The sequence below is a fragment of the Phoenix dactylifera genome, chromosome 8 (genome assembly GCF_051530095.1).
Source record: "Phoenix dactylifera cultivar Ajwa chromosome 8, Ajwa_hap1_PhDact_Kaust_v1.1, whole genome shotgun sequence".
Classification (NCBI taxonomy): domain Eukaryota; kingdom Viridiplantae; phylum Streptophyta; class Magnoliopsida; order Arecales; family Arecaceae; genus Phoenix; species Phoenix dactylifera.
Genome location: NC_143197.1, coordinates 242,540 through 380,934, shown reverse-complemented (window position 1 = coordinate 380,934; position 138,395 = coordinate 242,540). Strand labels below are relative to the sequence as shown.

Below are 138,395 nucleotides of genomic sequence, written 5' to 3'. Positions count from 1 at the left end.
CAGGTGGAAAACCTCCATATTCAAAAAGTCTTAGAAGGTCACTGTATTGGCCGTGAATGTCACCTGAAAGATATATAATAAGGGAATTATCAATAGGAAAAACATTTTTTTGACCAAAAAAATAGGAAAAATATTTCTAGGATAATAATCACAAGATTTGAGAAAGGAATTGTATGATAATATCTCATAACATAGAGACATATAAAGGTGTGTGGCGGCTGGTTCAATAATTGATTATTGTAAATAATTAGGTTGTTGCTGGTCCCAAACAATTTTAACCAGCATATATTAATAACTTTATTGGAGTAGGCACTTATTCCTTGTTAATCAAGTAGAGCTATTTTAGGGCCCTCTCCCTCGAATAGTTTTAACCAGGTTAAGGCCGAACAAGAATCAAAATTCAAAAATGAGCTTTTCAGTTATTTTTTGAATTTCCCAAAAATGACCCTCATTACTGGGTTTATATTCCAGAGCCAAAGAAGTTCTTTGGCTGAATAAACCTAAATAAAGCTGGAAAACTGAACAAAGTTCAGTTTTATTCATGTTTATTCTGGAACAAACAGGGCCTTAATGAACTATGAAACACGACCAGTTATTGCTAAGTATCTCATGAACGATGTAACCAAATTGTATGTCCAGTATCCAGTAATATCCTTGGTTAACCATACTGAAAATATTCGTGCATAGTTGCAGTTGAACAAATTCAGTGCAGTCATAAGAGGAATGTGAAAAAGAAGAGTAACGGTCCTGCCCTAAAAAGCATTCTAAACTTAATAAAGAACGAAAGCTTGGACTACTTCATGAAGAAGGTTTGAACTTGACGAAATTGACAAGATTCAATAAGCCATAACAGTAATAATCCAAAGTCATTACTTTTTATTTTGGTCAGGAAACCAACTAAAACAGTACATGACAACATCTACTGATAACAGCAATCACATCATATGCTTTGTTAAATGTATACAATTTCTACAACATTATGAAATATCGCACATCCTAAAACAATATTATACATGATATAATGTAAGAACAAAGGGTCCAATTACATCAATTTATGTGATTTTACATGCATAAACGCAGGTAACATCATAGAACCTTATCTGAAGTGCTCAGGCTACAGAGTGCAGGTCATTGTGGGATCACTGCTGCCATTTGATACACACAACTAGCATTCATCTTCTTGGATTTTTGGAGGCTCCCAAACCAACTAAAGTGTAGGCATCAAAGCAATCCTATCTCAAATCTCAAATCCTGTCTCAATTCTGCTACAGTTGATTTCCTTTTGCAATCCTATCTCAAATCTTTTCACTTTTCCCGGTTACCTGTCCCCCGAATCTTATTGCTAGTGCTTTATTCTTTAGTTTAGGGCAACGCAATAGATATAATATAGCATGTAGGTTGTCTCCATTGTTGACTGTATCAAATTGAAAGAGTTGAACTTTCGCAGGTTGATTGCATCACTAGGAAGATACACGAGTTTCAGAGTTATTTTTCTTGACAGCCTTGCAAGCTGGAGAATACGCAGCCAGCAGGAATTATGCCTCTAATACAGATATGCGAAAAAAATAAAAATAATGATGGCAGTTTCCTCACAATTTCCAATTGGTGAAAAAGCAACTGTAAACAGTTGAACCATTAAATGGCAAAAGATCATAGACATCCGTGAGGGAAAAAGGGATCACACAGTGTGACAGCAAAACCCTAAAAGCGTAGCAATGTGCACAATTGCATATTCCAATATCAAATCTTTATCAAAAATTCTACCCATCTTTCTCGAAAGCAAACCCTAGATTTCATCTGAACTCGCAATATCATTTTCCCCGGGAAAGAACTCAACTTTCTTCCCGTATTTATGCCAAGATTCTCCCAAACCACCAAAGCAAATCTCTAACCTGGGACAAGGATCCTAGACAAACCTTTTGAACTGATTAAACAAGAAACAGAACGAGGCAAGGATCTCTACAGATCCGAGAGAGAGAGAGAGAGAGAGAGAGCTGACCGCAGATCTTGATGGGAGCTTCGAGCTCTAATAGATTAGGCTGGCCAAGAAAGATATCCCGCGAGACAACGCAGAGCTGCCGGATCTCCGGCTCGGATAGCTGGACCTGCCTGCCCGGCCTCGCCGACCGCACCTCCACCAGGCGGTTTATGATGTCGTCGAGCAACACCGGATCCATCCGCCTGCCCAAACCCTAAAAACAAACAACCCTCTTTCTTCTTTTGTTGGAAACAAAAAAAGAAAAAAACAACCACCACCACCACAACAACCTTCGCTTCAATCTTCAACTCGTCTCGCTGATAAATAAAATAAGAAAATAATATAAGAGAGAGGAGGAGGAGGAATGCGTAATGTAGGAAAGCGGGTCTGCAACCCCAATGCTGCGGAGTCGCCGATGATACTCGTATGCGTTCTTTCCTGACGTGGAAATTGGCTCGATGCTATTCCTCGACGAGATCTGTTCTTTGGAAACGTCGCGTTGGAAGTTGGATCCTCGTGGCTGGCAAAGACGCGACGGTGAGCCACCAAGGTGGTAGCCTAGTGGTACTGGGCAGCAATTCTAACCACAAGGTCCCAAGTTCGAATCGCTGCGATGACGATTAAATTGTGGACCGGAGCTCACTACTTTGGCCACTGCTTAGACTTGTGGTGTAGGACCGCTCTTGAACCGCTAGTAGCCGGGGTGGTGCCGGGTGTGACGTACTCACACGTGGGACTCGAGCTAGAGCTCAGAGGAGTAGCTGAGCCGGGCCCACAGGTGGGGAGGGTATGAGTAAAACCGGTCGGGGTGCCCAACACACGGCCATTTCTGCCCGCATCGAACATTCTCCTGGCGGGGCGGGGGCCCAGTGGGGACTGCTACGCGGGGGTGGGCTTGTTCCTTCCTCCCCCTACCCCTTTTTTTTCAAGCAAAAAAAAAAAAAAAAAAAGACGCGACGGTGTTTCGAAGTTTAATCCGATCAATCGTGGGTGAACCTGAGCTGTCGGGTCTCGACCCTGCCTTTCATAGACGCAATCCGTGCAGCCAAGGCTAGAAATCGCACACTGGTCACAAATCAAAAATCAAAAATAAATAAATAATAAAGAAGATTTATTTAAGTTATTTAAAAAAAAACAAATATAATTAAGGGTGATCTTCCAAGAATAGCACCCCAAAATTCACGCTGCCATATCAATAGTCTACCGGGCAGTCGAGTGCATGATAAATGCACGGAAAATCCGGTTATATTATGTATCATTGTAAAAAGCTTGCAGTTATTATTAATAATGAGACTGGACATAACTTTTTTCGCACTCAACCAAGTTCTGAATAATGTCATGGTTCAGCTTAGAATTATCTTAAATTACATATGAATTATTATATTGTCAATAAATAGCATACTTAAGCTTAGAGATTCTTTAAAATAAAACCTAGCTATATAAATTTTTGGAACTAGCTTTCTATATGTATCCAAATGGTGCAACTTCGCTTTGATCAAAGTTATTCTAGAAGCATGGAAAATTTTCTTCTAACCATCCTTTTAGTTCTTGTTCTTATTTTAATTTCTATGTACCTCATTGAAAAGATCATGTGATTTGCTTAAGACAACTAGGAAGAAGAGACATATACATGGCACCTTCACATCATCGAAGGCATCAATATCGAACTTCTTGTAGAAGATCCTTGATCACATTGATTATATAACAAGCTTTCAAATACAAAAAGTATTTCTAGTTTGTCGAACGAGGAGCTTCAAGACGATGGAGTGTTTAGATTGCTATGTATGGCCATCCCTTGCCTGCACACATGATTTTTACTTTTAATTGGGGAATCATAGAAAACAATCTAATATATAGGATACATCAAACATATCATCACTCCCTCTCACTCATCTCTCATCTATTCTTGAGATATGGGTGCCATGAATGGCAATGTAGACATGTTTTAAAGATGATTGAGAAGATTTTCAATTGACTTTACAAGGAGCAGAAGCATTTCAGATAATATTCTTATTCTATAAGAGAGCATGTGCAACCTTCTCTAGGCTTCCACCTATTGCAGTCTCATGGCTATTAAACTAGATATGGAAAAAGGCCTATAATCGAGTTCGGAGATAGATGGGTTTCTGGGACAAATGGATTGATTGGGTACATGATTGCGTCATAAAGCCTCTCGTTTGCGTGACTGGACAATGGATCCCCATAGATTTCTTAGCGTCCATCGGTTTACAGCATCATCACCCTTTTTCTTCTTATCTTTTTATTATTTGTGTTGATGCATACATGTTGAAACTGCAGTCTCCAACCATGCATTGATTGCTTACTAGCCGAACCAAATAGTCCCACCCATCCCGCACGTTTTGTTGGCTGACAATTGTATTTTGGCGGCCCATGCTATACAAGAGAATGCCATATTGCTGAAGAAAATAGTTATGTGATGCTGCTTGATGTCAAGCCAGAGGGTCAATCTCTCGAAATCTCAAGAAATCAGAGGGTCAACCTCCATTGTGCCAAAAAAAAAAAAAATGAATCCTGATATTTGGAAGCTGATGGGATCTCTCTCGCTCTAAAAAACTCAATATACATCCAGGCTACGCAGTTCCATCGCACGCTGAAATAAAAGCTCATTTCATGAGGTGGTTTTGCAAGATTTCAGAGGAAAGTTGTGGAGCATCAAAGGAACAAGGTTTGGCATGGGCCGCATTTACTTTAGAGGGCAATTGAGAACATTATTGCAGCTGGATAAGCATTAGCTGTGTTTCCGAACTTGGTGGTGTGTTTATTCATCTGCCTTATATCATTGGCATTGTTAATATAGGAAATTTCCTTAGAATTTGCTATTTCTTCCATTTATCCAAAGCCGACAGCCAGGAGTTGGATCATGCCACTGGAAAATGGAGTGGTAGGTCTGAATTGGCTGGGACTTCAAATTGCAAAAGCACTTGCCGTCATAAACAGGTTGGACAACTTACAGCACTTGCCGTCATAATTTCCATTGGAGCTATCATTTCCCGCTGTATCAGCCCATCATGTCGTTTGTTTCTGTGGAGATTTCTAGCAGCAACACTATCATTTCTCAATTACCGAAACCAGTAGATGTCCCAGCACTCATTCCCTGTAACCTGGTTGTCAGGACATTCATTTCTTTTTAGAGATTTTCAGCAGCTAAAAGTACTGCTTCTGGCAGAATCGATAGATGGCAAGCCTTTTAGATGAGAGTAAACTGTTCCTTGGTTCATCCACCATGGAGGTTGGAGCATACAAGGCCTGCAGCTGAAGGTTCAATTCAAATTGTAGCGGCATTGCACCAGTCCGCTTCCTTTTAAGGCCACATTGCTCTTCCAATTCCAAGGTCTGGTTACACCAATTCTGCAGCCAATGCTAAAAAAAATCATTCAGAGGAGTTCAATATAAATCAGTCTGATGATTTCTAGTTTTCTTTTTCCTTTTTTTTTTTGCCACTCCACAAAATGATTCTTCTTTTTGATGGAAAACAAAATGATGCATCATCGAACCGATTTACTGATTCATAGGAACAAAAAGAATGGAGCATCTTGCAGAGAACATAATCAAGCTGCCAGGGTGCTTTTTTAAGCCCTTCCACTTCATAGATTATACTCCTTTCAAATGATGGCAGCTCTGGCAACTGCAGCAAGCAGCAACACTAGAAACTGCTGATCATTAATGCAGGACAAATGAATAGCAACTCTAATAACCTCAGCTAACAGTCATTACATGCACCAACCAGCCTAGTCGGCCACAAATCACAGGCAAAAAATAATCACTTTGATCCTGCTGGTCCCTTTTTTTTTTTCGTACAAGATCCTGCCAGCCCCGTTGAGAGTGTTGATGGAAGCTTAAAACTTAGATTGCATAAACATGCGGATGACTTGTAGAAATCACTCCAGTAAATATCAAGAATAGCGTATGACTAGCCCATGGTTCTCAAATCATAGAACAGATAGCAATACATCTATACAAGACTATCTTGCACAAGTCATCATAATTTCATGACTTCAAATACAAGTTTTATAGCATTCATATATTCTGAAAGCTACATGACACAACAGGATTTTGTTTCAACATATCGTGTGATTGCTATTTTCTTCTATTTCAATGCTCAACAAGAAAACATAAAATTAAAAGGGCTGACTGCAGCTATTATGACACAGCACACCAAATCGGTCAGCAGACACATAAAGTAACCAGCAACCCAACCAGACAATGAAATCAGAATAACTGACAAACACAGTGACTTGTGAAGCCAAATAAAGCAATTTAAGTATGTCAATTTGCATCAAGAATCAGCTTTATTTAATTGTGTGAATATCAAGAACAACTAGCACATTCATTATGACGACTCCTTGATCTCCAAGCAGGTCCCCGTTCCCAGAACAGCTTTCATCTTCATATCATTGCTTAATAAACAGGATTTTCATAATGACACCATCATGAATTGGAAATTCAGTCTCTGCCTATTTGAATCATGATTTAACAATAGCCCCTACATACAGGCTGTTTCTAATTTGTGGGGCGGTTGTTGCTGTTTCTGTTATGGCAAGAACATCTTGCAGTTACCTATTGATTGCCAGGAGGAATTTGTTTAATCCTGCCTGTGTCCTTCGAGGATCAAAATGAAAATGTCACGTCCATCAGCTGAAACTATAACAGTATTTTAAAAGATCTAGATTCCTTTAAAGGTAGCCATCCAAGCAACGAAAGATAACCTTGCTACATCTTGAGTATCAATACCAGAAAAGCATCTCGAATATCCTTCAAATAATGTTTCTCCATGCCTATGATGGCACTTAAGCATAATCTTCCACCATGTTCTCTCTGTTGTTGACACTACTAATTTCCTGAAATTAGAACTAGCAAGATACAAGTGTTAGTTTCCTAAATGCTCCATTGTAAATTTGAAAAGAAGAATTATTTCCAAAATTCCTGAATTTTCAACATTTTTTTCATAAAGCCGATCCCAGTTACACCATCACCAACTCAACAGGTATGCTTGAAACAAGAACAGTAAAATGATAAGAAAATTTGGGAAATACATGTTGATAAGAAAATGATAGCAACAGTAAAATGAAAGTTGTATAGAGTTATATGCCTTGACCATACACTTGAAATAATAACATATGTATACAGGGCATGAAAGCTTTTCAATGGCGGTAATTGCAAAACTTACCACCATGTGTTTCATCAGGGTTTACTACATACTCTTATGACTCATCATCTCCAATAAGAACTCAAAACTGTGTGTCATTGGCATAAGTCAAAGATCACAGATATGCTGCAATATTAGAAAGATCCCAGCTCTAGTCATCATCAGATGTGCCAGACAGGAATGACTTAACTGTCTCATAAGTCATGAAAACAATGCCAACACCAGGGACAACTTTGTAGTACTCGGGCAAGATGCCTCTGTACAAGCCGCGAAAGCCTTCAGTGTGAACTATGTGCCTGAATGCCCCAAAAAGGCCCGAGTTGTAGACACGAGCCCTTCCAGCTGCCCCTTCCAATTGCATCCGCCTCCTCACAAGATCTAATGGAAATGTCACTGCAGAATGGTAGATGAGTCAGCATTCCAAATGCCAAACTTGAACAAACAACAAATATAAACTCATGCAGTATGCACTGCTGCAATCACTCATCCTGCGTATTAACTTGGAATTATTACTGAAATCATTATTTATACAATGCCCAGAATCTTCAATGCTAGCACTAGAGATAATCCTGACAGATAGGCTAAAACAACAGGATCAGCATAAAATACATAATTTAGCAATCAAACGCAACATAACAATAGATTCAAGCCAATCACAATATGACGAGTAGAGATGACAAAGAACATTAAAAGTTAAGGATCTCTCTCCTTCTCTCTGTGTGTGCGTGCACGCCAGTGTACGTGTGTGCCATTGTTAATTCTTCACTCCAATCAGAACTTGGACAAAGTCAAAACAAGGACACGAGTAAATCCATTGAGCCTTACGTGAACTTCTATATAGAGAATGCATTATCTGAAGAGTTGCATAATGCTCAGATAGAACACATAGCATGAAAGAGAGCTTGATTATGTCGCGTCTAATGACTGCACAAGGTTGTCAAATTGAGACAGGCGGAAGTTCAATTTCATAAACTGATGGAAAACACATGCATATAACTATGTTGGAAATAAAGTTGAATCAAGTATTTCATTGTCCAAGATGATCTTGAAGTCAAGCTAGCAATTGGTCTGTGAACTTATTGATTATCAACCAAGAGAGGACACCAAAATCTGATCATATTTCAAATAAGCAGAAATTTCTGCATATAATCATGTGTCCTACCAGCAGTTTGTAGTACACAAGCAAGAAGGCACAACTTAGTAGCCAACAGATGTATCATTTCAACTTGATAATCTCACAATTAGAATAAGAGAGGCCCAGAATGGCATTCAGTGGCCCACAGATACCAATGTTTGTAAACCAGATCTTAGTAGATGGAATCTTCTACCAAAGGTAATGCACCTACTTTAGAATCTTTTTCGAATATCGAACCTGCAAAAGCACTTCCATACTAAAAATGTTTCTAAAATATCGACTTCCCCGCACCCACACCCGCTCCCAATTCTATCAACTAAGAACCAGATTCTTATCAAATGAAGAAATAGCTGGGCAAGAGTCTGTAATAAAGAAAAAACAGAGCAATATCCCTATTGAAGGGGAAGAGTTAAAAAAAAAAAGGATAGCTGTCAAGGAAATAGTCCTAAAAAGATATAAGAGCCCAAATTGAACCTCGCCCATGGATGAAAAAGCAGAAGCTACATTCTAAACCCCATTTGCAGGTTACATGGCCACAAACATGGCTTTTACAAGAGCTCAAGGAAGTATCTCCCTCATCTCAAATGTCTGTAGTCTACTGGAGCAAGCATCTTCCTTCTCTCCTTAAAAACATGTGTCGCATACACCAGATTCCAATATTTGAGGCAAAACCTTCATGCTTGACATGCATGACCAGAAGTCCAGAGCATTTGCATACATTGCATGTTTTGAGATAAATAGTGATACAAAAGCGCTCACCCCGGCAAGTATTCATAATGGTCCATATCATGTGCCTAATACATTCAGATCCCAAACTTAAGGCAATACTTTCTAGTTTTATGTGGTTGACCTTCTACTCAGGCTTACATTGCAATTGGGCTTAACTAGTTGAGCCAACCCAACTTTAAGGATAACTTCAAGGATAACCAGCATAAACAGGATATTGGTATTTTATCTGCATTTAATGGTTCCCTTGCATATCAATTTATTGTGAGATTACAAGGTCTCCTGTTATCAAGTCCTCGTGGCATCTCTCCTTTTTTTGTCTATCACCTTTGTTCTTCAACCCTTGGTGAACTAGAACCCTGTTAGCACCATGTAAAACACACAAAATCCCGTCAATATAAATAATTTATATTTGATGTTGGAACAAAGAAAAATAGAAGCACGATATGGTTTAGTTCCGCTGAAAAGTTGAAATTGAGATTTCAGTTCAGGTCGGTCGACTATACAGGGAAGACTTTGAGATCCATACCATCATGTGCATGGGCATAGAGATGAGATATGAATACAACATGTTATGCATTCGCAATATAACAAATCTTGAAAAACTGAGATATGATATGGCTAAGATACGCCAATGAATATGCACATATAACATGCATATAGAAATATACTTTCACAACAACATATACATTTATGCATTTTAATGTTTGAAAAAAAAAGGCATACATAAAATATAGTAGGTTATCAAAATAACATACTCCATACTTCACCTAATAACATCAACTTTTATGAGCTTATCATTTAATCATCATTCAAATCCACAGACCCACATACTACATATTAAAATATTAACATCATAGACTCTAAAATTGACCATTCGCTTTTAAAAGGTTAACATTTAAAAATGGAAGAAAACACCTTTCCCCCATATTTTGAAGGTATTGGGAAAGTATCTCAAGTGTATCTAGGAAGTAACAAAAAGTTTTTCTAGAAACTTATACAATAGGATACTTAATACAAGTATCAGGTGCATATCAGGGAAGTATTCAACAATTATTAATATTCGATTTGTATTTGATACAAACAAGGCATGTGATCTGAAGTATCCATGCTTCTTCCCAGCTTTTGAGGCAGGGTGCTTGCAAATCTCAAAGTCTCCAATGTCCACTTGGTTGAGGCCTAACCCGCACTCATAGAAGCATATCTTAAGGAATAGGTATTTTAAAGTAACATAATTTTGAACTGAATGGATGCAAAAATCAACAATCTACTTCTTATGGAAGGGAGCAGAGTACGGTAATCTACAAATGTATTTGAGTGGCCCACTTAATTTTGAAAAAAGTCTCCGATATATGCACTAAAGCCATAGAATTTCACTGTCAGTATTTTAACCCATTCTTCGTCCTGGTTTCCATCTACTCACTAGTTCTTTTGATTGAATATTTGCTAGTTCTTTTGAATCTCATTTTTATGTCATATGAAACTTGGAGATTTCATCTTGTCAAGTGATCAATTACTTGCCTGTTGATGATGCAATGCCAGAAAGACTTCCACAAGCCAAGCTAACAAAGACTGCACTATCACGTGGCCTGATTCCAAATAATCAAAATGCACATATTAGCATCAATCAGGCAATGGAAAGAATAATTTTTTCAGCATACAAAGTTCTAGATTTTATTTAATCAAAGTGCACTCCTGTCACCTTTGCAGTTTCCAACGGGACTTCAAGGTTTCATAAACAGAAAAGCTGATCGCTATACTAGGTCCAACCCCCTGCAGGTAACCAGTTATCAATGTCAACCCAAAACAAATAAAAAACATTGTAGTCCCAACTAAAGTAAATTGCATGATAATTTACCAGTAATGTTGCTCCTAGACCCCTATATAGCCCTTTTATACCCTCATCTCTGCAGATGGCATAGAGCGCATGTGAAATGCCTCTGTAATATATAGTTTTTGTCTGCACAATTTCAAATCACACAAATTCATAATATACTAAAAATATCTGCAATACCTGCTCTAAACAGCAATGTACAAACTACATAACACATCAAAAAACACAAATGTCCTGCAGTGGTGAAGATATTTATGACTTTGCATTGAGAAGAGCTAATGAACTAGACAACATAAAATAACCAGGAAAACATAAAAATAAGTTATATAAAACTTATGTGTTTTATCAATCCATGGAGGTTGAGAATATTACAATAGAAGATTTGGTTATTAAAGGCACTTCAAAACAATACTCAAATCAATGAAAATAAATCCAAAGGTTATACCAAGGCAACATGGAGCCAAGGAGCATCCACCTTGTACTTTGGCTAACCTGGGTTATTTTCCATTGTCACAAGACGTCTAGCACCACAGGTGCGTTTACATCCTTACCATCTTTATTTGTTATCTTTATCCACTGATTCGACAAGGCAATTGAGAAATTTTGTTATTATTGTTAGTGATAATATGATAAATCATGTAAAAAATAGGTGATTCAATTATTAACAGTATTCTTGGCCATTTTTCACTTTTTTTCATACACTAACCGTCAGCCAATGCATCGTAAGCAACTAGTTTTTAGACAATATGACATGAGCTGTGGAACCTACTAGGGCTCTAACATAAGGAGCTCAATCTATATTTAAGAAAATAAAGAGCAGGGAAATACATTAGAAACCATGGGAAAAGCAATTAAAATGACTTGCATTGAATAAGAATGCAAACTTAAGAGAAATTAATGAGGAAGGATCGGTATCACCAACTGACCATGGTTGATGGGAATGAAATATATTACTTTTGTGGACAACATGCTTGTGTAAGATACACTCCAAAATTTGCAAATGAATGCAAATCTCATAGTAGTTATAACAGAAACAAAACATACCTAAAGATACTGATAGATGGAAGAATAAATACAGACCAGGTCACACTGCAATGCAGAAGATGGAACTAGCAATTTCAAGAGAATCAAGCTATCAAAAACTAGATAAAATAATGACTCTAGTATATTTTTAGAAACACATACAAGCTGCTTGTATGATTAAAAAGCGGGCACAACACGGACTAGTGGCAGCATGATGATGGCAGACATTCATTAGATTTCTTTTTATAAAACAAGGAATTAGCCATAAAGTCTTTACAAAACAAATGGACTCAATACAAAAGTCTATCCCTCATTCATGTGGCTAGGCACACAGAATATGTTCCAGAAACACAAACAAGAATTCTAATTTCTATATGAGAGCTAAAAACTATAGTAAGCAACTGTGAGTCCACTGGTAGATCGTCCATGATCCACGTAATGACTTCTAGATATTTATGCAATTATTATCAAGGGCTAAATCATAAAATTCTTAAATGAGAACATCATATAAATAAGAACAATGGAAAGAGTACTTCATAACAGTACAATGCATAAGCTTCTACACTGCTACAAACAGTATCATTGCCTCAAAATATGGTTAAATAAACTTTTCATGTCTTCAAACCCTTAAAGAGAGATCGATCGGCCAATTTTTTTGTTCCAATTTATATCTGGAAAACTAAGAAGTCTTCCTTCAAATATTATTGCTAAAGTTGAAAATACTAAGAAGTTTTCCTTCAAATATGATTGCTAAAGTTGAAACTAACAGATGGACGGCTGCTTGACCTGTCATATGAATCATCGGATTACCTGAGCAGCAAGACGTGTCCTCACGAGATCCAATGGGTATGTCATAGATGCAGCTGTTATTCCTGCCAGACCACCAGCTATTAATCCCACACATACATCTGCACTCGCATATTCTCTATGCCTATGTAGCCCTGGAACTAACTGTAGAAACTGCAAAATATAAGAAAATGTTGTTATTGAATTAGAAACCACAACACTCAGTTAGCTGACAGGCTAGCATACATCTCTCCAGTGAGTTTTCGCACTTACATGCTTGTAGCGTTCAAAAGCATAAAAGCTAATCGAGGAATAAGGTAAGCGATGAGCAATGGTAACCAAATTTCCCTTCCAGAATGCTCTAAACCCTTCCTCATAAACAATACGGGAAGCCTCACGCCACATGCTAGCCTTGCTTAGAGTTGCAACATCAGAATGCATGCCTTGCACCTACAAACAAAATGCCACAGAGCTAGTTGCTGATTTGAGGGTTTTGCACAATGAAAAAGCCAAAAGACTGGATTCTACCTATATGAGACCAACAATACAGATTATCCGAGAATAAACCACAAGATTATGGATGCTTACACAAATGACGGAGAAATTGGATAATTGGAAGTAGAAGAATGGATACAAAAAAAGAAAGAGATTAAAAAGGAAACATGATCGGATCTTGATATAACAGTTTCACAAAGACACGAACCAAGGCTTCTAGAAAATGCATCACCTTATAATCACAACATGTGATCCTAGTGCTCAATTTAGAGTAAAATAAATTCAAACCACTGAATGTTTAAACACTTAAGCAAACTATAGAGAACCTATATTGAGGGACTTTGTAAGATAATGTAGACAATTAATGTTGAGTTTAAATTTTAATTAAGCTAATGATTGCAGATAACAGGCTATCTTATTAATAGAGAATCAAGCGTTCCATGCTTCCTCATATGAGCATCAGATGTGCCTCCATACTTTCTCTTGCATGCCTACACACACCCAAAACTACATGGACTATGTAGATAGAATACGGAATGGACATGGTTGGGACATATTGTTCATAAGATTTGGAGTTCTAAATATTCCTATTATCTATTAGACATGCAACACAAGAGACTTTATGTTGCAACTCCCTTTTTTTACAAATAACCATCATCGGCAATGTTAAAATGACAAAGTCCATGGTCCATTTTGACTACGTACCTCCGAGTTTCAGACTCACACTTGATCAGCAACACCACTTGCCAGGGTTTACAATCTGGCATTCACATAATGCCCTGTGTGGCTGGGACATTCATACCATTCTAATTCTTGGGTCTGTTCTAAATACTATTCGACTCGGGAAGCCTCATTTTCAAAAGAACCCGAAGATGATCCCAAGATTTTCTTTTTACTGGCAACTTGTGCTCTTGAAATTTCTTAAATAAGTATGTGCTGTGCTTTTTGTAAATATTACTAGCGCACCCCCCCCCCCCCCCCCCCCCCACCCAACAACAACGAAAAAAAAAAACAAGAGAGATCATAACAAATTATTTAACACAAATGGCGAAAAATCCCTCCTGTTGAGCATCGAAGGAAAGGGGAGAAAGCGATGACCTACCTGGAAGAGAATGGTGAGGCGAGCGAGGGGAGCCGTGCAGGTCTTGCTAACCGCTCCGGCGACCCCTCCGGCGAGGAGATGCACCGACGTCCCGATCTGCGGCTGCTGCTGCAGGCCCTGCTGCCGAGTTCGCTGGTGGTGGGCCTGGGAGAAGCGCCGGACCCCACCGTCAACGGCGACGGCGTGGCTGGAAGCGAGAGCCCTCTGCCCCCCGCCCTCCATGACCACCCCGACCCGCGCCTCCGTCTGCATCGCCGCTCCCCGGATTGATACAAGAACGTGAACCCGGGAACCCTAGAAACGAGCCCAAGCAGCTTCGACGTCCATGGAGGCCACCCCAAATCCAACTCAAACCCTCGAAAACAAATAGAAACCTAGATATATTTCGTCAAGCTCGATTTGAAAGAGGGTAGATTTCGTCGTTATGCCGGTTACGAGGATTTTTTATTTTTTTGAAGCAAGAAATGTAAGATCGGGTTTTGTTGGATCGGACGGTGGAGATGAAGAATTCGCGAGATCGGGCAACCCTAGCACGTCGAGCCGATACCGGAGCACATCCGAGGGAATATCCGTCGGCGTCTCTGGCTCGGGTTCTTGGAATATTCTGCCTTCAACCCGTAAACGTGGCGGGGCATGGCTTGCAAGGAGGGGCGGTTCTCTGCAAGCATGAGCCCAGCGATATAACCACATGCTAGCGTCTGGCTTAAGCCCAAGGAAGGCGTCGACACAATCACAAGCCTACCATCTGGCCCAAGCCCAATCAAACGGCAGTGATCCTAACATTTTTTCTACGGAAAGATGGGACCGCCGGACGCTCTGCCGGTACCCGAACGCATTGTTCTCCTTGTGACCTCTCTCGAGCGTCAGATATAAATGGGCTGGGTAGGACCATGGGCCTTCCATCTCGCAGCCTTGGACCGGCCGAGCGAAGGAATAGAATGGGCAATGGACACAGGCCATGTGCATCTGTATCATTGGACCTTCACCAAAGCATCATAAATTATAACCAGCAAATTGCTATCGCATGATGGTATCCCGTATCCGCCACCTTCAACATTCCATCTTCAGTTCGGGTCCAAATTAAACAAAAGTTTTTCCTGCACCACCCACCCAATATATTAGAGGTTCCTCACCGATGAGACAACCATGCTCCTCGCCCTCCCAAAAAAAAGGTGACACTTAAAATTAAGTACCATTCGAGTCTGGGTTCATCCATCCATCCATCCCGTATGGGGAGAATCATTGAGTCGCCGTGGTTAGCAGTACCATGTCATTCGATTTCAAGAGCGTTTTCATCGCTTCCAGTGAAGACATGAATATCGATAGACAACGGCAGGGACCACGTTTGCTTCTCGTGCAGGCAGGTGCAACAAAATATCGATGGCATGAATCTGAACTGCAGAAATGTCCGAGTCGATTAATTGGATGAAATACAATAATTTCTATGAAAATGAATCATCGTATTTCCGTAAAGAGTTAGCACGGAGATTCAATAAAATATTCTTTTTTCACAGTTCCATGAGAGACCATGCCTGCGATTCTTGTATGTTGCTCCTCATCCCTCGACAAGGTTTGTACCGTTATCCAGCACTTCCCAGCACAATATACGTAAAATTATCGACCCTATTATGTCGTCGTAAAACTAAAAGATATTTATATTCATATTAAGCGATACTTTTTAATTACACTTTTGCCTTGCTATTCACTGTTCATGATGTAACATATTACCGGCCCGTCATGAGAGCAGACTCTCCGGTGGCAATTCCTTTTTTTTTTTTTTTTTTTTGGGTACAAGGTGGCAATTCTTTTTTAGTTTGCCATCCTTGATTGGTTCACCATTTTCAGTATGATGGTAGAGTCAAATAACATCTCAAAACATTTGCATTAACGTGCACAATCTTTCACGCATACCGATCGCATGTAAGTGATTAAAGTTTCCACACTTTTACTAGAACAACGAAGGGCGACCTAATCAGATCTATAACTACGAGTCCATGAACCACCAACGATGGAATTTAGAATCTCTAACTACAACTTAAAGCCCTAATGATTTGGTTGAGAGGGGTTAAGCTCTCCCATACCCTTGCCCTATCCAGTATTAACAACATTACCAATTAACATAGATAAGAAGCATCATCTACAACTGGAAGAGGAGAGCATCACTGAACAGAAAGGTTGGAAAAGCAAAGCTAGCTTACTGGCTGAGAGCACCATCGTCCAAACTACTTCCGAGAAGCTCCGGCGTAGAGAGAGAGCCCAACGGCTAGTCGGCGACGATCCTTCGGCGTCCGGCGTGGTGGTTTGGTGGGGTTTCTGGCCGTCCGGCGTGGAATCCTCGACGACTCGGCCCTGCAAGCACACCTGGCTCCCGGTTACCAGATCGGGCGGCTAGGTGACAGTGGGAGGCGGGGCAACGGGGGTCTTGAGGCGGAGGTGCTCCAGTCGGCGAGGGCATCGGGGCTCCAGTTAGCAGGCGGGACCTTGTTGGTCGGCCGGGCCGGCGAGGCAACCCCGACCCGGGTTTTTCTTTTGTTAGGCTAACCCCCCTTCTTTCAGGTGCCATGGATCGCAAATGGAAAGCTCCCATGGGGAAAGCTCCGATGGGGAAGACGACGGAGGGAGCGGCGAGAGGACCGGGTAAGCACACTGAAACTGGGCGCGGTGCTTGGTCGCGGCCGGGGCCGTGGTCGCGGCCGGGGCCGTCGCTTCCCGGATGTCCTCCGGCTATCGGAGGAGCCGATCGCGGCGGCCCGGCTGAAGTGGGAAGGGCGAGCGTTGGTGGCTCGCAGCTTTGGCCCGCCGCATCCCGGCGGAGTGGGTGGCCAAAGATGTGGCCGCCCGGGCAAAGCTCAAGGACGTGGTGGCCGTCCCGCTCGCGGACGACTACCTCGCCCTCCGTTTCCGGTCGACGGAGGACCGGGACCGGGCCCTGAGTGAGGGCCCGTGGGTGGTGGCGGGGCAGCTCCTCGCCATGAGCCCTTGGGTCCCGGACTTCGAGCCCGAGGATGCGGCGGTGAAGACGGCGCTGGTGTGGCTCCGTCTGCCCCGTCTACCGCCGGAGTATTGGTCGCCCTCGACCATTCTCCATATTGCTGCCAGGGCGGGACGGCCGATCGCGATGGACGGCGTCACTGAGCAACCGGGGGCGATGGGCTTTGCCCGGGTGAAAGTAGCGGTTGACACCACGGCGCCCCTGTTACCGGGGGTATTGATCCAAGGTATGACGAAAATGCGCTGGCAGCCTTTTCTCTTCGAGAACCTGCCGGCGGTCTGCCCCCGTTGTGGGCGACTGGGTCACGGCGCCGCCGCCTGTCGTTTTCCGGCGAATGGCCGAGCTGCTGGGGGCCCCCCCTCGGGGGCGGCGGACCCGGTGGACCCGGTGGGCGAAACAGGGCATGATCAGCCTCCTCCAGCCACTGAGGAGGAGAACCAACGGCCGGTCTACGGCCCTTGGATGGTGGCTACTCGGAGGCGAGCCCCACGAGAGGACCGCCCGCCGGGGTTGGGGGAGACAATCGGCTCCGACAAGGGGCTCGGGTCTTCCTCGACCCAGCCGCCACCTCCGGTGGTTGGTCAGACCTCGCCGGCGTCTCCGGCAGACACCGACGGTTGGCAAAAGCCAACGAAGGTCGCGCGCCGCCAGTCGCCTTTGGCCGGTGGTGGTGTCCTTTTGGCTCCGACCCCCCCTGTCAGCCAGGACCGGGTTGCCATGGCTGGCATCCCAGTACCCGAACTGTTCGAATCGGGGGACCCGAGGCCTAGCCGGCGGGTCGACCCGGTTGGCTCGGTCGACCAGGCCCCCCTACGGGCCGACGCTGAGCCCAGCAGGGCGATTGTAGCCCGGGCCCAAAACCAGAAAAGGCCTAGGCCCCCTACGGGCCTTGGCCCACAAGTAGGCCCAGGCCTGGCGATCCAGGCTGCACCGGCGCCGGCCCAACGTGCACGGGCCCACAGGGCTGGGCGCCGTGGCCGTGGGCCGGCCGCTGCGGGCCGAGCGGATGGCGCGCCCCGCGCCATCGGCGTGCTTCGTCTTGACGGCGCGCCTGGTGCGCGCGGCGCGCCCCGTGGGGGGCCCGTGCCACCTGTCACGAGTGGGCCCGCCACCCCTGTCGCGAGCAGGCCAGCACCCCCCGCCCAGCGCCCCTCGCCCCCTGTCGCGAGCGGGCTTGCGCCCCCCGTCGCGAGCGGGCCCGCGACCCCTGTTGTGAGCGGGCCAGCCCCACCCGCGCCCCCGGTTGCGAGCGGGCCCGATGACTGGGCCGCGACCCGCGAATGGGGCGCGAAGGCCTCAGTTATGCAGGGCCTGCAGACCCATCTCGCATTAGGGCTGCAGGCCCTGATGCTTTCGGGCCAGGAGGCAGGCCCGCGGGCCCGTGCCCTGTAGGCCCAGGCTGGAGGGGGGTCACAGGACATGCCTACGTGCAGTCCGTGCACTCAGCTAGCCTCTGGCGCAGGGGACAAACTTGAGCCGGTTCCTTTGGCCCAGGATGAGCCAACCGGGTATGGAGGCCCTATGACAGGCCCTTTCCGGTGTAGCCCACCATCTCAGGAGTTGGCGGCTGGTCTGGGGCTCCCTCAGGTCGGTGGTCAGGACCCCCCCATGTTGGGTATGCCGAGTGTGACTCGGCTCTGGGATGCTCATGCGGGCCTCGGGAGTGGACCGGAGGGGGTTTTTCGCTTTGGCCCGCCTGTCCTCACTGCAGGTGTGCTGGAGGATGCTACCCTAGGTAGGTGCTTGGTGGGGGGCCACCCCTCCCCACACATGGAGGGGAGCATGGCCGATGTACTACCACTAGGAGTGGTGATGGACCACTCTACCGCCGCCCAGCGGGTCAGGGCAGTTGTTATGGGGCTTGTAGCTGCACCTGGTGGAGTGGAGGAGGAGCGAGGCCACCTGGGCGCTGAGCCTGAGGATGGCCCTGCAACTTTAGGAGAGGATGAGTCTGAGGCCGACTATGTGGACTGTGATCCATGATGATTCTTTCTTGGAATTGTAGGGGGGCGGCCAAGCCGTCCTTCATGTCTTCGTTCAAACGATTGGTGCAGATCCATTGTCCGGAGATCTGTCTCCTTTGTGAGACCCGATTATCTGGTGAGGGGCTTAGCCGGTTGAGGCGGCGTATGGAGAGGGATTGGGAGACCTATACAGTTGATTCCCAGGGGTTGTCGGGAGGGATTTTGGTTCTGTGGAGGCGGGGTGTGGCGACGATTGATGTCTTCTACAACTGCTCTCAACAAGTAATCATGGTCATATCAAGACCCGACGCTGCTCCATAGGTACTTTGCGGTGTATACGCAAACACGGACCACCGGGTTAGGAGAATCCTTTGGCAGGAGATTACCAACCTGACCGCCCAGGGTATTTCGACAGTAGTGATTGGTGACTTCAACTGTATTCTGAGTGAGGATGAGAAGCGAGGGGGCGCTGCCTTTACGGATCGAGTGGACAGGAGGGAGTTCCATGACTTTGTGTCGCGGAATGGCCTGGTAGACTTTAGGTTTCTCTGGACCACAGTTTACTTGGTGCAATAATCAGCAGGGCAGTGCTAGGGTTTGGAAACGATTAGACAGGGCTTTTGCATCCCCTGATTGGATCCTCCGATTTCCCTCTGGCCGAGTCAGCCACCTGCCTCGGATAGCCTCGGACCATTGCCAATTGCTACTCTCCACCTCACCGGGTCTTACGCATCACAGCCCCTTCCGCTTCGAGAAGGTTTGGCTGTCGTATCCCCAGTCTTGGGATATTGTTCGTGATGCGTGGCGGGTCCCTGTGCATAGCGATCCCATGCAACGGGTCTCATGCAAACTTGAGTTGACTAAAAGACGCCTTCGTCGATGGAACCGTGAGATTGTGGGTAATATTTTCCGGCGATTGGAGGGCGTAGAGTCCTCAATCGCCGAGTTGCAAAGGAAGGAAGACCTAGGGGGTATGCTCCCAGAGGACGATATGGCTGATCTCCGGGGACTGCTCGCGACTCACCACTCGTTGTTACGTCAACATGAGATTTTCTGGCGTCAGAAATCCCGCGTGCAGTGGGTAAGCGAGGGGGATCGTAATACTAGGTTCTTCCATCGGACTACGGTTATACGGAGACGGAGGAGCATGATTCACTCTTTGCGAGATGGGTCCGGACATCGAGTAGAGAGCGAGCCTGCCATCCGTCAGTCCTTACTCGACTTTTTCCGTACTAGATGGACGGCGGATGAGGAGGCCAGTGATGGGGACCGCCCTCTGAGGGTGGATGTGGGTATTCGTGACGCTGAAAGTGTAGCCTTGATCCGGCCGGTGTCGGCGCTGGAGGTACAGGAGGCAGTCTGGGCCTTGACTCCGGACAAGGCTCCTGGACCTGATGGTTTTTCTCTTTCTTTTTTCGGCAGTACTGGAGTATTATCCAACTAGCGGTGGTGGAGGCTATTCAGTGCTTCTTTACCCAGGCAGCCATACCTGTAGGCTGGAAGGCTACCTTCATTACGCTTATTCCTAAGCGTCAGAATGCGACCGAGCCTTGTCACTTTCGTCCTATTAGCTTGTGCACAACCTTATACAAGGTTGTGGCAAGAATTATGGTGGGTAGAATGAAGCCCCTCTTACCGGGCATCATTAGCCAGGAGCAGGGGGCTTTTGTGGCCGGCAGAAATATTTCTCACAATGTTATGTTGGCCCAGGAAATGCTTTGGGATCTTCGGCGAGCTTCGAAGCGGCACAGCCTAATGGCAGTCAAGTTGGATATGGAGCGGGCTTATGATAGGATCAGGTGGAGGTTTCTTCAGCGGGCGTTGGAGGCTTACGGTTTTCCGAGGCAGTGGATTGATTGGGTGATGGGGTGTGTCCGTGGGCCAAAATTTTCTATCTTGGTCAACGGCACACCGTCATCCTTCTTTGAGTCCACCTTAGGATTACGACAGGGATGTCCCTTATCCCCTTATTTGTTTATTATCTGTGCTGATATCTTGTCTCGGTCCTTGGAGAGGGTGTGCGCTAGCCGGGAGCTGGAGGCTTATACCCCAGCCCCGGGGGTTCGACCTATCTCCCATTTACTTTTTGCTGATGATTATCTTCTTTTGACCAGGGCACGGACTTCAGACGCTCGGGTTCTCCGCAGGGTGGTGGCAGAATATTGCGCGGCGTCCGGTCAGAGAGTGAACTTGCTTAAGTCCACCATCTCTTTCAGCCCCAGCACGGAGAGCAGAGTCAGACAGAAGATCAGAGGGATACTGCAGATACCAGAGTAGGAGGGGGCGCTCACCTACCTAGGTGTTCCTATTACTGGCCGTAGGCTACGGGTGGCGGAGTGCTCGGGTCTGGTGCAGCGAGTCCAGAGCAGGTTGGAGGGATGGAGGGCGTCCTCCCTATCCATGATGGGGAGAGTGACACTGGCTAGAGCGGTGCTGGGATCCATACCGGTGTATCTTATGGCCAATACAGTGGTTCCGATGACGATTCTGTTGAGGATCGAGCGCCTTCTTCGGAGCTTCTTGTGGGGGTCATACGGTGGAGGTCACCGAGTGCACCTGGTGGCATGGGAGCAGGTGTGCCTTCCTACTGGCGAGGGTGGCTTGGGGGTGCAGTCCCTCATAGTGAGGCTCGAGGCGCTCCTTGCTCGGCACGCGGCTCGGTTCTTGTTAGAGCCACATGGCCTCTGGAGCCAGGTGATGGCAGCTAGATATGGTCGGGGGGTTTCAGTGGCGGCGGGGGGAGGGGGGCGCCGAGTCTCCTTCATGTGGCGCGATCAGGAGGTACATGCCATCTGTACACTACAAAATAATTGATATCTCTCGACGCTATATTTCGTCTATACCGACGCTTTTAAGCGTCGGCGCAATTCTCACCCACGCTCCCCAAAGCGTGGCTCCGACGTCGGGCAGGTGGGCGTGGGTCTGGTTTTTGCCGACGCTAGGAGAAAGCGTCGGCAAAAACAGGACTTTTCCGACGCTAATGAAAGCGTCGCGAAAATACTCAACGCCGACGCTTATAAGCGTCGGCGTTAGCAACCTGTTTTTTAAAAAAAAATTAAAAAAGAAAGAGGGGAACCAGGGCATGGCGCTCGCCGGCCTGGAAGGAGAGCTGATGGAGGAGGAGGGGATCAAGAAGAAGAGCATGGGAAGAAGAACATACCCAGAGAACAGCAACCATGTCAGAGTCAGAGAGCGTCTCCTCCTTCTCCAAATCCAGCAGCACATCCACGAAGTCCCCATCCTCATTCAGAACACCTCTGTCGATCCTCCTCCTCCTGTGCTCCTCTACGATCTTTCCCACAAACACATTAACTCTTTCAACCAATGCCCTGCACCTCTTTCTCACTCCTTGGAGATCCATCCACCCCAACAGAGGCAAATGGTCGCTCCAGTTGAATACCCCAAGAAGCTCATACCCTTCTTTCACCAGTCCTTCCAATTCCAGCCCTTCCCCCTTCCCAAAATCGAATATTTTTCCGAAAACGCTCATCATAACGTTGTTTAAAGACCCGAAATGCAGCACCCGCTTCACCTCCACCACTCCATCGGTCCTCATCAGAGCCTTTATCTCCTCCACCATCTGCGCCCCGATCGCAAGCCGGTTTCCGCCGAAGGCGGCGACTCTCCTGGGGCTGAACAAATGGGTGGCGGAGATTCTCCTCAGATTCCTCCAGTACTCGCCGAAGGGCGCGAAGCCCATGGCGCGGTGGAAGAGAAGCTCGTAACACCCCACGCCAAAGAGTAGCAGAAAGAAGAACGGAGAAGCCCAAAGGTGCAGTAGATAAAGAAAAGGGGAGAACGGGTGGGGTCTCCGGTGTGGGATTAAAAGAAGAACGTCGGCGGATGGTGGCGTGGGCGGATGGAGCGGCAGAAAAAGGAGGGATCGGGGGAGCGGCTGGGTGAAGAAGGAGGGATCGGGGGAGTTGGGCCCCTTTTGGCCTCCGACGACGCTTTAAAGCGTCGTCGTCTCTAAGATCGGGACAGCGCCTGGCTGAAGGAGGGATCGGGGGATTGGGCCCCTTTTGGCCTCCGACGACGCTTTAAAGCGTCGTCGTATCTTTTGGCCTCCGACGACGCTTTAAAGCGTCGTCGTCTCTAAATTTCACCCGACACTATCAAAAAGCGTCGTCGAGTTTCGACTCCTGCTCGGAATTCGCCGACGCTTTTTGATAGCATCGGCGGGGAAGAGTCGGCAAAACAATAATTTTTTGTAGTGGTATTGGCGCACACCAAATGTTTGATTGGAGACGGCCGGAGTATCAATGTGACCGGCGATTCATGGGTGGACTCCCTTCCCCTGAGTTGCTGGCCGACTATGGTTCACACTGAGGCAATGGAGGGGCTACGGGTGTGCGACCTACTAGTCCCAGGAGGGGCAGAGTGGGATGAGGCCAGACTCAGGTTGTTGTTTGGGGCACACCTAGCTGCGAGGATTCGGTCCCTCCCGTTACCCGGATGTGGGGGGCCGGACATCAGGGTGTGGGGCACCTCGAGCCGGGCCAGTGTCAGATTAGGAGATCTCTCCCGCATTATTTCGGCGGGGCACGAGCCGGGGCCGGACTGCACTTGGACTTGGAGGTCGGGTCTTCACCCGAGGATAGCTCTCTTCCTATGGAAGATATGTTGGGACCGCCTTCCGACGAGAGCCGAGTTGAGCAGGCGTGGCTGGGGGGTCCCGGCAGAGTGTGAGACGTGTGGAGCTGAGGAGTCAGTGGACCATGTGCTCTTCCAGTGTACATGGGCAAGGGCGACATGGCAGTGGACTGGGATCCAGCAGGGGGCGCGGAGTGCGCGATTACAGTTTCTCAGAGTGATACGACAGTGGTTAGCGAGTTCACAAACTTGCAATGAGGGTATCAGAGCGACTTGCACAGCATATCAGATTTGGTCGGCTAAGAACGCTCGTACTCTTGGCGAGCGTAGGATGTCATCGAGGTTTGTGGCAGAGCTTGCTCGGGCACAGGCCACAGAGATCAGGGCCACCCTACCTACGGACAGATTTTTGACAGCTTGGGACACCTGGGGCTCCTCTCTTGCTTCGGCAGCTTCTCGGATGGTGTTTTTCACCTGGAAGCCCTCACCCCCGAGCTTCCTCAAGGTCAACTTCGATGGGTCGGTTTTGGATAGCGGCACTCGTGGCGGTGCAGACTTTGTCATACGGGACCAGCATGCTAGGACAGTAGCTGCAGGTGGCTGCCAGTTATTTGATACATCGGTTCTCGGAGCAGAGCTGCATGCAGCCTGGGCAGGTCTTCGTCATGCACGGATTGTTCTGCGGGCCAGCTCAATTATGTTAGAGGGTGACTCGGCCACTGTCATCGGGTAGATTCAGAGGGGATTGAGGGGCGGAGGCACAGACCACCCCTTGATCCGCGATATTGTGGCGATGATGAGAGATGAGATGGCCATCCAGGCCAAGCATGTATTTAGGAGGCCAACGGGGCAGCCGATTGGGTAGCTGCCTTCGTGGCCCACCATTCGAAGTATACTCTTTGGTCAGGGGAGGAGGAGTTGCCATTGGCACTCCGTGAATTACTGTATTTTGATCTTATTGGATGTATTCACACACGTACTGTATGAAGCACCAGTTTTAAGCCAAAAAAAAAAAAAAAAAAAAAAGAAGAAGAAGAAGAAGAAGAGGAGGAGGAGAAAAGAAACGAAACCGCAACAGGGAAAAGCAAGCACTGTACCGACCGTAATCTAACACAGAAAAAACAAGGCTAAAGAAGGAGCAGTGCGTATATCGAATGGTAGGCCTATGATATATCGCTTGCAGTGCATGTCATTTCCAAGAAAGCATTTATTCTGCGTAAACAGTACATGTCATTACCAAGACGCGAGTACGTTGGCCGCTGCAACTCGGTCCCAATTCAGCGACCTGCATCGCCAGTCCCCGCGGACTGCTTAAAATATGTTCGGAACCCATAGCGCCTCAGACCCCGAATAAATTAAAATGAAAGAGACCTAGCAAAATAATAAACTGCTCGACCCATGAAGGTAAGTTTTTCTTAGCTCGATGATCCATTTGTTATTGGTTTGCGTGTATACCTTGGCAAACGTCCTAAAAGCCATCCAGGAAAACACCCATTAACGGCCAGGAATCCCTGCCTCACCTTTCTGGTACACGTTACCCCTTGAGGACACAGAACGGCCTCCTAACCAGCCAGCTATCCTCAATACAAACTTGCTTAATATAATTTCTTACATTCTTGCCAAGCTTAAAATGACATACAAGTTCATACTTCACAATGTTTAACTGCATCATAAACAAACTTATATTTTCTTCTGAAGTGGAACTCAGCCTACATTCCTTCTGTATCCTGTAGAATGGAAAACACAAAAAGAAATTAGTGCAGCAGCAGCAGCAGATACATGGCCATGAAGGCCAAGTTTGACAATGAATGCTTAATATTTTTTGAAAAATACGAGACACGTCCGACTTGTTTTGGACGGGGGGTCCTAAGATATCAGAAGGCAAACATGCAGGCATTAAAAGCGGGAAACTTGGTCGTGACCTCCGCGATGACAAAATCTACTCAATATAGATTTTCCCGACCCATCAAATAGAAGCCGTTCTCATAAACGGCGCAAACGCAAGGGCCACGCGCTTTCCAATGTTTTCTGTGCATGTAATTGCTCGCAAATAGCCATCCAAGGTCATGAGGTTTGTGATCTATAGCTTTTAAAGTGAGATTTTCATGTCCATGTGCAACAGCGGCAGGACTAATGTCTCTAACAAAATAGGAAGCTTGAGCATAAAATAGCATACCTTCTGCTCCATCGAGGCTAAAATCTTCTAAAACAAAGATTGAAGAATTGGAGTCCCCGGCACCCAATGAGTATACTGTTGGCCTATCTTGGTATTTCTTAACATCTAAAATTTTCTGCTGCTCCATCTTGGCTAAACAGATATCACACAAGCACTTTCATCCAACAAAATCATTAACAAACGGCCCACCGATGTTCTTTCCAAACTGCCGGTCTTGCCCGTCAAATGCACCCATTACGTAAGCATCATTGCACTCTTCAAGACCAAAACAACGAACAACATTCAATGGAAGAGGCTCCTGCAAGCAAACCTTGTTGGTTTGGCGGAGACCAAGAGTAAGCGAAACACCTGAATTTCCCCCAGCAGCAACACTCATACCAACTCCAATATGCTGATGACCAGGTAAAACATCATATACGAAGCTAAATGGCTCTTGGGTATGGCTGGGCGTCTGAGTGCGATCATGTTGAATGCATTTACTTGTTGGGTGATGATTCTTTTGGGTATTAGCACTTTGAGGTGGTTGAGAATCATGGGAAGCAGCAGTAGAAGCTGATTGTAGCTTAGTTTGCTCATCAGGGTCACGGCTTTTATCACCCGCTGAAACTTTATGTAATTGTTGCATCTCAAGAGAGTGTATTTCTTCAACCATTGGTTTCCAAAGTCTTACCCTCGCATTAATAAACCAGTTTGAAACCTGTTTGAATGGATGTGTCATTTTAAAATATTACTACTATTGTAACATCAAAATACTGAAAGACAGTTCGTTAGATCATCCAGGGGAGAAAAGAGAGAAACAAGTATTACTGCCGTGGCCAAATTCCACCAAACTTTAGATTTTAAAGGGAAAAAAAAGAGAAAAAAGAAAGAGCAGTGCCCTAAATTACATTATACAGAACACCTACAACTCAAGGGGCAACATATTATTTCCCATGAAGTGACTAAAAGGCATGAATGAAGTTCATTTACCTGATTTCTTGTGAGACCTGTTTGTTTAGCCAACATCTGCTTGTCAGTATCAGTAGGATATCTGGAAAAAAATAAGAATATCAGATAAAACCATCCATCAGTTTATCTTGCAAATAATGCAGATGACAAGTTCACAGCAGTAATGTTTTCGCCATTCCTTTATCACATAAACTATGGCCTGGTGGCTTGGACAGTGAGACATGCTTGCCAGCTCCTAATATCAGATAACCCAACACGTGCACGATACAGTCAACGACTGCTAATAACAACTTTGATTCCAAAAGACACAGGGTTGATGACTTTGTTTTTCAGTTCTTCTTCTATTTTTGTGACCTTTCAAAAGTGGGGAAGATATAGAAAATAACTTGTCAACCTAGTAGCTGGGTATATGTCAGGCACTAAAAGAGTTGATTCGTAGGTCATGAATAAATTTATGCATGACCAACAGACAAACAAAATTGCCGCTAGGAAACGAACATAGAAACCTCCCCCAACTTACACAGCCAACTACAAAGCTAAGTACATATGAAGGGATCGCCACTTACGGGTGCAAGAAGTGTTCAAAAAGCCACGCACGTAGGACAGCAACAGCACATTCAGGGAGTCCTCTCTGAGGTCGCCAAACATGCGGCTGGCTAAAGGTACCTGAGTTGTTTATCATTCGTTGAATACAAACACCATTGTTAGTGAGCCCATAGCTTGGAGTTTCTTCACTACCGAGGCTTTCTTTTCCAAGGACCTTGTTTGTGTGATGAAGCTGATTAGCAATCATATTTCTGAGGCGTCTGAAGTGTTTCGACATGGCCTTTAGGGCCATGAAGGCAAAAGGCGAAGCGGTACTTAAGCCAGCTACAGATTCAAAAGATGTGATGACAGCTTGCACCTGTTGATAGTATTGCTTGTACCTTCTATAGACCTACACAGACATCATTTGAGATGAACTAGGGCAAGAAGGAAATATAAGAACAAGGCTGAACATGATATGTTGTAGCCTCCAGAAGTTATTAAGACATCAAAGTGACAAAAGAATACTAGTAGTCATTTGCTCAAAAAGGAAAAAAAAAAAAAAGAAAGAACACTACTACAGCAACAGCAAATTCAATCAAGAAATTTGCAAGATCAACACAATTTTAATAGATCTTTTTTGAAAGCAAATTCTAGAGAACAGTAACTAGGAAAAACCATGCATAGTGATTTCTAGTGCAAAGCAGACAACGTAGGAAAGGTGAAACAAAAGAATAGAAGAGAACAATTCAAGAGCATCCAAAAGGGACCGAAGCATGGAATAGCATTTTAGTTTTAATACTTAGCACACAGCCATATCTTATACGTCTCTATGAAACACTATCATCTTCCATGCACCTTCATCTAAACTCTGACCCAGTTTAGACAAATTCCCAAAAGTTGCATTGTAATTGCATGATTTTATAATAAACCAACGTAGTTACCCCCCCCCCCCCCCCCCCCAAAAAAAAAAAAAAAAAAAAACATGTCAAATAATCTTGTCGGTTCATGGCAGGTCTGTCTTGTGCCTAAATTTACCCTTGTTAACATTAAAGCACCAATAAGAAAGGTTCATAAAGTCAAGAACTGGTCAGAAAGATAAGCTTAGTACTTTCATGGACTTTAAAAATGCCTAGGAGCTAAAGACTACAACTAATAACGGCAATGATAATGATGACGAACATGACAGCATTAACAAATTCTGTCAAACGCATACAAATGCTTTGACACAAATTTTCTTGATAGAGATAAAAGCATATCCCTATTTCGCAATTCTTTTCATTCCACCTAATATTGAACATTCATATACTGTTTAATATGGCCGTAAGAAGCAAAATGTCAATATATCCCAGAACTACTTGTTAAAACTAATTCATAAAACAATTTTAATATTCTCCAAGACGTACAACTTAACTCCTGATTCAGAGTACATCTCAAAATTAAATGTAATATCTAAGTAAACTCGCAAAAAACAAGCTTTTGAATGAAGTATGAAGAATTCTCACAGCAAGCAAGATTAATCATTACATCATCTCTTACTACAAGAATGCCAAATCCATATACTTTTAGTTGTAGTGAAAGATGCAAGCTGCCAAGAGTTCTTTTCTTTGATCATTAGAACAACCAAACATCTTAGAGAACGAAGTAAAATTGTAAATATTCATGATTTGCCAACATCTTTTTTATTTGATAATAATATGACCTCTCACTTAGTTAAGCCAGTGCACATGTGCGTGTGGTTATTCAGGTAAATAATTTGACATCTTGTTTTATAAAGCTTAGCTATTTTCAATAAACATGTGTAGTTATATGGCACTAGTAAACATTGTCTTTCAATGAGACAAAAGAAAAGGAGATAATTTGACATAATTTAGACTCATGGGAACTTAAGGAACCATTCAAACGATATGCACATCATGTGCAACTATAAAGGTAACTTTTTCTAAACTAATTCAATGCTAACATTCCAACAATCTGAAGATTTCTCCATGCAGCATGTAACAACCTAGGGAACTCCCCCAAAAGGCATCAGAAAAATTATTATTTGGAATTCCTTGCCCCAATCTAAATACCCAAGGCATAGCCGATAGGAGCAAACACATGCCTGCATGCTAATAATACATGTATTGTGATAACCTTCTTTGTGATAGATTGGCCCATGAAAAGTCAGTTTCCTTCTTTTACCGCTTTAACTCTGACAAACTGTTTAGTCACTTAAATGAAATGTCTAATTAGCAAAAATTAGGTAGCTTAAACTAAATATTGGAATTCTGGTGATTTTTCTCTTAAAAAATATTTGAACTCTATTGATTAGAGATTATATTCCTACAGATCAACAACTAATAGTCATCTTGGCCAAAATTATTTCTCAAAAATGTCACGATGTTGTATATCCCCTTAGAAGCAGCAATCTACCCTACAATGACAGCCCCTTCATCAATCGATATACGATAAGCCAATGAACTGTAACATTCAAGATTTCTAAATTCAAACATATAAGAGAAAATCCTTGGCCTCGTGGCAACAAGTAGTTTAGACACGAAAGTTCAACCCCAATTTTAACAGTTCTGCTCATCCCAAAAGGCTCTACTACTATTAATTTCCTTCATGATCTGATACAGCAACCTTTTTGCATGTCTTCATTTCTTTTCCTAAAATTGCGGTTAACTTCTATGATACATGTTCGGCAAATTTAATATTTCGAGCAACATGTTTAAAAGACAAAATCCAAAGGATTTAGCCCATTATCTACCATGGCATCTTCTAGGTAATTAACTAATAAAGATATCTTACCATCATGATTTGCACCAAAATGCAGCAGGAATTCAGGAGTAGCAAGTAATCCCTAGAATCTAACAATCCCACCTACCGAGCAATAAAAGGATATTTCATCAAATGAAAAAGATGCATGGAAGTTAATCAAGTGCACATGTTTGATAATGCATTTTTGCTGTTTCATTTTCAAGAAATAATCAGGATTGCTATCCCAATAATCCCAGCTGAAACAGCAAGTATGAAAAGATGACACGACCATGATCTCGTACAGTAACAAGATTCCACCCGTTGCATCCAAAATATTTTGACATGAAAGAACATGAAGATATCTTTGCCTCGTAACCCAGTAACACGCCTCGAGAAGCTAGCAGAACTCGAGAGGGCCCAAAAAGAGGATCTCAATCCCGAAAGTAGTAACTGGAACAAGTTCTCACAAAGTCTTTTCATCGGCTGTGGGGGAGAAAAAGAAGAACAAGAAGAAGAGGGAAAAAGAAAAAGAAAGAGAAAGAGAGCAATGAACGATCTAGGAAAACAAGCTAATGGGGCTGAGCGTCACCTCATCAAGCATGGAGACAAGCCTGGTCTTCTTCCACTGCTGCTCCGTGCTCGAGATCCGGTCGTTCAGCTCCATCCGATGATCCAGCGGCGACGGGGCCGGTGGATCAGCATCTAAAAGCATATCGCCAGCGCTGCTTCCTTCAGCTGCTGTTACTGCTCTACGGCCAGCACCGCATATTTCTTCAAGAAGCTGCCGGGCAGGCTCGAAAAACCTCGAGCGGTTGAGGACGGTGGCGTAGCCCGTGAATGGCCCGAGAGGAGCCGGGCTCCTCAGCACCCCGTGGTTTATTCCGACGCCCGACTGGTGGCGAGGAGGGGGTGGAGGGTTGGAAGGAGAGGAAGACAGGGACAGAGAGAAGCCCTGGTTGGAGATCTGGTGGTGCTGGTGTGCTGGGAGAGAGAGAGTGGATGTGTGGCCCGAGAATTGGGTACTGGAAGCGATATTGTAGTTAGAGTTTTGCGAATAATAGGTAGAGGAAGACGAGGAAGAAGCGGAGGAAGAGGCCGGAAAGAAGGAGGTGAGGGTGCTGGTGGGGTAGAGCGGCGAAGCGATGGTGGCATCGGGGAGTAACAGTAAGGAGGTGGGTGGTGGAGAGTCCTCCGGCGGGAACCGGAGCTTCTCCCTCCGTCCGTGCTGGGGCACGTGGTACATCGGATGCTGTTGAAGTAGCTGCTCCTCTCCTCCTTCAACGACGAATCGCTCCGCTGCCGCCGACACCTTCTTCCCCTCACCTCTTCCCCTGGAGAGAGAACAAGAAAGGTCTACAGCTAGAGAGAGACTTTTCCCTTTCTGATTTTTTTTTAACTAAGGTCGCTTGCTTTCTTCTGCCAAAGGCGAGAGAGAGAGAGAGAGAGAGAGAGAGAGAGAGACAGGATTACAGGAAACAATGAAAGCGAAAGGCGAAAAAGATATGTGAAGTGGGAGCGAGAAAGAGACAGAGAGGCGAGGAAGGAAATCGGATTTTAATGACTAAGGCAAATGACAAATATGCCCCCACTATGTTGGATGTGTCGCGCGGTTTGAGGATCACTAGCAACGAGCGTATGTGTGATCAATGATTCTCCATTCATTAATTTAGATTAAAATTCGTGATTGGGTGGAGAATATGGGACTCGGTGTCGAGCGAACGGCTGTGGCTGACGCACGTGGGATCCGAAACCGGAGGTCGGTGGGACCTCCATCGCTATCCCGGATCGGGAATTTAAGTGGAAACTAAATGACAAAAATGCCCTTCATCGCTCGCTTCACGGAAGATCGCAGCCGTTCGTATACCTTCCAAGTTCCAACTTACCATTCGGAGCGACGGGGCCGGGGTGAAGGGGACGTTCCATCCGCCCCCAGAGGGCGGGCCGATCGCCATGGTTCAGCGAGGGGGATGCCATTGGGAAGCGAGCCTGGGAGGGTATCGTAGTAAAATCAAAGGAGAACGTGACGTTACATCGCACATTCGTCGTGCCGTGGCGTGAATGGCGATGATGACAGCCAGATTTGGGGAGTAGCGTAGGGGGAAGATGATTCGAAAATAAAAGATTATTACGCGGATCACGGTCATCATTAACCACGTGTCGGAGCGTTCGTGCCGGCTTACTGAGGAATGATCATTATTGGGTTTGCTCTTCAATGAAGCGGGTTAGGTGGAGGTGCAGTGCTGCGTTACGGTGTTAAGGGAAACGTGACGTCGTCTGTTCTCTGACTGAGAACTGAGTGGAGAGAGAGTACTGCTTCGCTGCTTCAGGGCGAGTACTGGTGCCCTTGGTCACTTTTCAGCTTTCCTTTTCAATCTTTTGTGCTGCAGAGTGCAGAGTCCCCGCACCAGATCTTTTGCTTGAGATGAGGGAAGGGATCGCCCGAGTTTCCCGTCGATCCCCGGATACCGAGGCCTGTTCAACCCGATTACTGTACGGCCTGGGGTGCTTTAATGGCTACGGACGCGGGAGTGAAGGATGGCCAGAATGCAAGTGAAAATAAAGCGGCATTGATGCACGGACTCCCTTTGTCTGGATGCAACTCCCCCTCTCTTTTAGGCCGCTGAGTCTCCGGTCGTACGATCACCTGCGCTCCGTCATTTGAAACCGGACCGCATGGGCCGCTGCAACTTGGGCAGTCCGGCTGACATTTCACCGATTGAGATCCAAGTTTCCAGCAACGCGTTTGGATCTACCATATCATCCCTTAGAAAACCGCTAAATAGAGCTGACCCAGCCACTCTCTTTAAGGCCCAAATTTCGATGGGCTGAGAGGTTCACAAGATTCGTCAGGATACTAGTATTTTCTTGCAAAACAGAAAAAATCATAGTTTGGTTCCAGGTGGAAGTCTCATTTTGTTCAAAATTCAAGATCTAAGCAGCATTTCAGAGAAAAAGAAAGCTGCTTTTTGTTCGGATAAAAGGATGTCGTTATTTTTCGCTTAGCCTTGTTCTTAAATATAGCAGAACGGACACCCCTTGAAACAGCTTAGAACGCTAACATATAAACACAAGGGTCAACAAATTAGGGCCCAGGGTCGATCCAAAAATAATTGGGCCTTCTTCAGCCACCAGCCCCACGATCCTATCCTCCAAAGAGTTTTGTGATTATGAATCATAAACACCATTGAAAATCGTCGAGGACCAACCCTCTAAATACCACCACATTACTCATTAGAACCCAACCTATGACAAGACAACCATCTACGGACAGAAGGTGTGTGGAGGGGGGCTAAGGGACTAGGTTGATAGGCTGCCAACTAGAACTAGCCATGGGCCGGCTTGGGCACAAAAAAGCTTCACTTTGAAAAAGGGCCGGCCCGAAGCCTGATTAAAAATGAATAAAATTTAGGCTTGAGACCCAATGCATAATCAGCTCTACCACTAACCGCCCTTAGCATACATACAGGAGAGAGTATTAGCATAGATGATGAACAAACAAGGTGATAAGAGACAACCCTAGCACAACCCCGTCTTTAATTGGAAATACTTTGCAGGAGTTTTATTTACCAAAAGAGCAAAAGAAGCTAGACCACACAACCCCTTACCCAGCCGATCCACCCATCCTAGAACCCAAGCTATGTTAGAAAGAGAAATAGGAAATCCCATCACAGCTAGCCATAGACCCGCTCTATGTCAATTTTGATGGCCATCAAGCATCTACATGTGGGAGCTCTTATGAGGTGCTACGTAAATTCCTAGACTAGAAGAGTGTTATCTAATATGCCTTTGCCCCTAATGAAGGCTCCCTATTTAGGAGTTAGGACTAATTAGATCATTTAGAAGCGGCAGCATTCTAGCTACCATAATCTTTGCAATTAATTGGCAAAGGATGGTGCACAAATGGATAAGTCTCAAGTGTACCGCCTCCATATGGGACTGGATCTCTCAAGGAGCGGGGTTGCAAAAGTTCTCTTCCAAGCATCTAGCATAGAGCTATTTTCAAAGTATTGTTTCCCTGCCTAGCACACATCCTCCTGAATGATGGGCCATTACATCTTGAAGAAGAAAGCTGAAAAGCTGTCCAAATTTGGAGCTTAATTTAACACCAACCAAAGTTCTTAGAGTATCTGTAACCCCCTTATCCATCACTGGGCTCATTAACCCTGTATTCTCCTGAAAAGAGTCTCTTCGACTTGGACGAGGAGTACCCAAGTGAGATGACTTTGCATCCAATCTCCATCTGGCTTGAAAAATTGGACCAATTCATTCTTGATTTCCTCTAGGTCCTCTAACAACGAACCCCTTACTAGTCTTCAGCAATCTAATACAGTTCCTCTGTTTCCTCACTGCTATAGAGCGATGGAAAATTTTGAATGACCATCTCCATCCCTTAGCTAAGAAATTCTGGATTTCTAGCTCCAAAGTATCTTGTTGGTGAAGAAGAGAGTGGTAAGTCGATAGATTTACCCTAAGTAGGCAAAATCTCTCCTCAAAGAGACCCCCTTGAGCATCTTCTTTTTCTGGCAGTTGGCCAACGACTATCTCCATCTCTTCGATATGGCGAAAAATATTCCCCACTGCGACTCGGTTCATCGTTTCAATCTTCTTTTTGTCAACTCAAATTTCCGGGTTACTCTATATATTGCATCTCCCCTGACCGGCATACTTTGTACATTGCACCTCCTTTTCATCATTCCTCTGTCATTGCTTCCATTGACCAAACAATGAAGGTGCATTGCATATCCTTCTTCTTCTTCTTCTTCTTCTTCTTCTTCTTCTTCTTCTTCTATCTAAAAAGCATTTCATAAAAAAAAAGAGAAAGCCGTTTCTTTATTCAGATAAAAAAATGTTATTTTTCACTTAACCTTGTTCTTATTCGACATTAATTACAAGCAGCAAAGACACCACTTGAAATAGTTTAGGAGGCTAAGACCCAAATACAAGGGCGCCTACGAACAGTGTTGAGTGGTGGGCTGCGTTTGTCAACAAATTTGGGCCCTGGTTGGGCCGTGTTCAGCCACCAGCCCCACAATCTTTTCCTTGAAAATATTTTGTGATTATGAATCATGTACACCTTTGAATCACTCCAATTTTATGTTTTGACCTCCTCTTCGCAACCATTGTTTTCAAGATATTTTAAAGGTTCTGTGCTCTAACATCCTGATGTTAGGCTTACAGTTGGATGGATATTATCTTGACTAGGGGTGGCAAGGTTTAACCCTTTAATCTATTTAATTTGTTTCAACCCGTTGTCGATCAATTTACCTTAAACACACAGTCTAGAACAATAAATCAGCTTAAATTTACCTTTGCTTCATGCGCAATAAGGCTCAACATTGTCTATGATGTTGCTTGTATTGTGCGGCTAAGATTAAATTGAAGTTGGTGCTTGTGTCCTCCACATCAAAAAGTGGTGATGAAAGTTTAGATATGCTAAGTTTATTATCATGCCAAGTAATTTCCATGAAGAGCATTAGCATTGATCCCCTGCTATATTAGTCAAAATTTTCATGATTGGGCAATGGGGGTTTGGTGTGGTACATGGATATTAGGCGATGTCAGTTAGTCTTACATGCTACTTAGCCAATTGATGAAGTGAGCAGTAGCAAGTTTTATATAGTAGTTTCCTTTCATGAAGTTTATTAATCTTACTCTATCAACATAGTAAATATTGTTAGAACAAGTACACGGCTTTCAAGAATAAGGTATACTGATAAAATCAAGGTCCTCAAAATAGATATCCATCATTCGTGACGACAACATCTTTATCATTGTTCATAATTATTGGAGCGTGAATTTATGGCCCATGTCGTGCAGTTTTGCTGCTAACTCGAAGGAAGAGCGGCAGTTCCTTCTCTGGATTTAGAGGACCTACTTTGGCAAACCAAGACCGAGAACATGCTATTATGCTAAGGAATTCCCCGTCTGCTCCGGAATAATGAGTCCGTAATCAGATGCCGGCCGCTAAATTGCTGAGAGATGCTATTCATCTTCCAATGGCCCTTATTTTTTTAACGGGACCATCAAAATGTTGCACGACTCTTAAAGTTATCCTTGCAGCACACCCGGAGCCTGCAACGGCAGCGGGTCCAAACCGCAACCCTTGATGAGAGTCTACTAAGCTAGTGGGTGGACGGTCGTAATCAGCTAGGCGGCAGGCACATGTCCTGTTCAAGAGCACAACACGGATTGTTTTATTTTCTATCGTCTGCTTTCGTAAACCTTACGACCCACTTGGCCCATCAGGAGAATCACATGACACGGGGTAGATGCTGCGGGTGCCACAACACCCGCCCCGGAACGTGCCGGCCCCTTTAACCCGTCTGCATCTCCCACCGTTGATGTGGGCTCCGCCGAGAACGGTGGACGCACACCGGAAACGGTGGGCGCTCTCTCCCCCACCATCTCTCTCTCTATATATATATATCTAACGCTTTTATACGAATTCCATGGTGCATAAGATTTCGGTGCTAAAATGAGATTCTGGCAGTCCAAAACGCTGCCATCAAACGGTCATCCCTTGATCCAGGCTTGCTCAATGCCAGCTTATTAGCAGCAGCCTTGCCTCTTCTTTTATTTTTCTCTTTTGGCCACATTGCGGGCTACTCTTTCTGCGGTGGCCGGGCGTCGTTACTTGAGCTTTTCTCTTCGTTTCGTTTACGATGCCTCCCCTCCAACTATATACTCCAGGTGGAGCCGAATCGAGGTCGCCATTTTAAGCTCAAAGACGCCCACTCCTACATTTGACTCCGGACGTTCTGAAGTACAGAAATTCCGACCATGGCAGCAGCGGCCTCCGCTTCCACCGGACCGCCCCACGGCCTCGTCCGTCTGTCCTTGCACGTGCTGCTGCTGCTGCTGCTGCTGACGAGCGTGAGCCTCACGCGTGCGCAGCTACCCGGCACCTGGGAGGTGCTGGTCGAGGACGCCGGCATCGCCTCCATGCACACGGCCGTCACCCGGTTCGGCACGGTCGTCCTCCTGGACAGGACCGACATCGGGCCTTCCCGGCTCCCCCTCCCCAAGAGCCACTGCCGCCGCGACCCCACCGACCGCGCCCTCCCCGGCGGCGACTGCACCGCCCACTCCGCCCTCCTCGACCCCGCCACCCGCCGGCTCCGCCCCCTCTCCATCCTCACCGACACCTGGTGCTCCTCCGGTCAGTTCCTCCCCGACGGCACCCTCCTCCAGACTGGCGGCGACCTCGACGGCCTCCGCAAGCTCCGCACCATCTCTCCCTGCTCCCTCGACGACCGCAGCCCCTGCGACTGGCTCGAGCTCCCCTCCCCCCTCCTCGCCGCCGGGCGCTGGTACGCCACCAACCAGATCCTCCCCGACGGCTCCGTCGTCATCGTCGGCGGCCGCGCCGCCCCCTCCGTCGAGTTCTATCCGCCGGACCGTCCCCTCCGCCCCTTCCCCTTCCTCGCCGCCGCCTCGGACCCCCAGATGGACAACCTCTACCCCTTCGTCCACCTCCTCCCCGACGGCCACCTCTTCGTCTTCGCCAACGACCGGTCCGTCCTCTACGACCCAGACACCGGCGACGTCCTCCGCGAGTACCCCGTCCTCGATGGCGGGCCCCGCAACTATCCCTCCGGCGGCTCCTCCGCCATGCTCCCTCTCGACCCGGCGGACGGCTACTCCAGGGCCGAGGTCGTGGTCTGCGGCGGGGCCCAGTACGGGGCCTTTCTCCACCGGGACTTCGACATGCCGGCCGGGGTCACGTGCGGCCGGCTCGTGGCGACCGACACGGACCCGGTATGGGCCATGGAGGAGATGGCGTTCCCGAGGATCATGGGCGACATGGTGATGCTGCCCACGGGAGAGGTCCTCATCATCAACGGCGCGCAGGCCGGCTCTCAGGGCTTCGAGTTGGCCTCCAGACCGTGCCTCAACCCGGTCCTTTATCGGCCCAACGAACCTGACGGATTAAGGTTCATGACGCTGACCCCGACCGAGATCCCCCGGATGTACCATTCCACGGCCAACCTCCTGCCGGACGGGCGGGTCCTGGTGGCGGGAAGCAACCCCCACTACTTCTACCGCTTCGAAGGCGAATTCCCGACGGAGCTCCGGGTGGAGGCGTTCTCGCCGGAGTATCTGTCGCCGGATAAGGCCAGCCTCCGGGCGGGGCTCGAGGCTGCACCGGAGAAGGTGGGTTACGGGGAGGGGTTCGAGGTGGAGGTAGAGGTGGCGCTGCCGGTGGTGGGGGTTCTGGAGGTAAACCTCCTAAGCGCGCCCTTCGCAACCCACTCGTTCTCGCAGGGGCAGAGGATGGTGAGGCTGGCCGTTTCGCCGCCGGCGGAGGTGGCAAGTGGCGGCGGAGATGGGGCTCCGCATCGGTACCGCATTGCTTGCAAGGCACCGCCGGACGGGAGGGTGGCGCCGCCGGGGTATTACATGGCGTTCGTGGTTAACCAGGGCGTGCCGAGTGCGGCCCGGTGGGTCCAGCTGGTGCTCTAAAGGAGGAGCCCAAGCTGAAAAGAAGACAAAGCCAGAGCTCTAGTTCCATAATTGTGGATAATAATAAAATTTGATTTTTTTTTTTTTTTAGGCAAGTTTTTAAATCCCCGTGGCCCAGTAAAGCTTTCGAGAAGAATAATTGGAGTACAATAAAGATTCTTGACCCTAGTTAATAATTAATTATTTAGTTAACTTTGTGTTCCGTTAGGGTGGAAGGAATCGATTCGTTCTAAAGCTGCGAGCTTAACAGAGAGGAGAAAAGGTTAAAGGAGGTATAGTGTCTATCTTTATGAAGGCGCAATATTTTCATCCGGAATCAGTGATGTGTTGATATATAGTTGAAGTTGGTGACACATCAAGAAAGGCAACGGAGGTTTGGCGACGGTAGGAAGAAGCCGTCGAGATAGTTATCTACGGTTTGCACGCGCACTGCCTTCGCGTGCATTAGAATAATGGGACGATAGATCAGCAGTCTTTTTTAGCTGGCTAGCAATCAAGTCCCATCAAGTGTTGTCCTCTAATAAAGGTCCTCAATATCGGTCTCTTCTTTCTGGAACCACCTTTATGGCTCAGAGATGGATTAGTAGGGGCAAAAACCATAGGGGCTTTATCTAGCCCCGACTCTTAAGATGGAGGACCAGCCTTGTATATATGGTCGGCCAAGCAATGATCAAATCAGCACTATGAGTTATCTATGTGTTATTTTGTGGCCCATTTTATTAACAAATATGATTCCCATGTGGAGTTTCTTAAAAAGCACTTCCAAGAGCAACACAAGATGAGTGCTGTTTTCGGGCTGACATTAGTTTCACTGTGGATACGGGTGCCAACGAAAGACCCAGATGCTCTGACCACCAGTTAAACCTTACGGCTCACTCATTCTAGTGTTACTCTCGTTCAAGCATACTTATCTGCAGAGTTCTAATCGAATCCGGTGCATTAGTACTGGTATAATCGCACCTAGTTAAACCTTATGGCTCAAGTGTCTGATACAAACTGACTCGTTAGATTTGCAAAGTGATGACACATTTTATTCTCCTTGATGATACAACAAAAGCATAGCTAATGCCATTCTTCAAACATAAACATACTACTGGAAACAATCCATATAGAGGTGTTTGATGTAGACATATCAAGATTTGCTAGATTCTATGTCATCTTCTTGAGGGAAATTGGCAATTCCCACCTTTCTCTGCACATTTTTGTAGGAGTACCTACTGGCTAGGTACACGTACCCACAGAGGCCTACTGCAGCCATAGCAGCTAGCAACCAGTAGAAGAGGTCCAAGCGACTCTCGTTCAGGTCCTTGGCGAACCAGCCAGCCCTCCCTCCCTTCCCAGTCAAATGGTCAACAACAGTGATCAAGAGGCTACTCAAAAAGCTGCCTGTGCCTATCACGCTCAAGTAGAAGGCCAGTCCCAGGCTCCTCATGCAATCGGGCACTTGATCGTAGAAATACTCTTGCAGGCCCACAATGGTGAACCCATCGCCGAAGCCCATGATCATGAATTGAGGAACCAGCCAAAGTACGCTCATGGAGACCACGCTTGTTTGCTCTGCCTCGGCCACCCTCAGCCTCTTCCTTTCTACAATGGCTGCGGCAGCCATGGCGACGATGCAGAACACCATGCCTATTCCGATCCTTCTGAGGATGCTCATGCCCCTCTCGTTCCCAGTGGCTCGTCTTAAGAAGGGTACGAGAATCTTGTCATAAAAGCTTACAGAGATGATCATGCTGATGGCAGCAAGGGAGAAGACAGAGGCTGGAGGGACGTCGAAGCCACCGGCTAGTTTTCGGTCCATGATGCTAGCTTGCTTGATGAAGAAAGTGGAGGTTTGTGCCACGCAGATGCCGAATGGCAGGGAGGCTGACCATATGGGAACCATGGCGAGGATTAATTTGGTCTCCTCCACTTGAGTCACCGTGGCTAGCCGCCATGGGTTTAGTTTCTCAGCTGCGAAGGCGGCCTCATCGTCTCTATGCTCGATAATGGCGGCTTTGTCAAGAAACCTGCGATTTCATTTATGGAATCAGGAGGAATTGATCCGAGAACATAAAAGGCCAAGTGGATTAAAGTGTCGCGACTTTTAGCGTTCGAATAGCGAAGCAAATTTGGCCGAGCGAACGTGATGACTATAGCGTTACGAGGCCCACATGTGGCCCGCTATAACCACGGGCTCACTCAGAATGCAATGTAAATCGGGTCCAGGTACAGGAACTGGTAACATGTCCCGCTCGTCAAGGCCATCTTGGCGCTGCGGTGATATGATTTGATCTAAAGGTAGTGCAGGGGAAACACCAGGCCTAGCGACAGTGTTATCGGGCCCAAACGCTATATAGTGCTCGAGTGAAAAGCCCGCAGACAGCTAGGGTTTTATGGAAGAGTAATGAATCAACTAATCGAGAGGAGTGAGGTTGAAAGGAGCTGCATAGTTTTATTATACCTGAGTTGGTTGGTGTGGAAAAGCAGTCTCTTGTCACTCTTCTGCGACTTTGGAACCTCGTACAACTGTCCGGCATGAGAAGGGTGAGGGAGGTGTCTTTTGGCCATGGCTGCCACGAGAACTTGCAGCATGGGCGTCAGGGGGCTACCCGTCGGCACCCGGTATCGGTAGAATGGCCTCCCCAACAAGAATATCACCAGGCTGATTCCCATAACCGAGGTGAGGATAATATCAGCCACACCCCAGCTCACCTTGTCCTCGATGTATACAATCACGGTGACCCCTAGCAACAGCCCACAGCACAGCCCAAAGTTCCACCAGTTAAAGTATGACATCTTCTTCTTCCTCTCCTCCTCATGGTCGTCGTCGAATTGATCCGCTCCGAAGCTCTCGAGTGCGGGTTTGTGACCCCCAGTGCCAATAGAGATCAAATAAATGGCCACGAAGAAGATAATCTCATGGAGTCGTAATGATCTGTGGTAGGGCTTCAGGCCCGGGACCAGTTGACACATGGTCAAGAGGATGAGACCCTGCGACAAGAAAGATCCAATGAATTATATAGACTCGATGCTAGCTGTTTTATGTTACAAACTCTTCGAGATTTCATGATCAACGTAAAATCAATCATATGTAATATGACTTTGTTTTAAGTCCGGCATTCCAAATCGGCTTTTGCACCTCGGTGGTGGGTCGTGCCTAGGTTGAAACTAGCTGTGCTGCAATTGAGACGGACAGTCGAAGCGAAAAGTATGTTCTTCCATAGGAGGAAAGTAACATGACAGCAAAAAGTCAGGAGGAACGTAGCATAGCAACGGCACCAGATACCCATCAGGTAATAAGAAACCCATCAGAGTGCTTCAGCCGAAGTAAAGAAAGTCAGCTGAGTCAAGCGTGCTTATTTGGTATCGAGTGCAGTAACTCTGGAGAAGTGAACTTGATTTTTTTTTAATTTTTGACAGTGATTTTTTTTTTTTAAAACAGTTAAACGTGAGGAGAAAATATCCAACGACAGAATATAGACCAACGTCGTGTTCGCGAAGACCGTGTGAAGAATATTGGCAGCAGGGGAAAAGCGACAACCATCTTTTTGGTGGTTCAGCGCGTCATGTGCCTCTGTGGTCGTAAGCTTTGCAACTTGGAATGCATGCAAGGCGATGCAAGCTGCCACGACGGCAGGAATATGGGAAGGGCGTAGAAGTGGGTTGGTGCACGATGTGATCGACTCAGACAGACATGATGCTGCCCATGTTGTTGTGCACCATCAGGTAAAACTTGTGCGGGCCTGGCCTGACTCGAAATTGGCCTTGGCCCACATCTTTATTCGCCGACGTTGGAATTATCTCGGATAACTTGTTCGGTTATTCACCGCGGCCGGAATAGGAAAGAAACGTCTCTGGCGAGTGGTGCGCCCTGCTGAGCGAGGTCGCTATTAAAATTCTCTTTTCTCGATGTCTTTCTTCCCCTTAAGAATTTTTCTTTGTGCGTGTGCGTGTGTGTGTGTGTGTGGTTTTGTATTTTTGACGATTTTTTTCCCTAGCCCGGAAATCTTAAGAAGCTCCTTCAAAACAAATTAAGAAAGTGACGGACTAATCAAGGAACAAGAAAGAGAAAGCATCATGGTGGTGTTATGCTCATCATGCTCACCCCGAGATAAATGAGGGAGGAACAGAGGACGGTGGAGAACCTCCCCAGGTAGGCGTCGGCGATGAACCCTCCGATGAGCGGCATCACGGTGGTGACCCCGGACCAGTAGTTGACGTTCTTGGCCGCCGTCTTCACCTCCTGATGGAGCACCTTGGTCAGGTATATGATGAGGTTGGTGGCCAGACCGAAATAGCTCAGCCTCTCACTGAACTCTATTGCTGCACCATGCAAGGAAAGCATATGTATACGCGATCGATCGATGTATAATGAAACGAATGAACTCTTTCATGAGAAACTAATTAATACACAACTCAGCTTCTCTCAGGTGCTCACGGGCCATAAATATATATTACCTATGATGAAGAGGGCTGCTTTCCAGGCTCCAGTTGAGGCCCTGAGAGGAACCCTTCCCTTGTGATCAACGGATGAATCATAGACCCGTTTTTCCTCAACTTGTGCCTCCCCTCTCCCCTTCTCGTCGAACATCCCCGGTTCCATGAGCGAGATGGGGGTTGCAGCTAGTTCTGTTCTCATAGAAGAGAAGAGGAACTGGAGATGGGGAGTTGAAGATGCGAGGGAAGACTGATTAGGTGCGCTAAGCTGGCTGAGAGCAAGGGGAGCTCCATGGCTCTTTATATAGCATCCCGTCGAATTGGGACGCCCTAATTTTTTCTGCAATTATGGCCTTTGCTGGTGTTTCGGATATTGGACGATAACAAATTCTCTCCTACCAGCACTTCAGCTGTCGCTGGCGGGCAAAGGAATCGAATCCTCGAGTAGGAAGACTGAATGGAAAGAGGCAGGTCTCGTTGGACCACTTTCAAAAGGCATGCATATCGATCGTTCAGCTATCTTCCGCTAAAGCCAGCCCATAGGCTATAGCCACATAAAATATAAAGGTATTTCCTATTTGTTGTGACGTGTGGATATGATTCGCCCTGGAAGATAATTGCAAAGCCTTAGAGATTAAATATTAAACGGTACTCGATTGAAATAAAAGAAGGTAACTAAAATTTAGAATCAATAGAAATTCAATACAAAATGGCCATCAATTAAAGGATTGATAGTTAATTATGACAATAATTTCCGTCAACATATATATGAGCAAGATTTTTGAAATTGATACCTCAGCCATCTTGATGGATGGTGCGAGATGTTTCAAGACATTGATATATCTTAGCCTAAATTTAAAAATAAAAAATAAAAATCAAGATATTAATTTCAAGGTCTTATCAAGATGATCCAAGATCCTGATTCATCTCTATCTAATTGAAAATTAGAAAAAAAAAAACATCAAGATATTACAAGATCTTAATTGCTGGTAATATGGACATGTTACCATTTTAAATATTATATAAATAAATATGATAAATTGATTTAAATTGGTAAAAATTTTAATCAGGAAATGATAAAGTAATATATCCTATCATATTATATGGTGTCATGGGACATATTACTTTATATTGGTCTATATAGTATTTTTAAAGAAAATATTGGCCGACCAGTGAAGGCTGAGATATTAATTATATTATATTGGTGAATGTCCAACTCTAATAAAAATCGACCAAGATGAAAACCTTGCATCAATGGTTTCCACAAGGCCACTTCACATTTTTGTTTGACAAACCACACCATTGTTACTAATTGAAACCATATTGCTCCCTAGCTCTTACAAGGAAAGAAAGATGGATAAAAAAAGTTGTACAATTAATCTCTATCTTGTAGATGTCATTGTTGTGTGTGATAATTAAACAAATTTATTATCCGAAAAAAAACCTAAACCCACAGCTTCATTATTCATATAGGTAAAACTGCCAAAACTATGTGAACTACATCCTCCCCTCTTTAATCGGCATGTATCGGATGCAAGATCATAATGTTAAGACGGTATTTTGTGGTTCAAGGCAGGAGCATTCAACCTTCACCTGGAAGCGTGCACAATCTAGTAACCTACTTGTTATCCGCAATTCTACTTCTGTCAAAAATAAAAATTCAGTATGCATGCTTAAGCTGACTGCCTAAAACATCTCCATGATTTGCCAGATCTGCACCATCTTTCTGAGTGGTTTGCGTCCTTTTCTCATTTTTTAAATTATTTGGTGCATACAAATGGATGATTAATATCTCCAACCAAGTTGGCACATAATATTAGTTAACAATTTCACCTATGGAATGGAAGTGATTAGGCTAGCTTCTTGGCCTAATCGTTTCATCAGAAAAACAGGGAAGCAATTTCATTTTGAGAGTCAGAAACAGCAGCTGTGTCCAGATGCAGGTTCACGGCCATTAGGATTGGAGAGTTATTGCGAAATGAGATCAGTCTCGCAAATTGCATGACAAGCAATGATTAATGCCGACAACTCTGGTGGGAGACATAAGTTGGATGTCAAGTGGATTAGATTGCACCACTTTACTTGACACGATCGATATATATCATTAATTCCTCGGTGCTTGCTATTACTTCTCATGCATGTGGATAATATGCTCAAATATATATACAGCTAGCACAAATAAGATATACATGTGGGCACTTGTCGGTAACCGTAAGCACTCCACCCGCAATTGATCTAAGTGATGTGATGGCGTTTAGTGCGCCTCTTTGTTGACAAAGTGGCTCTCAAGCACTTGCTTAAAGTAAATCACTTGGTTTTACTGGAAGAATGGAAAACAATTAACTTCCGCTTGCTAATCCTTCCGAGTTCTCGATAAACCTTTCTCCAATATATATATCCAATATCCCCTGCTTGGTCCCAGGCACTGAACCCACGCAATTCTCTGCATCCTTGTACGTGGCTCTTCACGCGCGGTCCTGTGGCGGGAGGAGTGACAGCGCGTCATAGTTCTCAGTCCGATTCATTCGGTCGGAAAGAATGAGAGAATCGAGTTCCTATCTCTGGAAAAGTTGGGTCGCCGTTGGTGACGTTAGTATCAGGCTGGTGGCGTGGTATCACTCAAGTGATTAATTTGCTCTCAGCACTGCTTTTCCACGCAATGGAAAGCAGCTCCGGGTTAGTGCCAATGCAGTTCACGTGTATTTCGAGCTCAGAAAAAAGGAGGATTCACCTCAACGGACATGTTCTTATATATATTCTTAGATTTTATAGGAATCTACATGTTTTGAGTGACACGAACAGATGCAGCTTTATCATTAATGAGATGGGTGAAGCATACATGCAATCACCGGGTCTAGGTAGCCAAATTGATCGGTTGCTTCCTGCTCGCCTGAAACAAGCTTGAAATCAACCTTGTTGACGTCGAATTTTTTTCAGAAGCTGAATTTAGCTTCCATCGCTTCAATTCTAGATCATGTGGTTCTTCAGATACAATTTTATCAGTGTTAAAATCATATGATTGATTAGATCCATTGATTGATTGATTATGCCAAACTTAGTCGGTCTTATCAAACTTTACTTTGATTGATTTGTGATTAATTGTGCCAAATTTAGCCGGCCTTACCAAACTTCGTCAGTCTCCTAGTCTATATAAAGGTTGCTCCTGTATATTGTAATAGACATGCAGAAATACAATTCTCTTCGTTTCTTTTTTATTTTTCAACAATCGGATTAAAATCTCTTCAGACCATCAAAATGTTAAGACATAAATGGTTTTAGGTAAAGAGAACAAAAAGCGATCCCACTCTGTTATTAACTATTTGACTGCACCAAGGCCAGAGTGGCGATGATGTAGTGCAATAATCAATGATGATATGCAAGTTGCAACATGACCATATCATGCTTTTCCTCTTTGAATTCTAGTAGACTGGTCGAAGGGCTGGCTCATGGAAGCAATGAGTTTTTCGTGCATTTAGATGCTGAAGTGGATTCAAATGATAGCCATGAATTACCACAAGGATGGGCATGGATGTAACATTGCAGACTTCAACCAAACCTGGCCCACCAAAAAACCGTCACATCCGAGCTCCATGTGAACGTACAGGGAACGGCTTCTTATCTCCTTTTAGTGGGCAAAGCAAATTACCAAACTCAGTCCTCTTTGACTTGGAGTAAATAAATGCCACAAGGCGCCATTACGAGAAACCATTGTCTTCCACACAAACACGGACATAAATAAACAAATGGAGGAAATCATTCTTCAACTTCTGACCAGACACAGCTAGAGCGCGCGCGTACACACACAAAACCATCAACAAAATGACAGACCCGTGCGTGTATATATATATATAAATGAGAGTAGCAACAAAGTGCAAGTGGGGAATCCACTGCTTAGGGTCAGTTTACCGGTCGTTATTTCAAAAAGCCATCTGCTAGCTCAACTGCTCTCCTAGAAAGCTATACCGCTGTAGCCTAATCCTCCCCACCTTTAGCTAGCTAGTCTGCTTTTTTTTTGCTTAATGTGAGCCACATAAACGCCACTAATAGGAGCATTCAAAAGAAGCAATGCCATCATCTATCGTGGACCCTTTATACGGCGGTCCCGTCTTTACAGGAGAAGTCATTCAAGCAAGAACTTTGGATTGAATAGCAGCATTAGGGTGTGCACTAGAATTAATAATTAATGGATGTTAATTCATGGCTAGGTGGTGCATGTTTTGGCAACATCATTGAACCTAGGCCAATTTTGCAATATCATGTTGGTCAAGGTCAATTTCTCATAATCTACTAGCCACACGGCATGTCGGAGCTATGTAGTAGGGTGTGAAAAAACAGGCCATTATCATCCTTTGTCAAAAAAAAAGTGGGAATTGGAAGCAAAGGGGGCAAGATAGGAAGGTAACGACAACTTTGACCTCGTGTAGTGGCAACGGCCAAAATGATCACCTACGACTTTGAAGCCCGTCAGCTCCATTTGCCCGCCCGCCACGGCCAATCGCCGGGGCCTCTTGGGTTGGAGGTAGAGGTCCAGACCGGGAGATGGGGTGGTGAAATGTATCCAGTCCAACCGCTGTATCTGGAGGTGCGCGCACACAGGGAATGCCTCCAAACCCATCAACGTACGACAGAAAGGGAGGAAGCAAGTACCACGACAGGGGAAGAAGAAGACGGGAGAGAGCGCCGTATCATCTCCTAGATTTGGCTTGGACGGTTGGGCCGAGGGCAGCGGCTTGTGGCGAGCTCTTTTTGTGAGAAAAGTGATGGGATGGACGTGCAAGAGCATCTTGACGTGCGAGAGGTGGGCCCCTCTAGGGGCCACCTTGGACCACCTTCCAGAGTGCTGCCATGCACAGCCGTGTTGGATGACAGCCGGCAGTAATCGTGCAGCAGGATTAAAAATTTCTATAAATTTAGACTGACAATTCTATAAAAATTAGTCCCGGCGGCCCATCCATCTTGTATTTTTTCGAATTCCTTCCAAATCTAGTCCAAATCTCGGAAACATCGTGTTCTTCTTTCCATAGGATATGAGCTGGATGGTATTTAGTTCATATAGACTGTATGAACTCAAAATCCGGATCCAGGCACGCGGCACGGCCGCACACACCTCAGGACAAATTCCTAAAAACTGTACTATACCTGAAAATTTATTACAATCTTAATATTATTGTATAATAATGACCTTAATTCATACCAAATAACAGAGTTGGTCCAATTACAAAATTTGATCATCCAACTAACATCAGTGATGTTCTATCTAATCATCTCCTTCATATGCGATCTCAATTATAATCATATACTATTCAATCTGTATCTCTGAAAAAAAAAAAAAAAGAGAAAAGGGTTGTAAGCTTTACAGCCCAGTAAAAATCTCCATACGTTCATACCAACACAATAATAGTATAAGTTTGAAAACCACAAGAAATTATTGCACACATCATGAAATCATAAAGTGACTATCAAAAATGCTTGAATAATCAGTATAAATATATACATCAAATATCAATAAAAATTTAGCCACTAAAGAGTGATATATCATATGATATCTCATAAATCTTTAATAATATTTTTAATCCTTTTCATTTCATTCCTTTTTAACTTGATCCAGATTAATTATCTATTTGACTTTAGACCAAATTCTGGTCACATTTTCCGCTTGTGATGAAGTATGCTATAGTATCACATTTACAGCTTGTGACGAGGCCTACTATGGTATCACATTTCTAGTTTGTGATTGGCCTGCTATAATTTCACATTTCCAGCCTACAATGGGACTTGCTATAGTTTCACATTTCTAGCCTGTGATAGCCTGTTATAGTTTCAAATTTCCAACCTGTGATGTGGCCTACTATAATTTCATATTTCCAACCTTTGATGGGGCTTGCTATAGTTTTACATTTCCAAAGTCTTTGTTCATTCAATCCACTTCACATCCACACATCAATTTCTTTTTATTTTCGGCTTTAAACTAACCACGATCATGTTTTTCGCCTGTGATGGGGCAATCAATATAATATGGTTAGTCCAGAGCACCACATCCATTAGTTCGATTATGCAAGTGTAAGTTATACTCATGTATGCATCTATCATACTATCAATCATAAGCATACATGATCAAAATATAATTTAATACCAAAACCATCATAAAATCATTCTTGCTTCTTACTTATCTAGATCATTAGCATATCAAACATATATAGCTGCAAAAATATCTATATCATGCAGGTCGGTATACAAGGATTCTTACCTCTTAGCAGACAATCCAGACAGATTTTTCACCTACCTACACCACGATCTACGAATTGGGGTGTACAAAACCCTGCTCAACGTCCTCTTATCTAGAAGATTGTTCTCCTACAGAACCAAATCAATATAAAAAATTATCTAAAATATCCGACAATCCAGAACTCTCTACTGATCTACTAAAAGGTCCACCATTATGTAGTAATCTGAAACTATCCTCTAAGTCCCTTTAACCAAAAAAATTTCGGATCAAGCTAGAGAGAGAAAATACTAAGAAAAAAAGAAAGAGAGAGAAACTAAAGTACAAGATCTTGTTGGGCTTCTTTCTATCCAGATGATTGTAGCCCCATACAAAACTAGGGTTGATCATGAAAATAGATTCGTATAGGAAGATATACGATATCGGCTAGATGATAACGCCCCATTGGGTTGAATTAGTTAATATAGTGTAACTCAATCCATCTAATCAAAAAATATATATCCAATCAAGAAGAAGGTCATAGATTAGAAATTAACAGTTATGGGTCCAACAGTAGATGACAGTAGTTGGGGTGTAGGAATGACGGGATTGAGTGGGTAGCAGCGTCCGACCTAGATTATTAGGTAGTCGTGTCCGACGATCCGAGTTGGTCCACTTTGGCCAATAAAGTTATTCAAATCATAAAATAAGAATCAGACTATGGTACAGGTAACACTATAAAGATTTATGATGATAGAGTCCAACGGTGGTTAGTAATGATCGGGGTAAGATAAACGCAATGGATGGTCGCAGCGACACCAGTTTACAATGCTCTACTGGGGTCAACCCAGGTCTACAATGAGAACATCTAGGACCCTTCTGGTGGGTCCATAGAACCATACGAAGAGAGAAATAGAGAAAGAGAAAACTAAGAGAGAGAGAGGTGAGAGAAAGAAGAGAGAGGGCTCTCTTCTTTTCCAAAATAGGAGAGAGCCCAATCTCACCCTCTTCTTCTTGGATCAAGGGGGTGGCGGCCCAAGGTGGTCGAGCTCTGATGATAGCTACTTTCATCCGCAGTACCACCGGCGACGATGCTCGGCCGATGCGAAGAAGATAAGAAAAGAGAAAGAGCATCATCAAAGAACCGATCAACTCAGCTTGAACCATGGTTATCTCCCTAACCGATAACCACATGATCATAGGGATCTCTAGGGTCAGCACAACCCAGCCTATTCGGTGGCTGGCGGCGGCAAAACTCAGAAGAAGAAGCTAAAATAGGGCACCTCTGTTTCGAATCAAATTTCAACAATTTGCCGGCTCAAATCAATGTGCCAGCAACTCTAAAACTAGGGAAAGAAAGAGAAGAAGGCTTAGGGCAATGAGGTTCTAGTGGCCTTTCTTGGTGATAATCGGAGAAGAGATTCAGAAATAGAACTTGGAAAATAAAAGAAATCTGGTGAGGATTGTTTGGGATCCATGAGCAAGAGATTTGAGAGGAGAGGGGAGGTGCCTTTTATAGACCGAGTCCTAGAACTTTCACTGGAGTCCGACAAGCCCTAAGAATTCTCTTCCGTGACAAACTTAGGGAGCAAGACAACTCCTACCGAGAGTCCTCTCCTCGTCGCACATGCCGACGCATGTTGGTCGGCCCAAATGGCCGGTCTAGACCGCTCTCAGAGCAGACCAGGCCGGCCCAAGCCCAACCTATTACAAGCTCTTACAAATAGGTGGCCCAATGCAGAAATACTATAAAATTTTTGGCTAAATTTTATAGAAATATCTAAACATTTTCCTTCATTGTCTAACAGAACTATAAAAAGAACCCTCTTCAATTCTAATATGCTTTCACGTCCCGAGTGTTGATGAGAAATCAAGGCATCACTCCAAGAGCTGGATTTTGGCCCTTACGCTGGTCTTCTCAACTTCAAGTTTGCTGTCCACTTCAGCGTGACTCTTCTTCGATCATGATTCACAATCACACCCACTAAAGTAGACTATTGAGCTTTGTTCAATTCTAGCCGCATAACATATCAGAAGAAAAAGTACCACATCAGATAAGAAGAAACTATTTGGTTGATCACGAAAAAATGACACATTTTTATAGTGGCTTATAGTACCTACTTTTTTAAAAAAATGTATAAAATATCTGTTATTCTCTTAATAAGAAAAAGGACCTAATCTTATTCTATCTAAAAGCTTGAGGATACTTTTGGAAAAAAAAAATCTTAATTTTCAGTTAGTAGGAATTGCACTTTCTCATATCCTACATAGCTTTTTCTTTCCATGAAATATGCCAATCTTATTTTTATTGAAAAATATTTTTTTATTTCTTTTCTTTGAAAACTCCAACCAAACATAAGATATCTCTCCATTTTTCTGTTGACCCTATTTTCTCCCCTCTTTTTCCCCCGAATCAAATGAGTCCTTATTAAAAAATTTTGTAATTTGGAGAAATTCCGGGTCAAAAGCCACACTTGTATTGAAAAATAGTAACAGCATATTACATGTAAACATAAACATCCAAGGAGTATATTTCTCCATGATCATCAGTAGATCGATTGCATCAAATTACTTGAATGCTGGATCTGATCCATATTCTAATCACCTTGTTCTATGTTCTACTACCACACGCAAACTTTTGTTTTCAAATCAAATGAGCAGCATGTTACACGTGCATTTTGACATTTTAGTATATCAAAGAGAACAAGATGATGATTGTGTAATTAATGATTTAGCATTCCTCTTCACAAACACATTCGGTAAACTTCGCGAAGGTTCAAACAAAATAATTGCTATGGTAAATGACCAACCAAAAGAAAAGAGCTTAATCAGCAACAAATTCACATCCGAAGATGCAAAAAGGGGTTTCATTTTAGTTAGAATCAAATCAAAAGTACAAAGTGGGCACCGAATTCTTTACGTGCATCGTCTACCCTACCAAGCTTCAGTGCCTTGAAAAGCAAAGCACAAAAGGACTCATCCTATACCAAACACATCTATCTTTTGATTGAAAATTTTCATTTGAAAAAGGAAATCGACCTTCAGAGTCTCCTAGAATCGCACACAAAAAATTGGAGAAGTAATCTACACATAGTTTGAGATCTCTGTAAGTCTGTAGTGCTCCTTTCTGAAAGGTAATCACCTAAGTGGAACAGCAAGCTCTCTTTGCATTTCCAGAGGAATCAGCAACACTGATGGTCGTTCCTTGAATGGGTGGTCCAGCTGTGCTTGCTGCCTCTTGAGCAGCAAGTGCCTTCTTGCTTATTATTTGGTAAATCTCTGTCAAAATAGTCTGGAATGCCTTCTCAATGTTGATTGCTTCCAGTGCTGAGGTCTCAAGGAAGGAGAGCCCCTCCTTCTCAGCCAATATTTGGCCATCGTCCTCTGAAACTGCTCTTAGATGATTCAAGTCAGACTTGTTACCAGCCATCATAATGACAATGTTGGAGTCTGCATGGTCTCTGAGTTCACGAAGCCACCTCTGGACATTGTCAAAAGTCTGCCTCTTTGTTATGTCATAGACTAGAAGTGCTCCCACTGCACCTCTGTAATATGCACTGGTGATGGCACGGTACCTCTCCTGGCCAGCAGTGTCCCATATCTGTGCTTTGACTGTCTTTCCCTCTATCTGCTTAAAAAAAATAAAAATCAAAATTTTACAGCATTAACAACAGAATCGATATAGCAAAACAAGAGATGCAGCACAAGTCTTAGTCAACCACTACGACAGATATGTAAAGACAATTTAGTATTTAGATTGCCAATCCCCAATATCAACAATCCATAGTGCAAAGGCAGCAAAACACAATAACACAAGACAATATGCATTCCATATAAAGAGATGTGCGTAATGGCATTCCTTGAATGGAAAACAAATGGAAAAAAATAAACATCTATAAGGAGAATAAGCCTCAAATGGAGCCTTGATACAAAAGAGACAATCAAAACAATGGTTATTCATCAAAAAAAAGAGGGTTTTTTGAATGATGGTTAGTACTGAACTGATGCATCATTATATAAGGAGAGTATGCCATATAATGAGCAAGGGCCAATATAGAGATTAAGCAAATAATTACTGTTCAATGTTTCACCAATCTAAAATGCATTTCTGTCTCCACATGGTTGTATTTAGTACTATCTCCATCCAGGAGAATAATAGCTTCTTGGATGGAGCACCTTGCATTTGCAAAATTGACAAGCAAACAGCTGCACCGTGAACTATAGCAATACAGAATGTAACTGCAAATGTCATTCTAGTACATAAATACATGATACTAACAATCACAGGGTTGGGTTTTCACCTTGATGTCATGCAACAATAGGTAAACAACCCAACAGACACCAACTGAAGATCACTCAAAACAGAAACCCCCAATAAGTTCGTGAGACAACTTTAAAACAATATCAAGCAGCAGAAGTGCAATCGATACAAATCTAGTAATTAATTAATCATCAGTACACACAAAAAGAAAGTCAACTTTAAAAAACTGATAGACTAAACAAAAGTGATAGATTTTTCTTCGCCTTAACATCCTTTTTCTTCGAACAATTCATGAGAACCTTTGTTTACCAGGTCATACTCAAGTCACAAAACCATACTTCTCAATCTCCACCAATATGTCCTCTCTTGACCCAGCTCTTACCCATATCCTTATCTGCCCCTTCCTCTCCCTATAGATTCAGCACACATCCACCTCATTATTCTCATTTCTGCACACTTACTTTGTATGCCTGGACTCTCTCCATTGAGCAGTATTCCTCTTCTCAATATTGATCTCAAAGTAAACTAACTATAGAGCAATCAACTTCCATGAAAGACTTAATATCATTGTTATGACATCGGCAATTTGTTATTAATAGAAACAAGTTTTGCATTATATAAATGTCAGAAACAATTTATAACGGTAAATTCTTTGGACCTATTGCAATTAGAATGTTAGAGCTTACCTTAAAAAACAAAGAAAATATAATAAAAAAATAAAATAAAAAGCAGAGAAAAGTGAGAGAAAGAATATGAATATAAAGGAAAAATAATAAAAGAAGCTACACAAGCTAAACTACTTCTACAATCATTTAAGAAATTTAACTCAAATTTGCTAGCATGGATGAAAATTTCATAGTTATATCTTCAATTCAGGCACAGAAGTTGGTCGCCTATTTAGCTGGTTTGTGAACACCAGATCATCAGTTTATACGTATTACGAATTTTACCTCACAGCATCTTACCCCCTGACAAGGATTTTTCAGTCATGCAAACAATCAACTACCAATACATGCCCAGAAGAAATAGAAAAAAATGTCTCTACGGTTTGCATGTTTTTCATAAACATTCACAAGCCTTTTTCCCCCTTTTCTAAGGCATTATTTAAAGGACAAATATGTATATGGAACTATTTGATTAAGCACTAATGGGTTGGAAGTAGACGCTAGCATTTAGTCTGTAATTATAAGGTAGCATTTGATCTCTAATTTTCTGTTGTTTGATCTCTAATTTTCTAAGAAAAGTTAAGCTTGATGTATCTTAAGCTCAATAGTTAAGCATGCTAGCGTAAGAGTAGTACTAGAATGGTGATGTACCTTAACCTCCTATTCTTGTCCAAATAATCATAAATCTGCTTCAATCCATCCAAAATGGCATCAACAAAGAGGTAAATGAAATCCATTTTAGTTTCTCCTTGAAATTAATCCCACTGGGTGAGTTCCCTCTATCAGAAGTTTAATAAAACTCTATATGTTTCTTCAAAAAAGGGTGGCAAGGGTGTTGGTTGGGAATGGGTAAGTAACTTAAGCCCCATTTGGCATTGGTCTAGGTGGTAGAAGTTTTGTTTGTAAAGGTTTAGGCAATAGAACTTTCATCAGCAAAGTAACTTAAGCCCCATTTGGCATAGGTCTAGGTAGTAGAGCTTTTGTTCGTATCGCTTTAGGCAATAGAACTTTCATCGGCAAAGCTTTTTTTCTTTTTTTTTTTTTTGCTAAACAAAAGGGGAAGGGGGGAGGAAGGGACAAACCCACCCCCGCGTAGCAGCCCCACTGGACCCCCACCCCACCAGGAGAATGTTCGATGCGGGCAAAAATGACCGTATATTGGGCACCCCGGCCGGTTTTCCTCATACCCTCCCCACCCGTGGGCCCGGCTCGGTTACCCCTCTAGGCTCCGGCACGAATACCACGTGTGAGTACGTCACACCTAGCACCACCGAGGCTACCAGCAGAGCAATATGCCCTTCCAGACCCCGTGTTCGAGCAGGGAGCATTCGGTCTCCACAATTTAATCGACGCCCGTGCGTTTCGAACTCGGAACCACTTGGTTGGAAGTAAGGCCACACTCCCACTAGGCTACCACCTCAGTGGTTCGACAAAGCTTTTAATAAAAAGTTATTAACTGTTTAATAGCTATACTTCTGAAGTGCTACAGTTGGGTAACCAAATTGGAAAAATGTTTCTAGTATCAAGAGATGATGATAAAGGACGCCAATTGTCAAATTGTTTGTATTATCAAAGTTTACGATAAAATTATTCTTATTCATGATTATTTATTTTAATATTAAATCTACAAAATATAATCAAAAATAGATTTTTATATTTATTATAAAATATAATGATATTTTATAACATTATTATATGATTGTTATAATATAATAATAAGGATGATAGTAATATAATATTATTATAATACTATAAATATAGTGTAATTTTATAACATTATTATATTATACTATTAAAAATTATTATTATAAAGTATTGTTAATTTATAGGTTATTTTGAATTAATTTATTATAAATCTTGTTACTGGGACTCAAACCTAGGTTTCTCATCTAAAGGAAAACAACTTCCCCACGCATCTCATGTAGAGCTTTTGCCCAAAGGCTCTAAACTGGAGGCTTTTCCTAGTAAACCTCATTAGCTTTTAGAGGAGCAATTAAGTTGTTTCAAAACTTTTATCAAACATCGAGCTTCTGGCCCTCCAAGAAGTGCTTTGTGACCCTCGGAAAACAATGCTAACTGAGGTTCTAGTGTGGTGGGATTGCCGGATTAAGGTAGATCGCAATCTTTAATGTTTTGCAGCCACTCCTTACATTCTTGATATAGTAACGAACCATGACTCAGAGTAAAATATAGTATTAGGTTCTGAAAGCAGATTACAAGGTCAATTGACGACAATTTAAAGGCTTAAATTCGTTTTCCCCTTCATTATATACCACATTTATGAGATCAAAGCAGCAAGATATGAATATACTATTCGTGGTGAAAGCTATTTCGAAATCAAATTCGTGGTAATGCTTGTTCCTCCGATTAAAACGGAGCAGAGCAGATGAAAACGGAAGGATTGGGAGAACGAACGAGGGCACAGGACGGAGAAGGCCAGAACGGAAGCAGCTGACCTGAAGAGTCCTGGTGGCGAATTCGACGCCGATGGTGGATTTGGATTCCAAGCAAAACTCGTTTCTGGTGAATCTCGAGAGGATGTTCGATTTGCCGACGCCGGAATCACCGATCAGGACGATCTTGAAGAGGTAATCGTACTCGTGATCCACTCTGTGCGCCATCTCTGCCGCTCCTTCTCCCCTCTACCCTCCGATCTGGAAAAAAAAAACAATCAAGATCTGAATCCGAAGTTGATGGAGAAGACTGGATTGAATAGGATCAGGATCGGCCTGGAGAAAACCCTACCCGCTGTGAGATCCGATCGAAGAAACGCGGAGAAAGCCTGGAATTCGATGGGTTTCAGGGGCGAGGAGAGAGAGGACTGCGGAGCAAAGTCCCAGAGGTCAATGGCGAGAAATGGAACCCCATCAACATTTTATGCGCCTCCAATATCCCCCATTATTATTTTTTATTCGTATAAAAAAATAATTTGAATATTTTCGCTGGCCGCTTGGAGGTGTCGGTCCGCGCCCACGTTTATTCCTCGAGTAGAGGGGGAGGAAGAAGGCAGGTCCAAAACAGAGCACGCATACAATTCGTAATGCGAGCACCAGGATCTGCCGTCCACGTCGCACGGGTGATTTTGGTCGCGTGAGGTGTCCATCGCTTTACCGTAGGATGTTAGCCCGACTTGATGTCGTTTGGTGGATCCGGCCCTACACCGACAGTTGTTTAGATGATTCTCCTCCCCTTGGCGGTGGTGCTCGGATATCATCGATAGCAACTTGGTAACCACCGGAGCTACCGCCACCTAATATATATCTATATATATATAAAATGAAGCAAACTCTTCGTATTAACAAAATTATTAATAAAGCTCTTTCATTAATAAAAAAACTTATCAACTTGTTAAATGTCACTATTAGATTACAATAACAGTTTATTAATTTTTATTAATTTTTTATGATCATAATTTTATTAAAAGTGAAAGTACAATCATTGTTGACTCTTTTATACTACATTTAAATAGACTTTAAATACAATATTTTTTCCATTTCTTATATATATATATATATATATATATATATATATATATATATATATGTGTGTGTTATAGATCATGATTTTATTATTTTATAATAATATATTATTTCACTATATCAATGTGTGTGTATATATATATTATTAGAATTTTGTATAGTGATGGTATATTATAATATTAACATCAAAAATATTTATTGTAGAAATAATTAGGTTGTTATATCCATTACATTTTATTCAATTTTTGTTATCTATTTTGTATTATATTTAAATACAATTGGAAAATTAAGAAAAAATTGTACCTTGCACATTGCACTAGTTGTATACTAGTCAGGTCAATTATTCAAAATTGAAAAACAAATTATTGCACAAACAACTACTTAGGGATGCCTGCCCAGTTGGAACGGGGCGTTTGATTCCAACTAAGTGGTTTCAGGTTCGAAACGCGCGGGCATCGATTAAATTTGGAGACCGGATGCCCCACGCCTGGACACGGGGTCTGGAAGCGCTACTGGTCGGCTGGTAGTCTGGGTGATGCCAGGTGTGACGTACTCACACGGAAGGTCGGGTCGGGTAACCGAGCCGGCCCACGGATGGGGATAGTATGAGTAAAATAGGTCGGGGTGCCCAACACACGACTCGGTCTACCCGCATCAAACATTCTCCTGGCGGGGTGGGGGCCCAGTAGTCAGGGCTGCTACGCGGGGGTGGGCTTGTCCCTTCCTCCCCCTTCCCCTTTTCTTTAGCAAAAAAAAAAAAAAAAAAGGATGCCTGCTCTTCTTGTTGGTCTATGACATATGAATGATGATAGGCAAGATATTTTGATTTTTTTTCCCCTTCTTCTTTTAGGGGCAGTGTTTAGGGATGTTGACAAATGGCACTATCATTTCCAATGCTTCAAAAGAAATGTAATTGGTATAATATAAGAGCTATTTTCGAATATGTGCATGGAATTCTTGAAAGCATGAATCAAAATGCATGTAAGATAGTAAGAGCAAGATCCATTGAGTATGTGATTTTGTTCGATGATGCCTATTGTTGTTTTAAATTTGGAATATCGAATCTAGTTTTCATCAAAGATAAAGAAACAAGAAAGAGGAGACAGACAAGAGCATATAATTACTATGATATTTTAAGATTTTATGTTGACAATTATTGAATTAAACTATTCCTAATTCTAAGTCATAATTTAAAGTTCACATTCTTTTTTCTCATTAACATGATAGATCTAAAAGAGGTTTTTGAATCATTTGATAGGAATATGCGTATGAAAGAAAGAGGGAGAGAGTTGAATCCCTAAATGGCCAGACCGACCCACCCTCTGCTTAGCAACTACAGTGATTGGGTTGGCCCAAGTTTAAGCTGAGATTTAAGTTAACGTATTAGCCCGGCCCGATCTACGGCCCGCTTTTTTTTTTTTTTTTTTGGTAAATGACCCGCTTTTTTTTTGGTCCATTTGTTTTCGACCGTAACTGGTAAATCCTGCAATAGTTTCCGCATTAGAATCGACCGACCTGGCCCTGGGAAGTTACCACCCCTATCATCGTTGAGACCTCGAAAGGGGAAGGGATGAAGGAGGAGACAGTGAAGCTGATAAGCGCGGAGGGGTTCGAGTTCGTGATTGACAAGAAGGCGGCCATGGTCTCCCACACCATCCGCAACATGCTCACCTCCCCTGGTCCATCTTCTCCTTTCCTCCCTTCCATCTCTTCCCCTTCTTATTTTGTTTTAGTACGATAGGGTTTTCTTACCAGACTTCCAATTCTAATGTGGCAGGTGGCTTCGCGGAGACGCAGCTTGGGGAGGTGACGTTTCCGGAGATCAGCACCCCCATCCTCGAGAAAATCTGCCAGTATTTCTACTGGTCCCTTCAATACGCCAGGTTCCCGTTCTCAATCCTTATCATTCCTTATTAACGTCTTGGTTTTCCCCTTTCCTTTCTGCTTAATTCGCTCTCTAGGGTAAAATTTAATCCACCATGAACAGAAATAAATGTTTATGCATTCGTCGGTCCTTAATGATCACAATTGGTCTAATCAGGGAACGAAGCGGTTTTGAATTCCTGGGGGATAGTTTGTCTGATCGGTTAAAATTTTATTTCTCAAGAAATGCTAGAGAACTTAATCCTCGAAAATTAAGTTTCTTGCATGTTTGAGTCTCTTCGACGATTAACCAGCCATATTTCGAGTTAATCCTTAAGTTAATGCCTGATGGGAAAAATAATTGATGCCTGACACTTAGTTGCTGAAATAATATGTACTAGTTGTAATACGTAGTCTCCTGCAGCATTAACTTTTCTCCTGTCCGTTGGATAGCATCGAGAATGCTTGATGATGGCCCTTGTATTTTGTCGAAATATATATGAATGACCTTTTGGAATTTCTAACTGTTCCAATTGATATTGGAGTAGTGGACTAGCCCTCTTTTTCTATCCACCTTCAAATGGAAAAGAATGACAGACACAAGCATATATGCACGCATGTCCAAGAACTAGTAAATGATTACCCAAGAGAAGACATGCTGGGAACCGTGGTTCAACCAGTATTGTTCATTTTAGATTTGCAGGATATGTGGCATCTTCATGCTACACTAGGAATCACTTTTCCTGTAGAAGCCTTCAAGCTTTGCAAGTAAATCAATTCCAATAGATTGCCTATGGTGTCATTTCCAGTTCAGTTGTCCATCCAACTAAGAACTCATGGTAAGCTGCTCAAGTTTAATGAACTATATCCAGCAAAGTCGCAAATCATAACGGGACTATTCTAATGAGTTTAAAATTGTCCTGGTTAATGAACATTTGTTTGTGAATGAGCATGTGCATTCATTTACTAAGGTTTAGGATGGATGGTTCCCAATTGCACTTGAATTTTGTTAGCATGGAGCTAATAAAGAAATTCTCATGCTTGACAGCATGAAGAACAGGCTTATTCGGTTCGTAAAGTTATCGAACTATAAGAAGGACAAGGAAACAACTTCTCGGTTATTACATCCTTGTCCTTGGGTAGGTGATTTGGAGAACATTAGGCTAGTATCCTGATGTATCCAAATACTATTTGGAACTGGTTGGTGACATGCTGACAGAATCTTGGCCAGCTGTCTTGTTGTGGTCGGTCAGTCTAGGATGTCATTCTGTCCCAAAACATTGGTCATTTGTATTGCATGAAAAATGAGAGAATACTTGAATATTGGGTTGTCATGCGTCTAATATGCTGGGCTAGGTATTAGTGTTCAAGTGCTACATATTTTATGTCTCAAAAGCCTACTAGCATTTCTTTAGTTTCTTCTTGACTTTAGACCTAATGGATTACCCTGATACCATCCATTGAGGGGGTAAATGACGAAATTATGCACCCTTTCTTTTATTTTAATGTTTTTCCAATGATTACATCTGATTTAATCTTATCAATTTATAAATATACAGAAGTAGATACAATCCAAATTGTAATGCTAGTACAAACAGGCCCTGAATATGCAGAAGTTAAATATGAATTGGTGACATTTAATGAGAGAAGCTATCTATAACTTTTAAAAGTATAAAAATTTCCTTTAATTTTGTTAATGAAGATAAGGTGTATTGAGAAAAGTTGTAAAATTGTTAAATTATTGGTTTATGAGAGCATGAGTCTTTACCACATCAAGGAACAACTAATTCATGGTGTATATTTTTACCTAACAAGATAATTATGAAATGTTGCTAGATGAATAAATATTACCTTTGTATTCAGCAATTAGATGGCCTTTCCTTGATGCATGTTCTTTTTTGTTCATACTATGTGTATAAATAGGATTTTATTTTTCCATTGCAGCATACTTTCTACATGCTTAAACCTTGGAGGCAGGGAAAGACTGGGGAGGTTTATTATTTTTGCAATCCAGATGGAAAATTTTTGCTTGTTGAGAAAGTGTCTGGAATAGTGCACTCTATTTTAGTAGATTTAAACATATATAGTAGGAAGTGTTTATCGTATTTGTGTAGCTAACAGCTCCCCCAAGCATTATTTCCTCGTGTTTATGTTTTAATATCCTACCTTATCCCTACCTTCTTGTGTAAGGACTGCTTCACATGGTTGTCGGCCACCTATATTCCTGTTGCCCACTGCAAATTGCTGCATCTGTGCTGTGGGTCCCATGGAAGATTCAAGTGGACCCAAGAACCAAGCATGTCTTTGAGCCAATGGAGGCAAATTTAGATGGTTTCACCTACGTGTGCAATCATATCGATCACTGCTCTTAAAATTGACCATTTTTAATTTTTCATCTACCTGCTGTAGTATTTGAACTTCTGATCGCATGAAGAAATAACAAGTCATCTTATGCAATATTTTTTCCTTGAAAGGGCTTTATAAAAAGGAAAATAAAAAATTTAAGTTCATTGGTATTGTAATAGAGCTCAAACTTATAGCCGGCAGTATGGTCACAGGAAATGTTTCATGTACATATGTGGTGCATATAACCTTTTCATCAAACCACTTATACAGTTTTTTTACATTGATTTTTTTTTATATTTCTCATGGGAAATTCTAATTGAAATTGGCTTGTGCTCCTGTTTTATTATCTCATGAATTTGCTGTTATATGGATGAAGATTTGGTAAAAGATAGGAAACAATGAATGGATTTAGAAAAGGTCAAAGAGAATTATATAAAGGGATTTTGGACTTCATGTTCTGACTAAGTTGGATTTATAGGCTAGATCTATGTATTTATCCCAGAGATCATCTTCTACATTAACAGTGGATATGTTGGTTTTCGAGAATACCTTTTAAATGGTAGCTTATAAATTTAGAAATGCAATACCAGTATCTTTGTCTATCATTTATGTTTGTGTTGAGGGTTAAGTTGAACCTGAGTCTAATAATGTATGCATTTTACTCTGTGGTGGTTACCATGAACTAGTGAAGCGTACTTGATTTTTATTCTTACAATGCTTTGCTCTTAAATTGAGCTCTAGAGTCGACCTGTAATATGATTGTATAATTTCTAGAATGGTTTGAAAGCCTTTTCTGCTTTGCTTTTTTCTTTTCTTGAGCTAACTCGTATGTTGATGGTCATTCATGGCAGTGGAAAGGAGACGGAGTTTCATATTGAACCTGAAATTACTTTGGAGTTGATGATGGCGGCTAATTATCTCCACACTTGAGTTCTTTGTCCCTGTGACTGTGGAGCTTCTTTGTTACATTTGTAGGATTCTAAAGTGGATTAATTTGATGGTCTTCTGGCAAGAAAGTTACAGATTCTTGTGACTGGACATTGTTAGATTGTCAATTGTGTTAAAATTGGCAAAAAGAAAACATTTATATGAGCTACTGCTACTGCTACTGCTTTTTCTTGTTCTTCTTCTTCTTGTTGTTTGATAATAATATGGATGATATTATAATTCTCTACATTGCAAGAGGGTGCATGGTCTTTCAGATAGCTTTACTTTGGATCAAGCTACATCTATTCCTTCAGATCAAATTAAAGTTTTTTGTGAGGTTGTAGGATAACAGGTTCTTCATGCTAGCAAGAATGCTTTTAATTTCTTTGTTATATGATGCAAGGATGTGCCAAAAGTAATTTAGTTTACCAATTTGAGGAGAAAATCTCAAATTTACTTATTTTAGCTTTTTTGATTTTGCATGTGCACCATGTATGCAGTGTTAATTATTTTAGCTCTTAGGTTAGATTGTTTTTGATCTGCAAGGGAGTTCACCGTGGTTAGATATGCAATTGAGCTGAGCCGAGTCGAATAGCTAGAAGCTTGAAATTAACTTAATTCAAAATACTGGAGCTCAAAATTCGATTCGAGATCGAACAAATTTTAATGTTCAAGCTCAAACTTGATTTAATAAAAAAAAAGCAATATTTTAGCTTTTTTGATTTTGCATGTGCACCATGTATGCAGTGTTAATTATTTTAGCTCTTAGGTTAGATTGTTTTTGATCTGCAAGAGAGTTCACTGTGGTTAGAGATGCAATCAAAATGAGCCGAGTCAAATACTTAGCAGCTTGAAATTAACTTAATTCAAAATATTTGAGCTCAAAATTCGATTCAAGATCAATCGAGCTTTAATATTCAAGCTTAAACTCGACTTAATCAAAAAAAGTACTATTCGAGATCAGCTCGACTTGATTATCAACGGATCCATACTCAAGCTTGAATTCGAACCTTAGTCATAATTAAAAATATAATATTATATTATATTAAAAAATAAAATTAATAATAAAATATTATGAAAAATATATATACTCGATTGGGTATTTCGGTATTCAAGTTCGGTGATGGTGGAGTTGCGTTAAGCTTGGATCCGAGTTGAGCTGGGATAGCTTACGGTTTGTTCGGCTCATTTGCACTCTTAAATGTGTCGTGTTGAGCTCGCCCAATCATGTTCACAGTTTAGCCTGGTAATGGGCTAATAGCTTGACGGAGTGCGATTTCCGGGCTGGGACAGAGCCTGAAAATCCCCAGGTATTATAAATGATCCTTCGGAACGGAGTTGGGTCTCCACTCCAGCGAAGGGGCATAGAACGCCCGAGATTGAGATGGAGAGGCTGCATCGCATCTTCTCGGGGGCGGGAGCGATGGGGCACCCGCCCACCGACTCCCCGCTGCTAGACTCGTCGGAGCAGGTCTACATCTCCTCCCTCGCCCTCCTCAAGATGCTCAAGCACGGTAAATTGCCAACCCTCCTACCCCTTCCCGTCCATCAGATCTAGGGATTTCCTCCTCTCCTTGTGCTCTCTTTTTCTCTGTCTTCTTTTCTTTCAATCAAATTAGGGTTTCTTTTTATAAATATATGCATATATTTTCTTCATCTTGGAATTATTGATTAAAGAAACAAAAAATAGGGAGGGCCGGGGTTCCGATGGAGGTGATGGGGTTGATGCTGGGGGAGTTCGTGGACGAGTACACGGTGCGGGTGGTGGACGTGTTCGCCATGCCGCAGAGCGGGACCGGCGTCAGCGTCGAGGCCGTCGATCATGTCTTCCAGACCAACATGCTTGATATGCTCAAGCAGACCGGAAGGTCCTCATCTCTCTTTCGAGCCTTTCCCAATTTTTTCCCGTATCTTTTCTTGATTTTTTTTTCTCTAAATATTGGAATCCCACCCTTTTTTTCCCCTTTTCCTCTTAGCACAAGAGGCATTAATCTCCTTTGTATAGGCTCAGTTCTTTTTTCCTGAATAACTCTGATTGTCTGAATGAATGACTTGTAGCAACTTTGCTTAGATCCCCATCACTTATCTATGGTAATAAATGCAACTGTACGGAAGGTGCTGAAGTTAATGGAGTAGCCGCAGTTTATCTTTTCTTGTTTACTAACAAACAATGATTACTAAATAGTTATAGTCGGTTTCCTATGTAATATTAGTGATTTGGTGTAAGCGAGATGGTTGATTTGGAAATCTGAAGGATTATGAAAACTTTTGTATGGTGAAGGGATCTTTTTTAAACATTTGATATTAGTATTTATTGAAAAAGACAAAATGATCCAGTTTCTCATGGCCTATACAGTTTAGTTATTAGATATCATGTAAAATGTGCAGTAAATGTTTCTTATGTTTTAGAGGTATAATCTGGATTTCAGTATGTGGGCGGCATTGATGTTATATGGAATAAGTTGCAAACGTTTATCTGCTTTAAATTCTTTTTCTTTCAGCTTGGCGTTGAGATGGGTTATTGGTCAGAACATTGTTATGGTTACTGTTCTATGGAGGGATATAGGATTGGGGAGGATAGACCTTTGGAGAGGTTGCCTCTGTAATATGTAAGATCAAAAGGCTTTCCACTTGGTTGCCTCATGAAAGAAAGAAGAAGTATGATTGGGATCGTACAGTGAAAAGGATGTTTGCGAACATGGTTCCATGTAATTTATTCTGTTTTATGTTGTTCTGTAGGTTCCTTGTTTATACAACTTGCAAGAGAATGTATATGATTTCTCTTGTGCAAGAGGGGGGACAAGGGTGTTTTTTGTATTTAGGATATAGAGTAACTTGAGTATTAGCTGTTGAAAAGTGATGGACCTGATGTCTTTGGGGTTAGGGATGTACAATTAGGTGATCAGAAATTTTTCTGTTATTTCAAGGGGATGTGACAGTGCAACACTTCTAATTCTACCTATCTCTTATTGATCATAAAATTAACATGGATATGTAATATCCTAACTCTATGCTAGGAATATGTTCAAGAGTTTCAGTTAGTTTCTTTGTAATTCCAAGAGGTAAAGTGTTCTGGAAACCTAAAGCTTGCAAGGTCCTCATCTGATAACTGCATACACGGTAGAATTTGAGACAGAAATTTACAGATTGATCTTGTGTGCCACATTGATCTTGCAGCAAACTTGGAAATTTATTGTAGTCAATGAGTCAAGTGCATTTGTTTCGTGCTCTCAGCACCATAAGGCAGACACTGTTACCCCCCTTGATTGTTAATCCTTATCTTTGCTACAATTGCCTGTTGTTTTCTTCTGGACAGTAAAAATTATCTTGGATTTGGCTATTCCTGATAGTTTGTCTGCTTTACATGCTACAATGCATTTGCTAGGTATGATAAGTTCGTTCACCTTCATCTCTTGAATCCGAGTACTCGTCTGTTCATTTGGTCTTGCCATGGTCTAGAGGTTGTACCTTTAGTGTCTCCGAGAACAATAGATTGCAGGAAAAGGGGTTCTCTCAAACATAGCCCTGAATAGACCCATTTTGCCATTTTGCCTGATGTTTAAGCTGTTAGCAGGTTGGAGAGGTTATTTGGCTGAGGCAAATTCAATATATGACTTCTTATTATCTGCTAGAGTTCTCTTATTATTCATTGGCCATTTTAAAGGGTCCTTGCAAGCTACTAAACTGGGTAATATGGAATTATTTTGGAAACAATATCTGTGTAAGTATGAAAGTTGCAAATATACTATTTACTAATTTAATTTCTTTACGCAATGTCAGTTCTAAGAAGGTAGTACCTTTTGCTGGGGTTTTTGGGATAGCATCAATGATGGTCAAATGTGTATTTCGTATGATTGGCCACCATAGATTATTCCATGGAGCTACTCTCTCTCTCTCTCTCTCTCTCTCTCTCTCTTACACACACATGCACAAGTACAGATGCAGACACATATCAGTTGTTATTTATATATTTTTATCTTATTAATGCTTTTGGTTTTTGACAACTGCGTGCTGCTAGCTTTTCTACGTTCATGACTTTGTATCATGGATAAGATATAATGGATGTTTGCAATGCCTGCAGAAATAATGCTCGCTAACTTTGTTTCTAATTTTTCAGGCCTGAAATGGTGGTAGGCTGGTACCACTCTCATCCAGGCTTTGGTTGTTGGCTTTCTGGGGTTGATATAAATACGCAGCAGGTAAGCAACTTAATAAATGAAAAAAAAGTTTAAAAAAAGAGAGAAGGATGGAGCTGACCTATCCTTTCTTGTATATGAAAACTGTGTATCCAATGGTTTAACATTCTTGGTTATGGGGGCCATGTATTTAGTTGTTTTTTGCACTATTTTTCTAAGAAGAGTGATTGTCTTTTATTGTTCCACTAGATCCTGTAATGCTCATGCCTCCCTTCATCTCACTCCAAACTCTTCTAGTCTTTATGAAATTTACTTGAAATTTATGTGCTTCTGGTCAATTCTATCATTATTACTGAGTTTGCTTGTACGCTTTGGTCTTTAAACTTCTTTATTGCTTTATGACATGGTTGTTCAATTGCATCGCCTAGAACAGAGTTTTGAAGCCTTGAATCCAAGGGCAGTAGCAGTTGTCATAGATCCAATTCAGAGTGTCAAAGGGAAAGTTGTCATTGATGCATTCCGCTTGATCAATCCTCAAACCATGATGCTAGGCCAAGAACCTCGCCAGACTACCTCCAATGTTGGGCATCTCAACAAGCCATCCATTCAGGTAAATTGCTTGTTGAATATGGATCACCACAAAATGAGAGAAACATCAATTATAGATGTGACTTTGTTTGTGAGAAACAAGAGTTCAAGTAACAAAGGAATCAGGTAAATATGGGAACTATGTTTCTCTAGATTTGTACTTGAATCCTGATTAAGTATGCTTTTAACTCATTGAGCAACCTTCGGTTATGCGGGCTGAGAAACCAATACCCTTGTACACAAGGTTTTTATTAATAAAAATAATGCGATAATATATGAGTGTTATATATGATAAAAGAAATTTTGGTCTAGGGTTTGGCATAACCCTATGCATTGGTTTTGGAGTTTTGCACTTAAAGACCCTTTCATGAGATTCAGAGTTGAACCTATCAATGATTAGGTTCTTATTTCAGAACCTTATTAAGTTATAGGTTAGGCTTTGATTAAACCTGACCAAGGTTCAAAGAGAAAGAGCCGCTGCTGCTAGAATGCAACTTTAGCTTCAATAAGGTGACTTTTTTGTAGTATCTGACGAGTCATTGGATTGCTAAGATGTGACTAACCGTTGGATTGCCATGAGATTTGCATCCAAGTAAGTATTCTCAACTCAACTAAACCTTAATCCCATACTAGCTGGGATCGGTTACATGGTTCTTTTTTTCTCCATTCCGCTTTATTTAGGGCCACAATTTTTAAAAGGTGTGGCCATATCAAATCCTTCCTTACTACTTCATCCCATATGATTTTCAGTCTGTTTCTATCCTTTTTTTTCTTCTACATATATCAAATTATTCCTTCTTAGTGGTGTATTTCTGAGCCTATGTTGTGTATGTCCAAACCATTTAAGTCATCCTTCTCTCGATTTATACTCAATTGGTGGTCTCCATCTTTCTATGAATGATTTTATTTCTTATTCTATCTTTTCTTATATTACCATGCATCCATCTCAACATTCTTATTTTGGCCACGTTCATCTTATGCATATATAGTTTTCTAACTGCCCAACATTCTGTACCATAAAGCATAGTTGGCCGTACGGTTGTGCTATAACATTTTTCTTTCAACCTAGTAGGTATTCTACTATCACGTAATATTCCATGTGCAATTCTCTATTTTATCCAACTTGCTTTAACCTTACGAATAGTATCTTTCTTAGCCTCCTCTCTCATATGAATAATCGATCCTAAATTCCGAAAATGGTTAGTCCTGGAAACTTCATGATCCTAATTTTTCCTTTTACTTTCATCTCTATTTTTAATTTTACTAAACTACATTTGGATCCAAAGAAGCATATTATGTGTAGTTTAATGTTTGTGTTCTAATCACTGATTGATCATGCATGATATGAGAAGACTTGTTTCAAGAGAAATTAGTGAATTCTGAAAAGCAGCCTATTCATTAACAGGTTCAACTTTGAACCTTGTCATGAAGTGTTTTGAGTTTGAAACCCTAATCGATGGAGATAGTTTTTTTTATTTACTTTATTATGTGTACGGATCATGTTGTACTCCATTTATATTAATAAATCGCTTTATGGAAGGATTAATGTTTTCCTCAGCCAACTTAATCAGAGGCTGCTTGTTAATTTAAGGGCATAATTAATCAGGATGCAAAGGTAAATCTTGAGAAACATGGTTCCCATGTTTACCTGATATCTTGTTAACTTCTACTTTTTTTGTCACAAACAGTCCAATTGATCATTGATGTTTCTCCCATTTTGTGGTGATCCACATTAAAGTGGCCACTAGGTAACATTTATTCTATTATCTTTCAAATTAATCCTTTTTAATGGTTTTCATTTGCTAGGCACTTATCCATGGGTTGAATCGGCATTACTACTCTATAGCCATAAATTATCGAAAAAATGAGCTTGAAGAAAAGATGCTACTAAACCTGCACAAAAAGAAGTGGACTGATGGATTGACTTTGCGGAAGTTCGATGCTCATTCCAAAACTAACGAGCAGACTGTGCAGGTATTGTTACCTAGATATTCAGCTTGTTATTGTTTCTTTGTTTTCTTATCCGATGTCATACCATGATAGAGAATTGCCTAATGTTGCTGCAAAATCTTTCAATTCTGGTTTGCTAACTGAGAATTTGTGATTCAACTGCAGCATTTTCTAATGATCTGTCTGATGTGGGGTGTATGAGCAGGAAATGCTGAATTTGGCCATCAAGTATAACAAAGCAGTTCAGGAGGAAGATGAGCTGCCACCAGAGAAGCTGGCGATTGCAAATGTTGGAAGGCAAGATGCAAAGAAGCATTTGGAAGAGCATGTCTCGAACTTGATGTCATCAAACATAGTTCAGACTCTGGGAACCATGCTAGACACGGTTGTGTTCTAACAGGTCTACATTGCAGAAGACATGCTTAACTCTCTTAGATGAACTGAGTTCCATCGTCGGTTTTTTTTTTTCCCAAAATGAATCTCATGCAGATTGGCTTTGAGTGATGATGATATTGTTGTTAATGGCACAAGCAAATTTCAGGATTACCAGGGACCATAGTTGCCGGTCCTCCATTCATTTATCTTCATCCTTAGATCTGTGACAATTGTGTTCTGATTGCCATCATCGTATCAAATTTAGGGAGAGTTTCCGGGAATTGAGTTACCTTAATATGGAGTCCAGAGTAATTTAACTTGGCCATGATTTTTCTAAACCAGAAAAAAAGAGAGGAAAAAGTAAAGTTGAACAAGGCCATGCTTAAAGCGGGAAGCAAGTGGCATATTGTTGATGCTAATCTGTAGCTGAAATGGATGGCTTATTGTAGATCGGGTTGGCGGCGTGTATGACGAATCTGACTATTAACCAACTCCTTGTCTCGAATTATATGTGTTAAGCTGGGCGTGGGGCAAACCGAAAATCATCCATAATCAAATCCGACCTGCGAGTGCTGCCGCCGGGGCAATAGTTCGCCCAACTCCTCCTCTCGCTTTTTTGTTACTGCTTATATTTTATTCGGTTGTGATCAAGTTGTCATAATTTTAACGCACGATCTTAACTTACAATAGTGATTTATGCAGGCGAGAGGGGTCTTTAATTAATAGTTATAATCTGTATATAAAACGTATTAACATAGCAGAGTATCTGCAGATGTCTCCCAACTACGGTAGTTTAGAGTTGTTTAGCATTTTTGGTTACTTTCTTTTTTTTATTTTTAAAAATAGAATTATAGATATCGAAAGAAACAAAAAAAGAAAAAATGTTTGGTACCATCAGTTTCATTTTTTTAAAAAAATTTATTTTTATTATTTATAAAAAATGAAAGTAAAATATATTTACTTTCACTATTTTAAAAAAAACAGATAGCTCTATTTTTTTTATAATCACTATTAACACCGCCTTCAATGTAGCCACTATTAACTTCGCTACGATCATTACTATTATTGCAGTCATTATCAATTCAATCTCCATCACTGTCATTATCATTGTCTCCACTATTGTTTATGTCAACACAACCATTATTCTTGCCATAACCGCTACGGCTGCCATCTCTATCACCTTCCTACTATTACAACTATTAAATTTCTATTATTTTTATTGTCCTCATCTTGACAATCATAATTATATTTGTATTTATAAAATAATTTATTATATTTATATTTTAAAATTTGAGAAATAAAATGGAAAATATATTTTATCAAAAAATATAAAATGAAAGTGATGTCAACATAATCTTTATTTTAGTAATTTATTTCAGTTCCCGCACCGGCCTCCTTTGACGTTGTGGGAGGATTGGTGGTGGGTATCTTTTGCTTGTGGGACAGAGAGGCTGGTCTTCCCACTTCGCGTGTCCAGTAGCCGACCATTGAGGGAACGCCGGGGAAATGAAAGATCCGAAAATGAAAAAAAAAATAAAAAAGGGATGATCATATGCATAAAATCGCCATTCGTCTCCTGCTCGACTATTTGGTTCCGTCCCAATTGCCCCGAAAGTGTTCGGTAAAATCTATCACTCAGCTGTGGCGTCTCATGGCTTGTCACCTCGACTCCACGGGATCAACGAGGATATCTGATCCGCTGTTGCCTCCGCTTTGTTTCTCAGACGGGATTTATCGATCGGTTTATCATTGATGGTATCATAGATTCATAGTATATTTCGAAAAGAATGTCGTATGTGAGTCGGCAAGGAGAAACCATGCATATCCAACTCCCGATCCCTTTAAATCCTCTTTTTCCCTCCCTCTTTCAGGTTGCTGGGTTTTCGGATTGGCTTATTCCCATGGTAGAAGAGAGAGAGAGAGTGACGGCCTCTGCGTCCATGCTATAAGACCCCTTCTTAACATAAACTATGCGTACTTCTAATGTATTTTTTTAACCTTGTATTGCCCCCCCAGGGCCCCCACAAACAAACACGCGCGCGCACACACACAAAAGCATTTCATTGATCTATATATTCCTCCTGGGACTGTATTATTAGTTGACTACGTAGTGATCCAATTCCCTTGGATCATAAAGTTGCTCTTTGGTATGTCATTTGTTTCAATTAGCTTGTTTTAAGATCGGTGGCATACTTTCAAGAAAAAAAAGAAAAGAAAAGAAAAATCAGCTGATCGCATATTTATTATTCATATATTCTTTAACTCTTGCTTCTGGCTGAGTTGCTTCTCTTAGCTGTATTCGATGATGCCGTTGCAAGTCTCCACCGAAAAAAAAAGGTTTTTTTTTTTTGGGGGGGGGGGGGGGGGGCGGGGGGGATGCTATTGCAAGTGGGGTTGGCATCATATCAGCTTCCTTCGTAGAATCCTCTCCTAGGGATTATTTCTCTGATTAGATAGATACTGGGTCATCTCATGCCATGAAAAATAGAAAGGATCCGTAGATTATGTCAGCTGGAAACCAGGTACGTACCTTTCCTTCGTTTCGTACCTAATTCTGCTCGTTGGACGTCGAGCGATATGGCTAGCAAAATCAACCGGCAAATCATAAATGAGTTGGTGCTAGGCAATGAGACAACAATTTTTTTGAGTTATGAATAGGCTCATATATAGACCTTTTCCCAATCATCAGAAAATTGTAATCTGCAAACTTTTAACGAAAACTCAATGACCATTTAGGACTATTGGGTTTTCTTCAATCGTACCCTCAATTCTATAGTTTTCATGATCTGCATAAGTAGAGGCATGATAAAAGATTAGTCGTGATACAGATCAATTCTAGAGAACTTGTGTTGGCATTCACAAAGTTTTCTTCTCTGTCTACATGCAATCTACTCGATGCTCGTTTATTCTGCTTTTTTTTTTTCACTAGAAGTATGATTTGCAGTGTTATTTGGTGCTTTTAATTACAGTCTCTTCGAAAGTGATGTGTACAAGCTGAAGAAATCATCAAACTTGTGATGCCAGGAACACTAGAATTTCCAGGGATGGCAATCCAATTTAGCACAAGTGGAATCCCAGGTGCTCCTGCACTCGCCTCCTGCTCCGTCGCAGCACCTGCAGTTCAGGCCCAGTGACTCCAATACTTGGACATATCCTGAGCCATGCCATAATTCAAAAACCAATCAGGTACTCAGACTAAAACCCTTCACATACATAGCACACAAACACACGAAATAATTCCTCTTAATTATAATTCTCTAGGAAACCGCTTACGTTCTTGTTTGGCAGAGGGAAGTGGCCTGGCTTCTGCACCCCTAGAGATGTGAACCTGGACGCAAACCAAGAGCAGCAAGAAGAAGAGGGAAGCTCTTTGCGACTCCATGCCTCCGGTGTAGCCAGGGAGCTTGCAACTGCAGCGGCTTCTTATAGTATTATATAGTCGCAGACGTTCGAGGTCTAGGTCCTCTTAGACGCGTTCTTTTTTTCTCGAAGAAGGTAGATTAATTTGAAATCTTTCGTATTCTTGCAGAATTTTCAAGTACCTCTTTTTTTCCCGTGAGGCAGACATTCGATCTGTTTCTAGAAGTACGGGAGAGAATGACGCAGGGCAAGGGTTCATTGGAAGAAGGAGCGTCTATATATCTAGTTTTCTGGGATTGAATAGATTGGATGATGGGGATGGGCGTCTCTCATTGCCATCTTTTGAATCGGTGGTTGTTCGTTGGGCTTCTAGATCGGGTGCGCCCAGCGCGCCTCGCGTTTACACTTGGTTCAGGTCTCCCAAGGAGTGGCCGAAGCTTCTTCTGGTGAGGGGACCGCCTTGTGAGCCGGCAGCTGCATGGAAATTTCGTAACTCGTTTCCTGCCGATTTCCTGCGGTCCATTTCATCGGCCGCGGCGGAAGCTTCTGTGGAATTTTGATAGGTGCGCTTCCCATACAGCAAACAGCCTCTGTGCTGATTTCAGGTGCTCGCAGAGAAGCGAGCACCTGTTTCTCCGCCTGCCATCCAGGATCTTATATGGTGTGTGGACTGCACCGCAGAGTGCTTGCTGTGCCATGCTTGATGGTCACCATCACAAGATGGACAACCATTGCTGTTCATCTTCCAGTCATGGTTATTGGATGTGGTATAACATTTCATGGTGCAGCCTATGCACCACAATGGATCCATGCTCTCTAGGATATGGGATCCATCTAGTATAGGGCTGCAAATGGGTAGGATTGTTTCATGACCCGATCTGATCCAATTGCCAGCTAGTGCTTAAGGCCTGGCCCAGAGTTTTAACTCTATGTTCCTAACCGATATTCTAAAGTTGACAATGAGCGGAAATGTGAAATAATATAATTATATCGAGCTTCATGGTGGTCTCAAACTGTGGGTTTGCTTTCTTTTTTTTTTTTTTAATGAAGGTAGGTGGGTTAGGTAAGAGATTGGTGCTCGTTAGGAGTATGAATGCTTTGATTGACTACATTTAGCTGGGATGAAATCAAAATATATATATATATGAAAGTATTATTTTTTAAAAAAGAAGAGAAAGTAACAGACGCAGCAACATGCAGTGGAATTAGTGTTGCAGATCAAATCAACTTTAAAAAAGACAACAAATGTCATTGATATTGGAAACGGATGAAGGTCCATAAGTTTATTCTGCCTGTCTAGCAATGTGAACCCAACCTTTTAGTGTCATTAGGTCGAGGTTTTGTTAGGTATTAGGTTCAGTGGTAGAAGGACTTTTGCAGACAGCTTGAGCCTCGTGAGTCTTTATTCTAGACAATTTGTAGCTTTCATTTAATGAACTAATAGTGGATCAATAAAAGGCTAATAATATCCAAAATTAGTTTAAACCTGAACTCAATCATTACAACTTGTGCTAATAATATCTCAAGCATGTTCTACATATTAAATATGATAAACATTAACCCATTTTTAAATATGTATTCAGATTTTGGAGTCTGAATCCAAGAAAATGGAAATAAAACATATTTGATTTGTTTTAGATCCGCAAAAGCATGAGCTACCAGCAAATTAACTTCGCCATTTGATTCCTTGCCTAGTCAAAGTTGTCCCCGTTGGAATATATCTTATATCAATCTTGTGTCGAACATCTTCAAATATCTGATGTCACACGACAGATGTTAAAAAGATACTTAAAAAAGACTGGATTTTACCAGAGTCTCTGGTAATATGGCAGATTTATTCAACTGTCGTATGGACAGAGCGTTGATTGATTAATCCAGGTCTGGGAGGTTGATTTACAAGCTCTTTGAACGGATGGCTCAAATCCACCAACCCTGACAGGAACCAAGATGGAGGTCGTAAAGCCACATTCAAACAACGGATTAGTTGTGTAGGATAGATTAATGAAATATGCTTCCCCCAGCTCACCTCCTAGTTGTGTAGGATAGATCTAGCTCTCATCTGGTTTTTGACCATCATGGAATATAACAGGGAAAAAAGATACAGATGGTACCACTGTCGTTGAACTTGGATTACTTTGGATTCAATACTAAGAAGATGTCATAAGCAGATTGTTCCTCTTTTTCTCTCCAAGTTATTTATTTATTTTTTCTTTCAAACTCAACAGCGGTGACAAAAATAGCGAGCATCCATGTCAACCTCTTAACAATATCTCAGCAGAGGACTATGTCCTTGGAACAGGGTTTGACGGAAGGCGAGTAAAAGTTGCCTGATTTCATTATCCATATGGTGCTTTTGCAAAATGGTCGAACGTAAAGATCGGTTATATGTGTATCAAGTTGGATCTCGAAAAGGCATACAACATTCTGAATTTAAGCAAAATTAAGTATCATGCCTAACTTTTCTTTATAAAAAAAGCAGGGAGGAAGAGATACACGCTTGTTTGGGAATTCTCCGCTCATACCATCTTGACAGTGTGATGCGCGGAGACGTAAGCACCTCAATAATTAAAGCTAAGGTCACCATTAGGGAACCAACAATTTAAAACACCAGAGGAAATGGCCAACTTTGTGCATACGATCCTGAATTCTGGTGCAAGCTGCAGCATGGACGTTCTTTCTTTTTCTTTTCGTCTTCTTCGGGTAAACGCACGGACTTGTAGAATATCAAGAACTCAAGGAAGTTAGTCATTGGATTGATTTGGATAAATTCTTCCCAAGAAAATCGTACTGCAAACAATCTGGCAAGATCACATGAATCAACTACCTTATTAAGCAGTAATTTGCAGTTTGCACAACTAGATGCCCCTCTTTAGTTTACGATACCCGTGCATTTAGATGTAACTCTAATTTCTAAAGCAAAAGGAACCATGCTCCCAAAAAAGAAAGAAAAAAGAATGAATGGATTGATTTGGATAAATTCTTCCTAGCAATATTTCGCTGCAAACAATCTAGCAAGATTTACATGGGTGAAAACGGAGCGAGTAATTCGTCGAGAAATCAGATGCAACTACTTTTAAACAGTACCTCTCAGTTTGCACAACTATTTAAGTCCCTCGCACCTATATAACGAGGAGGAGGAGGAGGAGGCACCATACAAACATAAACAAGCAGTCAGTTTACAATTTGAATCGATTAGGATAAAGCCCTGCAAATCATCTCCCAACTACCAAATTCACCAATTGATATAGAAATCAGCTGTATATAGCATATTAGGCAGTCTAAAGCGCGACTCGACAATCTGCTGAAAACCTTTATGAACAGACCAGGATCCACGATTATATTCAACACAACAAACCACTAAATTTTTTTTTTTTTTTTTTTTTTATGTTCATACAGCACATGCAACATGGAACAGCATGTCTATCATCTTATTTAAACCAGGAGGAGATACAACATCACAACCAGCAGCTATCAGCGTTTGACAGCACAAAGGCAGCTTGGGTTCTGGCCTAGCTTCTTCACTTCTGAGCAGCACCTATCTGAAACTCCGGCCTGTGCATCTCGTGATGCTGCTGCACTCAGAGCCATCCGAAGGGCAACTCTATGAACACGAACATCCCCACATCCCCCAGCTCCATTAGCACTCTCCGATCCCGCGATACTTGCAACCACAAAAAATCCGAGGAGGCAGAAGTGATTCATTGTAACTTCCATCTCTTCCGTGCGCAGACTATAAACCTTTCCACAGGTATATATATTGCTGGAGAAGCTCCAAGAAGACTATATTCATGGAAATAGGAGTGCCGCAGCCACATAGTCTATATGACTTTAATGGATGCAGCGCTACATCAATTACAGTTTGTTTATGGTGGCACTAACACCCACCAAAATGGATAGAACAGCTTCACCCACTTCAATCCCATGGAAATAGGCCTTTTCAGTAATCATTGTTAGCCTTTACATTAGCTTCTCTAGAAACGCAGAGCACAAGCCTTTCACAAGCAGCTGCCATCTTTCTCGCAGAGCCACGTTGCTCTGTTTCAGCCGACCTCACCTTCCTCCGTGAGTACTCTTTTTCCATGTCCAGAATCCTGCGGAAAGAGTCCTCAAGCAAACGAACTGTTTGCGAAAATGCGTAGCTGATATCTGGCCCCACAATAAGAGTGCTGGTAATGCTGGCAAATTCTGTGGCCGTAACACCAGAAAGCATTGCTTCTATAGTGCATGATACAAACCCTGTGGCCTGTTGCTCTGAGACTCGGATTTATGAAAACATCATCCATCAAGTTGTAAAACCTTGCCAATTGTTGTTGCTCCAGAGAACCCAGAACAAGTAAATTTGGTCCGAGCTCCTCATATCTATAAACCCTCAGTCCATCTCCAGCAACCAAGACATAAATGTCTTCTGAAACTCTTGCTTTCTTTCTGTGGAGACTTGCTTCAGTGCTTCAAGCATCAGAGGATTGTCCTCTATCCTTCACCAACATCCTGCCGTTCCTACAACTAAACTTGCATTGTCGAGCACCCCGACCTTCTTCCCGATCTCCATTCGTAGATATTTTCGTCCAAACCATTAGCAATTATGGGTGAACCCATTCTTCTGGGATCACGTATATTCTAATCTCCCAACGTGATTGCTTGTAGTTACATGGTGGGCATGATCGCAGAAAGCAGAGCACAAAAATGGATCGGAGCAAAGAGGAAGCAAATATGAGGTAATGGAATTATGGAGGTAGTGGAAACTGAAGGAGATGTCGAATTGATTCTTTGCCATTGTTGAAGACTACAAAGCAAGGAATCAAATGACGAAAGAATATTTAAAAATAAATTAGATCTCTAAATGAAGAACATGAATTCATCTTACACTGTTGAAACTGGAGGCAGAATCTTCCATTTGACTTGCCAATTGTTCCCCAAGTGGAAATGCTGGCTCTTGGGCAGTTTCGGATAGGAATTCATGAGGAGCAACTACTTTCTAAACTTTCTTCAATGTTTGACGGTCAAAATAAGCCTTGTACAACAGATATCCGTGTCCCCACTTCCCATAGATCTGATGGGTTACTTCCATCAATGCACTCTTTTCTTAGTTATGCAATGAAGTATGCACGAACAACTCACACCGACTAATCAAAGCGCTTTTGAAAATTAACAAAAAAAAATCACTATTTCCAAATAAAATTCTGTACAAAAAGATACGAAATCAATCTTAAAGTTCATCATATAAGCAAGCAAATAAATTCATGAAAGATTAAAACAGTTATTCACAAAGTCGGTATTTTCAAATCAAGATCTCCACACACAAAAGAGGAAGGAAAAAATAAACAGGTCGGAAACTCGGAGAAGACTAATTCACAGAGAGACCTAACCCTAACCCTAACCATGGAAATGGTTGATGGGTGGGCGGTTGAGACCGATCATGGCGACCGACTAGCGAGTGAAGGCGTAAAAGACGATGGCGGTGTAGATGAGCATGGCGGCGGGGACGAGGGTGACGAGGGGCGCGATGGCCCCAGCGGAAGCGGAGCCGCCGCACCCGAGCCGCCCGAGCTTGACCTGGACGACGTTGACGAGGGCGAGCATGAGAAAGCCGCATCCGAAGACGGAGCCGACGGCGGAGGCGAGGATGCCGGCGCGAAGCAGCGCCCTGTTGACGCGCGCGGCCCGGGAGCTGCCGGGCGGGTGGACGAGGCGGATGGCCTGCTTGAGGCAGAGAGCGACGAGGCTGGAGAAGAGGAAGGAGGCGAAGGCGAAGACGTGGAAGGAGACCAGGTCCTGCGCCACCCGCTTCCCCGCGACGCAGTCGCCGGAGGCGAGGCTGCCGGCGGAGAGGTCGGATGGGTTCCAGGCGAGGCCCACGAAGACGGCCAGCGTAAAGAGGGAGTTCACGTTGATGATGCCGTCCAGCGCCGTGATGTGGATGCTCGTCCCTCCGCCGCCGTCGGATCCGGGGCTCCGCGGCCGCTGGTCGTCGTATTCGTATATTTCGCCGTCGTCCATCTCGACAAAGGGGGCGACGAGACGGTGGAAGAGGAAAGGGGACCGGGTCGAATCTTCCGCGCAGAGTAAAGCGGCGTTGGGCAGAGCAGCAAAAGACACCCAAAAAAGAAAGCAAGAAAAATAAAAAGCGTCACTCTAAACAGTGGGGTGGAGACGGCCGATTCTAGAACGGTGGGTGAGATTTACGCGACGCCGATTAACCATTGAGTTTCCGCCTTGTCGAGATCTATCAAATCATAACCATCAAAACTTATCCTGGATAAGTGGGTTGCCCTTTTTTTTTTTTTTTTTTTTGCTAAAGGAAAAGGGGTAGGGGGGAGGAAGGGACAAGCCCAACCCCGCGTAGCAGCCCCCACTGGGCCCCCGCCCCGCCAGGAGAATGTTCGATGCGGGCAGAAATGGCCGTGTGTTGGGCACCCCGACCGATTTTACTCATACCCTCCCCACCCATGGGCCCGGCTCAGCTACCCCTCTGGGCTCTGGCTCGAGTCCCAAGTGTGAGTACGTCACACCCGGCACCACTCCGGCTACTAGCGGTTCAAGAGCGGTCCTATACCTCAAGTCCAAGCAGTGGCCAAAGTAGTGAGCTTCGGTCCACAATTTAATCGTCGCCGCAGCGATTCGAACTTGGGACCTTAAGGTTAGAATTTCTGCCCAGTACCACTAGGCTACCACCTTGGTGGCGATAAGTGGGTTGCCCTCAGAGTAGTATTCTCTCCGAGTAGTATTCTCTCCGTTGGTTCTAGTATAGATGTCTCGTCTTCGGTTGCTCCTTCATTTTAGAATACTTTGATTATTCTTTCTTAGTCTATAATAAATCCGCAAGTTACAGCGAAAGCAGTCGTCAATCGATCAATGAAATCAATCAACTGAGGAATATCGCTACGCTCCCACCAATTGACGTTCTTTCTTCATAAATTATATATATGGCGGAGGATCTTATTTGAATGCATGGAGGGAGATGTCCATCCAGACGTTTGATTTGGTGATGCAAACGCTGCTACTCTTAAGCCGACCATCAGATAATGTTAAGCGTGCCAAACATCTGGCAAGTATAGTATGGGCAGCCCACGGGTGCCTCAACTCGATCAGTGCAGGTATAGAATGTCGGCCCAGCCCAATTCGAGAGGGGAGAGGTCGAACCGAATTTTAAGACGCGAGGAGAAAGGGAAAGCAGACCTGTTATTCCAGTTTCCACCAAGGACTGCTCGCTACAACTGCAAAAGCACCATCGATCGCTCTTCACATGTTTTGGGCATCCTTATAAACAAACAATTAAGATTTTAAACTGCCCACACCTCATGAAAGGTCCACATAGCACGTTATCAAGATAACTTTTATAAGGACCCAAAACCTCACTCAAAAAAATTAACCCAAAGATGCTATTTGGATTCCTATGAAACTACACACACGCCAGCAGAAGCTCTCACAATTCACATTTGAGAGGATGAAACTAGAAAGCCATACAATTAAAGACCAACTTCCCATTTAATACATTCCAGGCCGCTTCTGAAGTACAGATGGATCGGCATCGTGATCGACGCTTTCATCTATTGAGCACCAAGCTGCTTCTGACTGATCAATAAAGCCTACCAGCTACTTCACATATGTATCAAGAGACGAGAAGAAACGCAAGCATTCCTTTCTCGAGCAGATTAAACAAATGAAACGTCGGAACTCATTCCAGATCTGACAGACTGCTGAAAATATGGAGAGCAGATAAAAGATGTACACGGGATGACAATGAACTAAACATCACTCACGATTTATTACCACAATTCTTACACAAAGCTGAAAGGCCAACGTGAATTAAAGGCAATCTATGCTTCAAGTTCTGCAAGTTCATTTTACATTCCACATTATTCCAAGTCTATAAGCATTACTAAATTCCTGTCTCTTAGCAATAGAAGAACTTTCACTCCTTGAATTTCTGGTGCTTGAGTTTTTCCATGCAGAACATGTATCAATGTTTGGAGTTTGAATCCTTGACAATGGTCACAGGGCATGCTGCATTTGATAATATATAGTTTGTCACACTGCCCAACAGAATCCTGCAAATATTCCAAAAACAAGGAACAAGAAAAAAGCAAGAGAAAATCAGAATATGATGGGGACTATTAATTTCATTATAGATGAAATTCAAATATTTCAGAATAATGATATGATAAGTTTTTCAGCCAGGGTTAGTGCAACTAAATTTTCATTGCTTGAAAAATCTTCATTCCAACCACTTCCCTCGTAATGCCATAAGTTGGCTTGGATTGAAATTTAGAGTAGCTCCGAATTTTTGCAAGTTTCGCTTAGAAAAGATATCAGGTGCCTGATAATGGACATCTTCATTCCACTAAAGACCCAAACTTCAAGCGTAAACATTCAGATGTGTTCTACTAAATTTTGCAGTATAGAATAATTTCTTGGTGTTTCAATTGAAGCAACGAGAGATTTGTCCAAGGGTTTGTGGCATTGTTCGCATAATGTGTTTGATGAGAGGTACTGAAGTCAAGTTCAAGAATATCAGACTCAAGAGTTAATGCCTCGTACATTGCAGGACATGAACTTTCAACAACCCTAGCCAGCTTGAGGAGGATTTTCTGTTGACGATTATGTGTAAGGTGTAGTCCTATATGGACTAATTAGTGAGACATAGAAGAGCTCATATAAATGATTAGGACCTAGCAGTTTAAGCTTTTAAGTTGAATTGGTTTCAAACATGCAGACCAATTTTTTTCTAATATTTAGGACTCCCTGTCTCCCAAACATTCTCCAGCTTCCACTTTTATTATGGAATGAAACCAACACTGGGGATCCATGTTGAGCGAGTGGCTAGAAATTAGCCAAACAGCTCATCAACTAATCCTAGTAGGATTAGAACTCCTAAGTGCTCGTAGAGATATGACTTCTAATTTGTATTAGGAGTAAACTCCTAGTCCCAGATTGAAAAGGACTTCTAAAGTCTATAAGTAGGACCTAAGGGTTCAATCTTTGGGAGAATAACAGAGAAGAGAGAGATAGCTATAATACACAGAGAAGAGAACAGAGAGGATTCCTGAGAGTGGAGTTGGAGTTTTCTTCGGGTGTATTTGGGCTTTGGGTTGTAAGTGATTTCTTACTACCCTGTTGTACTCTCTTTTTGTTGTTAGTGGATTTCTTCCTGACGGCCTCGACAGTGGATGTAGGCTACCCAAGCCGAACCACTTAAATCTTGGTGTTCTTGTGTGCGCTTGATTTTCTATTCTGATTATTTTTCTACTCTCAGATCCTAAAATTGTCAATTTCACAACAATCCACGTGATTTTTGATGGAACTTGAAACTAGTCCACCTCCCGTGGGCTTGAACAGAAACAAAGGAGGCATGTTGTTATTGTCAATTTGCCCAAACTTCCAAATAATTTTTTACTTTTCTGTAACCATGAGTTGAAGCACCTATTTCTGAACCAATGTAATTGGCTTGAGATGTCTTTCTGGGAATCCTAGACCATTGTCTTCACACTAGTCCACCCCCTTGTGGGCCTGAAGAGAACCAGAGGAGCTACGTTTTTATTGTCTATTTGCCCCAAATTCCAAATAAATTCGGCTCCAGATCGCTACGGGTGTATCATAGTATCTTCCTGTTCGTGTTTGAGACTACAACCAACAACTCTTCCTCCTCTTCGAGGGTCGATAGCAACAAATGACAATGACAACCAATGATCTCTTCTACTATAATCTCTGTAATACACAGATGGTCATGATTGGCAAGCTGGATCTCTCCAGTTCAGACCTAAACTTGAGAAGATCCTGACTCAAAGCACAGGAGTTTTAGAGGGATTTTTTTCCCAACTAATTTTTGTTTTAGAGGGTGCTTAAGCCTATGGTCAGCTGGCAAATGCAAACTTGGAGGACTCACATGACGGACAGACAAAGAATTCTCTTAAAGAGAACATAAGTACAACAATATAAGCACATATAAATGCCACCCTGCAACAAAATTTTTTGAAGAGTCCAAGACTCCAAGAGGTCCTCCAGGTTACTCTAAAACTCAACTTGAAATATGTCAATTTTATTACGCTCAACTTGTGATAAATTTTGCACCAACATTATGCTAAGAGAGATTGAAGACTCCGCAAGTTAATCTGCCCGCTGGCCAAGACACTTGACAAAACGAGAACAGCTGGAGGCAGTTGAGTTTACCTAAACCTTGTGAAGAACCCCCTCATATGAATCAATTGTTTGGCTAATGCAGTCCATGAAATCTATAGTATTCATTGATCAGTAATTTCCCAACACATGGCTCGACATATCGCCATGATGAAACTAAATTAGGGCCTATGCAACCCACATATAAATAAGGGTACAAGCATAAGAAAAACTTGAAAAGTTCATCCTATGGGCAAATCTTTGTTGGTTCTTACGACGGATTTAGACGTCTACAACCATGAAATAATCAAGGGAAGAAGGGAATGGGCTTCAAGTTACCCGTCCGGTGGGTCTGAAACACTGGACGGATTTAACTTTCCGATTTTGACGCGGGACATCAGATGACGACGACGACGACGATGATCGCAGATTTGACATGTACGAAATTCATGGTGGGCCAGCTGATGGATTTGAACTAAAAATATGAGTATAGGAAGGAATTTGAGATCGCTTTGATATTTATACGTACAGGTCCTATATACATCACGATCTATGTATTTCTAATTGCATCAAATTGGGGGAAGGCGGCGTGGCAACTGGCAGGAGATAAGTAAGCAACAATTAGAGTCAGAAATAGGAGTGCACATTACCTCTGGATCTGGCTAAGACCTCTGCTGCCCATCACCAGCGAGTCCAGCTTCAGATCTTCTACGGCTTCGCACAGCTTCTCCCTCGCATCTCCCCAGTACAACTTCGCCACGATCGTTGCCTGAATTTTTTTTTTTTTTTTTTGCCCCAGATTTAGGGGGGGGGAAGAGAGAATGGTCACCAAACATTTTTCAAAATTGAACTATGAGATGGGGAAAGGGGGAATTAAACGGAGCACCTCCTTCTGTCTGGAAGCAGTGTCGAGCATGTCGAGGGCCTCGATGTCGACTTCCAGATCGTAGTGCGTCGTCACCTCCGGCTCCCTAAACTCCGCCAGAGGAATCAGAGCTAAAACATGAGCTAAATGGTTAGGAATGGCGAGAGGTGTGGATAAAAGAAGTCGGATCGGAGTCCCTGGAGTGGAGGGGAGATCTTACGGGAACCGGATTTGACCCAGAGGCCGTGCTTGGACTCGCCCTTCTTGGGGGGCATGACGTGGAGGACGACGAGCATGTCGCCCTTGTGGAGCAGGTTGTTGATGGCCCATTCCAGCGCTTTCTTGCTGCTCTTGGAGAAGTCCAGCGCCACCCCGATCTTCCTGTCTCCTCCCATATTCTTTCCCTCTCTCTTGGTGCTTCCTAGGGATGGAGTGCAGAGCCACACAACAATGGCGACGAAGATATGAGAAGGAAAAGGTCAGGGACTCTACAGGGATACGAGCCTCGCATCTTTCCCACCGTATACTAATCGCTGGAGGACACGGGGAAAAAGAAAGAAAAGAGATTGGCATCCATGTGGGGTACCGCCGTGCCGCTCTTGGGTTCCAAATGACTGTAATGCCCTTGAACTAGAGTTGTCCGAAACGGCGCTGTTACCATCGTGATAAGATGGCTTGACATCGTGGCCGCATGGAGGCGAGTCGGTGAGACGAGGGGGTGGGATTTATATGGAGAAAAAGTGGTCCACGTACGGCGAGCTACTCGGGATTTTTTTGCTTAATAATCTCTCGGGACTTGTCTCAAAATCGAAATAGGACGCTTCCTCCCAGCTTCCTTGTGATATACGCACCCAAGTCCATTTCAAATGGTTGTTTGAAAGTGTGATTACATGCCACGCCACGAGGTGCATCATATTTCTTAGTTATGCTAATGTAGAAAAGTGATGAAGAAAAAACGTTGAAATGGTTGATAAAAAATTGATAATTATAAAATATTATTTTAAACGAACAAAAATATGAATATATATGAGAATATATATGATTAGCTTTTCTGGAAATAAATAGTTAGTTTCCCAAAAATTGAGTGACTTCCTGTAACTATATAAATTTGACATATATAAAAACCATTTTTAATATTTGCTATTTTTATTTTTATATGAATATAATAACAAAAAATGATATGCCATGATAAGAGGGTGATTATGTTCAACCACGAGGAAACTGGTTTGCATGGCCCCTGAGTTGCCTCTGGGAACTCCAATGTCTCTGCACTTACTTTGGAGTCAGCTATCAATATTTCTTTTTAATGCTCTAGTTATCGGGTGGAAGGAGTCTATCTTTCATCAAGATCAACCACAGTATTTGATTTGTTGCAAATCATTGATTAGGTTAGCAAATGCAAAAGTATCAGGTGGATTGATGCAATCAGGGGCGGCCCAAAACATTTGGAGGCCTAAGGCGAACTCACTAGGGGAGGCCTTTTTTTTTTAAATGATTAAAAAATTTAATAAGTGTAAAATACTTTAAAATTTTATTTATGAATTTAGTTGTCTATCTCATTTTGTTTCATTCTTTTTATATCATTTTCTAACTCTATTTCGGGTGCATGCTCTGTTGCTAATTCCTGAGTTGAATTTGATGTGGTTTTTTCCTTGTTTATGACAACAATCTATCTAGAGCTCCTTTTTGAGATTGAATGAGTTTATCGATTTTTCTTTTCTTTTTGAGTTTTTCATACCCATATTCATATTTTCTATTAAACATTTTAATCTAAAAATAATATTATCAAACAAAGCAATTAAAAAAACACCACAAACAAATTAAAATATAAAAAAGTTGAAAATGATAAAATTTGATTGTGTCAAAAAAAAACAAACTCAGGTCCCGATAAGTAGTGCCGAACTTGATGGGGAGAAGAGACCGAATAGTGCCGAACTCGACGGCAAGAAGAGGCCAAACCGCCGAAGTCACAACCAATCTATAATTGGACCAAAAAAAAATCAATTGTAGTGTCTCTAACTTGACTAAATCAAAATCAATTGGACCAAAAAATTAATCAGTTGGCCATTTATTTCCTTAGCTTTTCCTATTATTGTATAACATTAAATGCAATAAGCCAATAACAACAACTTAGAGAAAAACTCCATAAGATAAGCCATGTAAATAGTCAAGAATCCTCTGACAAATAAAATAACGAATACAATGTAACAGGGGCGGCCCAAAACATTTAACTACATGTGAAATAGACTCAATAGTCATTAGTGATTAGTCAATAGATAGGCTCACCACTGTGGCCCTGCTTGGGAATTGGGATGCTAATGGAGGACGGTGGTCCGTGGACTTTGAAGCAGAGCTGACGAGGCCAGAGCCGCGGAGCGGCGGAGCCCGGAGGTCGGAGGAGCCGAGGACGGTGAGGAGGAGAGCTGGAGAGGAGATCCGGACTCCAGAGTCCAGAGCAGGGGCGGTCGAGCCTCAAGCCGTCGACGGGTTCTTGCCTTCTTGGAGCCGGAGGAGGAGCCGAGGAGGACAGTAGCCTTTAGATGTTGAGGCTAGAGCGGAGCCGGGGAGCTGGAGGCCGGAGGCTGGAGGTTGGAGGTCGGAGGAGCCGAGGACGGCGAGCAGAGTTGGAGAGGAGATCCGGACTCCAGAGTCCGGAGCAGGGGCGGTCGAGCCTCAAGCCGTCGACGGGTTCTTGCCTTCTTGGAGCTGGAGGAGGAGCCGAGGAGGACGGGGGCCTTTAGAGGTTTAGAGGCTAGAGCGGAGCCGAGGAGCCGGAGGCCGGAGCCCAAAGCCGGAGGCTGGAGGTCGGAGGAGCCGAGGACGGCAAAGTGAAGTGAAGAAGCACTGGGGGGACAGCCGGAGAGGAGAACTAAAGAAGCCGAGTCTGCCGTTCAGCAAAAAAAAAAAGGCACCGGTGGAGAAGGGGGGAGAGAAGAGGGGAGCCGGGGAGGAAATGCCCGTTGCCTGTCTCAGCTGTCGTAGGTCGTAGCCATGCCCGTCGCCCAGGCCGTAGCCTGTCTCAGCTGTCTGTCGTCGGGGAGATGGGGACGCACTATAGCTGCGTAGCCGTCGCCCATCACCCTTCTAGCTTTTAGATGGGAAAGCTCAAAGCTGTGCAGCCGTGCAGGCAAAAAAAAAAAAAAAAAAATCTCCACGAGTCCATGGGCAGAGTGGGGCCTTCCATGAGCTGGGGGCCTTAGGCGACCGCCTCAGTCGCCTAAGGCCCGAGCCGGCCCTGGATGCAATGCACATGCACGATCAAACTATTTCATAATGACGTTGGAAATAACCATCCTATCAATCAGTTGGTATCATTTTGCTTACCCCTAATATTCGGACTATATATTGACATGAGAAGGTTCGTGTGGGCAAGAGCAACAAACAACTTAGGTTGCTATTAATCATTGGCGATGAATGTTCTAAACTTCATGGTTGTTAGGAAAGGATATTGATAGGTTTTTCAATCAAACCAAAAATTTCTAAGATATTTGGTAGGATAGCTCGATAATTTAAGTTCAAGCAATATATATTTAATTTACAAGGTTGTCAGGCTAGGCCATTTGTATGCTAATTGGTGAGAAGCGCTAGAAGCTTGACCATAGAATTTACGTATGTAGTTTAATTTCTTTTATCCATTGTTTTATTTTATTAATCTCTCTCCAGCTTGTGCTTTGAGAAAGGCGGTGGCGCTACATATATATTAAATTCTAAACTAAAGCCTTTGTTAAATTAACTTTATTTGACCTTAAAAACTATCAGCATGATCAATACCCACCCATCTAACTCAAGCACCTTTAAATAGAATTTCAATGAATTATGACTTGATTTGAAAACGAATCTATTTACCTGAGTTAGATGACATAACTCTGTACAAAATTAATATTATGAGATGGTGGATGATATTTAGTCCTAACTTGAAAATTTGACTATGTTTCAAAATTCAATGCCATTGATAGAGTAATTTTTATACGGCATTCTTCACCCAAAAAATTAAAAAATAAAACACTCACTCTTTCTATCTAATTATTTATTAAAAAAAACAAATCTTACGATCATGTCTCCGGATTTTCTTCCCGAACTTTTTGTTTTAAACATTCCACGGGAATCCTTTAGCCTAGCCCTTTTATATCCACTTTTTTTTTAAAAAAAGCATTCCCTCTCTTCTACAAAAAGTATACATATTTGGATATTTTGTCCACCTAGGATACTAATTAAACAGGAGAGTTCCAGAGAAAAAAACGCCGGGCAATGCCCACATCGACTTAGATTCGAAAACAAAACATTATCTTTACCCGCAAAAAACCAAAAAGCAGCAGTCTGTATATTCATGTATATCCTCCATCTAATTTTCTTCCACTTGAATAAATATATATTCATGCATGTCCTCCCACGTGTCGGTTGGTACTTCGTAGCATATTCAAGTTCGTACAAGCACCACACCAGCGGCCAGTCGGCGGGCTTGGGCCGCACTGCCTCCCATCTGTCGGGCGTTATCAGTCGGGTTATCTTTCGGCTGGTTATTTCTTTTTACCGTGGGTTCTCTAACTCAGCCTGGGTCGCTCTCTCTGAAACGAGAAGCTCGTCGCCCGATAGGCGCGGAGAAGGAGAGAAGGGAGATGCCTTGGAGCGGATTCTGGAACCCCCGCTGACAGCAGTACCTGCTGCCGATTCGATTTCTCGGGCGCGTTTCCGCAGATACCTTTCAGGCAAGAACGAAAGAAAGAGAGAAACAAAGAAAGGGGCACTTTCCATCTCTCCCTTTCCCCTTTCTGTTTGCGCTTTTATTGGTCTTCGTTCTTTGTTGTCCGCTGTTCTTTTGTCTTTCTTCCCCACGAACCGTGCGATCTCTCTCCTCTTTGCCGTCTCTTCTGACAACGCATACTCGCGATCCATGATCAATTGCAGATAGTCTGCAAATAAACACTAGGTGCTGGTGATCTCCTCGACTTGTCGAAGTACTAAGAATTGAGATCTTTTTCTTGTCTCCCTCCCCCCCTCTCGAAAAAGATCCCCATCTCCCTCGACAAATATTAAACCGATTCCAGACCCTGGCCTTCCTTCTCCATCACGATCAAGCGAAAAAACGCGTCTTGAATGATTTCCTGTATTGATATCGATGACATGTTCTTTTACTAAGATTATTTCGTTGATTTCATGAAGCCTAGGAATTGACTCAGGGAAGGGAAGCTCTGCAGGAAATGGAAGAATTTTCGCAAGTGAGGAGGAGGAGGTCTGGCCATTCAGCAAATTATATAATGTCGTGGAATTATTGATTTAGAACTGATTGTTTATGTGGCGTCTATGCCTCATTGCTGACAAGTTGTTGAAGATGATCAAAGGAGGAGGCCAAGAGGAAGGAGGCCTCTTCTGTTCTAAAGATCTAATTCCTCTTAACCGTCGTTCTCACTCTGTGGATGTGAGTTTCCTCTGGTGACCTACTTTACTTCTCAATTACCTGTTAGTTAAATTTCCTGCTCTGATGATCGTGGGCTTCTAGGTTCCTCATGTTCGGCAGCTATTCAATTGGGATTGTGGCCTTGCCTGTGTTTTAATGGTTTTAAAGACTCTGGGAATCGACCATTACAACATTCATGATCTCGAGAAGCTTTGCTGTACGACAAGGTGAGTGTTATCTGTGCCAACTCCTTCGGGATAAAGAAAAGATGTCTAATTTGTTTTGCTTTAAAACGATGTTCCAGCTAGTTTGTCGATTCGATTATTAACTGCTGCCCATACAAAACCCACAAAAATGAATATGAAATTTTGGTTTCTTATGGAATACACATTCTTTTCTATTCCGCTGGTATGACTGCTTGACAGACTTTTAGCACTCCGCAGCTCCTGTGGTTTAGAATCTCTTCTCGTCCCTGTTCCCATTTATAAAAGGCAACGATTTAAATACCGACGTATAGGCTATGCATGGACCAGTAGGGTACACGTGATATGGGGATGGTATCGGGTCAATATGCCTCGATTAAAAAAATATTAAGGGAAAAAATATGTGCCGAGCAATAATGTGCTTGATTTGCCACGTTAGGCATGATATGGGATGATCCGGGCCTGGTTTACTAAAACCGAGACATGCTACTATACAAGGATCCCCTGTATCAATCTCTGGGTAGTAGACTCGACTCTTAAATCCTTGATGAAATGATATTTGCTAAGGGAACTCCTATTAAGAGCTGCTGGTAGCAATAACAGTATCATTTTCAGTGACAATTTAACAAGATTATTCTCAAGAAATGGGAAAGATCGTACATTAGTTCAGAGAGTGAGTCCATGACTTCTGAAAAAGAAGTATACATTAGAAATTTCCTGTTTGACAACTTCAAAATTCCCAAAGTTTCTAATTTTCATCTAGGTAATTCATAAACATGTGATGCTTTATTTCCAAATCAATACAGTCATTGCTTATGGCTACATTTGTCCAAAGCTTATAGTTCATTTAAGAACAGCAAATATGCAGTTTTTCTATTTAGATGCTTATCCTGTCCCTTACTATCAGTTGTTCCTATCAGAAAAATGGATGTTGATTTTGCTAGACATGTGTTAATTAATTATGTTATCTATTGATGCATTTTGTAAATGAATGTCATTCTTTAGTTTATTGTTCATGTCTTCGCTCCTCTTTTGCAGTATTTGGACTGTCGATCTGGCATACTTGCTGCATAAGTTTTCAGTTAGTTTTTCTTTCTTGACTGTCACTTTAGGAGTAAATCCAGAATTTTCAGCAGAATCCTTCTACAGGGTAAGTTCTTAGTCATTTTATTATGAACAGATTTATATTCCTTGTGCTTATTTGAATTTTTCTCATTATTATTTGTAGGGAAAGGAAGTGCGATCCTTTTTTTTCTTTTTTCTTTTCTTTTTAGTCAGGCTTGCTTGATTATTTTCATCATTTTGTAACATTTCCATATATCCTGATTGTTGTCCCCCTCATGAATATGTCTTTCTTTTTTTGTCTACGAGACCTTGGTTTTTTTGCCTTCATGTTGCTGACGTCTCCACCATATTTGGTGCTCTTTTTTTTCCAGTCGTTGTAGGGAAGAAGTTTTCCCTTCCCCCCTCCTGTTTTGGGTGGTTTGGGAGATGATTTTTGCTATGAGGCAGGGTTTCTTCTTCCCTCGTCATCTGGTATTAGTTTTGATTCTAATGTTGTTGTCCTAAAAGCATGCTTAACCATCCTTATCACTGGATCCTGTTACCTCTTGGGAGTGATTTTATGAAAAATATGTCCCCTCCACTTATCTATCCAGGGAAGTATTCAGTGGTGTAATTTGGATCAATTCCTGCTGGAAGGGCCATAATTTGAACGTAGAAGCTTAGATGTAATTATGCATTTGATTTTTAGGTCAACTTCTTGAAGTTCAACAGGGACCTTTCAGTTAGACTGATGGCACTTCTTGATGACTAACCGGGAATTATGGTTATTCCTCTGTTCTAGACTTTGCGTTGTGTTAATATAGTGATTTGTTAGAAAAAAAGACATCATCTGAGGTCATATAATTTACTAAAACGATCTGCTCCCTCTTGAGGATCTGAAACTGGAAACTTTCACCTTGAACTCAAGAATGCAATTGAGATTGTAATTACTGAACACATTTCTTGAAATCATATGGATAAATTAAAGGATAAATATATATTTAACCTGGTGGTTAACAACTTTGTCTAAGTACATCAACAGCACACTTTTAACTGCAGATGTTTCAGAGTATCATATCCTCAATGTATTCCATAATGTTGCTTCGGTATTGACTCTGATGATGATAATTTGAAGTTAGAATGCTCAAATTCTTGCGGACACTGATAGAGTGAAGATTGTGGTTTGAATGAGTGCTTTGACAACCTTTGCTTTATCTTCTTCGTCACACATAACTCAAAATATACTCTACGTATGTCCTGTGTTTTTTGTTTTAAGTATGTGCTTTTTTAATTTTTTGCACAATCAGATTTAATCTTTTATTACTTCTTGGGATATTTCATGGGGCAAGAATATGTGGACCCTTTGAGATCATTGGGTTTTTAAAGGGTCTAGTCATGAGTGCTGTGAAAGCAATTATCCGTATTTTATATTTTACTTTAAATTTTCCAAGCAATTGGGACAACTGGTGCCATGACTGAATTTTGTAATATGATACATGTTTTTTTTTTTTTTTTTTTTTTTGGGGGGGGGGGGGGGGTGTGGTTGCTGAGGGAGGGAAGATCCACCTGGTGAAATTATGCATATCTAACTAATTGGGAAAACAACTCCAAAGTTTCATACCTGGAACGAGGAGGAAAGTTGCGAGTGCTGGGCCACTGCCCAGTTCATTATGATACATATAATTTTATTGTGTTAGTCGCATACTGAGTGACTCATACTACTTGCCTCGAAAAATAAGGATATTGTGATTTTTTTTTTTCAAACTTCAAATATTTGACTTCACTTAAAGCTTATCTCACATCATTTTCAGTTCTATTGCTGATATTCTTTTCTTTATTGCAATTCTATGCATGTCTATTATATTTTGAATAATATATACAAAAATCTTCTGATTTATCAGCAATATATAACTCTAAACTTTGGAACATGTGCAGGAGCAACTGCAAGATGATGTAGGAAGAGTGGATGGACTATTTAAAAAAGCACTTGAAGCTGGGATTAGCATACAAGTATATGTTCTTCACGTTACTGCTTGCTACCTTGTTTCAGTGATGGGTCTATTTTTAAGGGTGAAAAAGTTATCAGATGAATAGTTGTTGGTTAACCAGTTATTAGTTAGTCCCTTGTATTAGTTTAACAAATATATAGTGTTTCACAGTGCAGATCCATCAGTGGAAAAGATATTTCTGTCCTAATATTATCTGGCCAATGCATTGCTGTTGCTTTGGTTGACAAGATGAAGTTACGGTAAGGAATTTTTTGCAATGCTTCTTCCTGTAATATAGTCAATAAAAGAAAAAGTTCTTTCTTTTGTAGAAATCAAAATGCCTAGCTCAGCACCATATTGTAGACTATCAAATTTGCATTCTGGATATCTTTGCCTTTTTTCCTGGCCCTAGCACTACTGTTCCCTGGGCATCCTCCCTGCCCCCTACCCCCCAAACACAAAAGCAGAGAGAGAGAGAGAGAGAGAGAGAGAGAGAGATGGTTGTTGGTGGTGGTTCGTGGGGTGGGGGTCATTTCTAGGTATCTTTACTTTTTTTAGACTTTCCCTCCAAGGCTCTAGTTAGCAAACATGAATGATCGGCATTATTGCATTAAGCAGAATGCATAAATCTATAAATATCATTTTTGTTTCTTTTACAAATATGCTTGATGTTTACGCTAATATTGGTAATGCAGTCGGACTTGGCTGAAAGATGTACACGTGCCAGAATGGTATGGTCGAAACTCCGATTATATGGGTGAGAAGATTTTCTCCTGTTTGTTTTTATTACTATGGTGCTCGCCTTCATTTATAATTGGATACTGCTTTTTATTTTGTGCTTGCAGTTTCTGACAAGTCCTACACTGAAATTGATTTTTTTGAATTGTGAAACATTGTTTTTTTTTCATTTTTCACAATGTTTTGATGAGTCCTTGGGATTATTGTTTTAGTGAGGCTATCTTTCCAGCTATTTTAGTGCAGCGATTTTTTTAAAAACTTTAATTGACAAGGCATGCATGTGTAAGGATTTCTTTGCATATTAGAAATCCAAGAAGTAATAGCTCTATGGTTTTCTTTGAAAACTTTGAGTGAGGTACAATGTTATATTGAGAAAATCCATGAATCAAAAAAGAAGCAGAAATGCTGGAAGATGCTTCCTTTGAAGTTGAAAATGAAAATCACTGTGCAAGGCCAATTATCAGTGGCAGATCAACAATCAACAGAAGATGTTGAATGAAGCAGCCATCATTGTAAGGAGAGGGTGTTTGTTATCTTTCCATTATGTTAAGTTCATGATGTCCGTCGGCTAATTCCAACATTTGTCATTATGTATATCACTTTTTATCACCTGCTGATTATATCTGGTAACAACAAACTGTTGATGTCAGACTCATGGTTAAGTGCCTCCAATCAGCCATAAATTGATTTAATTCCGCTATGAAGCCACATAGAGAAGCCATCTCTATAGCCTCTTAACCTTGTTGAACTCCACTTCAGAAGTGAGGTTTGGGTTTACGGAAGGTTTGAAATAAGCTGAGAGCCATCTCCACAACACTTTCCATGGATTGGGTGTTCGCACCTGTTAATAATTCTACGCATGAGTAGCAAACTGTCTATCCTCAAATAACTCAATCCCATCACTTTCGTTCCTTGATTACCTCAGTTTTATGATATTACCACACCAGTTTCTCTTGTCACTTGCAAAATAAACAGGTCTTTTTCCCGTTTGGTCTTGCTAATCAAACAGTATTTAACTGAACCATCTTCTTCTATATGTGGATGATTTAATATTTAATCAAATTGACCTATGCTCCCTTTATGTATTACCATGTTGTAGAAATTGTAAGATCCCTTTTTTTCTTCAATTCTTTCTTGCAAATTGATTTCTTTCCTTGTATGTGGATCACCTACTAGTTGATCTAACTGAATTTTATGGTTTTGTCAGGGCACTATGTTATAATATGTGGTTATGATGCAGATACTGATGAATTTGAAATAAGAGATCCTGCCAGTTCTAGGTATTCTAATGTAAATTTCTTTATTTGAACTAAAGTAGGGGAAGTTTCACTTTTATATGATTTGCTTTTTCTTAACCATAATGTAGTATGTAAATAAGGCTATAGCACCTCTATGCTACTCGGGCATAAAGTTTATTGCCTACCGCTGTTAAATACTAAAGCTTTTAATAACGTGGCTGGTATGCTTGTAGCTGCAACGCTTGCTGCTCTTTGAAAGCATTGCTAACAATTCATCACTAGATCTAAATTCGAACTTTATGCATTTCTGTCCCTATCAATCTTCAATATATACATCTAGACATATATCATTATCTATTTTTGGAATGAATAACTAACATGAATGGAAGTTGTGAAAAAGTATAAAAAAAATCTTGCAACAACACCCAAGGTCTCCCTTAATAGAAATGATTTGTAAAGATTCATAAAATGATTCCAAATAGTTGGAACAATGCTTGGTAGTGATGGTAATGATTGTGTTAAAATTGCATATCTACACTGAAGTGAATGCATCTCTTTCGAATCTACGAAGTGTGCTTTGGGGTTATTTACAGCATTTAGGTCCATGTGATTTGATTTATGATTACCGAAAAAAGACTTAAGTATCTTGTTTTGTACCTGAAATTAAGATTTATCATTTCTGGATATAGCAACATTAGAATCGCTTTGCAAGGGAGTTGTTGAGGGAAGATGAAATTACCGGTATTCTTTCCTTATTCTTCTTCTTTCTAATTTTTTTCTGCTTTTTTTCCTTGGTCAGGGTAGCTCTGCTTATCCTCATGGCATAATAACTGGGCAAATTGATATCTGTTCTTTGATTTGTCAATGGATCTGTTCTCTTCATAGGTTGTACTTCTGTGTGAGTGCCAGCAACTTGAGAGCCTATTGTACAGAATGCTTCAGTGAATTATATTTAGAGGAACAACTCCACTAGATTCTTTTGTAATGGAATAGGACAGTTCTTGTTCGTAGCAATAGCCATACATGTAGAGAAAAGGTCTCGTCCATACTGTTCTTTCTTATGTTGTCTTTCTATATTTTGTTCCATAACCCTCCCTTATATAAAGACATGGATGACAGAATCTCATAGTGATCCAATTTGCATGCCTCTTGCCTAGGTTGCTCCATACTTACCAAGTTTCCTTTAGATTTTGTCTTCTCAGACCTTTCATCCAGATATAGTTTTTTCTTAGTTTTGTCTCTGGAATCTTTTAACATTTATAGATTAGAATCTTTTTTCTCCCTTGCACTTGTATATTACACAAGTGTCGGCTTGGGCTATTTTTATGTCTGTTTTTGTGTTCTGGGCAGAAAATGATTCATCAGGTTTTCAATTGGTTGTTGTAATTCTGCAGGAAGTCTGAAAGTGTTCCTATGCAGTTCCTCGATGAAGCACGCAAATCCTTCGGCACCGATGAGGATATTCTTCTGGTAATAACCACCTTCTGAGCACTTAGAATCAGAAATGTTAGATTTGTTTCAAATTATCTGTATCATATTCTATGATCTAATCTGTGAGCATGCTTGTTCATTTCACATCTTGACTTGCCAGTTGTGGTAGGTTGTTTAGTTATTAGGAGCTTTGTGATTGCATGCATAAATATTTGAAGCTGTGATTTCCTATTTGGTGATTGTATATAGATGAGTTATCTGGACCATTCGTTTGATTAATGCGGAATTGTTATTTGTCATGCTTAAATTTCCTACCCGCCACAGTATTTCAAGGGTGATTGTAACCATGGCTGCAAAATCTTATCCAATGTATGCACGATAAGACCGACTAGGACTTAAATGGCACACAGAAACACATGCAGACAACCTTGCATATATGATAGGCTCCATTTCCAGTTAAATTGATCTTTCAGATAACTAATGATCAGGTTAGAAGTGGCAGCTTGTGCCTGTAATCGACCGTATAAAAATACATACAGCTCACTTTTCGTTTGCATTTATGTGTAAAGATCTATTAGCATGACTCGCGGGGGGCTCATTTAGAAATGTTTCCCAATTTGCTCGCTGCAACAGGGTATAAAAGGATGATAGACAATATTCAGCTAGAAATAACAAGCTATTACCCTAGTTTGAGGGATGAAGCTGACTAGGGGGCTTGCTGGCAAACATGCACAGTGCACTCTTAGTTGATCCTGCACATGTGTTCACTAACCCCCCTGTGAGTTCGAATGATCAGTTATGCAGACAGAATGTGATTTTTTGGGGCTTTTGTTGTCGAGTGCAGGTCTCCTTAAATGGGAAAGACGGTAACAAGTTCTCTCGTCCAAGCTCCTGATATAACCACATTTTATTATTGTCATTCTTTGCAGGATCAGTTGGGTTGTTTCCAAGTGTCGTTTCTCTTTCTTTCATGTATCATTTGTATATGATCTTCTTATCCGGTCATTGTAAGATGATAGCAAAGCATATATGAAGTCCAATGGAAAAAAAAAGGGGTTATTCTGTAGCTGGAAACTGTTTTTTTCTTCTTTTTTTTTTTTGGTAGAAGTAAGCTTTTCTTTCTGAGCACCTTATTTTTGAGCGAACAATTTTTGTAAGCATTAGCGGAATGAGATATGGTGAAAGGGAATATTTTTCATTCTTCATAGTTCCCAGAGGCGCTTTGCAGCTTAGAAACAAAGAGTCGCTCTATATCGTGGGATCATTCTCACTCCTGATTTTAGAGAGAGGAAAATCTTAGATTTTTCCCGGGGAAGGCAGTCGCGCTCCCTAGGATTTGGTATGCCAGCGGTTCCCAGGAAATTTGTTAGGAACTCATGTTTGACGTGGTAGAATCTTCCAATAATTGAAACCATTGGCCTCCTGGCGGATTGGATTTGGTGTCTGAGATAAGACCTACCACCTAACTCTGTAATAAAATAATTAATCAGTAACTGTAAGAGCTCACCTTTCCCGAAGATGATTTGATGAATGTCATGACCCCCTGGAGGGCAGAATTTTTTTCGGCATTTGGAGCTTGGGAATTTAAAACACGAGCACGGTTCATGGTGGATTCGTTCGCCGCGCAATCCAGCCTGCACAAACAAGTAATCAATGTGCTTCAAATCTAGAAGATCAAACGCACGCCACAACCAGCTTAATAAGGTGCCAATCAAGGTGATATGACAGCAATCTAGCGGTGGTCCGTGCTGTGATTATTGGTTCGTCACCGCTCAACCCAGCAGCGGACCTTGTGTAAATGATAGCGGTTGGTTTGGTGATAGGTCTGGCTGGTCCTGGTCCATTACAGAGAGTGACACTACTGTTTATGCCTTTCACGTTTCTCTAATAGTCCCTGTTATAATCGGACCAGAAAACAAATTGGATCTTCTTCTTCTAATTATTATTAGGACTAGGAATCAGGGAGGCGGGTCGAGTCAAACAGGAGCTACTTCTGGGTGGCACGCGGTCGACGATTCAAAGGTTCTCCCGGTCCCCAACAATCAATAGCCGATTTCCACGTCGGAAGACGACAGCTCGGACTCATCAATCTCAAAAATTTGAATCCAGAATCTTTCCTAGCCGTGATTCCGTGCGACACGTCCTGCACCCAATCCTGGCCAGACTTCGTGCACCGCCGCCTCCATCGCTCTCCACCTAACGCGTTGCAACCCCACATGAAAGAAAACCTTCTTCTTTAATTCTCTTGATTTGGTTTTCAAACAAATTGGGGAGATGTTTACTTCGACGACGACCGACCGAGAGCTCCCTGGCAGGATTTCTCAGCCCTGGCAGAGCAAACCTGGAGAAAGGCTGGGCGGGCCTGAGTATTCGATCTGGAGGTGGAGATTGGAATTCTTCGGTTGAAAAAGGATGGTCCAGGCGCATGTTTACCCGTGCTGCGAAGAAAGCATCTTCTCTTCTCCCTCTCGCTCCCAATAAGACAGCAACGTAGAGGAGAAGAAGCGGAATCTCGTAGGACAGGGAAAAATTGCAGATAGAACTAAGTGCAACTGCGATAAAAGCTCTCGGTCGTTTTACTTTCTATGCAACCAAAAGCTTGCACCATGCCAAAACATAAAGCTAATCGCACCTTGTGTTCCAGCTGCAAAAAATTGCAGCCTCCGGATTTACGTGTCCATGAGGTCATGTATATTCCGGTTTCCTGCTTAAGCCTTACTGCTAGGCGTTTAAATGAAATCAATATGCCTTGATACATGTATAGTGTGCTCCCAGGTGCCTGCGAACATTGTAAACATGTCAATCTGATGAGTGTGCTTCAGTGCAGCAAGCGCTTTGTGTTTGACTGAATTCGCTTATATTATAAAAAGATCATTTTAATACACAAGAGACTGCTTTGTGGTTTTAATTAGAAGTCCAGTCCGCCATCTGAAATAGTCATAATAACATATTATTGCGCCTGAAGACTTGAGGTTTTGTTCGACATATCAAAATAAATGTTTCAAGGATGATGAATGATGCCAACTAATGTCAAGCTGCATATTATGATTGGTGATTCTTCAGTTATCTACCTGCCATCCATGCGCGATCATCACGCATGCTGCACCACGTCCTAATCAAGTATTTATTGACTGTGGTTTCGAAGCACTGCATCAATCAAAAAGTAATATCCACCTTTGTGGTCGAACAAGATGAAAACAATTTTAACCGAATAAAACTTAACTGAACTGTTCGAACTCCAAAGACTAATATGACGGTATTTTTCTCTATTGACCTCGATGATATAAAGTGTTGACATTTTGAATCCCTTGCAGGTCTCAAACCTCCCAAGCTAATTTCTAAGCTAATGCAGAGCAGCAACCAGGATGCACCCAACTCAGCTCATCAGTCATTCTAATTGTATGCAAGGCAAGAAAAGCAGAAATCATGATAGGGCTCAGAAATCCCGAAACGAAAAGAGGCCTCGTAAGGTGGGCATCGCAGCTGACTTGCTTTTGTGATAACTTCTATCGTTTTGCCTTTGCCTCCCAACTCGAAAAGGTTTTAGAAGATAGATATCGGGCGATAATTCAAGCAGGCTCAAGGGTCAATCAGAGCCCTGCATTATCGAGAATAGGAAGAAGAAGCCAGCGGACATTGCTCTGAAGCCTCGCTTCCCTGCTTCAAGACCTTCCTTCTTCATCCTATAAAAAAAGTGAGCGAGAGAGAGAGGCCTTCAGCCTTGTACACGATCCCCCTCCAAAAAGGCGGTGCCGCCATGGACCGACGCTTTGTTATTTTCACCGATTTCTTTTACATTGTATATCTTTGTGCGGCTATTATCTCACTTAAAATTGTTTTAATCATTTTAAAATTTTTCTAACATAGCATATAGGTCTCATCTAAAATTAATGGCTTGACTAACGTTCTGTTAAATTATGAATTAAAATGTTAGATAAAAATAAACTTTATAGATTTAAGTGTAGATTTTTCAAATTATTAGGTGTAAGTATAATTTATCCTTAATCTCAAGAAAATTTTAATAATTTACGCTGTTCTTTAACACCGTGTAAAGCCCGAGGGACAAAACCTATAACGAAGAACAACATATGGATCGATAAGTGATAATGTGGAAGTTTCGGTAGGCTTTGATATTTCTATCTAAAAATCTAGGCTTTTAAATAAATTGACTTAACAAAATATAAGTACCATAAGAATTCTTAAACTATTCGGAGCAATACTATATTATTCTTCAACAATTGTCATCGTCCTTGACGTTTAAAATAAATGATTCTTCTATGGATGAGATAGGATGGTGGACCGTCCAATGAGCTAAAAAGAAAATAGTTGAATTCTCTTATATTCAGAGATCGAACTCGATGGTCTGATTTATATAATCATGGCTATCCATATCACATGGGTGGTCTCTGATGCATTCAAGACACATCCACTTCCGTTCCAAGGTGGAGAGGATCCAAATATAAAAGGGAATCCATCATGTTGCCCGACATGTCTTTAACTACCCAGATGCTATAATTAGTTAAGAAAAGATTATCTCATAGTTATGCACACTCAAGAACTCACCAAGGCAAATAGGTTAGGTGCTGATATGGCCCAAATCTGGTCACCCAACGATAAGTTGATACATGGCATCAAGGAGATCTATTCAGTTGCTCAAATTCCTGCGGAGATCCAGATAAGGAAGGGAGACCGAGAGACAACTCTTAATTCGACTCTAGACTCTAGGATTTAATTCCAGCTAGATTGGAACTCCTCATCTATATAAAGGGCTTAAGACCCGAAGAATTTATACAAGACACACACTCTTTAATCTCTCTTCTCCTTTGTTTCTCCACCTCTTCATGATTTAAGTATTAGAGAGCAACTTGGCGGCCTTTTTCTTTCTTTCTTTTTTTCATGCAAATAAACATTCTTCATCTATCGTATGGATCCATCAGCATCCTCCAGATTATCGGTCAATGCTTTTCCTTTTCGTGTAGATCGATTGGTGCTCTTGTATCTCACGAACCAGGTATCAAGTGTCTTGCAACTTCTAAAATTTCCTAGCAGGCTCGCTGCAGGAAAAACACATTGCATGCACGTCCAGAAAACGCAAGTTGGCTGGAAATCGGCAACCAAGTGCCTGCGGCTCCATTTCAACAGCGCCCATTCCATCGATCTAACCGCATCCGTCTTCCTTAAATTTTGAACTGCAGTGGGGGGCCGGCGGCCCTTTGCCTCGGCGACCACTTTCGGTGGGAAAAAATCCAAGTGGAGTTGTTGGCCTTTTATATTGTTACTATTTTTCATATCTTTTTATATCTGAAGTAGGAGCCAGCTGAAACAGCCATGGCCACCGTGTAGGCTGGCCAGTGGACAAAAATGCCCTCCCCTCCACTATCTTCGCCTCATCAATCGAAACCGAATATTTTTAAGTTTCTTAATACGAGAACAAACTTTCCTTTACCTGGACTTTTTCAAAAAAAAAAAAAAAATTCTTTAACCCACTTCCACCCGTGCTGTCGTTTGTGAGACAGCGAAGTACGGGCCCCTACGATCCATCCACACATTTTTCAAACCACCGATATAATTTTAAATTGATGAATTTTATTATTTTAGAAAAAATTATTTTTTAAAAAAATTCGGATTAGATCCATTTCATAATCATTGCATCATCTAATATAACAAAACATATCAAAACAAATCAAAAGGTAGCCTACGCATTAAATGAATATAAAAATAAATATATGAAATAATATTAAATTGTATTTTGATTATTCAAACCTACTAATTATCAATTTATGCATATTTTAACATGTATAGGTAGTATTCGACGAAATAATTTTTTAATTTAATACTATTTAGATGCTTTATCCTGTATTTTAATGTACTATTATCATTAAAACCATACATTTTTTTTATTTGCTTGGTGCATGGATTATGAATTAGCCCTAGAGAAAGGTTCATAATTCATTCTTATATAAATATTTTAAATTTTTCGTTTTTAGCTTGAGGTAGATGTTTAACTGGATTCAATAAGCCAGAGTGGCGTCCACGGAAAACGGGGACCTGGTCCTCGCCGTCGGCCACCGGTAGCCTGGTTAAAGTGCCACGAGCATCGGGCGCCTTTCCGTGAAGCGATCGTGGCGGACAAGGTCAGGAAAATCTCAGCAACGGCAGAACCACGATCGCGACAGGCAACGGTTATCCTGATTCCTGAGTGAATCTCCGCAGCTGCCACGTCACCTCTAGATTCAAGATTCTAAGAACGAGGCGGTTTGCGAGCAATCCAGGGTCCAGGCACATGATCCACGGCGGCGAAGGGAAGACTGGTCTGCCTCGGAAAGAGATACATGTACCATCAAACTTGACCGGATTTCATGTTAGTTTGTTTGTGGTGAGCTCACCAGGCGGTGAGGCGATCTCAGATGCCGCGACGGTTGGAACTTGGAACGGACGGCCAGGTTGCCCAGGAGGGGATGGAATGGGATCTCGGGGGTAATTTGGTAATTTCGGTTTCGGTTTTATCTCAATTTGGCAGTGGGGAGACAGAGAGAGAGAGAGAGAGGGAGGGAGACGGCTGCCTCGCGCCGTATCTGGAGCGTTTAGATTCTTTTCGCGCCGGAAACCGGATTCTAATTTCTTCCGTACACGTTATCGTCTCCTCTCTATTAATAAATACGAACAAAAAAAAGATTCGCTTGATTTTTTCTTTTTGCAATTTTTTTTCCTCACCTAATTCGTCGTGCAAAGCTTTGAATATAATGAGTTATAAGAGTAAGATGGTGGTCTAAGCAACGGTAGGGAAAATAGACGGTCGAGCAGCATGATTTTTGTCTTTTTCTGTCGCGTTGGTATTTGCGGAACATTCGCCCCTCATCAAAAACAAAAAAGGCTGCCGGGCTCATCGCACCTGCTGAGGCTAAAACAGATGCAGCAGCGCGAAAGTTGACCGGCCCAATTCTTACCCTGATTTTGCCTTCCTTTGTTCGATCATTAGTAGAGAAAAACCCTGCTGTTTTTACGAGTTCCTAAAAGTCTTACTAACCATGCGACTCAAAACATCTCTGAAATGCCAGGTTTTGGAAGTAACGGCCATGCTTTTCAACGGGAGGACAGGTTAGGTTGGTCAATGTGCAAGTGTGCAGAACCGAGACGGAGGCAGAGGTAACTTTCTTCATTTATTCGGTTTCTTGTTCGTAATTATTTGACACCTTCCCTTCCTTCCCTCTTCTTTTGGGTACGACCTTCCTTTTCTCTCTCCTCGGCCTCCAGAAAGAAGAGAGCGAGAGGGGCGACCAAGCCCCCTTGCTTTCCTGCATCTCGGTTTGTTCCCTGCTTTCCTTTTGGGAGGGGCCCAACTCCAGGCGAGTGGGAACCAGAGGAGAGGAAGCCCGCGAGTGTAGGCTATTATTATTTCTTCTCCCACCAGCACAACTGCGCAACTGCGGAGTCATGCCCACCCTGCCCCTCCCCTGCTGTTTTTAGCATCTCTCCTCGCCCTTCGACCAGACCAGCGACCGAGCTTTCTTGCTTACTTCCCGATATGGCTGAGGATATGGAGGACGCTGAGTTCTTCCTTCCGTCCGAGTTCCTCTGCGACGATTTCTTCCTCGAAGGAGTCGGGACCAGAAAGGCGGAAGCAGAGGTTGCGGAGACTTGCTTCTCCGCCGACCTTTGTCCCGCGTCCGACTCGAATCCGAGCTCTCCGGTGGATTCTGCGACCACCGAGACCAAGAGCGACGAGGAGGACTACATGGCCGGGCTAACCCAAAAGATGGCTCAGTCCTTCCTCCAGGACGACGACGCCAACGATACGCCAGGACTTGCAGCTGACAACGCAAAGGTATCTATCCTCCAACATCTATACATATATTATTAGACGTTCCGCATCAAGTTCTTTTCTGGATTTGCTGCGCAGGCACGGGAAGTCATGGCCGGTTCACCACAGTCTACTCTGAGCCCTTGGTCCGCTTCCGGGAAGGGGAGCCCCAACGGCCTGTCGCTGCGCGTGTCGCCGCCTTCGACTCCGTTAGAGCAGCAACAGGACGATGCCTGGGATCTGCTCTACGCCGCGGCGGAGCAGGTGACGCGGATGAGGGGGCTCAACGACCAGGGCAACCATCACAGCTATCAGGGCGGCGGGATCTTGTGGAAGCCTTCTCCCCCGATTTCGGCCGCTTCCAACGCCCCCGGCACTGGTTATTACCACGCTCCAGCTCTCACCCAGCAGCAGTTGCAGGTGTGTTTGCGTGCGTCTCTCCTCTTGTTTTTTTTTTTTTTTTTCCTCCTCTTTTCCTTGAAAGTTTTGTTCCTTGGTGTTCTCGGTTTAAAACCTTTTGTCTGATCATCTTTTGCATCCTCTTGTAGCTCTGTCATCTGAAGCAACAGCAGTTAATCAAGCAGCCGCTCTCTGCAGCATGGGGGAGGCAGAGCAGAGCAAGGGGCGGCGGTGGGGTTTACGGTGGGGAGCGGCGGCCTCTTGGCTTGCCATCTTCGGCGTGGCCGCCTCTTCAGAAGTCGCGGCAGCAACCCCAACACGGTTCTGGGATGAGGGCGGTTTTCCTGACTGGTGCCGGCGCTAAAAAGGAGTCCACCGGCACGGGTGTTTTCTTGCCTCGGAGAGTCGGCACCCCAACCGAGTCGAGCAAGAAGCCAGGTATGATAGCACCGGCAATCAATAGGACGGAGACTACCGTCGATCTCCTGTTTAATCATTGTTAGATTGATATATCCGTTCCGGATTTTAGATTTAATCGGTGTTGTTGAATCTCAATATTTTTTTCCCTCTTCATCAATTTTGTATTATTTATGATTGTGGTTTCTGTCGGCTGGTGGCATGTTTTTATTAATGTTTTACTTTTCATCAGGAATCACACATAAATTTGTCGGTAAAACGTCTGCTTAAGGTCACATATTTCTAATTTATTGGTTATGATCAGCTTGCTCGACTGTGCTTCTTCCGGCAAGAGTGGTTCAGGCTTTGAACCTGAATATGGAAGAATTGGGAGCCCAGCAAAGCTCTCCGGATGGCTTTGTTGTTGATCATGGCAAGAACCTTTTATCCAAAAAAAACTGGGAATTCTCATGCGATTATTATGAGATTTTAATCACTGTGCTTCGACTTGAGAGGGCCGTTCTTCGCTAATAGCGGTCTCCTTCTATTGTCGCAGATGTTCTTGGCTGGGCCAGCACTGCCATTTCCCAGCGGAACCGGAACGACTTCCGTCCCCCGCCGCCGGCCGTCACGAGCCATGATATACGTCTCCCCAGGAAGGAACGTGCTAACCCTCGCCACTACTGACCTCTTGCGTGCTGATGGTGGCACCTCTTGCAGCAGGTAGCTTGGAGGAGCAGCATCTGGTGCTGCTTTTAGTAGTCCTGGAACATTGTTATTGCATTTGGGGGTGGTGGTCGTGCGTCCTGGGAAGTCACAGATCTCGAGTACTTTGCGTCAGTGTGGGGAATGGAAGCAGAAGAGGGATGGAAGAAATAAGTCATGTTTTTTTTTGGATAATTTGGAGAACAATTAGGAAAGGGTGCTTATCCAATAACACGCCCGCTTCTCTGAAGTTTTACCTTGGTGCTCGCCAAGCCTGCCCCAATTCTCTCATTGCAGAAGCACATGAGCTTGAGGAATAAGCAAAGATGCCTCGTTTGTAACTTGTCTTTTGTTATAATTTCTCTCTTTTGTATATTGGTTGGAGGATGGAGTTAGGAAGATCATATGCGATAGTGTGGGCTGCTACAAGTTTTATCAAGCTATGTATTTTTGGGAAAAAATGTTTCTATGTATTACTTCATGAAAATTAAATTCACCATATGTTCTTGGTGCTTCCCCGCTTTTAGGGCCCATGGGATGAGACGGCGCTACGGCATCAGCATGGGCCGGTCAACCCCCCGAATGGAATCTATACACTGTCCGGCGTGGTTGGTTTTATGCGCCATCTGGGGGTTTTCCCAAAAGAAAATAATAAATGTATCTGAAGCCTGAACGTGCTTCTTTATTGTTGTATGAGAAGACGTGACGGGGATGGTCGCTTGAGCATGGGGTCGGGGGCTTCTTGTTTTTTTTTGGCGATGGGCGCCTATTGTTCCGACTTTTATTTATGCATGCCCCTTTTGTTTCCTTTGGACCGGCGCGTTTGTTGCACTTTGTTGTTTGACCCGGTCAATTTCTCCTTTTCTAGCTAATTAAATAATAAAATTATGGTATAAAGACGACCGAAAGTTGCTTCGTATCTGTTCTCAGAGATGTGCAGTGGTTTCCCACGAATGTATTTATACTTGATTAATTTAAATTATTCGTTTTAAAAAAAAAAAAATGCAGTGGCAGAGGGATCGGTAGGTGTGGGAAAGCGTGCAGTGGAAGCAGGGATAAGTTCGCGCGAAAATGGAAAGTTTTGTCTTATATGATGGTGTTCATGAGTTGGCTGCACGTTCTCCCCTGCGAACCCGAAAATAGTGGCTATGAAATGGATGTTTACGTTTCGAGGTTCCGGCTGCAGTACAGGGATTGATGATCGTCATGTGATCAAACGGTTCGCGTTCCCCGATTTTTTGGATCTGGTGTCGTACTGCAGGTTGGTGGAGTCTCTAGATTGCACGCTCAACTTGTTTTGCTTGTGGGCCTAACTGTGAAATTTGGTCATCCCCTTCGCTATGGTTTGGTGGTGCGCAGAATGCGGCGTACTGGGCCTCCGCACCCAGTCATGCACGGGCCTCCTCGAAGCTAGACAGCCATGGGATTTGGTGACTGGCTGCTGCACTGCGCATTGGATCTCTCTGGCTGTCGAAGATCACTCATAGCTAGTCATGTTCTATTACAGTGCCCATAGGCTGTTTAGGTTTAGCGATATGCCTCTTTTTCTCTGTCGAGCTTCACTAAGTTTGCTGAGGATTTGCTCCGGTACTTAAGGTCGGCCTTTCGGGCTCCACGTTCTGCCAATTGGGGCATTGATGGTGCCTTTATGGCTTATCATATATAGCTGGATAGGAACAACTTCGAGAGTAGGAGCGCCCCTCTGAGGATTGTGGTAGATAAAGATATCTGTTTGGCCAAGGAGGTCACCGAGGCTACTGTGACTGTTTCATCTGAGTTGGTTAGGAACATCTAGATCTCTCCTTCCACTGCTTTAGCGTCTAGATATGTGCTCACATCTTGGGAACCCCCACCCCCTAGCCATTTCAAAGTGAATTTTGATGGTAGTTTGTCCGCTGGTGGAGGCGTTGGTGTTGCCTTTGTGATTAGGGATCACGAGTCCAGGCTGATTGCGGCAGGGGGGCGGTGCATCTTTAAGCCTTATGTTCTACGAGCGGAACTCAGGGCCACATGGGAGGGTATCTCCTATGCGAGGCGAGTTTTGGAGGCCCAATGCATTATCCTAGAGAGAGACTTAGTGGAGGCGGGTGAGAAAATTCTACATGAGGGGTCGAGGGTCACCGACCATCTGATTTTAAAGAACATCCGATGCTTACTGCAGGAGTGTGACGTTTTTCAGACTGTGCATATGTTCCGAAAGACGAACAAAGTTACTGACTGGATCACCTCCTTTGATGCTCATTACTCTGGAGAGATAATTTGGACCCCAAGTGTACCTGTTTCTCTGCAACTGTGAAGCATTTTGGCTTTTGATTTTGTAAGCAATGCTCATGTGAGATTAGTGTGAGCTGCCGGTGTACCCAAAAAAAAAAAAAAATTGCTTTTGATTGATACATGTTTGAGGGTGGAGCTCTAGATCGCGAGCCAAGGCCTTTGATACTAGGAGCGACCCAATGCATTTGGGGGCCTAAGGCGAACACACTAAGAGGAGTTTTTTTTTTCTTTCTATTTTGTCTTTGAGGCCTTCTGTGCAGTGGGTTGGCCTAAAGCAAACTTATTAAAGGGGGCCTTTTTTCTTTCTGTTTTATCTTTGAGGCCTTTCTTGCGGCGGGCTTTTTTTGGGCCGGAGCCTTAGGCGACCGCCTCAGCCGCCTAAGAGTTTGGCCGGCCCTATTTGATACAACATTCCACTCTGAATCGCAGCCTTGTACGATGCGGGCAGCTCTCCACGGAGTCCTCCTGTATTCTCTTTTGCACGGCACCTGGATCAAGCCGGCTTCAACTAGAACAATACAGTAGCCTAATTTTAAAATGAAAGAATGCCCAAAAAAAAAAAAATTCATCTTCGTCTTGTGGAATTTTTTCATGAAATTTAATAAAAGTTGTATTGAATCTATTATTCATCGCTTCAAGACGGAAGATGTGTACTTCCAGATGTGCCTATCGAAGAAACAACTGAGCAATAAATGGGGAGGAGACGATCGTTTACTGAATAACTGTTTGGGTTTCTGAACGCACAGGGAGAACCTGCTGGATTTTTTTTTTTTTAGTACACTTAGAACAGGGGAGCAAGCTCCAAAAAAAAACAAAAACAGAAAAAGGAGCACAAAGAAAAAGCTGGAACACTAAGCTCTCAGGAAACTGCTTGGTTTTTTCCGTGTTTTCGGATCGTTGCTTTGGCTTTGCAAGTATACAGCTATCGTGGGGCCTGGATTTTAAACTGCTGCTGTGGTGGGGCCCTGTTTTATGTGGAGGCTTGCTTACTCTATTCCTGGGACCGCTTCTCGTCGGAGCAAACTGTTATGATTTATTGGATGGAAGGGTTGCCGGTGGCTGTCCTAACTCCACGCAACAATGGAAGGAGCAGCGCTACAATGCAAGGGGAAGTATAAGCAACCCCGGAGACCTGCGAAGCGTTCAATGTGTGTTGTTTCACGGGCAGACGCTAAATTTTTGTCGAATCGGCATTTGGTCGATTCTCTCTGTTGAATACACCATACCTGAAATGTGCGTTGCACGTAAGTTGACAGAGGGCAAATTAGTCATGTACATGCAGAGGCTGCCCTTCTTCGCCAATCTAGTAAATGCCTTTTATTTTCTCAGAATGCTGTTTTAAGATTTGTGATTGAGATTTGGGTAGACAAGGGAAAACAAAATTGAAAGCAAGACAATTCGTGCAAATATATCATGAGGTTATCGACTCATGGACGTGTGATGGTCTAATAACCTGTCGTACCACAAAAACCTAAGCATGCCTTGCTTCAGCTTGCCGCAAGCGTTTGAGTTCTGGAACACCCGATGAGCTTTGCGATCCATTGAAGTATAACTCCATCATCTTTACGGTGCTACATTGTTTAGGAAGGTTGGTTTGTTGTTCTCTTTGCAAATACCAGGAAAAGAAAATCCAAGGTTACTGTATTTTTTTTGCATGTGTGTGATTAAAATGGAGGCTAAGGCTACACAGAAGCCGTAATCCACCGAATTTTTATTAAAGAATTGAAAGTAGATATTAGAACAGACTTAGAAGGTAAGGAATATACAGAGAAATGAGAGAGAGTTAACAAAGCAAAATAATGAAACAAAGATTGCAGCATCTCCACGGAGCAAGAAAAGGAAAGAACAGAAACTTAGCTAGTCTTTTTTGAACCGAATGGATCAGCTGGCCAGTTGGAGAACCGATTCAAGATGGAGAGGTCCTGAAGCAATAAATGAGACTTTGAATTTTGTCCCGCACTTTGCCAAAAGCTGGAAGAACTTTGTGAGCATAAAGTATATTACTGAAAATTTAAAAGAGCATTATATTACTTTTTTGATTGCACGGACCGTCCTCAATTGTCTTGGAATAATTATTAGAATGACCGATGTACTTTACTTCTAAAATCTTTTACTAATACATCAAGCTAAGTCAGGAAAAATGCTAACTGCAATTTGGGATTTCCTAATGTTTTTTAAAGTTTAATAATTTGCATTGTTATGGTTAACCAAAAAGGCCTTCGAATGACTCGGTAAGTATCGTACAAGGAATGATCCTGATCATTCGAGGGCCCATTCGGAAAAATCTGATGTGCATTTCCACTTGTTTGATTACATGTTTCGGCATTTCATCTTACTGATTATTTTCTTTTGAACAGAATTGTTACCATATCAGCGATCGGTCAATTTTCCTTTGGTAGTGAAAGCCGCTTAATTGGTTTCTCGCATATGTACAGCCCAATGCATCGGCATGAAAAATAAGCTATTAGATGACTCAATCAGAGGATACCTTTCTACTATTTGTTAGTTTATCATTTACTTTATGTAATATCAAAGGTGGTTCTTCACTGCCCTTCTATCACTATGGTGTTTTTCTCCCCTTGTTATGAAGATATGTTGCTTTTCAAGAATAACCTGTGAATTGCAACATTCTGAACCAATGACATGGAGGCTCTGTTCGGTGTCAAGAACTTTATATTCGTTCCAAGCTTTTCTCTTCTACAAGTTGTTCGTGCTGACCTCATTGCATGGATAGCCATCATGTTATAACATTTTTGACGGTAGTAATTTAATTTAAACCATTTTGATGCCAGTCTTTAATTAATTTTTGCCATAATCATAGATTCTTTTTTTAAAAAAAATACTTACTGGTTGTTCAGGAATATATTCATTTACATGCACAGGGTGATGAGGCAGGACAAATCTTTGAATTCAAGAATAAGATAATCTATGTAAATCCATCCAAGTAACTTCTTTATTTCCTATCTAACCTAATAGAAGAAGAGAATAGAAGTTACACTTTATCCTAGATATGGTTCCATTAGCCAAATTATCCGATTCCCAACTGATTGTGCTGTCTCTAAAAGAATCTAACATAATCTTGTATGAAAACTGCCCCATTATTTTGAATGTTTCCTCTATAATTTGATTTTAACGTATTATCTCTTCATGATGCATGTAGAATTCATGACATCTAACTATGGCAGCCTGCGACCAGATGCAGAGAATAGATGTAATATCACTTGGCTCTTAGTTATTTTCATTAATTTTCAAGGGAGGTCCTAGATCCATCATGCAAACCGAGTACATTCAAATCTTTATACTGATGTGCGGCATGGCCTGCTCGAGCTGGAGTTCAGAGAGATTCTGAATTAGTTTGTTTTGCTTATTTTTCGTTTCTGTTTCTTTTCTTTTTCTTCTTATTTTATTAAAAAAAACTAGACATCTAATGTTTAATGTGTAGCAATCTAATTGTGTTGATTAAACATTTGCAAATAGAAATTCAAGTATTATCCTTCAGATGATAAGCATTGGCAGTGCTTTTGTAAAACCCCACCCAGATAATGCAGCTATTTTTATGTTTGCATTAGTTATTCATGAATGTTTTTCGTAAAACAAGTGAGGAAAGGTAGGAAGCAGTTCAAAAGCCTATTGGACAAGAAACCTGGAAAAATGCAGTAGTTGGAACTGATTCAGGGGATGACAAGAGTTCGAGGTGAAATAAAACATGAAGTTGAGACGCGAGACGCAGAAAATGGAGATGCAAGCGAGGAAAGCAATTCAAATGGAGGAGTAGCATGCGTTCTTGAAGCTGATAACATTTACGGCCAGCTGGTAGAAGATTCCTCGCGGTTGGCGGACTACATAGACGCAGCATACTGTTACGTCAATGGCTAGATTTTCAAATTTTGGTAATGACCCAGACGTGACCTGGTTTGCACAAAATTTCCTTCAGGTGGATGGTAATGCAATTGTTTGACAGCGCAAGCAGTGCACCGTAGGCTATCAAATCGATACGTATGCGAGCAAATAGTTCACATTTTCATGAATTCCGATGGGTCAACATCTCTGTCCTCAAAAAAGAAAAAAGAAAAGAGAAAAAAGAGTTCCTAATGGATTATTAAATCCACCATGCAAGCAGTAGTTGCTAATCTAACAGAAAATTATAAGACTAGATGCTGTACCAACTAGTTTATAAACCATTAGGTCTCATAGGTCCTGGTGGTTTATAAAACACCAGGTACAGAATCTGGTCTTATTAGATTAGCAGCCATTGCTTGCATGATCTATTCACTGGCTTTTGTATCCAACTTTCGCCAAAATGCGCTGCACAGTGATGAGCATCAAACAGTGGTCCGATTACAGCCATAAAAGGATAGGTAAATTGGTCTAGAGATAGGTTATGAAAGTGTCTTCACTCCTCAGTGCATCTGTATCCATGACAGATGAGTACATATAAACTATGTATGAGTGAAAGCCGATCCTCGGTTCAGGAAGACGAATAGAATTGCGAACAGGATAGCCTCCTTTATAGCTAACCATTCCAAAAATCACCTATGATTAGCAGAGATGGAGTTGTCCTTCGTAATGTACTGCTTTTTGGGCTTTTTAGCTATATCCATACACGTTATATATATATATATATATGATGCTTTCGTTTCAGAAAGAAAGAAAGAAAGAAAGAAAGAAGAAAAAGAAAAGGTTGCATCCTCTCTGCTGTCCCAGTTCAGTTTGCACGGACGTCTCTATGGAGAACCATTCAACAATTTCTTCAGCCAAGATTTAAGGGATGTCGAAAATTTGAAGCAAGTGGCCGTGCATATTGAGACCCAAACATAAAAGGAAACGCTGCAAAAACAGGAATATTCCTCGATTTCAGCACTGGAAGTGCGATGGCTTCTGCCAGATAACAAAGTTCGCTGCAACCAGAGCCCTCCTCTCAAGTTTCCAACAAAGTTCGCTACAACCAGAGCCCTCCCCTCAAGCCTCCACCCACTATTCACAAGCAAGCATGTGTTGCGAGGAAGATATAAAAAAAACGAATATTTATAATAAAGGAAAAGAAAAAGAAAAAAAAAAAAAGGAAAGCTAAAATTTAACGCTTGGTGGCATCGTTGCCAGGGGCCTCCCCATTACCGGGCCGAGCCCGCTTGTAGATCAGGCCACTTGCTGAAAGGAGGAAGCCGAGGGCATGGCCGGCGATGGCGGCGATGAGGACACCCAGGTTGAAGGACATGACGGCGAGCATGACGAGGTAAAGCAGCCCCATCCGGACGGCATGGAGGAAAGTCGGCAGCAAGGCGGTGGATATTCGGCGGCTGCTGCCGGTGGCGGTGGTGGGAGCAGCCTGGGAGAGATGGTCGGAGAGGTATTCGGCGAGGAAGGCGGTAGCGACGACGCAGAGGAGGGCGAGGAGGTACATGCCGAGGCCTTGGTCGCCGGGCCAGCCAGAGAAGAGGACCTCGACGCGCTCCCCCCAGAAGAGGGTCATGTGCATCGCCATGTCGCCACCCTTATCGTGATGACCGGGCATGGTTGCAGGAGTCGTCCCTCCCATCCCATCCTGCATGACGCCTCCTCTGCCCATTGCCAATCTCCCCCTTCAGCAGCCAACAGAAGAGGAGATGTGTATATAATTAAGAAGAGAGATGATCGATATCTCATCTGGGGTTTGTGGTGGGCGGTGTGAGGTGTGACCTGAGAGGGACTCGGGGCAAGGCTGAGGTAATGACACGTATCACCGCAGACATAGTAAAGGCCAAGGAAAAACGACAGGTATGGGAGACAGTTGCTTGCTATTGACTGGCGAAGCTGCCTGGAACCTTCCTGGATGATGACCGCGTGGAAACTTTTATACGGGCATTTAAAAGGAGAATTCCGATGAGATTTTCTGGATTGTCGTGACTGTTTTCTGGTCGGGCAACGAAAGAGGTCGAACTCTAAATGTTAAGAGATTACAGAAAATTTTATTTCTCCATCCTATCCTATTTGATACATCTCAATATATATATATATATATTATTAAAAAAAATAATATAAGCTGATATAGAATTACACTAATAATAAAAAAATATTACTAACATATATAAATTGTTATATCATCTCTAAAATCATTTTATAACAGAATCATGCTAATCAATAAAAATAATATAAATCGATACAGAATCATGCTAATAAAAAAATATTATTGGTAATGCAGATTATTATGTGATCTCTAAGATTATACTAACATCCTCTTTAAACTCAAGATGGTACTATAGGTATCAACTTGAATTTGGAAACCGAATCACGAATGTATCGAAAAATTAATGTACTAGATGAAGAGCTGAAATAGAATCTTAAAAGTTGACATAGCAACTCATAGACTGACATGCTAGTATATCAAAAACTTACGTGGCAGTATAGAGCCTAGTGTAGTAGAACACGAACTATTATAACAGCTAAGAAGCTGACGTAATAAATTAAGAGTTGGCATAACAACTTAGAAAAGACTGACAAGGTGGTAGATCAAAGCTGACGTAGCAGCATAGAGCCCGATGTGGCAAAACATGAGTTATTATAGCAGCGAGAACTTAAAAGTCAATATAATAAACTGATATATCTGACTGACATGTCTGTCGATGTGGTCGATTAACTTGTCTGATGATGCGGCAGCGAGAAGACATGTATAAGATGATAGATGCAAAAAGAACAGAGCTCAAAGAGAAGGCAACCGAAGATCAATGATTCTTATAGACGGAGGCACAATGAAAGAGGAGCAATTGGCTTCAAACTGGAGGTGAAGGAATTGAAGACAACAAATAAAACTGGAGATAGAGAGAATTGGGCTGAGTGACGATGAGAAGAGATGACCGAAGATCTGAAACTAAAAACAAAATCACTAAAGAGGAGCTGTGGATCCATAAAAAATAAAAAATCTTCGGATAGTAATCTACCAGAAATAGAAGATATATAGATTTACTAATTAGATCAATATTGATTCATTAGAAAATAGAGGATCTGCGAATCTACCAAAAAATAGAGAATTTTCGGATGTTGATTTATCCGAAAATAGAGATCGATAAATTGGCAACGAGAGTTTTCAAAGCTTCTCGACATGGCGACGATGACCACAACAAAGGCAGAAGAGATGATGGCAGTAAGTTAAGTGATCAATGGCTCTGATACCATGTTACAATATTTATAACAAAAGAGAAAAACAAGAGAAAAGAGAGAGAGAAAAAGATTCTATTTCTCTATTTCATTGTATCCGATACATTTCAGATATTATGTATACTTGTGTACATACTTAATACAAAAAAAAATAATATAGGCTGATATAAGATTACATTAACAATGAAAAATACTATTAATTGATATAAGTTATTATGTGATCTCTAAAATCATTTTAATAAAATAATGTTAATAAAAAAATAATATAACTTGATACGAAATTATATTAATGAAAAAAATTATAGGCGGCGCACGTGAATTCTAAAATTATGATAACAGTAAATCTCCAATTAGCGTGTCGATTTGCATACATTGGATGGAGATAGAGACGAGGTCTCCGTTTGTTTGGCTCTTCGATGCGGATGGTCCGCTAATCGGCTTCTCTAGAAGGAGAAAGTTGAGAACAAAACTTAAACTCGCTTTCAAGACAGCGTGGTATCAATTTTCTTGGAGAAATGCTGAATTAACATGTCAATCTCATACAACTAAAGTGGTATTTTGATGTGCAATTATTCCTTGCGTCCTACTGTTGATAGCCTGATCTGTATGGTACGGTACCGGCGGCAACAGGAGAGATACACAGCGCCTGCGCAACTTACTTGCGTAAGATTTCGTGATACACAGCCCTGGCTGCATGGTCCTAATTTGTCTCTAAGCACCATGCGTGATCAGAGAGATCAGCCTTCGAAAGTCTGTGTAGGAAGAACCGCCTTCAGCCACGCTCTCCCTTGCCATCTTCGCCATCTCTTTCGCAGACCTCCTCCACTCTTCGGCCCTCGGCCCTTCCATCATTTCCCTCACCATCTTCTCCACTATGCTCCTACTGCACAAGTCTTTCATGTCCAGCCCCACCTTCCACACCTCGCTGACGAACCTGCTGTTAATCTGCTGATCCGCAAAGAATGGCCAGCAGAGCATCGGCACTCCTGCCACTATGCTCTCCAGAGTTGAATTCCATCCACTGTGAGTCAGAAAGCACCCCACCGCCGGATGCGCCAGCACCTCCTCCTGCGGGACCCACTTGACAAGGCAACCCCTCTCCTTTGTCCCCACCTTCACCTCTTCCGTCACCGGTAGCATCTCCTCCCACCGCCTTCCCTCCTCCCCTACCAGATCGGGCCTCACCACCCATAGAAACCGCTGCCCGCTGTTGACCAGCCCCACCCAGAACTCGAGGAACGCCTCCTGAGACACCAGCGTGAGGCTCCCGAAGCTAACATAGACCACAGACTTGTGCGGCTGGGAGTCGAGCCACGTCATGCAGGTCCGGTCCTCTTCCCACAGAGTGGCGGACGGCATGGAGGAAGCGGGAGGTACCGCCGGGTCGCTGGGGCAGCGGGACCGGTACGATCTCAGCAGCGCGGGAAGCGGTCCGACGGCGAAGGTCACGGGAAAGTGAGAGCGCACGTGCGACAGCGCGGTGGCCTCCAGGGACTCGAAGGCGTTGAGAATGAGCGCCCTCGCCCGATTCGTGTTAGCGGTCACGGTTGTCACGAACTCGAAGGTGCGGTCCGTCCGATCCCCTGCCAGTCTACAGAAGCTCGGAAGATCTCGCCGCCTTAGAAAAGCCTCCATCCCCGGCACGCTCCGGACGGGCTCGTCCAGGTCCGCCTCATCTGCCAGTTTTATATACGCCAGAGTAGTGAATCGTTGTTTACTGCCTCTTTTAGAAAACTAAGAAGAATACACGACCGGGTGCTTCCATATCTGTTCTATTAGCATTTAGCCATACCTGGGAACGGGAGCTCCCCGCTCTGCAAGAGCTGGGGAAGACGGAAGTATGCCCAGAAGCTGCACGCGCTGACCGTTCGGAAAGCGATCGCCGGAATTCCCAGCTCTTCCGCGATGTCGACGGCGAACGTCATGATGCCGTCCGCTATGACGCACGTCACCGGCGGCCATTTTCCATCATCTCTGCGGCCACGTTTGATTAACAGCTCGCGGTACAAGACGGCGGACCGAACCCTCAAAGACTCCTCCAGGTCCATCAGATGAAGGACCGACCGGGGATCCTCATCGGCGAGGCCGTCGGGGATGGACTCGAAGCGGAATCTCGGACTTTCGGCTAGCAGAGCGTAGGCGGCGGAGTAGCGGCTGAGGCGGTGGTGGTTGTAGTCGGTGTTCAGGAAGGTGACATGGAGGCCGGTCTTGGTGAGGAGCTCGCCCAGCTTGAGCATGCAGTTCACATGACCTTGAGCTGGGAAGGGGAAGATCAGCACATGCGCGGTCGAGTCCTTCGGCATCTCGATCGGATTCCCGACGTCCATCTCGCACTTCTTTTTTTCGTGAGTCGTCGAGCACTTGGGGGACCTCTTTTTTTTTGTTGTTGTTGTTGTTGTTGATGATGATGAAGATAAACTCCTCTTCCAACAATTGCTCTGGGTTAATTTTTGGAACGTCGTATAAAACAAGCAGAACGTTACATCAGCGATGAGGACGGGGATTGAATTTCTACATTTGTGCTGTTCCTTCTGGACCTCTTGTCCTCAGATTCTCATGGTTGTATTCATGCAAGGATAATATCCGGCCTTATGTTAAAAATGAAATCCAAAAACGCACCTACATAGACTGCCGGGAGGGAATTGTCCTCCTTCATGTGGTACTTTTCAACGGCGGCCGGACCAGATGATGAAGATCTAATTTGTTTCATGCACAGGGGAGCTCCATTACGCTAATCAACGTCATGGACCATCGGTGCCGTATAAGACTGATTATGCATCGCCACGGATGGATCGCGTCCTGTGGAAAGTCATGATCCATGATATGATCAATGCACGGTGAAAATTTTTGAATATGTTTGCAATATCCGTGTCAAATTCAATTTTTTGTGCAATCCCCGACAATCTAAATATTTTTCTGTTTGCATCTAATAAGTGTCATCATTTTTATAGGACAGGTAGGCTCGCATGATGAATGGCTATAATCTAATCATACGTGATGTATTGGCTTATTCCAATTGAAATTATGTGTTTTTTTTTTTATTTTTGGCTAAGAGTTATGTGTTTTTTTTTTAAAATAAATAGATACAATAGCAACAATACATGTCTCGTCTATAAATGAGTTCTTTTACATTATTTATGTTGGGGGAAAAACCCCAAGTCATCACCACGGAGGCGCTCGGCTAGGGAGCGCCGACCGGAAAGGCGCTCGGCCAAAGAGCGCCGACCAGAGAAAGCGCCAAGAGGCGCCCAACCGAAATAACCAAGTAGGGATGCTCGGCTAGAAAGAGCCGACCAGCGGGCGCCGACCAAAGAAGCGCTCAAGTAGAGAGCGCCGACCAGAGAAAGCACCAAGAGGCGCCCAACCGAAATAACCAAGTAGGGATGCTCGGCTAGAAAGAGCCGACCAGCGGACGCCGACCAAAGAAGCGCTCAAGTAGAAAGCGCCGACCAGAGACAGCGCCAAGTAGAGGCGCTCGGCTAGGAGGTGCTCGCCCAGAAGGCGCCGACCAGGAGTACTCAAGCAACCCCGCCACAGGATGCCCCATTGGGCGACCAGCTCGGCTCGGCACCCTTGCCGAGCCGATGCCTTTACCAAATAATTCAACTCTCGCTTGACCCTCTAAGGGACCTGACAACTCCACTATAACCTGCCGCTATCTTCAAGCCATCAAGGCATAAGATCTCCGCAGGTATTCAGCACGACCTGCCATTAATGCACGAGGCTCCCTCAAGTCTCCGATGCACTCAGTCATTTAATGAACACGGCCCAAGACGATCTCCGGATCACTGAACCATCAGAGCTTATGGCTCTCCCTGACCACCGGTTCATTCGGTAATAAATGCACTTACCATCCACAGACCCCAGGCCCACCACGACCGGCGGTTCAACCACTTCAACAGGTCCGATCGACCGTGACAACTCCCTGATTCCGGTCTGATCCGGTCCCGTTCTCCATCACGCCATTAATGGGCCAAATCGTGCCCAATTATTATAGAACGGGACAAACCTACTGTCACCTCCCAGGTAACCGAATCCTCCTATAAAAGGGAACCTGGGGAGAAGAGGAAAGGGGGACCAAAAAGGGGAGGAAAAACCCGAAGCCGGAGAGAACCCTCCTAGACCGGGTGGAAAGAAGTAAACAACACAGACAATTGAGGAAACTGATCCTCTTGATTTTATCCAAATATTCTCTCTGTCTTCTCCACATACTCTCTTCCCCGCTCTCTCCACATATTTGCCCCCTCTGACTTAGGCATCGGAGGACCGGCGCCGGGGAGCCCGGCCACCGGTTCTTCCTGCAGGACTCGCACCCCACAGTGGAGGACGCCACCAGCCGGCGCACCGTCGACCACCCTTCCAGCGGCGGAGCTCTGCCCCTCCAGGAGGACGCCACCAGCCGGCGCACCGTCGACCACCCCTCCTAGCCGGAGCTCTGCCCCTCCAGGAGGACGCCACCAGCCGGCGCACCGTCGACCACCCTCCCGGCGGCGGAGCTCTGCCCCTCCAGGAGGACGCCACCAGCCGGCGCACCGTCGACCACCCTCCCAGCGGCGGAGCTCAGCCCCTCCAGGAGGACGCCACCAGTCGGCACGCCGTCGATCGCCGCCCCTGCGGCGGAAGCCCCTCCTTCCCCGGCTTCACGGCGGCCCCCGGGTCCAATTTCCAGCAACAATTTATTTCATTAAAATGAATCATTGTGACGCACAACATCCATATTAATCACATAATGACAGAGTATTTGACTAGCAAACCACCAATTGGGACATCTCAAGCAATGTCCACTTGCTTGCTTTGTGCTCTGTTTGATTGGTGTTGATTTGTGATTGGAAGTGCTAAAGTTCAAAGAGTTCTTAAATTACTTCCGACTTGGAGTGTATTCCTAGGAGGACATCTACTTTAAATTTAGAAAAAATTATTCACCTAGCTATGAGAAGGTGGAACATTGAAAATGAGCGTTAAGGCATTTTAGATCTAACTATTTTTACATCACAACTTTCTGTTCACAAATAGGACATTCAATTCATTTAGCAAGACTTGATGAGAATGATCGAGTCCCTTGGTTAACTCATTCAAATACAGGTGTATCATGATCCCAATGCTTTTGTGATATGATTGCACTTGCAAAAACACATCAAGCAGATATGCCATCAATTATACCAAATGACCTATGAGATTACAAGACCTTGATACAGTAACTTACAAATCAATCTTTTTTTTGTGTGTGTAATCATCATCAATTTTCATAAATTATGCCAATGGCTACGTTTTTTTTTAAAAAAAAGTTTCATATTCATATTTACCAAATATATGGGAATGATTTTCATGTCGCACATACAGACACAAGGCAATTGGGCAATTTCTCTTCCATATTTTGCTCTCCCTCTCTACCAAGGACGGTGGTTTTGGAATAACACCATCTAAAATTTCAGCAGATCTTGCAGAGTTAGATTAGATAAGTCAAGTTTTATTTTTTTAGCGCAGGATATATTTTTTCTCATCATTTCACCATATTCTCTGATATTGTGGTTAGATGTATTATCAATTAACTAAAAATATTTTGTTATCAGTAAAAGTGGATTGAAAATATTAGTCAAACATGTTTTTTTGGAGTCTAGATACACTCGCACATAGATACATAATGAATGTTAATTGAAACGTGCTTGCGTTCCTTGATGCTTTGACCTAAATGCCATGATATTGTATTCCATTTTATTTAATACGCATCTTCATCAAAAAAAAAAATATTTACTGTATTTATATAAATAAGTTATTAGCAACATAGTTTGATGAAGATTGTAAAATAAAATTGGATTGATCGAATTGGATGGTTCGCAAAATCCTAAATCTAGTACAACTTCATGAGTATCCAGCACCTATCCAAAGAGGGCATATCCTCTACACGGTTAGCACTATAGGATGCTATGCATTTTTGTATGGCCGCTATCAAAAGATGAACAACTATCAAATGATGCGGACCGTATGTGACTATCAAATAATGCATCATATATGATATTATTTGTACGATATTTGATGACTATCCATCTATGATAATTGTCATCGTAGCTATATATTATTCTGTGATACGGTCCATGTACCATAGAAGATTTGTGCTCTATCCTCACTCCCTTGCTCCTAGGATTCTCTTAAAAGTGTGACGGGAAACCTTCCATTTTAAAGTTTAGGTAGAGTTGAATGCAATTCCATGGATGTTTGCGATGGACTGGTTCCCTTGAGAGCGAAGAATTCGATAAAACGTATCATTGAGATAAGGCACCCTTACCAAAGCAAGGTAAAGCGTCGTATAGGGTGATCCCAACAAGCTCGGTTATTGAAAAGGACCGGGGGAAAAAAAGGCATTAGCAGTTATCCAAGGTTTCAAACACTCATCCATAGTCTATGCATGCCAGCATCCAAATCATTAACATTCATGGGGTTAAGAATATGTGTATCTTGCCTAAATCGGGATTTCATAACCTATGATGGGGAAAGAAGCAGGGCAGGATCACAGAAGGAATCCAGATCTTATTCAGCAGCCTGATGTTAGAATAGATTCTCTGCGGTGCATGGTTTGCGACGCAGAATATTGTAGTATTATATACGGTACATCATTGTTGATAATCATCCATGAACTGCCCATCGCAAAAGATTCTGGGCCACGGACATGCATTAAAGGGGCGGCCAAAGCGACGAACACGTATTTTACTAAAAAAACACGAACCCATGTCATCAAGAAGGGACAGCAATGGTCTTTCTGTCCGGGTCCTTGAAATTATAGCATTGAGAGCCGGGCGTCGCAGGCCTGCAGGCGGGGGCGACTGCACACATGCTAACAAGAAAAAGCAAGAACCTTGGCACAGCAGGCTCTTTCTATGATTCTATCGCGTGCTCTCCTGGTGTTGATTGGGTCTTCTGGCAGTAGGCCTCCATCTCCTCCCAATCTCCTGGCAGCCAAAATTCCCCGGAGAGAAAGGGAGGACTCCTCTCAGATTCCTGGGCTAACACATGGAATAGCCCTAGGTAGTGGGTGCCCTAGGTAGAGATGACGTTTTACATCGCTCGCGAGGCTTCGGGGAATTATCCTCTCCTTCTCTCGTCTTTCTTTCCTCCGGATTCTTTACGTAAGAAACTATAAAATATGTAAATAAATCTACCTCATTCTATCAGTTTAAGCTTTTAGGATAAGTGGTGATTTTAATATGCTATCAGAGCAGAGGTTCTGAGTTCAATCCTATCTCCGCATTTTTTAACTCCATTATTAAGAAAATATCACATATTGGGCTCATCTATTAAAAGAAAGTCCGACCCCCATGTGAGGAGTGTAAGAAAATATAAAATTTATAAATAAATCTTCCTCTTTTAGGACAAGAGGTGATTTTAACATTTTACTCAATGCTTCTACACTTTTTTTTTGATTTTGCATGCATCTATTGTAGGGATCGCTGTTTCTTTGCAACTATGGAGGAAGATATGCATGGAGACTATCGGTAGAACTTCTACTTCTTTTGGAGAAGCGGAAGCTTCTGCATGCAGGACTCGTGTTTCAAGTATTATTCTAGTTGTTCGAGGGTCATAACCAATTCATGATCAAGATTTGTCTTCTGCAAAAAACCGAGAATTTAGAGCAATTCTTTTTGAAAATCCTGAATGTTACCTTATACTTTATGGGAATGTTTGATTGCTAGCGTTATTAATGTTTTAATGCTGGATGGATTGCGTTGTTTCCTATCTTGCCGCACGTGTTCATTATTCCTTTGCATGTGCAGTCTCAGCTGTGCTTTGTGCTGTGCAACACATACCAGTTAAGTGTGGATGTATATAACTTTCATGCAATTTAAGTGCTCTTTCGAGGTGGAGCTGCTTGAATGGTTAGTGCAACCTCGTTACCTAATTGGAGGATCTTTCTTGACCGTGGCATTGTCATTTTATTGGAAACCTTTTAAGTTGAAATTCTTGTTTTAAGTTTGAACTTCACTTTTGACAAATTAAGAAATTTGTTGCTCATTGTAATGGCAGAATTAGACAAACTCGGAAAAGTGGTAGAATGGCATTTTTGAAGGTTCCATTGATGAGATTCTATCAAAAAAGAGGAAAAAAGAGGGTTCCATTGATGAGTCTTTTGTATCAGGATGTTACACTATCTAGCTTTGAAACATAATATTATCACATAGTCCTAGTTATTTCTGGATCCTACACGCATGGTATGATCTCTCCTCTCCGGAACTTAATGGTTTTGCAAATTTCTCATCTTTTTAATGCATATCTTATACTCATGTAACCTCTACATTCTGTTTTTGATTGATATTATATATATGTATGTATATATATATATATATATATATAAATGTAAAGAGAGAGATGGAGCAGGCTCCATCCAAGCCAAGTTTGGACCCAATCATCTCTTCCACGATTCAGGGGTAAAATCTTGCGCAGAAGGATTACATCAGTAGAATATATAAATAAAATATGTACATCGCAGCAAGGAACCGGGGAGCAGAGATAGGAAAGGGCGATAAAAGAGAGAGGCCAGGGGCGGAAAAGGGGGAAACCTCGGATATCTTGCTTTCTTGCTTCCCTATCCCAATCCAGCACTCGAAAATCCTCTTCCAAAGCCCTTGCTCACACCACGCCATTCATTCCCTCTTCTTCCTCCTCCTCTCCAGTCTCCATCCTTCCCGGATCTCTCTCTCTTTTTCTTTTTCTCCAGTCTCCATCCTTCCCTCTCTCAGTCTTCCTGATGATTATATGGGGGCAATAATGGGGGCTCGCTGCCGGCCTGCTTCAAATTCTCTGTCCGACGATGGGGGCGATGGCGATCGGGAGGGCGTCCCAGTGTTTGGGGAGTTCCGGTTGGAGGAGCTGAGGGCCGTCACTGCCGGCTTCGGCCCCCACCACATCGTCTCCAAGCACGGCGAGGAGCTCTCCAACGTGGTCTGCCGCGGCCAACTCCCACACACCGATCGCGTCGTCGCCGTCAAGCGCCTCAACAAGTCCGCCTGGCCCGACCCTCGCCAGCTGCTCGTCCGTTTTACCCTCTCTCTCTCTCTCTCTCTCTCTCTCTCTCTCTCTCTCTCTCTCTTTTCTCTTCTCTTTTTCACTTTTGATCGCATCGCATTTCGATATCCAGTCTGATCTGATCTGATGGGGTTTGGTTTCTGGCAGAAGGAGGCGAGATTCGGGGGTAGCTCGAGAGCGAGCGACTGACCAACCTCATCGGCTGCTGCTGCAAGGGCGAAGAGGGGTTGCTGGTCTCCGAGTTCATGCCCCACGAAACCCTAGCCAGGAACCTCTTCCACTGTTCCCACTCCACCCCTCCCTCTTCTTCTTTGATTATTTTCTCAGCCAAATAATCTCGAAAGCTGTTATTATCCATATGTCGAAAATGTTCTTGTTCGATTTTCTTGATTCGTATAATATGATCTCTCTTGCAAGTTGCACCAGGATGGGGTTTTGGCTTTGGTCATCTTATCATCATTTTGAACTCGTTCTGGTATTATTCATTTAGTTCTCGATTTATAAATAGGATGGTGGTAGAGACGGTATTTCTAGATTTTGCAGAATAATTTTACATAGTCAGGTCACTCTTTCAGGCACCACTTTCTTGATTTATATTAACAAGTAACTGGTTGCTATGACTGATGAATTCCTGGCACGACACTTCATAGATTTTGTTCCATGTTGCTATGCTATATATAATCATTTTTCTTGAATCAATTTGGAAGATGATGGTGGTTATTATCTATGGTTCATTGGTACTTACAGATTTATGCAGAGTAATTTCAGATATTTCAATATATATTTTGGGCATGATTTCATAGATCTATGATCTATTGACAAAATTTTAGTTATTAAAGGAGAGAGACTTCTTTACCACTTCCAAAACCAGATCGTTTGATTCCATCTGATCTACTGCTCTGTATATGTTCCTATATTTGATCGACATGGTAATATGTGCTGGATCGCAGGACCAGTGTTTTTTTTTAATATCACAATTGAATGGGGGTGCAAATGATAATGGTGTATTGCAGAGGACACACAGCCCTTGAGTTGGGCAATGAGAATAAGAGTAGCACTGTATTTTGCACAGGTATTGGAGTATTGCAGCAGCAGAGGGTGGGCGCTATATCATGATTTCAATGCATACAGTGTCCTCTTTGATCAGGTGAGATCATCACTGAGGCATCTGTGTCTTATTCTTCGCTTCTCATAGAGGTGCTGCATTTGTTGCTACTTGCTGTTTTGCCATCGGGCATTTGATAGGACAGTAATCCCTGGCTGTCCTGTTTTGGCCTCATGAAGAACAGTAGAGATGGAAGGAGCTGTGGTACTAACTTGGCCTTCATGCCTCTGGTGTACTGCAGGATGGATTAGCATTGTATTGAAATGGCTTTTGGTTTGGCATAGAAAAAGGTTTTATGTTCTGTGACATCCATTGACTTGGCTAAATGCAATCCTTTTCATGAGTTTTCTATGTCGAGGCACTATATTATCTTAAACTCGTTAAAATACAATACTTCTTGCATGTGTTTGATTGCCTAATTCAATGACAGCACGTGGTGCATCATGTTGTATGTTGAGAAAAGATGTTGGCATTATAGAAAATGGCCTCAGGAAGAATGTCCTTTTAAACATCATGACTAAACTATTTTATTCTTTTCAGCACTCTGTTTGACATGTTTTCTTTCCTCTTGAATCAGTAATAAGTTCCTTAGCATGGGAGGAGTAACAGAACTGCTAAAATCTCCATGCAACTAGTTTACTTTCCTTCTTGACTATTGAATTCCATGGACTGTCTACTGTGCATGAAAAAGAGTTTCTATATCATTCAAGGTTGGAAAACATCATTCATTCCTTGTTGGCTTGATTTGGCAGGAAGAGTGACCCCAGAGAGTGTGGTATACAGCTTTGGAACTCTTTTGCTGGACCTTCTTAGTGGAAAGCATATTCCCCTAAGTCATGTGAGTTCTTTACTTCCCAAATTTATCTCAAGCTAAAGTTTGATAATAGCATTTTGTAGAAGTAATTTACACTTGATGGTTTGGAAGCTTGTATTAGCTTTATGTCCATGCTGTTTTAATAAGCACATCACTAAAATCAATAACTTAAAATGTCTATCTGCATGGTCCTGAAGGATGGGAACTGGATTTTCCATACATGTACCTCCAATGGAACAAGATTTCAGTATTTTCACTGACCATTTATCCAGGAAACTCTTAACATGCTACACTCCGGAATCTAAGATATTATTGCTGGTTGGAACTGATAGTGGGTGGGGAGTTGCAGATAGAATGAACCTGGTTAGAAAGAAAGTGAAGGTGAATGCATTTCATTGGCTTTATCTGGAGTCCATTTTGCTGCCAGATGGATGCCCACTTTAAAGTATTTGTAGGTAGACTTATGGATATGCTCATGCTCGCCACAAAGTAAATTGATATAATCATGTAAATAGGTGGTGATTTTGTTCTGTAAGTGCATGGCTTTTTGATACTACTGATATCATGCTCCTATCACGTGACTACTCATTCAATAAAAGCTCTAACCATGACAAGGTAGAAATTGATAGAAATGATGTCAAGCTTCAAGGCACCGAGAAACAATTTCCATGTAAGGTACTCGTGGATTTTGACCTTACTGTGCAGATGGCAACTTTGTCCCCAAAAACATGGAGTATATCACCTTCCTGGGGCTTAGAAAGAACAGTATCTCAAACCATGCTCACAAATGATTCAAGGCGCATTAACTAATGACTGATGATGTACAGAAGCAGTCTTGCCTGGATCAAAGGTTAGAACTGTCTCTCTGTAGTTAATGGCTTCAGTGCTTGACATGTTGATTTTCAACTGAAACCTCTCTCTTTCTGCCATTAATCTAATGGATTGGCTAAGATCTCACTACAGGCAGTACAAATAATAGAAATACAGAGATGCCATCTGTTTTTTTTCAAAGTTATTATTTGGTGCACAGAAGGAGCCCTTTGTAGGTGACCTCCAGGTACTGTATGATGCTGTGTGACGTGCATGTTTATGCGACGCCTAGGAAATAGACATGTTTCAGGATATAGTCTGAAGTATACTTTATATACAAACATACATCTGTACTGGATATGCCTACTCGTTTCTGGAAATCAAATATCCACCTCTGTTTGTCAGGTTAGGCTGTTCGTTTTGCTGCAAAGATATCTATACATTAATTTGACTATCAACATGGTGATGCTCAAGAAACTTTGCCTTTTTAGCTCCACCAAAGAAACCTGCATGACCTTCTGAATTCTTACAGAAAGGTGGTGTAAGGAAATCTTTTTAGGCCCATGTCGAAGTAAAAGTGTGACGTTGATTGCCAAGATAATCCTGGTCAACCGACAGTACAGCCTTTCTGAATGAGCTTCTTAAATTTATCATCCTTTTCCTAGGATTCATGCTGCATGGTCAAATGCATCTGGTGTGCAGGGTTATGCTCAACAATTTTTCCTATTACTTACCTATCAGTTGATGTTTTCAATATCATTGTTGTAATTCCTGTCTGAGAGGAGACAGAAACAGGACTCTAATGAATATGTTGTTTGAGATAAATTATATTCAAGGTCCAGTCTGTGAGCAGGGGCGCCGACAGACTTTCCATATTTCCAAAATGATTTCCACAAAGTAAACTCTCTAGAGAGCTTTCGCTCCACCCACTTCAGCCTCCATTCTTTTTCTTTTTCTGTTTTATTTTGACCTATCTGTTTCATTCAGTGCAGGCAAAAGCTATGATCTGTTCTTGGTATTTTGTGCTACCAAGTAGAGATGGTAGATATGGAGTTAAATTGTTTTCTCATTTTATATTGAATAATGGAGCATAAAAGCACCTCACACCATTGTCAAGGTATAAGGGGTGGCATTTATGTTTAGAAAGTGCATGTGCTTCAAAGTCACATGCTTATCTTTTAGGTATCTTATTAAGTTATTTATGGTAGTTTTGTGTGGGCTAGCCTACAATGCACAAAGGTTAATTGTCATTGGCTGTCTCTACCTTCTCAAAAATATACAGATACTGCAAAATAGGACAAAAGTGAAAGTTGAACCTTCTATGATTTTTATTAATGGATAAGTAGAAGAATCCTTGTTTTTAAAATTACTTGTGCTTTATCCATTTGTATGTGGAAAAGCAGTTGTCCAATTGCAATTTGTATTTTCAACAGTTAAAGCATAACGAGAGATCGTTTTGCTGCAAGCACTTGACCTAATACATGGTAAGAAGTTTCTGATGTTAGAGAGGCATTTCTTGAATGCCAATAGAACTGAGTTAGTGCGGTTAGTGTCTTGCTGTTTGCTCATGAGAGGCCAAATGTGAAGTCACTGGTAACTGCTCTTACATCTCTTTAAAAAGACTCAGAGGTAAGACTTTTTGTGCAGAAATTGCTTTGGAATGTAAAAAGATCTGTTAGCTGCTATGTGAATCGAATGCGCTCTCTTCTGTACCCGTTGTAAAATTTTCAATGCACACAAGTTAGTACCTTAATCTAGAGACATGCAATTATCCCTGCTCTGTTAAGGATCTCCTTGCTGTTACACAGATTGGATTGATTGAATTATTTCCTTCGGCCTTTGTAAAAGTTTTCTTGCACATTGTTTAGCAGTTAGCACCTTAAGCTAGAAATCATGCAGTTATTTTTTTCTTCTTGCCTAAGATCTTCATGGTCATTGCTGCCAATATTGCCAGAATTAACCAGTATTTCCTTGTAATTAAATTTCACTTTAGATCACATGTTGCTTGCTTATTTCCTGTGGTTATAGATTTGTAGTAGTATATACGGGATCCTCTATTGATTTACAAGTGCAATTTTCAGTACAATTTTCAAATTGCTGATATTATTATTAATTACCTGTATAAACTTCGCTCACTTTTTCTCTTCAGATTTGGGAGATTAAGTTAGTTTTTGTTTTATTTTACTGTTCTAATTCTTGATGAAGGTTGCATGATACCAATTCAATTTTACTTTAGCAGGTACCATCATATACTTATGGATATTTCACATTGTTCTGCAACCTCAATGCAAGCACTCTCGGTCTCCTGGGGAAGCTTGTGCCGTTTGGACCTTAACTGTTATGCATGAAATATTAGAGAAGTTTGGATACGAGGATGGTGAGGGAGTTGCCAATGAGGTTGGAAAACTGCTTTTTATCACGTTCTCCAGATAATTTTGACTAGCAGTTGCTTCTTTATTTCTATTTCTAGACTCTTTTATCTCTGCCATATGGTTGCCCTCCAGATTTTTCCTCATACACTCTTTCAGTGTAACTTTAGATAGGTCGGAAACAGTAATTTAGTGCACACAAGAGTGCATGCAGAGTAAGAAACTAGATGTCTATGATTTAGTCCAGCAGCTGTATCGTGGATGGCGCGGAAATCACTTAGCAAGGTTTGCCAGCCGTGACGCGGCGACAGGCTCTAGCCCACAGATGTGACAAGGCCCGTTTTATACGACTGAAAATAATAGACAATTCAATAGGCCTCTTTTGGGTTAACATTTGATATTATCGGATGGATTAACCTGTAGCCATTTTAACAGCAATGATCAGCTATGGGCTCCCTCTCGAGTCCTGCTGACAATGCAAGGGGCAGACAAACCTGTATTGAAGGCAAAATTCTAATTATGGTTCCTCTCATATTCCATCCGGTTACATGAGGATACTCGCCAAAATTTGCTCAAAGCATACAGCAGCCATTGGAAGATATCATCTCCCAACCAAATATTTCCAGAGTACTTCCATTCATTTTATCATGCAATACAAGCATCTGTTAAACCTTTGACCAACAAACGGCAACCGGAGTATCTGCCATCAACCATAAATGACAGTGGTTTTATCACACCGGAGGTCGGTTGGAACCGAGCAACTGTCCTACTAAATTTGTCACCTGGAACAATTAGAAGGGATAACAGCTTAGGAAGTGCCGAACCTTCATTACAAGAGTAACTCAATATTTAGAAATAGAACAGTATGACAAACCAAACGGAAAATAGAACGGTATGACAAACCAAACGGCTACCAGCCATATTCAAAGGAAACAAGAAAAAAAAAAATACAATCTTAAAGGAATTGCAACAACGTACAATCCATACCATGTCAAAAAAAAAAAAAAAAGTTTTGAAGTAGTTACCATTTGTCAACTTTTTTTAACGAATTTACTAGTTTCTCCTCAATAAAATCTTAGCTAAAAAGAAATTCAGTCAACCAACAAAACGCCGCCTTTTTTCAAATGAACAAAGTTAGCTCATTAGTTTCCCTTTTTTTCCCTTTTTTTTCCCTTTTTTTCCATATCTTGATCCTTTAATTCATTCATATCTAATAAATAAACCAGCCAAACCATTGAATATCAATTAATATTTAAGTTATCAAATTTTTGACTGCTTCAAAAATTTAGATCAGCATGCTAAAGTTTTTCCATTTAGACGAATAAGTGTCAGAAAACAAATAAAACCAAACTAAGCAACTTTTTGAATTAAGAGAGAATAAATGTGCGAAATACTTCACTTTATTAACATACGGTGATCATGGAAGAATTCGATTGTTTTGGTAATTTTGGAACTGAGCCGTCAACCACAACCGACGACCCTCCTTCAAGTTGCAGAAACCCTTCACTGATGGTCATAGAGGTTGCATAGTCATGACCAACCAGCGAGCACGTTCAGGTTGGAGGATTCTGAATCCTATGGCCATAGACCTTGCAATAAGGTCTACTTTGATAACTGTATAATTTATATTAAAGAGAATAACAACTGACGTCCATTTCTTCTAATTCTCTCGTTCCTGGTGAGTTCTCTCATCTCCATCAACTCTCCTCCCTCCTGCTCTCTTACGCTTACTCTCCCTCCCGTCCTCATTGTTGCCCGGTGCCGCCCAGTGCTTATTGGCTATTGCCCCATCAGTCTCACTGCACAGTTCGGACACGCCAGTTGCCCTGCGGTCCGATTGCCCGTTGTTACCCTACTGCCACGCCCAACACCGATCAAGCCCACCACCCAGGGCACCATCTTTCACTATGTGCCCCTCATCCTCCCCTTTCCGTACTGACCTAGTTGTAGGGGTGGTAAATTTACTCCAACCTATCGAGTACCCGACTAGACCCAGCCCAACCCTAATGAAACAAGTTATATATCCAACTCATTTTTCGAAAAGTCAAAGGTGGGGACAGGTCTTTATTCTAAAATATGTAAGGGACCTGAGATAGGTGCAGGCAATGCCATCCCAAACCCAACCCAGTTATATGTAACTCTACCAATCGGACGCTCCCCACCCTTGGACTTAATGGCTTACTTACCTCAACTACTCGTCTCCTCCCTTTCCAAGCCCTAACCGCACACAGCTCTCTTTTCCAAGATCGCACGATTCATGTGAAAGATTACTAAATATATATTTAGCTGTCTTAAAAAATATTTGTCTTAGCTTCCTAGAGAACAATATTTCTATTCGTTATAATTTTATTATTATTAAAAATTTTGTTTATTTTGTTCTATATCTTCAACTCTTATTTTGTTTAATATTATGTGAAGTACTAAAATTTACTGTTATATTCTTTTTTATTCATTTAATTTGTAAAAAAAATTACAGCTCTACTTGCCTCGACCAGTTCCAACCTGCCAGGGATGATCACAAGGCATATATGCATATATGGTACGTGGTTCCAATTAGGGGTGCAAATCGATCGGATCGGGTCATGAGTGACCCCAACCCAACCCGGTTCCTTGTTTGAGTCCTAATTTTGAACTCAAACCCAACCCAATAGAAGAAGGGATCACGTCGGATCCACGGCAAAAATTTTTCATCCGAGTCATTCGACTCGGGTCTATGTATAACTCGAACCCATCCTAGGAAAATTTGGATCCAGTTCAGATCACCCCATTCATAGCTTCAGAACTTATTTGCACTCCTACAAATCGAAAAAATTTTACAGATTCAAGTTGGGTCGAGTCGGATTATAAGATTGAAAATCTAAAATTATTTTAATTTTAAATGGATCGAGTCGGGTCTGAATTCAGTAAACCCAAACCCGATCCAAAAAAAATTGAACAGGTTCAATTTTAGGACCCGACCCGGCCCCACGGATCCTCCAAAGCAGGTCAGGTCGGGTTACGAGTTATCCCAACCCATTTGCAACCTTAGTTCCAATTGCAGGGCACTTCGAGTAATGCCCAACCCAGCCCATTTCTGCCCTATTACCATTCCTATCTAACTAACCCCCTTAATAAGTTTGGGAGAGAGAAACCTAACTTGTATGGCATGTTGGAACTGGATCGAGCTCAAGCCAGAGGACCAGACCTTCATAGTGAAATTGACCCAATTCGAAATCAACCTTATACAATGATTGACCTACTTCATGTCAACAGATATTTGTGCAATAGGTAAAAAAAGAGCGGCCTAGTGCACGAAACTCCCGCCACAAACAACCTTACCCTTGTACCAAAGCTCACCCTCTATATTTGTGCAATAGGCAACAATATTAATTATAATACAACAAAAAACATCTGAAGAAAACATAAAAATGAATTCCATGATAGCAAGGAATTTGATGCTTGGCAGGAAGTTTCAAGCACTTATAGATGAGGGAATTTACAATGAATTTTAGTCAAAATTATCAAACATATGATTGTCAAAATAGTATGGTTTAAGTTTTCACTCTGCCTTTTCTGTTTCTTTTATTTAAAATTGAAAACCACAAGCATCAAACACCAGTTTAACAACTAAATCTATACATTCATACAGTATCAACCTCGAGATTTAAAGCATGTTATGTGATAACTTGCCTGCCAATATTTTGAAACACAACGATCAATACAACCGTTCTCACCCATGTTAAGCTCAGATTCCTTATACCTGGAAAGATAAAATGGAAAACATTCTTGAGTTGTTTAATCTTTTATACAACCAAAAGGCTCCTTGGAAAAAAGTTCATCCCAGCTATGAGCAATTGGACCACACTTGCACCATGTACAAGATTAAAAGTACTTTTATAGATATACTGGGAACACACCAGTCATGCATATTCATGTAGATAGATTGAGGACTGGCACACATCTAAAGTTGCACGCAAAAGCACATCTAGTTATCATGTCAAAACATAAACTCATATTGCTCCATTGTTGTGCACCGAAAGTAAGATGAACCAAAAACTCCAATTTTCAGGAGCACCAAGAAACAAGCATTAAGAGTCTATGAAAGAGGCAAGCATGTTCAACATACCTTTTTTCAATACATTTGTCAAAGCATGTTGCAGTAAGCCTGTTACGAAAAAAAACAGAGAGAAATAAAGAAATCAATAATTTTTTTCACAACTAAAAACCTACTTATGGTTTCTTTTATATCTTTCTGAACAACAAAAAAGGCAACCTCTAATGGACCTAAAGTTGTTAAGATTACTGACATAGAAACCTGAACAAATTCTTTTAACTTTGGAACATAGTCTCAGATTTGTGAGGCACAAGTAATAATTAATAACTATATGCATTAATGCTGTTGGATATTAGAGATAAAAAAAGGTATAACCTGATATATTTAAGCATAAGAAATTTAATTCTGGTGTAAGCTGCAGCTAAAACCTTTTAGTATATCTTTATATAGTAATAGGGTTAAAAAAAAGCATTCGATAAGAAAAATGGTTATAATAACACAGACTTGTTAAATAAACCATGGTATTTAAGGTAGGCATGTGGTGTCTATGCTTCCAGCTGCTTCAATGGCTTTCAAGATAGCCAGGTTTAATGGCATCCAGAGGAGGCACTTCAATTTGTAGTCCTCGATTTGTCAAGCAATTTGGCTTCCATAAAACTTGGAAACATGGAAAACGAAATTATCTCCCATATATTTTTTGGAAATGTTCTCACTTCCTAAATTAAGGTAGATAACACTGAATGCTCCTTTTTTTTGCATCATTCGCAACAACAGAGTGTCAATGTAGGCAATCTAGGTGAAATCACTAAGGAAAATAAAGAAAAGGAATAAGGATGAAAAAAATGAAATGATACAACTTGTCAACATCCTTTAGATAATTACACTAGAACTTGTCATGTGTGATATACATGATTAATTCAAGAATAGGGTATGTATGATGGATTCATGTTACCTTATCAAACGGTTGTATGTTTTGCCATGCGGCCATATAAAACCAAAGCAGCAAAAGACTATACAGCACATCAGCTTTACCCTGGGTGCAAGTTATACATTTATTCTTTTTTTTATACTATTAAACCCTACACAAGTGATCATGGTTGAAACAGCGGCTTCATCCCAAGCTCTCCCATTATATAAGCACAACCCACCACTTATGGGGCCCATCAGAAACAGTTCCAAGACTAAACATTAAAGTGCCAGAAACATCACATACAGAGAGTAGAGATAAAGACTCATCTGAAACTACAAAGTTAAAACCAAAGAAATAGATGAGCATCGCCACTCACTGCTCCAACTGGCATTGACAAGCTCTGTTTGCCAAAAATCTCAATCCAAAGGGCCTACTAAATTAGCACTTTAACTAATAATTAGTCCCAAAGGTCAGAAATTCTCGACCTCCTTAAGTATCTCAAACTATTCCTATAAAGAAACTTCAAAAACATTATGTTTAATTTGGTGACAGCTTTTAGATGTCTAATCATTTAGAGTGTAAGATTCCTACGAAAAAGTCAAGAACCACCCAAGATCATAACTAACATGTGAATAACTCAATCTATCCAAACACTAATCCGAAATTATACCAAGCAGTCCTCTTCTTGAAAGCAAAATCTACAACTCCATCAAAGTAATCCAAACACTTCTTTGTAACAAGATACTAAAGCAGGAATTAGATAGAAGCCTTGTCATTTAACATGCACAAATTGTTCTGTAAGCTCTTAGAGACTGGACTGGCAGGCCCTCCTTAGATGAGAATTTCACAGATTTTACCATGCCTACTTAATTTTTGGTTAATCCACATATTATAGCCCTTTCCTTTGATAAACAAACACTAGTAACAAGAAATTGAGGACAGAACAACATTTATATTATTTACCACCTGATCTTTAAACATCAACTAAGACATCTTATCATGATATACATCTTCATATAACTATTTGTTTATCGTGTATAAGGATCAAAAACACAAAGGACCTTTTAACATTTATTCGATCAGCACTTATTTTTCACCTCCTCCAAAATCAAATTCTTGTGCCTTCAAAATACACTCAACCTACAGAATTCCTTCCAACGTAAACAAATTTTAGACCAAAACCATCAGCTTTATGATCTTGTGAGCAATTGACTCCACATCACCTAAGTACTAGTTATTGATGCTTCTATTAATCCAAATTGGACATATCTTTTCACTGCCCCTGCTCTTCCTAGTTCCTACCTTCTTGAGCATCCTACCCTATGCTTCAATCATATAAAAATGAGGAGGTCAGATCAAATTCCCTTGCTTAAGCTTGCAGTTAATTCTGAAAGCCAAATGGTGTCCCACTTACAGAAATTAAATACAGAAAAAACAGAAGCTTAAGAAACAAACTCGCACTGCTGTCAACCAGAAAAAGAAAATAATAGACAGAATCCTCCATTATATCATTATTCGAATTATTATTCTAACTTTCATAATTTTTTATCATTGTCAACCAAGGCCCTGTTTGATTCATGAATAACCTTGGATGAACCTTAAAAAAATCCGCTAATTCATTTTATTAAGCCAAACGAACTTTCTGGCACTAGATTAAAGCAGGCAAAAAAAGCGGAAAACACCTTTCAAGTACTTAGTCCTATTTAACCTGAATAAAACTATACAACCAATATGGTTGAGTAAATCAATTCAGGCACATTCATCTTCATTCCCCTGTTTTTTCCCACAACCATTCCATTTGTTCAAAATAACATGGATAAAACCATAATGGAACCAAATAGGGGTCTATAAAAAGTAAAATTTCCGCAATTTCACTAACATCAAGATACACAGGTTTTAGCTTTTAAACCATGACCAGCGCACAAACCGATCACTTGATAAACCCTAATTATTATTTATTTTCAAACATAAGCATTATAAGGTTTATTTATTTGAAAGCTACAAGGTCATGAGTCTGTAGAACAGAGAGACATGAAGCTTCATTATGCTAGAAGCAGCTTGCTCCCAAGCCAAGCATTTGCATGCTAGCTTAAGTTTTATGTCGTGGTCAGCCTTCCTACCGGAATGCCTCTAGAAGCTTCTACAATGCTTGCCTTAACTGCCCCTCTTTAAAAGCAGGTTTCAGAGCACCCAGTCCCAGAAGAAAGGCTGATGGTCAAGTCCCCGTTCATGAAATCAATAGATTTGAGTGATCTGACTGTATCGCAGAACATTGTATTACATGCTCAAGTTGAATTTCTTCATTTAAAGCTCATTTCAATAGTTCTTCTCTAGCAGGGAGTTAATTGGCTTTAGCAAAATTGTCTGGCAAACATTTTACGTGCATTTCATTTTGGCTAGATTTTGACACTTAGAACATATGCTTAGAATAATGAAATTGAAATGGTGCATCCTGTCTACCATCAAATAGTCATACTATGTCTTGCCATGAGACTCATGTCAAGTCCACTAAGACTATCGACAGTCTTTGATGAATGAAGAAAAGAGAAGAGGAGGCCAAGACTCAAAAAGGCAAAACAGGAAGGATGAAGAAGCAAAAGATTGATTTCCATGACATACAAAAGCGGAGAGGATATAGCAACTGCATGATTCATACTTTCTAAATACCTGTTAAAGAGATCTACCCTGTATTCCATCTCCTTCTCTGCCATTCCAAATATCTGCTTTGTCAAGGGTAAAAGGTCAATATAACTGGCCGGATAAAAGAAAGGATACAAATAATACATTTCACCAATCATGGCACAAATTTCCATATTGGTTGCAAATCATTAAAACTTGATGAATAGATAACACATCCAAATCAAGCGGCTATGTTAGTCATCAATCTCAAAATTTTTAAAAGACTATGAAATTCTACAGAAACACAGTCAGAGATTGCTACAGTCAAATGCCAAGCTTTATGGACAGCAAAATCATTCGCCAACCTTTTTTAATAAAAAAATTACTTATTCGAATGTTTTGGCCATACATATTATGTATGCAAAAAATGAGAACCTGCCTGCTCTTTCTCGATATTCGTGGGGGCACTAGTAGCCGCCATTTTATATCCTTCTGCTGCACGATCAAAAAAAAATCAAAATGAAAACGAAAAAAAGAGAGAGGTTACCACCTAGCAAGCACTACTACAACAATGAAAGCCAGGTACTATGGAACGAAAATTAACAGAATACGATGAGATTTCAAGTTTTTCCATCAAGAAAATCAAAAGAGCTGCTAAAACATGAAAAAATGCCAGAAATAGAAAGAAAAAGCCATTCATAGATTCAAAAAGAAACTGGAAAGAGAGAAACAAAGAGATATCAAGGGACAAGTACTACCTGCGCGATCAAGCAACCAAAAGAGTGGTATCACAACATTTAAAAAGAAAACACCCAAGAAAAGGATATAACCAGACTAAGATTGAAGAACACTCATCCTTGGAATTCAATTAGAAATCTAAAACGAAGAAAACTGCAAAAGGAAAATTGTGGAAGAAAGAGCATCGCATAAGCGATCAAGAAAACCAAACGAGAAGTTATACAGCGTATAAGATCCTCCAGGAAAAAAAACCGAGATGACAGGAACAAGATCAAGAAAGCCCCATTCCTGGAATTCATCTAGAAATTCGAAAACGAGAAAACTGCCGAACCTAATTCAACCGAACCAAAATCTCCACAGGAAACCTTCTATTTGGATCTAATATCTTCCCCAAAACTCGTATCTTGGGAAAAAAAATCTGCTTCAAATCCTACAAAAAAAAAAAAAAAGTTCCTGAAAGGGTTTCTCCTTCTTTACTTCCGATCGATCAACCAGGGAAAAAAATTATAAAAAACACAAGAAAAGAAACAAATATAAAAGATATACCTGGCGACGGGTGGTTCTTGGCTCCAGAGGGAGTCGCAGTCGCGATGGAGCGACCGAGAAATCACCGCCGCCGCCGCACGAAGATGCAGCGAAGCAAGAAGCTTGGAATGGGGAGACGATAATTATAAAACTTAGGAAGGGTCTTTTTCTAGGGTTTATTTATTTATGGGAGGAAGCGGTGTCGTGGCGGTGGATTCCAAGAGGAAATGCATCCGGAATTCGGCTGGATAGGATCACCGACGGGTCTCGGTTTCGGATCCCGGCGGGCCCGACCCAACACTATGGTTGGCTTGGGCCCTTTTTGTCAAGGTCGGCTCCGGTTATAACTCATCGAGCTGGCGGGTCGATCCATAGGTTCTACTGTCGTTAGCGCCTATGTATACAAAACTAGCGGCCTCTCCTTCTTCCGGTTTAGTTTTAGTTGGTGAGAAAAAAAATATAAAAATATTTTTTTTTAATTTTTAAATATATAACACCTAAAAAAAATAATTT

The 138,395-nt window shown here is 42.2% G+C and overlaps 16 protein-coding genes, 1 long non-coding RNA gene and 1 pseudogene across 42 annotated transcripts in view; 7 read left to right on the top strand and 11 right to left on the bottom strand.

Annotated features, from left to right (window-relative positions):
- Nucleotides 1-2,503, bottom strand: part of LOC103722656 (serine/threonine-protein phosphatase PP1) — a 7,759-nt gene extending 5,256 nt beyond the window's left edge. The window contains exons 1-2 of one of the 2 annotated variants that reach the window (XM_008813292.5): nt 2,000-2,503; nt 1-63 (exon numbers count right to left, since the gene is read on the bottom strand). The exon at nt 1-63 is cut by the window's left edge and continues 497 nt beyond it. In XM_008813292.5, the coding sequence (XP_008811514.1) occupies nt 1-63; nt 2,000-2,177 (241 nt within the window). In that variant the 5' untranslated portion in view covers nt 2,178-2,503. The remainder of the gene's footprint in view (nt 64-1,999) is intronic. The other variant, XM_008813293.5, reaches the window with a different exon arrangement.
- A 3,766-nt stretch (nt 2,504-6,269) lies between these two features.
- On the bottom strand, nt 6,270-14,901 carry LOC103722655 (uncharacterized). 6 transcript variants are annotated; one of them, XR_606503.5, is made up of 8 exons: nt 14,247-14,898; nt 12,923-13,099; nt 12,674-12,823; nt 10,865-10,966; nt 10,709-10,779; nt 10,528-10,595; nt 7,167-7,538; nt 6,270-6,849 (listed from the first exon to the last, which is right to left on the bottom strand). XR_606503.5 is itself a non-coding variant. In XM_008813290.5 (7 exons), exons 1-7 carry the CDS (start codon nt 14,496-14,498, stop codon nt 7,297-7,299), a joined length of 1,062 nt encoding a protein of 353 aa, XP_008811512.3. In that variant the 5' UTR covers nt 14,499-14,820; the 3' UTR covers nt 6,270-7,296. The 6 variants fall into 6 exon arrangements, 2 of the variants coding, with proteins under 2 accessions (XP_008811512.3, XP_088558312.1); XR_606504.5 differs by having other exon boundaries at nt 6,270-6,837; nt 14,247-14,783; XR_015967677.1 differs by lacking the exon at nt 12,923-13,099 and having other exon boundaries at nt 6,270-6,837; nt 14,247-14,834.
- A 7,356-nt stretch (nt 14,902-22,257) lies between these two features.
- LOC148702592 (cytochrome P450 78A5 pseudogene) lies at nt 22,258-22,902 on the bottom strand (annotated as a pseudogene).
- A 633-nt stretch (nt 22,903-23,535) lies between these two features.
- LOC149752941 (uncharacterized) lies at nt 23,536-24,528 on the top strand. The gene has a single exon (XM_089924611.1). It carries the CDS (start codon nt 23,536-23,538, stop codon nt 24,526-24,528), a length of 993 nt encoding a protein of 330 aa, XP_089780737.1.
- An 842-nt stretch (nt 24,529-25,370) lies between these two features.
- LOC103722654 (BEL1-like homeodomain protein 9) lies at nt 25,371-32,772 on the bottom strand. Its single transcript, XM_008813289.5, has 5 exons — nt 30,776-32,772; nt 27,486-27,856; nt 26,941-27,001; nt 25,972-26,668; nt 25,371-25,522 (listed from the first exon to the last, which is right to left on the bottom strand). Exons 1-4 carry the CDS (start codon nt 31,427-31,429, stop codon nt 26,129-26,131), a joined length of 1,626 nt encoding a protein of 541 aa, XP_008811511.3. The 5' UTR covers nt 31,430-32,772; the 3' UTR covers nt 25,371-25,522; nt 25,972-26,128.
- A 3,869-nt stretch (nt 32,773-36,641) lies between these two features.
- LOC103722653 (glyoxal oxidase-related protein) lies at nt 36,642-39,351 on the top strand. Its single transcript, XM_008813288.6, has one exon. The coding sequence runs from the start codon at nt 36,967-36,969 to the stop codon at nt 38,647-38,649; it is 1,683 nt and encodes a 560-aa protein (XP_008811510.3). The 5' UTR covers nt 36,642-36,966; the 3' UTR covers nt 38,650-39,351.
- A 307-nt stretch (nt 39,352-39,658) lies between these two features.
- Nucleotides 39,659-43,532, bottom strand: LOC103722652 (protein NRT1/ PTR FAMILY 5.6-like). Its single transcript, XM_008813286.5, has 4 exons — nt 43,093-43,532; nt 42,740-42,957; nt 41,096-41,625; nt 39,659-40,661 (listed from the first exon to the last, which is right to left on the bottom strand). Exons 1-4 carry the CDS (start codon nt 43,271-43,273, stop codon nt 39,782-39,784), a joined length of 1,809 nt encoding a protein of 602 aa, XP_008811508.3. The 5' UTR covers nt 43,274-43,532; the 3' UTR covers nt 39,659-39,781.
- An 8,565-nt stretch (nt 43,533-52,097) lies between these two features.
- Nucleotides 52,098-57,177, bottom strand: LOC103722651 (ras-related protein Rab11C). Its single transcript, XM_008813285.5, has 3 exons — nt 56,945-57,177; nt 56,656-56,853; nt 52,098-52,901 (listed from the first exon to the last, which is right to left on the bottom strand). The coding sequence occupies exons 2-3, from the start codon at nt 56,818-56,820 to the stop codon at nt 52,416-52,418; spliced, it is 651 nt and encodes a 216-aa protein (XP_008811507.1). The 5' UTR covers nt 56,821-56,853; nt 56,945-57,177; the 3' UTR covers nt 52,098-52,415.
- Nucleotides 57,178-59,160: 1,983 nt separating this feature from the next.
- LOC103722650 (uncharacterized) lies at nt 59,161-63,061 on the top strand. Its single transcript, XM_008813283.5, has 3 exons — nt 59,161-59,357; nt 59,456-59,561; nt 62,739-63,061. The coding sequence occupies exons 1-3, from the start codon at nt 59,249-59,251 to the stop codon at nt 62,815-62,817; spliced, it is 294 nt and encodes a 97-aa protein (XP_008811505.4). The 5' UTR covers nt 59,161-59,248; the 3' UTR covers nt 62,818-63,061.
- A 986-nt stretch (nt 63,062-64,047) lies between these two features.
- On the top strand, nt 64,048-70,069 carry LOC103722649 (26S proteasome non-ATPase regulatory subunit 14 homolog). Its single transcript, XM_008813282.5, has 6 exons — nt 64,048-64,328; nt 64,505-64,682; nt 66,932-67,013; nt 67,384-67,560; nt 69,345-69,512; nt 69,694-70,069. The coding sequence occupies exons 1-6, from the start codon at nt 64,199-64,201 to the stop codon at nt 69,883-69,885; spliced, it is 927 nt and encodes a 308-aa protein (XP_008811504.1). The 5' UTR covers nt 64,048-64,198; the 3' UTR covers nt 69,886-70,069.
- Nucleotides 70,070-78,429: 8,360 nt separating this feature from the next.
- Nucleotides 78,430-79,352, bottom strand: MEE60 (maternal effect embryo arrest 60). The gene has a single exon (XM_088702185.2). The coding sequence runs from the start codon at nt 79,218-79,220 to the stop codon at nt 78,651-78,653; it is 570 nt and encodes a 189-aa protein (XP_088558311.1). The 5' UTR covers nt 79,221-79,352; the 3' UTR covers nt 78,430-78,650.
- A 1,606-nt stretch (nt 79,353-80,958) lies between these two features.
- On the bottom strand, nt 80,959-84,809 carry LOC103722647 (universal stress protein PHOS32). Its single transcript, XM_008813280.5, has 4 exons — nt 84,422-84,809; nt 84,223-84,332; nt 83,987-84,105; nt 80,959-81,271 (listed from the first exon to the last, which is right to left on the bottom strand). The coding sequence occupies exons 1-4, from the start codon at nt 84,594-84,596 to the stop codon at nt 81,184-81,186; spliced, it is 492 nt and encodes a 163-aa protein (XP_008811502.2). The 5' UTR covers nt 84,597-84,809; the 3' UTR covers nt 80,959-81,183.
- Nucleotides 84,810-88,407: 3,598 nt separating this feature from the next.
- On the top strand, nt 88,408-97,304 carry LOC103722646 (guanylyl cyclase 1). 11 transcript variants are annotated; one of them, XR_015967673.2, is made up of 11 exons: nt 88,408-88,907; nt 89,367-89,431; nt 89,522-89,617; nt 89,699-89,823; nt 90,838-90,949; nt 92,779-92,913; nt 93,003-93,091; nt 93,527-93,588; nt 94,777-94,849; nt 95,607-95,705; nt 96,202-96,285. XR_015967673.2 is itself a non-coding variant. In XM_088702178.2 (11 exons), the coding sequence occupies exons 1-11, from the start codon at nt 88,529-88,531 to the stop codon at nt 96,884-96,886; spliced, it is 1,227 nt and encodes a 408-aa protein (XP_088558304.2). In that variant the 5' UTR covers nt 88,410-88,528; the 3' UTR covers nt 96,887-97,304. The 11 variants fall into 11 exon arrangements, 9 of the variants coding, with proteins under 9 accessions (XP_088558304.2, XP_088558302.2, XP_088558303.2 ...); XM_088702178.2 differs by lacking the exon at nt 95,607-95,705 and adding an exon at nt 96,872-97,304 and having other exon boundaries at nt 88,410-88,907; nt 96,202-96,277; XM_088702176.2 differs by lacking the exon at nt 95,607-95,705 and adding an exon at nt 97,083-97,304 and having other exon boundaries at nt 88,412-88,907; nt 96,202-96,277.
- A 6,128-nt stretch (nt 97,305-103,432) lies between these two features.
- LOC103722645 (uncharacterized) lies at nt 103,433-106,232 on the top strand. 3 transcript variants are annotated; one of them, XM_008813276.6, is made up of 5 exons: nt 103,433-104,063; nt 104,139-104,459; nt 104,588-104,876; nt 105,160-105,267; nt 105,391-106,232. In XM_008813276.6, exons 1-5 carry the CDS (start codon nt 103,764-103,766, stop codon nt 105,519-105,521), a joined length of 1,149 nt encoding a protein of 382 aa, XP_008811498.3. In that variant the 5' UTR covers nt 103,433-103,763; the 3' UTR covers nt 105,522-106,232. The 3 variants fall into 3 exon arrangements, with proteins under 3 accessions (XP_008811498.3, XP_008811499.3, XP_038980052.2); XM_008813277.6 differs by lacking the exon at nt 105,160-105,267 and having other exon boundaries at nt 105,391-106,040; XM_039124124.3 differs by lacking the exon at nt 105,391-106,232 and having other exon boundaries at nt 103,462-104,063; nt 105,088-105,261.
- A 6,409-nt stretch (nt 106,233-112,641) lies between these two features.
- LOC103700370 (copper transporter 3-like) lies at nt 112,642-113,502 on the bottom strand. The gene has a single exon (XM_008782316.5). It carries the CDS (start codon nt 113,377-113,379, stop codon nt 112,888-112,890), a length of 492 nt encoding a protein of 163 aa, XP_008780538.1. The 5' UTR covers nt 113,380-113,502; the 3' UTR covers nt 112,642-112,887.
- Nucleotides 113,503-115,414: 1,912 nt separating this feature from the next.
- On the bottom strand, nt 115,415-117,431 carry LOC103722644 (myricetin 3-O-rhamnoside 1,2-glucosyltransferase UGT709G2-like). The gene is made up of 2 exons (XM_008813275.5): nt 116,737-117,431; nt 115,415-116,620 (listed from the first exon to the last, which is right to left on the bottom strand). The coding sequence occupies exons 1-2, from the start codon at nt 117,269-117,271 to the stop codon at nt 115,656-115,658; spliced, it is 1,500 nt and encodes a 499-aa protein (XP_008811497.3). The 5' UTR covers nt 117,272-117,431; the 3' UTR covers nt 115,415-115,655.
- A 6,713-nt stretch (nt 117,432-124,144) lies between these two features.
- Nucleotides 124,145-129,151, top strand: LOC103722640 (uncharacterized). Of its 5 annotated transcripts, none has more exons than XR_016396093.1 (3): nt 124,145-125,902; nt 126,584-126,728; nt 128,928-129,151. It is a non-coding gene; the product is annotated as an uncharacterized LOC103722640 (long non-coding RNA). The 5 variants fall into 5 exon arrangements; XR_016396092.1 differs by having other exon boundaries at nt 128,925-129,151; XR_005510865.3 differs by lacking the exon at nt 126,584-126,728.
- Nucleotides 129,152-129,556: 405 nt separating this feature from the next.
- LOC103722641 (mitochondrial import inner membrane translocase subunit TIM10-like) lies at nt 129,557-138,136 on the bottom strand. Of its 4 annotated transcripts, none has more exons than XM_008813267.6 (7): nt 137,904-138,136; nt 137,689-137,787; nt 137,059-137,111; nt 136,668-136,720; nt 133,163-133,201; nt 132,727-132,796; nt 129,557-129,839 (listed from the first exon to the last, which is right to left on the bottom strand). In XM_008813267.6, exons 3-7 carry the CDS (start codon nt 137,098-137,100, stop codon nt 129,789-129,791), a joined length of 255 nt encoding a protein of 84 aa, XP_008811489.1. In that variant the 5' UTR covers nt 137,101-137,111; nt 137,689-137,787; nt 137,904-138,136; the 3' UTR covers nt 129,557-129,788. The 4 variants fall into 4 exon arrangements, with proteins under 4 accessions (XP_008811489.1, XP_008811487.1, XP_008811490.1 ...); XM_008813265.6 differs by having other exon boundaries at nt 137,059-137,114; nt 137,904-138,122; XM_008813268.6 differs by lacking the exon at nt 137,689-137,787 and having other exon boundaries at nt 137,904-138,133.
- Nucleotides 138,137-138,395: the final 259 nt, after the last annotated feature.

Excerpts from the sequence above, each read along its gene's own strand:
- LOC103722655 (XM_008813290.5), bottom strand. The coding sequence starts at position 14,498 with ATGCAGACGGAGGCGCGGGTCGGGGTGGTCATGGAGGGCGGGGGGCAG. Across the intron at positions 12,824-12,922 it reads CTTTTGAACGCTACAAGCAT|TTTCTACAGTTAGTTCCAGG; the intron begins GTAAGTGCGAAA and ends TATATTTTGCAG. Across the intron at positions 10,967-12,673 it reads GGACACGTCTTGCTGCTCAG|ACAAAAACTATATATTACAG; the intron begins GTAATCCGATGA and ends GAAATTGTGCAG.
- LOC149752941 (XM_089924611.1), top strand. The coding sequence starts at position 23,536 with ATGGAGGGGCTACGGGTGTGCGACCTACTAGTCCCAGGAGGGGCAGAG.
- LOC103722654 (XM_008813289.5), bottom strand. The coding sequence starts at position 31,429 with ATGTACCACGTGCCCCAGCACGGACGGAGGGAGAAGCTCCGGTTCCCG. Across the intron at positions 27,857-30,775 it reads TTGTCTCCATGCTTGATGAG|GTCTATAGAAGGTACAAGCA; the intron begins GTGACGCTCAGC and ends ATGTCTGTGTAG. Across the intron at positions 27,002-27,485 it reads TTTGAACACTTCTTGCACCC|ATATCCTACTGATACTGACA; the intron begins GTAAGTGGCGAT and ends ATTTTTTTCCAG.
- LOC103722653 (XM_008813288.6), top strand. The coding sequence starts at position 36,967 with ATGGCAGCAGCGGCCTCCGCTTCCACCGGACCGCCCCACGGCCTCGTC.
- LOC103722652 (XM_008813286.5), bottom strand. The coding sequence starts at position 43,273 with ATGAGAACAGAACTAGCTGCAACCCCCATCTCGCTCATGGAACCGGGG. Across the intron at positions 42,958-43,092 it reads AGCAGCCCTCTTCATCATAG|CAATAGAGTTCAGTGAGAGG; the intron begins GTAATATATATT and ends TGCATGGTGCAG. Across the intron at positions 40,662-41,095 it reads TTCCACACCAACCAACTCAG|GTTTCTTGACAAAGCCGCCA; the intron begins GTATAATAAAAC and ends ATGAAATCGCAG.
- LOC103722651 (XM_008813285.5), bottom strand. The coding sequence starts at position 56,820 with ATGGCGCACAGAGTGGATCACGAGTACGATTACCTCTTCAAGATCGTC. Across the intron at positions 52,902-56,655 it reads TCGCCACCAGGACTCTTCAG|ATAGAGGGAAAGACAGTCAA; the intron begins GTCAGCTGCTTC and ends TTTTTTAAGCAG.
- LOC103722650 (XM_008813283.5), top strand. The coding sequence starts at position 59,249 with ATGAAGGAGGAGACAGTGAAGCTGATAAGCGCGGAGGGGTTCGAGTTC. Across the intron at positions 59,358-59,455 it reads CAACATGCTCACCTCCCCTG|GTGGCTTCGCGGAGACGCAG; the intron begins GTCCATCTTCTC and ends CTAATGTGGCAG. Across the intron at positions 59,562-62,738 it reads TGGTCCCTTCAATACGCCAG|TGGAAAGGAGACGGAGTTTC; the intron begins GTTCCCGTTCTC and ends CATTCATGGCAG.
- LOC103722649 (XM_008813282.5), top strand. The coding sequence starts at position 64,199 with ATGGAGAGGCTGCATCGCATCTTCTCGGGGGCGGGAGCGATGGGGCAC. Across the intron at positions 64,683-66,931 it reads ATGCTCAAGCAGACCGGAAG|GCCTGAAATGGTGGTAGGCT; the intron begins GTCCTCATCTCT and ends CTAATTTTTCAG. Across the intron at positions 69,513-69,693 it reads CTAACGAGCAGACTGTGCAG|GAAATGCTGAATTTGGCCAT; the intron begins GTATTGTTACCT and ends GTGTATGAGCAG.
- MEE60 (XM_088702185.2), bottom strand. The coding sequence starts at position 79,220 with ATGGACGACGGCGAAATATACGAATACGACGACCAGCGGCCGCGGAGC.
- LOC103722647 (XM_008813280.5), bottom strand. The coding sequence starts at position 84,596 with ATGGGAGGAGACAGGAAGATCGGGGTGGCGCTGGACTTCTCCAAGAGC. Across the intron at positions 84,333-84,421 it reads CTGGGTCAAATCCGGTTCCC|CTCTGATTCCTCTGGCGGAG; the intron begins GTAAGATCTCCC and ends CTCATGTTTTAG. Across the intron at positions 81,272-83,986 it reads GGTCTTAGCCAGATCCAGAG|GATTCTGTTGGGCAGTGTGA; the intron begins GTAATGTGCACT and ends GAATATTTGCAG.
- LOC103722646 (XM_088702176.2), top strand. The coding sequence starts at position 88,529 with ATGTATATCCTCCATCTAATTTTCTTCCACTTGAATAAATATATATTC. Across the intron at positions 92,914-93,002 it reads TGATGGGTCTATTTTTAAGG|TGCAGATCCATCAGTGGAAA; the intron begins GTGAAAAAGTTA and ends AGTGTTTCACAG. Across the intron at positions 96,278-97,082 it reads CCGATGAGGATATTCTTCTG|GTCTCCTTAAATGGGAAAGA; the intron begins GTAATAACCACC and ends TGTCGAGTGCAG.
- LOC103722645 (XM_008813276.6), top strand. The coding sequence starts at position 103,764 with ATGGCTGAGGATATGGAGGACGCTGAGTTCTTCCTTCCGTCCGAGTTC. Across the intron at positions 104,460-104,587 it reads TCACCCAGCAGCAGTTGCAG|CTCTGTCATCTGAAGCAACA; the intron begins GTGTGTTTGCGT and ends ATCCTCTTGTAG. Across the intron at positions 105,268-105,390 it reads TGGCTTTGTTGTTGATCATG|ATGTTCTTGGCTGGGCCAGC; the intron begins GCAAGAACCTTT and ends CTATTGTCGCAG.
- LOC103700370 (XM_008782316.5), bottom strand. The coding sequence starts at position 113,379 with ATGGGCAGAGGAGGCGTCATGCAGGATGGGATGGGAGGGACGACTCCT.
- LOC103722644 (XM_008813275.5), bottom strand. The coding sequence starts at position 117,271 with ATGGACGTCGGGAATCCGATCGAGATGCCGAAGGACTCGACCGCGCAT. Across the intron at positions 116,621-116,736 it reads CGGGGAGCTCCCGTTCCCAG|ATGAGGCGGACCTGGACGAG; the intron begins GTATGGCTAAAT and ends TAAAACTGGCAG.
- LOC103722641 (XM_008813267.6), bottom strand. The coding sequence starts at position 137,100 with ATGGCGGCTACTAGTGCCCCCACGAATATCGAGAAAGAGCAG. Across the intron at positions 132,797-133,162 it reads GACAAATGTATTGAAAAAAG|GTATAAGGAATCTGAGCTTA; the intron begins GTATGTTGAACA and ends TTATCTTTCCAG. Across the intron at positions 129,840-132,726 it reads GTGTTTCAAAATATTGGCAG|GTGACAAATTTAGTAGGACA; the intron begins GCAAGTTATCAC and ends TAATTGTTCCAG.